The 144,179-nt window shown below is 39.0% G+C and overlaps 4 protein-coding genes and 1 pseudogene across 4 annotated transcripts; all 5 read left to right on the forward strand.

The window, feature by feature from the left end:
* The first annotated feature begins 14,382 nt into the window (after positions 1–14,382).
* Positions 14,383–59,814, forward strand: LOC133069142 (fatty acid desaturase 2-like protein FADS2B). Its single transcript, XM_061160362.1, has 12 exons — positions 14,383–14,703; positions 27,017–27,127; positions 37,095–37,292; positions 39,001–39,102; positions 42,373–42,498; positions 45,120–45,180; positions 46,777–46,853; positions 47,015–47,112; positions 54,790–54,886; positions 56,755–56,834; positions 58,236–58,361; positions 59,754–59,814. Exons 1-12 carry the CDS (start codon positions 14,383–14,385, stop codon positions 59,812–59,814), a joined length of 1,458 nt encoding a protein of 485 aa, XP_061016345.1.
* Positions 59,815–108,455: 48,641 nt separating this feature from the next.
* Positions 108,456–109,400, forward strand: LOC133069193 (olfactory receptor 5G3-like). Its single transcript, XM_061160488.1, has one exon. It carries the CDS (start codon positions 108,456–108,458, stop codon positions 109,398–109,400), a length of 945 nt encoding a protein of 314 aa, XP_061016471.1.
* Positions 109,401–116,990: 7,590 nt separating this feature from the next.
* On the forward strand, positions 116,991–117,935 carry LOC133069255 (olfactory receptor 5G3-like). Its single transcript, XM_061160614.1, has one exon. The coding sequence runs from the start codon at positions 116,991–116,993 to the stop codon at positions 117,933–117,935; it is 945 nt and encodes a 314-aa protein (XP_061016597.1).
* A 9,856-nt stretch (positions 117,936–127,791) lies between these two features.
* On the forward strand, positions 127,792–128,736 carry LOC133069311 (olfactory receptor 5G3-like). The gene has a single exon (XM_061160741.1). The coding sequence runs from the start codon at positions 127,792–127,794 to the stop codon at positions 128,734–128,736; it is 945 nt and encodes a 314-aa protein (XP_061016724.1).
* Positions 128,737–143,409: 14,673 nt separating this feature from the next.
* Positions 143,410–144,179, forward strand: part of LOC133069353 (olfactory receptor 5G25-like) — an 881-nt pseudogene continuing 111 nt past the window's right edge.

Consider the following 144,179-nt stretch of genomic DNA (forward strand, 5'->3'; position numbering starts at 1 on the left):
GTAATACATTAATGGACAGATCATCCAGAAAACAAATAAGGAAACACAGACCTTAAATAACATGTTAAGTCAGGCTTAATTGATACTTATAGAGCATTCCATTCAAGAGTAGCAGAATACACATTCTTCTCATGTGCACATGGGAACATTCTCCAAGATTTACCACATGCTGGGCCACAAAGCAAACCTCAGTAAATTTAAGAAAAATCAAAATCACATCAAGCATCTTCCCCAACCACAGCACTGTGAGATTAGAAATCAACCACAAGAGGAAAAAAAAAAAAAAAAAAAGAACTGTAAAATAGGTGGAGGCTAAATAATATGCTACTAAACAACCAGTGGATCACAGAAGAAATAAAACAGAAAATCAAAAATCATTTGGAGACAAATGAAAGTGAAAGCACAGTCATCCCAAACCTAAACGATGCAGCAAAAGCAGATCTAAGAAGAGAGTTTACAATGATGCAATCTTACCTCAGGAAGGAAGAAAAACCACAAACAGCCTAAGACAACCTGACATCATACTTAAAGTGAATAGAGAAGGAACAAGCATAACTCAGAGTTAGCAGAAGGAAAGAAATCAAAAAGATCAGAACAGAGGTAAATGAAATAGAAATGAAGAAAACAATAGAAAAAAATCAGTGAAACTAAAAGCGGTTCTTTTAGAAGATAAACAAAATTGATAAACCTCTACTTAGACTCATCAAGAAAAAAAGGAAGGGGGTTCAAGTTTATAAAGAGATAAATGAAAAAGAAGTTACAACAGACACCCTAGAAATAAAAAGCATCATAAAAGACTATTACAAGCAACTACAAACAGCATGCCAACAAAATGGACAACCTGGATTACTGGACAGATTCTTAGAAATGAAGAATCTCCCAAGACTGAAGCATGAAGAAACAGAAAATGTAAACAGACTAATCACCAGTATTGAAATTGAAACTGTGATTATAAAACTCCCCCTATTTGCTACATCTGTATCTCTCCGTCTGTGTATGGATGGGCACATAGTTGCTTCCACAGCTTGACAATTATAAATTCTGGTGCATATATCATTTTTGAATTAGTGTTTTTGTTTTCCTTGGATATATACCTAGGAGTGAAACTGATGGTTAATGTGGTAGCTCTACTTTTACTTTTCTTTTCCCCCATAGATGTCAGAAATTGAAGATTCCTTCTTGAAATATCCAATGGCTCTGCTCAAACTCAGGGGGAAAGTTGGAGGGTCATTAGGATGAAGCTTGACAATAAACTGGTATGTAATAAAATTAGTCTTAGTGGAATAACACTGTGTAAAACAGAAAGAGCTTCAGCTATGAAGCCAACTACCACTAAGTTCAAATCTTAATTGAGTCACTTTTCAGCTATGTGACTTTGAGGAGTTCATATCTATTCTGAAACTCATCTGCAAAACGGTGCTAAGGATCAACTGTTAAGACTGACTGAGAAATTGCAATTAACATTTTGAAACACAGCAGTTGTGCAATAAAAGATAAAAACAACTACAAGAATCAGAAGATCAACTGCAGTACTGAATGCAAAGGCATGAATCTGCCACTTGCAACAGCAAATGCTTCTTAGAAAACCACAGTTTGGGTCTTTAGTTTATCACCTGAAGAGTTTCTTAGGCCTTCAGAAATCACCTTTTGCCCTTCATAAGAATTTGCTTAGCAGACTTTTCAACTATCTTCAGGCTTAAAGAGTATGTAAATGATACAAGAATGTAAACAGCACATCCAAAGATAAATGAGTGCACCAAGAATTAAAGCCCTAAGGACACTCTGACCAGGTGAGAAAGAGCAGGCAGGGATCACACTGAAATCAGTCACAAGGCTTGGCACTGCTAAGGTGAGACAGGAGCTGGAGGGTTAAGTGGGGCTTGCACTCACCCCCTCACCTCCATCACAGAAAGCATATATGACAGAGTAGAGTGTGCACAACTCTGGGTCTTAGCTATCTATTGTACCAGTCATTCACTCTGTAAGCAAATACTGAACACGAGAGTTAGTCCCTGGTTTGAAAAATGCAGAAGTGGAAAAGGCATGCTCCCTGCCTCCAAACAATTGATGAGCTAGAGGAGGAAACAGACAACAATGGCGACAGAAACACAAACAAGACGTGACCAAAGCAATAATCTCACCGTGCGGAAGGAATCGTGAGAACACAAAGAAAGAGTTTCAGCTCTATCAAGCTTGAGCTTGAAACAATACAAGTGTTTGCTTAAACTGAATTCTGAAGAATGAGCAGGAGTACCCTAGAAAGGCAGGGTGGTGTGGACTGACATAGGCATGGTGACTTTGTGACGTCACACATAGACCTTAACAGGAGTGCAGAAGGTGTGAGCGGGTGGGGACGGGAAACCACTGTGAGCAGAGGTCACACACGCGGCTTTTCCTGTGTGTCACCTGAGAACGCCTAGTAAGATGTTTGGCACATATGTTCACAGGAGATAAATATTTATTATGAAATATCATATTATCTGAAGATTTAACCTGATATGTAACAGAGACAAGCATTTATTATGAAATATTGCATTATTTGAAGATTTAATCCCATAAGCAATAGAGCAGAATCAGAAGTATACTTTGTCTATGGTTAAGGGAAAACAGTGAAGACCTGACTTTACCAGAGAAAGGAAACGAGATGGGGTTTCTTTTTATCTAAGAGCTGGGAAAAAAAAATCTCAGATGTTATCCAATGCAATGTTCAATGATCAGCCAAAAAATAGCTTTTGATTTCTAATTCAGTATTATTTGGGATCACTGAGTCCCTGAGAACAACATTAATGCAATCATTGTGAGATGAGGACATGGAGACCTCAAACAGAAAAATGGTTGTGCAATGCATCCAGCTAATCAGAAATGTTCAACCTACCGTGCAATTGCACTCATTTCACAAGCTAGCAAGGTAATGTGCAAAATCCTTCAAGCAAGTCTTCAGCAGTATGTGAACCAAGAAGTTCCAAATATACAAGCTGCATTTAGAAAAGGCAGAGGAACTAGAGATCAAATTATCAAACTCCACTGGATCATATATAAAGCAAGGGAATTCCAGAAAAACGTCTACATCTGCTTCATTGACTACACTAAACCCTTTGACTGTGTGGATCACAAAAACTGGGAAATTCTTAAAGAGATGGGAATACTAGACCAATTTACCTGCCTCCTGAGAAATCTGTATGTCAGTCAGTTCAGTTCAGTTCAGTTCAGTTGTTCAGTCGTGTCCGATTCTTTGCGACCCCATGAACTGCATCATGCCAGACCTCCCTGTCCCTCACCAACTCATGGAGTTTACCCAAACTCATGTCCATTGAGTCGTGATGCCATCCAACCATCTCATCCTCTGTCGTCCCCTTCTCCTCCTGCCCTCAATCTTTCACACCATCAGGGTCTTTTCAAATGAGTCAGCCCTTCACATCAGATAGCCAAAGTATTGGAGTTTCAGCTTCAACATCAGTCCTTCCAATGAACACCCAGGACTGATCTCCTTCACGATGGATGGTTGGATCTCCTTACAGTCCAAGGGACTCTCAAGAGTCTTCACAACACCACAGGTCAAAAGCATCAATTCTTCACTGCTCAGCTTTCTTTATAGTCCAACTCTCACGTCCATACATTACTACTGAAAAAGCCATAGCCTTGACTAGAAGGACCTTTGTATGCAAAGTAATGTCTCTGCTTTTTAATATACTGTCTAGGATGGACATAACTTTCCTTCCAAGGAGTAAGCGTCTTTTATTTCTTGGCTGCAATCACCATCTGCAGTGATTTTGGAGCCCAGAAAAATAAAGTCAGCCACTGTTTACCACTGTTTCCCCATCTATTTGCCACAAGTGATGGGACCGGATGCCATGATCTTAGTTTTCTGAATGCTGAGCTTTAAGCCAACTTTTTCACTCTCCTCTTTCACTTTCATCAAGAGGCTCTTTAGTTCTTCTTCACTCTCTGCCGTAACAGTGGTGTCATCAGCATATCAACAGCTGCTGCTGTTAAGTCCCTTCAGTTGTGTCTGACTCTGTGCGACCCCATAGACCGCAGCCCACCAGGCTCCCCCTCCCTGGGATTCTCCAGACAAGAACACTGGAGTGGGTTGCCATTTCCTTCTCCAATGCATGAAAGTCCAAAGTGAAAACGAGTTCACTCAGTTGTGTCTGACTCTTAGCGACCCCATGGACTACAGCCTACCAGACTCCTCCATCCATAGGATATTCCAGGCAAGAGTACTGGATTGGGGTGCCGTTGCCTTCTCCATCTGCATATCTGAGGTTATTGATATTTCTCCCAGCAATCTTGATTCTACCTTGTGCTTCGTCCAGCCCAGCATTTCTCATGATGTACTCTGCAAATAAGTTAAATAAGCAGGGTGACAATATACAGCCTTGACATACTCCTTTTCCTATTTGGAACCAGTCTGCTTTTCCATGTCCAGTTCTAACTGTTGCTTCCTGACCTGCATACACATTTCTCAAGAGGCAGGTCAGGTGCTCTGGTATTCTCATCTCTTTCAGAATTTTCCACATTTTATTGTGATCCATACAGTCAAGGCTTTGGCATAGTCAATAAAGCAGAAATAGATGATTTTCTGGAACTCTCTTGCTTTTTTGATGATCCAGCAGATATTGGCAACTTGATCTCTGGTTCCTCTGCCTTTTCTAAAGCCAGCTTGAATATCTGGAAGTTCACGGTTCACGTATTGCTGAAGCCTGGCTTGGAGAATTTTCAGCATTACTTTACTAGTGTGTGAGATAAGTGCAATTGTGCCGTAGTTTAAGCATTCTTTGGCATTGCCTTTCTTTGGGATTGGAATGAAACTGACCTTTTCCTGTTCTGTGGCCACTGCTGAGTTTTCAAATTTGATGGCATATTGAGTGCAGCACTTTCAGAGTGTCAACACCGAATTTCACAGTTGATCGACACAGAAATCAGATTGATTATATTCTTTGCAGTCATAGATTGAGAAGCTCTATACAGTCAGCAAAATCAAGACTGGTAGCTGACTGTGGCTCAGATCTTGAACTCCTTATTGCCAAATTCAGACTGAAACTGAAGAAAGTGGAGAAAGCCACTAGACCATTCAGGTATGACCTAAATCACATCCCTTATACAGTGGAAGTGAGAAATAGATTTAAGAGACTAGATCTGATAGAAACAGTGCCTGATGAACTATGGATGGTGGTTCATGACATTGTACAGGAATCATATATCAAGACCATCCCCAAGCAACAGAAATACATTAAAGCAAAATGGTTGTCTGAGGAGGCCTTACAAATAGCTGTGAAAAGAATGTAAGTGAAAAGCAAAGGAGAAAAGAAAGATATACCCATTTGAATGTAGAGTTCCAAAGAATAGCAAGGAGAGATAAGAAAGCCTTCCTCAGCGACCAATGAAAAGAAGTAGAGGGAAAAAATAGAATGGGAAAGACTACAGATCTCTTCGAGAATATTAGAGATACCAAGGGAATATTTCATGCAAAGACGGGCACAACAAAGGACAGAAACATAGGGGCCTAACAGAAACAAAAGATATTAAGAAGAGGTGGCAAGTATACACAGAAGAGCTGTACAAAAAAGATCTTCATGACCCAGAAAATCGCAATGGTGTGATCACTCACCTAGAGTCAAACATCCTGGAATGTGAAGTCAAGTGGGCCTTAGGAAGCATCACTACGAACAAAGCTATTTGAGATGATGGAATACCAGTTGAGCTATTTCTATGCAGAGCACACCATGTGAAATGCCAGGCGGAATGAATCAAGACAGAATCAAGAGTGCCAGGAGAAATAACAACCTCATACATGTAGATGATATCACTTCTATGGAAGAAAGTGAAGAGTAACTAAAGGGCCTCTTGATTAAAGGGAAAGAAGAGTGAAATAGCTGGCTTAAGATTCACCATTCAAAAAACAAAGATCATAGCATCCAGTTCCATCACTTCATGGTAAATAGAGGAGGAAAAACTAGAAACAGTGTCAGATTTTATTTTCTTGGGCTCCAAAATCACTGCAGATGATGCCTGTAGCCGCAAAATTAAAAGACACTGTTCCTTGGAAGAAAAGCAATGACAAACCTGTTAGAGAGCATATTAAAGAGCAGAGACTTCACTTTGCCAGCAAGGTTCCATATATTCAAACTATGGTTTTTCCAGTAGTTGTATATGGATGTGAGATTTGGATGGTAAAGAAAGCTGAGCACTGAAGAATTGCTGCTTTTGAACGGTGGTGTTGGAGAAGATTCTTGGGAGCCCCTTGGACAGCTAGGAGATCAAACCAATCAATTCTAAAGGAAATTAACCATGAATATGTATTGGGAAGACTGATGCTGAAGTTGAAGCTCCAATACTTTGGCCACCTGATGTGAAGAACTGATTCATTGGAAATGACCTTGATTCTGGGAAAGACTGAGGAAGGTAGAAGGGGGCAACAGAAGATGAGGTGTTTGGAGAGCATCACTGGCCCAATGGACATGCTGCTGCTGCTGCTGCTAAGTGGCTTCAGTCATGTCCGACTCTGTGCAACCCCATAAATGGCAGCATACCAGGCTCCCCCATCCCTGGGATTCTCCAGGCAAGAACCCTGGAGTGGGCTGCCATTTCCTTCTCCAATGCATCAAAGTGAAAAGTGAAACTGAATTCTCTCAGTATTGTCTGATTCTTGGCGACCCCATGAACCACAGCACGCCAGGCCTCCCTGTCCATCACCAACTCCCATAGTCCACACAAACCCATGTACATTGAGTTGGTGATACCATCCAACCATCTCATGTTCTGTCGTCCCCTCCTCCTCCTGCCCTCAATCTCTTTCAGCATCAGGGTCTTTTCAAATGAGTCAGCTCTTCGCAACAGGTGGCCAAAGTATTGGAGTTTCAGCTTCAACATCAGTCCTTCCAATGAACGCCCAGGATGGATCTCCTTTACAATGGACTGCTTGAATCTCCTTGCAGCCTAAGGGAATCTGTTTATCACAGTTTAGGCACCACCTCTTGAATAGGCAGCAATCAGTATCACGACTTTCAGGATCTTTAAATACAGACCATTCATAATTCACAATGGTACAATTTATGTTTATGCTCAGAGTTTCAGCTTCCAGTTTATCTTGAACTAAAACTAAGTCTGTGGAAAGCAAATAGAAAGGGTCAGGATAAATGAGGCCAGCTTACAATGATAAACAGGGGGCTTTTAAAAATCCCACATTCTCTGGCCTTGTCATATTACTGATTCATGCCTTCACACATAAAAGAGGGGTTTGTCTTATAGTCTGATTAGATAGTATCTTGAAACTTCTGAGTCAAAAGTAAGAATTGTTGTTTTATTCACTGAAAGATGGTGGTAACTGATTTTTCACCAGGAAATTTTAAAAGCAGACCAATTAGTTTGTGCTGTTCTTTACATACATTTGATCCTTTCATCAGTAGTCCCTGAATGAATGGCAATTTGATGTTATCTAAAACACACTTAATGGAATAAAAAGCCTTGTACTAGAACTGGGAGATGAATGAACTGTAGGGTGTGGGAATTCAAGAAATTCTAAAAACTTATTTGTTCAGTAAAATCATCTGGGGGACGTTCAGAACATGAAGAATCTGGAAACTCCATCTTGAATTAATGGAATCAGAATTTCTACAGGCTGACACCTGGAATTCTACATTTACAAAAGCTTTCCAGATAACTCATAATTATCTAATCCACCCAAGTAAATTTTTGCAACAATTTTCAGAAATGAAGATTCTAAGTTCAAATGATGGCATCAACTATGGCAATCAATTATAATCCTACATGAGATATAAGAACTAGATCTGCTGTCCCTTTCCTTCCTCCAGATATTTCTTCTTTTTAGGACCCTGACTATTTATTCATTGAACAAATAATTCTTAAATGCCTATTCTGCTAGAATTGAAAATATGATAGTGGACACAATAAAAATGATTATTTTCTCATGGAGCCTATTGCTCTCAGTCACTGGAATACTACAAGAATTCTATTCAGGAAATTTTCCTGAATTTAGAATCTTGACTTTTTTTTACTGGTATTTCCTCAATTTTTCCACTTGCTACAGACAAGCCTGTGGGCTTCCTGGCCCAAGTGGTGGAGAGCAACTGTGGTCAATAGATCTTAAATTTACATATCCTCCATTCAAGATAATTGCTAATTCCAAAAGAAGTTCTCTGGCTCAGCTGGAGCTGAGTAGCTCTCCTAAATCAGCCTCTGTGGTTTAGAGGAGAAGGGTCACATTACAGAGACATAATTTCTCCAATTGAACTACATCATAAGAGGATGGGCAATTCTATTAGAAAAAGATGATGGATAGACAATTAAATGCATTCCAAAAGCACTTCTCTGAGGACAATTCATTTATGGTGCTTACTGTCTGAATTTTGGCTCTGCTCAAATAATTAAGTTCTTATAGTCATTCTTTCATTATTTACTCATAAAGCATTTATTATGCATTGACCTGATCCCAAGGATAAAAAGAAGCAAAAATTGTGTATAGATTAGCAGTGAAGGCGAAGTGAAGTGAAGTCGCTCAGTCGTGTCCGACTCTTTTGCGATTCCATGGACTGTAGCCTACAAGTCTCCTCCATCCATGGAATTTTCCAGGCGAGAGTACTGGAGTGGGTTGCCATTTCCTTCTCCAGGGGATCTTCCTAACCCAGGTCACCCGAATTGCAGGCAGATTCTTTACCGTCTGAGCCACCAAACAGGCACATAATGAATATTACTGCTCCTGCTGCTAAGTCACTTCAGTCGTGTCCGACTCTGTGTGACCCCATGGACTGCAGCCTACCAGGCTCCTCCGTCCATGAGATTTTCCAGGCAAGAGTACTAGAGTGGGGTGCCATTGCCGTCTCCATAATGAACATTAGTAGGTAGCAAAATATACTAAGTATGAAGAGAACACAAGAGAGTTAAAGAAATCTTCACATTACCTTAAGTGAGTCTTAATGAATATGTAGACATTTTCCTGGCCAGATAAAGTGAGAAGGTTCCCAAACAAAGCAGACTATAGAAACAAAGATTTGTGCGGCAGAAGGAAGTTTCACGATCGAGAAGTAACTATGGCTAGAAGACTAGTCATTGTGGAAGTGATATGCCAGTCCTGCCACTGTGGGCTGTGTGCATACGAGCAAGTTACTAAAGCTTTTAGTACTTGTCCCAGGACTGTTGTGAGGATTAACTTTTCTAATGCATGTGAAGGGTTTAGAATACTGCTGGTGCATCTTTGGTGCTTAATAAATGTTTGATTATTGATATCACTGTCAAATCATCATCACCATTATTTCAAACAAATGTGCTATTCCTGGGGGTGTTTCTTTTACTCCTGAGAGGAGAGCCCATTTTGTTTATCATCATACCACAAATATTGTGGTTTGGGTGTGGCCCAGGGTGCAAAGGAGTAAGTTCAAAGATCATGTACATTAGGTTGCTGATAAGGTCATGGTAGATGTCCAAGACTTAGCTGAGGAAATTCCATTCTTCAAAAAACCACATGCTGCTTTTATGCAATCATATACTCCCACCAAGAATTACCAATTCTACTTGGTTTCATAAAAGAATTCTACTGACAATACCTGTCATTCAGCCCAGTCCCCAGCATGGAGTCTATAAACCAGGATCCAACTTCATTCTTTCAGAATAATGTTCCAAAGCATGAACCAATCTCAAAAACACAACACCACACCACAGAGACAGCTAAATTTCAAGTTCACAATTATTTCCTGTGTATTCTTAGGACTTTGGCTCAAGGGCTGTGACCAATACTCCCTTAGGTTTTAGTAGGAGATAGAGAATTGTTTCTATTCCTGCCAATCCTTTATCTCTTTGTCAGTTACCAACCATGAGGGCAATATCATTTTGAACCAGAAAAATCTATCCCCAAGCCACTATCTTTGTTGATTCTCTTATTTCCAGCTTTGCTGAGGACCCCACCTTTGCTTCTTCCGTACAAATAGGGCTCTTTCTATTTGCCAGTAACTGTCTAGGTGGTTAGAATGCAGATATAAAGGCCATGGTCCTCAGTAAGTGTCCCTGGGTGAAAGTCAGATGATTAGAATGAACACAAAGGACATTGTAGGAACCAGCACAAAGCCAGCGCACACAGACGCTCAACATGCGCGTGTTCAGACGGGTTTTATTCCCTGCACTGACCCACAGGACACGAATTGTATTTGGCTTGACATTTAAAAAGCAGCGATTCTGTGTGGTTCCAAATGATGAGGGTTCTGATGGGATTAGTCATTGGGTATTGTCGGAGTACTGGGAAATATTTGCATGGACTAAAGACCTGGCTTTTAAAAATTTGACTTTTTTCCTTGTTAGAAAAGCAATATATCAGACAAGAATCTTAAAGAATAAGTTCATTTGCACAATCTCTCCACGTTTACTGCCACTCCTCATGTGTAATCCATCATCACCTCTCCCTTGGAGAGGTGTACTGCAAGAGCTTCTTAACTGGCTTCTCCGCTTTCATTCTTCTTGAACTTGCATATGAACTTGGGTGAACATCCATGTACACACATGTACAATGGACAGGAGTTTGAGCAAGCTCCAAGAAATGTTGAAGGACAGGGAAGCCTGGCATGCTGCAGTCCATGGTGTCACAAAGAGCTGGATAGGACTGAGCAACTGAACAAAATGAAATAAAAGAAATAAAAGAAAAAAATAAACACATAAGAAACTTCCCTGGTGGTCTAGCAGTTAAGGGTTCACTTGCCGATGCCAGGGACACAAATTCAATCCCTTGTCGAGGAGGATCCCACATGCCATGGAATAACTAAGCCGCAACTGCACACAACTACTGAGCCCACACTCTAGGGCCAACAAGACACCTGCTGAAGCCTGTGAGCCTGGGGTCCACACTGCACAGCAAGGAGGCCGTTTCAACAAAGACTGTCCCTTGCTCACTGCAACTGGAGAAAGCCCCTGCTCAGCAATGAAGACCAAGCACAGTGAAAAAGAAAATAAATACATAAATAAAAATAAACTCATGAGACCTACTTAAAGGCTTTCCACAGCAAAGGAAACCACCAATAAAACAAAAAAGACAACTTACTGAATGGAAGAAAATATTTGCAAATGATATGAGCAAAAAGGGATCCAAGCAACTCAACATAAATGACTCATACAACTCAACATCCAAAAACCAAACAACCCAGTTAAAATATGGGGAGAAGAAATGAATAGACATTTTTCCAAAGAAAATATGCAGATGGCCAACAGATATATGAAAAGATGCTCAACATTGTTAGCCATCAGGAAAATGCAAATCAAAACCACAATGAGGATTAAAGAAAAAGAAAAAAGAAAGAAAAGACAAAACCTCAAATTGTAAATAGAAACAAGAACAAAGTAACATATACACACAAAAAAGAAAACAGAACCAAAAACAAAACAAAACTCAAGAGGACAACCAGACAAACTAAAGAAACCAAAAAGGAAATCAAACAATTTTAAAAAGCTAAACAAACAAACCATGAAACAAAACCAAAGCAGAATGCCAACTGAAGAATAAATCAAAGAAAGCAAAACAGACAAAAATTATCAGAAATAATTAAAAGATAATTGAAATGATTAAAAGCTGAAATCTTAACACTTTTAGAAATAAGGATGGTCCTTGAGAATTTGGGCTTCCCTGGTGGCTCAGATGGCAAAGCATCTGCCAGCAATGAGGAACACCCGAGTTTGATCCCTGGGTTGGGAAGATCCCTTGGAGAAGGAAATGGCAACCCACTCTAGTATTCTTGTCTGGGCAATCCCATGGGCAGAGGACTCTGGTAGGCTGCAGTCCATGGGGTTGCAAAGAGTCAGACATGACTGAGCAACTTCACTTTCTTGAGAATATTATCCGAAGTGAAAAAAATCAAGCAGAGAAAGACAGATACCATATGATTTCATTCCTTTGTGGATACAAAAATAAAATAATTCAAAAACAAACATACAGAACAGTGCAGTGGTTACTCGAATGGAAAGAGTTGGGAGGATGGTAAAATGGGTAAAGAAGGTCAGCACCAATACAGTATATTAACACATATATAAGGAATTTAGAAAGATGGTAACAATGACCCTATATGTGAGAGAACAAAAAAGACACAGTATAGAAGTATAGAACAGTCTTTTGGACTCTGTGGGAGAAGGCGACCGTGGGATGATTTGAAAGAATAGCACTGAAACATGCATATTATCATATGTGAAACAGATGCGATGCATGAATCAGGGTGCTCAGGGCTGGTACACTGGGATGACCCTGAGGGATGGGATGGGAAGGGAGGTGGGAGGGTGTTCAGAATGCAGAACACGTGTACACCCATGACTAATTCATTTCAATGTATGGTAAAACCCACTACAAGATTGTAAAGTAATTAGCCTTCAATTAAAATAAATAAATTAAAAAGAAAAAGATGAGAAAAAAAAGGTCAACTGAATGGTGACTGATGGAAAATAAAACATTTGGTGGTGAGCATGCTGTAATGTTTCAGAAGTTGAAATACAATTTTCCACACCTGAAATTTGTATAATGTTATAAACCAAGGTAACCTCAATAGGGTGTTACAAACATTTTAAAGTCACAATGCTTTCATCAGAAATGTAAACCCTTGGGGAGAAAGCCCAGCGGTCAGAAGCGCACTCCCCTGTGTGACTAGGGCGCTCACACCTGGTTCCGTGGCAACCAGAAGGGGGAGGGGAGATGCGAGGTGTGTGGTCGTGCCCGCGGCTGATTCTTGCTGATGTATGACAGAGAGCCACAGAATTCTGTACGCAATTATCCTGCAGTTCAAAAATAAATTCAGTTCAGTTCAGTTGCTCAGTCATGTCCGACTCTTTGTGACCCCATGAACCACAGAACGCAAGGCCTCCCTGTCCATCACCAACTCCTGGAGTTCACGCAAACTCCTGTCCATCGAGTCGTTGATGTCATCCAGCCATCTCATCCTCTGTTGCCCCCTTCTCCCCCTGCCCCCAATCCTTCTCAGCATTAGTGTCTTTTCCAATGGTCAGCTCTTCGCATCAGGTGGCCAAACTATTGGAGTTTCAGCTTCAGCATCAGTCCCTCCAATGAATACCCAGGACTGGTCTCCTTTAAGATGGACTGGTTGGATCTCTTTGCAGTCCAAGGGACTCTCAAGAGTCTTCTCCAACACCACAGGTCAAAAGCATCAATTCTTCACCACTCAGCTTTCTTTGTAGTCCAACTCCATCCATACCTGAATACTGGGAAAAAACCGTAGCCTGACTAGATGAAACTCTGTTGGCAAAGTAATGTCTCTGCTTTTTAATATGCTGTCTAGGTTGGTCATAACTTTCATTACAAGGAGTAAGCGTTCTTTAATTTCATGGCATCACCATCTGCAGTGATTTTGGAGACTAAAAAAATAAAGTCAACCACTGTTTACACAGTTTCCCCATCTATTTGCTGTGAAGTGATGGGACCGGATGCCATGATCTTAGTTTTCTGAATGTTGAGCTTTAAGCCAACTTTTCCACTCTCCTCTTTCACTTTCATCTAGAGGCTTTTTAGTTCTTCTTCACTTTCTGCCATAAGGGTGCTGCCATCTGCATATCTAATATTATTGATATTTCTCCCTGCAATCTTGATTCCAGCTTGTGCTTCCTCCAGCCCAGAGTTTCTCATGATGTACCCTGCATATAAGTTAAATAAGCAGGGTGGCAACATACAGCCTTGAAGTACTCCTTTTCTTATTTGGAGCCAGTCTGTTGTCCCATGGCCAGTTCTTTTGCTTCCTGACCTGCATACAGGTTTCTCAATTTAAAAAAAAAAAAAAAAAAGTAATCTGAGAAAACCAGAATAAAAGGAAAATTTCCAATCTTAACAACAACAACAAAAGAATATTTCCCAATTCCAAGAGGTGTTCATATCCTCCTAGAGGTTTTGAAAGCTTCTGCTAATGTGTTGAATTAAAACAACTCTTCCTTTCAATGGGGGAGAGGTAATGCACCTGACCCGGCATGATGCCAATGTAGGCAGTCAGCAGAGGAGTCCAGCCCCTCCTTCCAGGGGTCAGGCCACACCATTCTCTGGGTTGTGATTGGCTCCAGCTCTTGACTAAGGGACATTTAATGACGAATAAGAACACTGCTAAACGATCAGCCAGCAGAGAGAGAAGAGAGAAAGGTAGACTAATCTTGGGTGCGGGGAAAAGGTAGTACAGTCTTCATCAGGAAAAAAAAAAAAAAGACTCAGGACAGAGAAGTGAGACGCTGGGAAGGAGCTCACTATCAGCTTTGCCAAGAGTCAAGAAGGTTAAAAAGTTTTCTGTGTAGGCGTCTTACTTCATGGAATAAAAGGAGAGGGAAAAGATCATTCTGTAGTTCAATCAGGTGAGAATTAGAAATTCCAGGTGTCAGGCCAGAAGTTCTAAAATTACCAGGACAATGATGTTTGAAGAAAAGCCTGAGGGCAATGGGAGCCTTGTAGACGAGAACCAGCTGCACCTAGGTGCGAGGCATCAGGCAAACAGTAAACCAGGAGCAAGTGGGAAAGCCAGGCTCTCTGCAAGGCAGGAGGCAAATGACAAGTGCGACTTGCCCAGAAAAAGTCTCAACATGTACACCTGGCAGGAGATCCAGAGACACAATCAGGAGACTGACCAGTGGCTGGTGATCAGTCGAAAGGTCTACGATGTTACTGGCTGGGCGGACAGGCACCCTGGTGGGCGCAAGGTCCTCAATGACTATGCTGGGGAAGACGCCACAGTAAGCAACTCGAATTCTGTCCTCTCTCTCTCTCTGTTCCAGCTGCTGGGTGGCTGGGAGCTTGGCCGTCTTTCCAAAAGCATTTCAAGTATGTGTTCAAGCTCCATGATCACTCATCTCCTCCCAAATCAATTTTTCAAGATTCCTATCCAGCAAAAACTTGAAAGCTAATTGAGCCTATTGGTCTAGCTATTATTTACATTAGTTTTGGGTTGAGCTCAGATGCTGACAGTAGATACTACGTGTATTTCTGGCTTTGGTTTTTGTTCTTGGCATTATGTTTTGTTTTCTTTTGTTTTGTTTTGAAATGGAGTCATTGTCTTATAAGAAGAAAGTTACAAATGAGTGAGTAAAATCTGGAAAAAAATGTCTTCACTCAAGTAGAAATTTCTCAGACTCCTACAACTGGAGTGCGTGAAACAGACAGCAATATATCAGGCGAGCATCAAAATGTTGAATGATGTTGAAAGTGTACAGTGACACAGGCTTTTAGACTTTGTAGAGTTCTTTTTTGTTGTGTAGTTCATTCAATGTGATACAGTTAATGTAACCTGCTTTTATGGAAGAAGTAACTGAAATCAGAAGTAACTGAAATCACTGGTTAAGTGACTGACCCAAGTTCACCCAGCCAGCAGATCTCAGATTCAAAACACTTATCTTTCTTAACTTTCAGTCTTAACCACTTTCCTTCACTGTTTTTCCTCATAACTCTCCTCCACCAAAATAGCTGAAAAAACACTTTCAATGGATGCCTAAAATACCACACGTCATGTGTGTTAAGTCGCTTCAGCTGCGTCCAACTTTTTGTGTCCCTATGGACCACATTCCGCCAGGCACCTCTGTCCTTGGGATTCTCCAGGCATGAATACTGGAGTGGGTTGCCTGCTCTTTTCCGGGGGATCTTCCTGACCCAGAGATCGAACCTGTATCTCTTACCTCACCAGCATTGGCAGGAGTGTTCTTACCATTAGCACCACTTGGGAAGCCCAAAGACACCATAGACACATTCAAATGCATGACCTCACTTAAACCTCATCATAAGGAAAGTAAATGGTATTCCCATATTAAAGATGGAAAAAACTAATACTAAAACATGAAAATAATGTATCTCAGACCACACAAATAACAGTGACAAATTTTTAAATCAGATACGTTTTTTTTTTTTTTTTTTTTTTTTTTACCATAAAGCCCTTTATAGCTGATTTTAAAAATAAAATTTTCATTTAATATTGAAGAGGGAGGTTTCTCAATCCTTAAAAGCATTTAGGAATCCACTCTAAAATATTCTATAAGAAAGTTGATTTTAGCCCAATTAGGAACTTTTTCTCCACATTATACACATGAAGAAATGGAGAATAAAAGGTATTAAATAAATTAATTCAAGATCAGAAAATTAGCATATTATAGAGTAGAAATCTAAAGTTTTTTTTTTTTTTTTATGTTACCCTTGTTGTTTTCATGTTAGTGTATAATTTTTCCAACTGGCTTCAAAGCATAGGATTAAAAATATTGATTCATGAAATTCTGCTCTGTGAGTGTTACCTGACTGATAAAAATAGAATACACAAGCATATGGCAAGTTTGCAAAAAAAATAAAGATTTTTATTTTTGACACTAGCAACATCTTCTTTCCCCAGTTCTCATCTCCCTCAAATTTCTCAACTTCTCTGTCTAATCAGGGTCTTCTACCATCTTCTCATCTTGACTCTGCAGTCAAAGGAATGTCTTTCTGAGCAGACCCTTCCACATCCCCACCACTCAAGTCTGATGTGATATTTTAAAAACAAAGCTCAATCTTTTCCTGGGAAAGTGCACATGAGCTTGTGGCCCATGATGGGAGTCTCACATGTGTCAGGAAGACCCTAGGAAGCCAGAGAGCTGAGGATAGAAGAAGCCAAGTGACAGGCATTTGTGCAAGAATCAGGGGAAAGATTAACAAAAATAAAGGGAAAAAATACTTGTTGATGTATGACAGAAAACCACAAAATTCTATAAAGCAATTATACTTCACTTAAAAAAATAATATGACAAAAAAGAGGAAAAAAATACCACAGATCTCATCTCCACAACACAAAGAAAATATGGGCAATGCTTTTCTAACACAAGTCACAGAATCAGTTCAGAGGATGTGTTAGAAAAATATGTGCCTTCAACCACCTTGAATATAACTGGTAGATGTAGCTTGCAGCAAGCAGCTCAGCTGTTGAATTTGTAATTTGCTGGTGAGTTTTTATCTCCCAGAACTCAGAGAAAGACCATGTTTCTGCATCCAATTCTAGTCAATAAGGAAGAATTGAACGTTATGGGAAAATACGCATGACAACTTGGGATGTGTGACTTGAGGATGAACACCCTGAGCATGGTCAGTCATGTACCCTAGACTTTTAGAAGGCAGATCCAGAATGTTCGGAGAAAAGTCTCCAGGGGATGATGGCTAGAGAAGAATAGAAGGGTGCCAGGAGAATTTTGACAACCACGGTATTCCATGGCCACTCAGAGTACATGGAGCCTGAAGTGCGGTGTACTGGTTGTATAACCCTGGGAAAGTCCCTGAAATGCTCTGGAACTCAGCTTCATCATCTACATAATGGGAACGACCTTACCCATCTAATTGGTAAATGAGACAAAAGCTTGTAAAGGGTTTAGCATAATACCAGATGCACCTTTCATTAAACCATAGCTATTGTTATTCATATCACAGCATCCATAGCCTCAGAGATGTGACTCACATTTCCTGTTTACCACCTGCTTAGAAGTCCTGATTGTTTGTTGCCAACTGGGAACAGAGGAATACGTGGTGGAGAAATGGCATGCTCTCTAGGGAAGGAGGGAAGACCATGAAGTCAGAGAACCTGAGGTCAAATGCTCTCTCTCTACAGCCTAAAAAGTGTTTCCAAGCTGTACCCTGAAAGGCAAATGTGCACCAAATATGATCTCTGTGCACAAGCCCTGGACCATAGCTGCACCTGCCCACAGGGGAACATCTTTCCTTATTTATATAGAAACCCTTCCCCAAGCCTCCAAACTTCTCATGAAAATTACATAATGATACCAAGGTAATTTGTTCCATAAGGTCACTCACCCATTCATTCATTCATGTGGTGAATCATTCTAAACTTTTTGAGGTGTCCAGTCTAATGATTAAGAGTACAAATTTGGGAATGAAAGAGGTGTGGTTTGTATCTGGGCTGCACCACTTACCAGGAGTGTCCTGAGAAGCTTGCTGAAGTTCTTGGAACCTCAGCTTCTTTATCTAGAAAGTGGGATAATGATACTTCTATCTTAGTATGGTTGTCAAAGTCAGTGGAGATAAAATAAAAGTTTTCTTCTTATACCTGGGACAGATAAACACTCAAAAATTGTGTTTATTATTACTTAGTTATTCTGAGATACGTTGTCATTTTTTTTCAAGGAATTTTACTAGAGTAAGTTAGTCGCTCCATCATGTCCAACTCTTTGTGACCCCATGGACTGCAGCACAACAGGCCTGCCTGTCCATCACCAATGCACAGAGTTTACTTAAACTCATGTCCATTGAGTCAGTGATGTCATTCAACCACCTCATCCTCTGTCATCCTCTTCTCCTCCCACCTACAATCTTTCCTAGCATCAGGGTCTTATCAAATGAGTCAGTTCTTTGCATCAGGTGACAAAAACATTGGAGTTTCAGCCTCAACATCAGTCCTTCCAATGAATATTCAGGACTGATTTCCTGTAGGATGGACTGGTTGGATGTTCTTGCAGTCCAAGGAACTCTAGTCTTCTGCCATATTGTGAAACCATATTGTGAAAACCATATTTCACAAACATCAATTCTTTGGTGCTCACATTTCTTTATAGTCCAACTCTCACATCCATACATGAATACTGGGGGAAAAAACATAGCCTTGAGTAGATGGACCTTCGTTGGCAAAGTAACATTTTTGCTTCTTAATATGCTCTCTAGCTTGGTCATAACTTTTCTCCCAAGGAGTAAGTGTCTTTTAATTTCATGGCTGCAGCCACCATCTGCAGTGATTTTGGAGCCCCCAAAAATAAAGTCTCTCAGAGTTTCCAATGTTTCCCCATCTATCTCCCATGAAGTGATGGGACCAGATGCCATGAGCTTAGTTTTCTGAATGTTGGGCTTTAAGCCAACATTTTCACTCTCCTCTTTCACTTTCATCAAGAGGCTCTTTAGTTCTTCTTCACTTTCTGCCATAAAGTTGGTGTCATCTGCATATCTAATGTTATTGATATTTCTCCCAGCAATCTTGAGTCCAGCTTGTGCTTCCTCTAGCCCAGAGTTTCTCATGATGTACTCTGCATAGAAGTTAAATAAGCAGGGTGACAATATACAGCCTTGACACACTCCTTTTCCTGTTTGGAACCGGTCTGTTGTTCCATGTCCAGTTCTAACTGTTGCTTCATGACCTGCATACAGGTTTCACAAGAGGCAGGTCAGGTGGTCTGGTATTCCCAACTCTTTCAGAATTTTCCACAGTTTATTGTGATCCACACAGTCAAAGGCTTTGGCATAGTCAATAAAGCAGAAATAGGTGTTTTACTGGAACTCCCTTGCTTTTTCAATAATCCAGCAGATGTTGGCAATTTAGTCTCTGGTTCCTGTACCTTTTCTGAATCCAGCTTGAACATCTGGAATTTCATGGTTCATGCAATATTGAAGCCTGGCTTGGAGAATCTTGAGCATTACTTTACTAGTGTGTGAGATGAGTGCAATTGTGCAGTAGTTTTAGAATTCTTTGACATGGCCTTTCTTTGGGATTGGAATGAAACTCACATTTTCCAGTCCTGTGTCCACTACCGAGTTTTCCAAATTTCCTGGCAAAATGAGTGCAGCACTTTCACAGCATCATCTTTTAGGTTTTGAAAGAGCTCAACTGGATTTCCATCCCCTCCACTAGCTTTGTTTGTAGTGATGCTTCCTAAGGCCCACATGACTTCACATTCCAGGATGTCTGGCTCTAGGTGAGTGACACCATCATGATTACCTGGGTCTTGAAGATTTTTTTTGTACAGTTCTTCTATGTATCCTTGCCACCTTTTCTTAATATTTTTTGTTTCTGTTTGTTCCATACCATTTCTGTCCTTTATTGAGCCCATCTTTGCATGAAATGTTCCCTTGGTATCTCTAACTTTCTCGAAGAGATCTCTAGTCTTTCCCATTCTATCGTTTTCCTCTATTTCTTTTCATTGATCACGAGGAAGGCTTTCTTATCTCTCCTTGCTCTTCTTTGTAACTCTGCATTCAGATGGGTATATCTCTCTTTTTCTCCTTTGCTTTTCATGTCTCTTTCTTTCAAAGCAATTTGTAAGACCTCCTCAGACAGCCATTTTGCTTTTTTGCATTTCTTTTTCTTGGAGATGGTCTTGATCCCTTTCTCCTGTACAACTTCATGAACCTACATCTATAGTTCATCAGGCATTCTATCTGTCAGATCTAGTCCCTTGAATCTATTTCTCAATTTCACTGTATAATTGTAAGGGATTTGATTTAGGTCATACCAGAAAGATCTAGTGTTTTTCCCCACTTATTCAATTTAAGTCTGAATTTGGCAATAAGGACTTCATGATCTGAGCCACAGTCAGCTCCCGGTCTTGCTTTTGCTGACTCCATAGAGCTTCTCAACCTTTGGCTGCAGAGAATATAATATATCTGATTTCCGTGTTGACGGTCAGGTGATGTCCATGTGTAGAGTCCTCTCTTGTGTTGTTGAAGAGGGTAAGTCTATTATACAAGGCACAGGCACATGAACTCCTGTTACTGCATATATTGTTTATCTGATTTTTTTCAAATTGTATGATTTGAAATTAATACACAGCACTAATAAATCAATCAAGGCTTAGATCTTCTCATCTGACAAAGCTCACCTATGAAAAGCCAGAAACAACCTATAAGTCCAACAAGAAGAATTAATTATATAGATTACAACATGTCCATATGAAGCATCATTGTATTCTAAGTTGTGCTAAGTTAGTCATGTCTGACTCTGAGCAACCCTATGGACTATAGCCCACTAGGCTCCTCTGTCCTTGGCGATTCTCCAGGCAAGAATACTGGAATGAGTTTTCCTACCCTCCTCCAGGGGATCTTCCCTACCCAGGGATCAAATGGGCATCTCTTATGTCTCCTGCATTGGGAGGAGGGTTCTTTACCACTAGTGCCACTTGGGAAGTCCCAAGTTTTATATAAGTAAGTCAGCAATATTTCTGGGCTCCACAAAAGAAGTAAACAAAATCTTGTGAGGTGTGCACAAGAGTAGCATGTTCAGAACAAAGAAGTCAGGGTTATCACCCAATGTGCATGGTCAGCCACCTCCTTGTTTCTGAACATCATGCTCTGAGATGTTCAGAGAAACTCAAACTCTTCATCAGAGTAAAAATCCAATATGACAGGAAAAATATGACAAAAGCCTACAGGAAAGAGCAAAATTTGTTTCAACTGCTTGGAAGACTGCAAGGTGGAAGAGGAACGAGCTGCATGCAAGTCCAAAAGAGTCAGTCATGTGAAATCAACAGAGGCAAGACTGGGGCAGGGCAGGAGAGGATGTGTACAGAGGTGGGATACGGATCAGGTTCACATTATGAGTAAGCGCCAGCAGAATAGGTGTCCCGGCTTGGCCATATCCTTTGCTTAGCACAATCCTGGTCAACATGATGGCTTGAGGATGAGAAGAGAAGGAGAAAGAGAGGATGAAGGTTGTGGGAGGTAAAGAAAGAGACAAGAGGAGGAGGAGAGGAAGAAAGGGTCTTGAGTTCTGAGCAAAGGACCCTGGATTTTACCATCACTGTAGGTCTTCCTCTCCTCCCGCTGCAGGTTTGCAGAAATGACACTTCTCTAGCCCAGCCTCCCTCCCTACACCCAGTCCTACAAGGAAACCAACCAGGATTCCAGCTGTTTATAAAAGAAAAGTTGTCATCAGTAATAACTGCATCTTTTGTGGGCTGTCAACATTATTTTTTACTTTAAAATTAAATTTTAATTTGATTCTCATTTGAATGATGGTTCAAGTTGAAAAATAGGTACAAGAGTAAAGAGACAAGTGCAGTTAAAGTGCTAATGGGTGACAATGGCCATGAAGAGGGACTCTTTTTCAAACGCCAGCCTGGAGGTTAAGTAAAGGTTGAAGATCAAGAAGAGTTAGTCAAGGCAGAATGGATACAGATATCCATATGGCTGAGTCCCTTTGCTGTCCGCCTGAAGCTATCACAACATTGTCAATAGGTTATGGTCCCAAATAAAAAGAAAAAAATTACAGAGTCAAAACAAAGGAAGGAGTCCATGGAACATGCTGAAGTCCTGAATAAGACACTGACAACAGAAATGAGGAAGAGGGGATGGATAACCAGGAGACATAATTTATAACAGGGGGTAAGTGGCTGGGTAAGTAAGCAGGAGTAAGGAGTCTAAACTGCCTGATGGATGTCTTATGTAGGTAAGTGGGTGGCAGTTGCCATTATGAGGTAATGAAGCCAGGAAGATGAACAGGTTTGGTGGGGACACTGGAGAGAGAGAGAATCTGGCCTGGAGCTCAGTAAATATATCACAGGAAAAAATCTCAAATACTGAAAGTTCTCAAATAATAGAGTGAGTTATGGCAAAAAAAAAAAAAAAAATAGCCCTCTGTTTATCCCTGTGGGTGGAGGGGAATCTTGGTGACTTCATGTAAACATTCTCCACTCCAAAGTGGCTCTTTTCCAGAACATAGGCGAAGAGTATATTCTATGCATAAATAAGTCTACTCAAAACTTGTGATCTTACAGAAATATGAGGGACCTTGATTTAGCATTTGCCTTGAAACAGGTGAGATCTGAGAAGAAACCAGAAGAGAAATTACCCAAAGATGTAGGAATGGGTGTCTGTGGTTGGGTATTAAATATTCTGGTGAGTTTCTGTTTTTTCAGCTGTGCTGCAAGGCATGGGGGACCTTAGTTGCCCAACAGGGATGGACCCCACACCCCTCCATGGAAGCATGGAGTCTTAATCACCAGACTGACAGGGAAGTCTCCTGGTGAGCTTTTTGAGATAACTAAATCAAAATCTATGTTCTAGTTATATTGATTTTGTGACTGTATACATATATTCACGATGGGTGTTTTTTTTTTTTTTTTTTCCTGAATTTGTGGAAATTTCAACCCACTTCAGATGAACCAAATAATAATTATATAAAAATATCATTTAATAGCACCTGATACCCAAACTTAAGCTCTTTGTTGCTAGGCTAAGTTTTCAGCAAGGTTTTGTAATGACTGAATAAATGAATGAAGGAATGAATGAGCCCATGTTGGAGAATAAGTAGCATCCACAGAAAACAGGTCGAATCTTGAGAGAGTAAGCATTTTCCCAATATAAACAACACCCTGCACTTCTCCGTATGCTGTATTTTGGTGTAAATTTTATAGGCACACACTTTGGTTGATTGCAGAACAAGATTTGGCAAATGGAGTGTCTCCTGGATTTCAACCCACATGTGCCCTCTAGCCCAAGTGCCTTGATGCAGGGCACAGCCTGTATACAGTAGTTAAATTGTAAGGACATGATTCTTCTCAGGCCTTCTCACTTTACATACTTGTCTCTCCCACTAGGGATCATACTGCTCTTCCAATAAAGGACAGCTTTCCATCCCCCATTAAATAACAGCAAAAAATCAGCAGGATATCCAAAGTCAATTGTGAAAGCAAAGATAATCACATATTTCCTCTGTGATGATATTGTTTGGGAAATAATCAGTCTTAAGAGGAGCTACAGTGTAAATTTATGAATAGGTTAGGAAATAGCGATGATGGTTGAGAAATGAATCAAAAGATAACAGACGAAAATGAGAGATGGTAAAGTAGTTAAGAGATCAGAAAATAGAGATGCTGAGAGTGGGGAAGAGACAGCAGTGCTTAAGACCCATATCCTTGAACTCAGTACTTCTCAACTTTCTCCTTGTTAGAGAAATCATATACTGCTCTATTCATTCACCCTTTCCCTTATTCATGAGACATCTCTTGATCCCATGTCATATTCCAGGCACAGCTACAAACATCAGGTATAATTTAATCAATAGTGCATGGTCTCAGTCTTCAAAAAAGCCAAAAGCCACTAAGAAGGCCTTTGTGAATACACAGGTTCACTGCAACATCATTTGAAAAGCTTTAGGAACACAGTATCATGGGAGCCCAGAAGAGATCATAAACAACTTTCCTGACTATGTTAGGAAGGCATGTTTCATCTGGATGTTCAAGAATGAGAAGGAACTTTTAAGTTGAAAAAATGGAGGAAAGCAGTCAAGGCAAAGGGAGCCGTATGTATCACAAAGCTTCAGAACTACACAGGGTCACGGAATGTTTATCAAACAGGGAGACTTACATCGGACAGGATGAGGCCTGAACCGTAAGGTGAGAGGCAAACCTGGAGAAGTAGGTTGGGGCCACAGACAAAGTGATGCACATGATTAAAACCTAAGGTGGGAAACACCTTTACTAACTGCCTAGCATGCATGTACTGATCTTAACATCCTCCAAAACAATCTCGTGTCCCCCTTCTTTCAGGAAAAGAACTGTTCATGTTAAGGCTGGAATGGACCTTATGGCTTACTGGTGTTAAAGCCACATAGACTTGAGTTCAAATCCTGGCTCTCCAAATTACTGTGGAAATGTCCTGAGATTTGGAGCCTTTATATGTATAACAAAAATGATGGAACCTCACAAAACTAAGTTGATTATGATGAGATGGCCCATAGAGCACCTTGCACACAGGAAACACTAAAAAAAAAAAGGTGTTATTCCCTCTCCCCTTCATTTAGCCCAGACTTTCTTCAGGAGAAGCATACTTGTCAAATAATGTTAATTAAAAAAAAAAAAAAAACAAAAGAAAAAAACTGATTTTTGATGATTTTTTGAGAAGGAAATCTCACAACTTACTCTGTATCGAGACTCTAATAGTCAATTCCTTCAAATTGAATATTTTAAGACTGCCTAAGCAATTCTGTACTGCCCATTAATACAACGAAAAGAGTTCCACACAGCAGGGCAGTTCTTACAATTCTGGAAAACTCTGTGGGTCTTCAGTCTCTGTTGTCACAGTATTGACCTGTGAATCTTGCTGAAGATCAGAAGAAACAGTGAACCCAGAGGAACATTAGCGTCAGCACACTGTTCCAGGGCTCCGGATGACTGCTCAGAGTAAGATGCAAATCCAGGGCCTCACCCTTCTCTACACTCTGATCTTGATCCCTCAGAGGGTTTCTCACCCTCATCTGTTCCTTAACAACAGACAGAACATGATTTTTCAGTATGGGCCATCCTGAAACATTTAGTCACATTTGTAATCACCGAATGACTCTCATCCTGGTTAGGTAAACTAACTTTAGAGTCATTGAATGTGACACGAAAACACATCTTTGAAAGCATTTCCCAAGGGGGTCAGAGAAAGTGTTCAAAGTCAGAATGAACAGTAGAGCCTGGACTGGTTCTAGCAGATACAAATCCCTTCTTACATCAGTCAATCTAGAAAAGTGAGTCTAAAGAGTTTATATTGCACCCTTCTGAAAAACCTCATTCATTATATATATATATATATATATATATATATATATATATATATATATATATATTTATATATACAGGTCTACACATATGAAAATGCTTTATGCTTTATGCTTGCATGTAGATCTAGATATATCTAAAGTTGCTTTAGATTTTGAAGATGGAGTGTTCATTGTATTCACTAAAACAATTCAGAGCTCACTCTGAGTGGAGTATGGAAAGAAAATCTCTGAACTGTTATATTTCATCGAAGAGAAGGAAGGCAGGTAGCTCTTATCCCTGTGTGTCTTAGTCGTTCAGTCATGTACAACTCTGCAATGCCATGGACTGTAGTCCACCAGGCTCCTCTGTCCATGGAATTCTGCAGGCCAGAATACTGGAATGGGTAGCCTTTCCCTTCTCCAGGGGATCTTCCCAACCCTGGGATCTAACTGGGCTCTCCCACATTGCAGGCAGATTCTTTACCATCTGAGCCACCAAGGAAGCCCAGAGGTATACACATAGGAAAGGGAACTAATATGTCTGAGAATTTACTATAAGCCACTCAGATTCTAATCAATTCACTTAATTTTTATAATAACTTTATATATTGAGTAGCTATTACTGTCACTCCTGTGTTAGGGAAGAGAAAACAGGAGCATGGACTTGTCAAGACACTTGTCCACAATTACACTGCAAGTATAGAACTTAGGTGTAGGAAGGCTGCCCGGGGATCCAGTTTCTTAACCAGCACTATGCAACACCACCACTTCAAAGTATTGTGTATGGATTGCACACATTCAAACTAAAACCTTGGTTATTTTTCTTCATACTAAACCATTCCTGTTCTCAAAGTCATAATAGCAAGAAGTCCAGTATCTTACTCTTGGAGAAGTCTCCTTTGCCCCAAAGCAGTTTAAATCCCTGGAGGGGAAAAAAAAAAAAAAAAAAAAAAAAACCAAAACTCTATCTCTTATTTCCAAATTTAAGCAGGACTTGAGAATCAGCATCCTTCTCATAGCCACTTGGAGTTACTACTTAAAATGGGAATGGATTTGGCAAAATATAGTGGGTCAGCTCTCTTTTGTGCCTGTCTCAAGCCCCTACAGATAATGCTATGGTGTTTTTTTATTTCTTTTTTTGTTGTGGTTTTGTTTTGTTTTAGAAAGAGTGTTAAGGCTTCTTCAGTGATAAACTTAGCCAAGAAAGTGCTACTTTAGACAACTAAGAATTTGAGGGCTTTGCTCCCATGCTCTCTTAGACATCTGTTATCATCATCAACTTTAACTTGTCTTTCCTTGGAAATAACTTAAAGCGAGAGCCTCTGTACCCTGGTCCTTGGTCAAGAACTAAAAGGGAAACTCTGATAGATGTGATTTGCATAGGCAGTCCTGGTTGCTGCATGCCCCAAATAATGTGGGCAAGTTCCACACCACGCCTGAGGTTTGACTCTAAAAATTCACCATGACCCATAATCTCAAAGCCAACTACTTCTTCTGGTGTTCAATGAAATAAACAACGATCTCTTCCAATGCTTGGGGATCAACTTTCTACCCAGGACTTGCCTAGTAAGCCATGCACTCAGTGCATGGATCACCATTGTGAGGCTTTCGTGGAGGAATTTCAAGGGCAGTTCTGAACAATGAACTTGAAGTGTCAACCTAGAGTTAGAAGTAAATGCTCTATAACATAGCCTGTGGTGATTCCTAAGGTCGGTACAGAATGAGATAAAAAAGGGGAGAGATATCTGTGTTGTAAGCATGTCTTTTTGAAGCCTCCAACAGTTCTCTCTGATTCACAGGATGTCTTCAGAGCCATGCATCCGGACCCTGACATTGTGCGGTTGTACCTTAAACCCCTGCTCATTGGAGAGCTTGCTCCAGAAGAGCCCAATCAGGAGAGAAACAAAAATGTGAGTGAGGTCTCAGGACTCAAGAGTATGCAGAGGGATGGGGATGAGGTATATTTCAGGGTCAACTTATCATTTTCTGTGGGAAATCAGCCATCATGTCTGGGAGGGCCTGCAATAGCATAAATAAGAGGATTCCAAATATTTCAAAATAATGTCATCCTCCTGAGATCCTTAGAATTCTTAAAGCTCTGAGAAACAAAGGAATGGAATGCTTGGCCCTGTTTCAAACAGTAATTCCATGTGTCTAACTACCTACTTCTTGCCATGCAACTTACACATAACTTTTCTTTTTCATGACTGCTTATAATTGTTTGATGTTCCCTGTTAGTTTCCATGAGACCAGAGACTACGTGTCCTCAGTACCTACTGGTGCAGGATTGGACCTGTATTAGGAATTCCATAAATAGCTGTTGAATCAATGATGTGACTATATCCTAACTATAGTTATTTTTACAGTTGGAGAAATTACAGTACCAGGAGAATAAACTACCTTCTGAAAAGCAAAGAACAGGAACTCCAGTTCACCTTCTTCTGGCTCCAAACCTTTGGGTATTCCCCACGAAAAGCACACTTTCTTTTTTTTTTTTTCATTTATTTTTATTAGTTGGAGGCTAATTACTTTACTATATTGTAGTGGTTTTTGCCATGCATTGACATGAATCAGCCATGGATTTACATGTGTTCCCCATCCTGAAACCCCCTCCCACCTCCCTCCCTTTTGCTAAGACTTTGGTTGACTGAAAAACTGTCTTCAGAGGGCATGCACCTCCATAAAACTAGAATTCATTAGAATGGTTGCACATAAAGCTTAAAGGGATTTTAGCTAATATTAAGCACTGCATTTTTTTTTCTTTTGCACTTCATGTTTTAAAACAGCTTACAATTGTACCATTCTTTTGAAATACTTTGTACAAAGTGGTGATCCAGATATCGCTGTGAGGCAGAAAGAATAAGAATTACATTTCCACTTTAAGAAATGAAGAAACAAACTCTCAAGGGGATAGGAGGAATCTGAGGAGACAGGACTGGTTACATGCAGGATGAAGAGGAATACTTAGGCTGACTCCTTAGAACCATGTGCATCCCTCAAGGCTGTGTGTCCGGAAGCAATGCACTGTATTGAGATGAGTGTGCCCTCAGGCAGACAGCCTGGACACAGAGCCCGGTTCCTGTGACAAGGTGTAGGAGCCGAGATGCTGTTGTTCGGTCAGTAAGTCATGTCTGACTCTGCGACCCCGTGAACTGCAGCACGCTAGGCCTCCATGTTCCCTCACTATCTCCCAGAGTTTGCTCGAACTCATGTCCATTGAGTGCATGATGCCATCCAACCATCACATCCTCTGTCGCCCTCTGCTCTTCCTGCCCTCAAGCTTTCCAGGCACCAGGGTCTTTTCCAATGAGTTGGTTCTTCCATCAGGTGGCCAATGTTTTGGAGCTTCGGCTTAACCATCAATCATTTCAATGAATACCCAGGGTTGATTTCCTGTAAGATTGACAGGTTTGATCTCCCTGCTGTCCAAGGGACTCTCAAGAGTTTTCTCCAACACCACAATTCAAAAGCAACAATTCTTTGATGCTCAGTCTTCTTTCATGTCCAACTCTCACATCCATACATGACTACTGGAAAACCCATAACTTTGACTATATGAACCTTTGTTGGCAAACTAACGTCTCTGCTTTATAATATGCTGTCTACCTTTGTCACTGCTTTTCTTCCAAGGAGCAAGCATCTTTTAATTTCATGGCTGTAATCACTGGCTACAGTGATAATTGAAGTCCAAGAAAATAAAGTCTGTCACTGTTTCTATTTTCTCCCCATCTATTTGAAGGAAGTGATTGGACTGAATGTCATGATCTTCATTCTTTGAATGTTGAGTTTGAAGCCAGCTTTTTTACCCTCCTCTTTCACTTTCATCAACAGACTCTTTAGTTCCTGTTAACATTCTGCCATTAGAGTGGTATGATCTTATCTGAAGTTGTTGATATTTCTCCCAGCAATCTTGATCCCAGCTTCTGCTTCATTCAGCACAGCATTTCACATGATGTACTCTGCATATAAATTAAATAAGCAGGGTGACAATATACAGCCATGATGTACTCCTTTCCCAATTTTGAACCAGTCCATTTTTACAAGTCTGGTTCAAACTGTTGCTTCTTGGCCTGCATACAGGTTTCTCAGGAGGCAGGCAAGATGGTCTAGTACTCCCATCTCATTAAGAATTTTCTATGGCTTGTTGTGATCCACAAAGGATCAGAAGAAAAAGTAAACCTAGAGGAATATTAGTGTAGTCAGTGAAGCAGATTTTTTTTTTATTTTTATTTTTTTGAACTCTCTTGCTTCTTCTATGATCCAACAGATATTGCTAATTTGATTTTTGGTTCCTCTGCCTTTTCTAAATCAAACTTGTATATCTGGAAGTTCTCAGTTCATGTACTGTTGAAGCCTAGCTTGAAGGATTTTGAGCATTACCTTGCTAGCATGTGAAGTGAGAGCAATTATTGGTACTTTGAATGTGATTTGGCATTGCCTTCCTTTGGAATTGGAATGAAAATTAACTTTTCAAGTCCTGTGGCCACTGCTGAGTTTTCAAAATTTGCTGGCATATGGAGTGTAGCACTATAGTAGCATTATCTTTTGGGATTTGAAGTAGTTCTGCTGGAATTCTACCACCTCCATTAGCATTAAATCACCTCCATTAGCATTGTTCATCCCAATGCTTTCTAAGGACCTCTTGACTTCACATTGCAAAATGTCTGGCTCTAGGTGAATGACCATACCATCGTGGTTATCTGGATCACTAGAGTTTTTTTGTATAATTCAGTTTATTCTTGCCACATCTCCTTAATATCTTCTTTTCTGTTAGGTCTTTACTATTTCTGTCCTTTTTTTTTTTTTTTTCCTGTCCTTTTTATGCCCATCTTTGCATGAAATGTTCCCTTGACATTTCCAATTTTGTTGAAGAGATCTCTAGTATTTTTCCATTATATCATTTTCCTCTACTTCTTTTTGTTTGCATAAGAATGCTTTCTTATCTCTACTTGCTATTCTCTGGAAATCTGCATTCAGATGGGTATATCTTTCCTTTTCTCCTTGCCTTTCACTTCTCTTCTTTTCTCAGCTATTTAAGGCCTCCTCAGACAGCATTTTGCCTTTTTGCATTTCTTTTCCTTGGGGATGATTTTGATCATCATGTCCAGTACAATGTTACAAAGCTCTGTCCACAGTTCTTCAAGCACTCTGTCTATCAGATCGTATGCCTTGAATTTATTTGTCACTTCCACTGCATAACTGCAAGTTCATACCTGAATGACCTAGTGGTTTTCCTTACTTTTTTCAATTTAAGTCTGAATTTGGCAATAAGGAGTTCATGATCTGAGCCATAATCAGCTCCTGGTCTTGTTTTTGCTGATGTATAGAGCTTCTCCATCTTTAGCTGCAAAGTATATAATCAATCTGATTTCAGTATTGATGATCTGGTGATAGCCATGTGTAGAGTCGTTTTCTGTGTTGTTGGAAGAGAGTGTTTGCTATGACCAGTGCATTCTCTTGGCAAAAATTTGTTAGCATTTGCCTGTCTTCCTTTTGTACTCCAAGGCCAAGCTTGCTTATTACTTCAGGTATCTCTTGACTTCCTACTTTTGCATTCCAATTCCCTATGATGAAAAGGACACCTTTTTTTGGTGTTAGTGTTAGAAGATCTGGTAGGTCTTCAGAGAGCCATTCAACTTCAGCTTCTTCAGCATTAGTGGTCAGGGCATAGATTTGGATTACTGTGATACTGAATGGTTTGCTTTGGAATCAAACAGAGATCATACTCTCATTTTTGAGACCACACCCAAGTACTGCATTTTAGACTCTTTTGTTGACTATGATGGCTACTCCATTTCTTATAAGAGATTCTTGCCCACAGTGGTAGATACATTGGTCACATGAATTAAATTCACTCATTCCCACACATTGTAGTTCACTGATTCCTAAAATGTTGATGCTAACCCTTGCCATCTCTTGCTTGACCCCGTCCAGTTTACTTTGGTTCATGGATCTAACTTTCAAGGTCCCTATGCTATATTGTTGTTTACATAATTGGACTTTACTTTTGTCATTAAACACATACATAACTGGGTGTAATGTCTGCCTTGGCCTAGTCTTGTATTCTTTCTAGAGCTATTTCTTCATTCTTCCCCAGTAGCATAGTGGATATCTACTTACTTGGGGAGCTCATCTTTCAGTGTCATAGCTTTAGCCTTTTCATACTTTTCATGGCATTCTTAAGGCAAGAATACTGAAGTGGTTTGCCATTCCCTTCTGACCACATTTGATCACAACTTTCCACCATGGCCCATCTGTCTTGGGACCCTAACTTTGAAAGGCTTGAGACTGTGGGATATGAGTCTAGGCCAGTTACCAAACCTGTCTGTGGTTCAGTTTCTCTCTCTGTAAAATAGCAAAAATAGAACCAACCACATAATTGTTATTGGGAGATTACTGAGAGAGTTAAAGGCATTTAAAGTGCTTGGAACAGTGTCTGGAATGTAGCAAATATTCAGTAAACTTTAGATATTGTAATTATCATAAACTCAACAGTCACACAAGTAATTTACAAGCCTCTAAATTTACAGAATCATTTAGGGCAGGATGCCCTAGGTTAAAAAGAGGAAATGGTGCAGAGCTTAGTTGTTTTTCCTAAATATTTTCTCTAAGGAAAAGATAATCCCATTCATGGCTGAGAGCTATAATTATTCATTATCTAAAACAGTGCTGATCCCTGAGGGTAAAGATCTGTTATGAATTTTCTTTATGCGTCTGTGATTACCCAGAGATATGTATGTAGACAATTGATGTTTGAGCACAGAACTGAATGTCAGGAAGTACAGGCTAAAGTCCAGCTTCTATCACTTGCGAAAGACTTCACATTAACCACCCTCTGGGGTTCAGTGACCCCAACAGTACAGTGAACATGATGGTAAAATCAGGGAAGCGCCCTGTTGCTGTTGTTCAGTCGCTAGGTTGTGTCTGACTCATTGTGACCTCATGGACTGCAGCACAGCAGGCTCCCCTGTCCTTCACCATTTCCCAGAGCTTGTTCAAACTCATATCCATTGAGTCAGCAATGCCCATCCAGCCATCTCATTCTCTGTCATCCCCTTCTCTTTGTACCTTAAACCTTTCCCAGCATCAGGGTCTTTTCCAATGAGTCAGCTCTTCCTATTAGGTGGCCAAAGGATTGGAACTTCAGCTTCAACATCAGCCCTTCCAAATGATATTCAGGACTCATTTCCTTTGGGATGGACTGGTTGGATTTCCTTGTAGTCCAAGGGACTCTCAGGAGTCTTCTCCAACACCATGGTTCAAAAGCATCAATTCTTCTGTGCTCAGACTTCTTTACAGTCCAGTTTTCACATCTATACATGACTACAGGAAAGACCATAACTTTGACTAGACAGACATTTGTTGGCAAAGTAATGTCTCTGCTTTTAAATACGTTGTCTGGGTTTGTCACTGCTTTTCTTCCAAGGATCAAGCAAAGTTTAGTTTCATGGCTACAGTCACAATCTGCAGTGATTTTGGAGCCCAAGAAAATAAAGTCTGTCACTGTTTTAATTGTTTACCCCATCTGTTTGTCATGAAATCATGGGACCTGTTGCGATTATCTTCATTTTTGAATGTTGCATTTTAAACCAGCTTTTTCACTCTCCTTTTCACCTTCATCAAGAGGCTCTTTAGGTCCTCTTTGCTTTCTTTCCTAAGGGTGTCATCTGCACATGTGAGGGTATTGATATTTCTCCCAGCAATCTTGATTCCAGCTTCTGCGTCATCCAGACCAACATTTCTCATTATATACTCTGCATAGAAGTTAAATAAGCAGGGTGACAACATACAGCCTTGATGTTCTCCTTTCCAAATTTGGAACTGTCACGCGAGTGCATGCTCCTCGGTTCTTTGTCTCGTCACAACAAAAATTTGGAGTGACGGACATTAAAGCCCCTTGGCGGGTCACAGCTCTCGGAGGACAGACCGTGTTATAACTTTCAGTTCTCAAACAGACCGTGTTATAGCTCTTAAATAAATCAGTGTTACAGCTCAGTGTTACAGCTCTCTTTATTTAGATAGTAGCAGGAAAATCCATCTTTGAGGCGTGAGGGCACGTCGATCCAAAGAAGCGAAAAGAAGATCGCCCCATCGCGCAGGAGAGGGAGGGAGCAAAAAGGAGAGAAGAGGGCTTTGACTCCTCATTTTATATGTTTTTCTGTCCCTGGGCCTGTCTTATGTAAATTGGGCTTAGGCAGGAGCGTTGTTTGTTTTACCTGAGGTTCTCACTCCGGTCCTCAGGCCTTCCTTTGTTCTATTTTCGCGGGCTTTTCCTTCCAGGTCTTTTAGCCACTGCCATTTTGGACTCTTTTTCCCTATTCTAACTACCTAACAGAACCACTCCATTGTTCCATGTCGAGTTCTAACTGTTGCTTCTTGGCCTGCATACAGGTTGCTCAAGAGGCAGGTAAGGCGGCCTGGTATTTCCAGCTATTGAAGAATTTTCCTCAGTTTGTTGTGATCCACATGGTCAAAGGCTTTAGCATAGTCAGTGAAGCAGAAATAGATGTCTTTTGGAATTCCTTTGCTTTCTCTATGATCCAACAGATGTTAGCAATTTGATTTCTGGTTCTTCTGCCTCTTCTAAACCCAACTTGAAATCTGGAAGTTCTCGGTTCACAGACTGTTGAAGCCTAGCTTGGAGAATTTTAAGCATCACTTTGTTAGTGTGTGGAATGATTGCAATTGTGCAGAAGTCTGAACATCCTTTCGTATTGCCTTTCTTTGGGATTGGAATGAAAACTGATTTTTCAAGTCCTGTGGCTGTGCTTCCCAAGTTTGCTGGCATACTGAGTGCAGCACTTTCACAGCATCATCATTTAGGGTTTGAAATAACTCAACTGGAATTCTTTCACCTCTGCTACCTTTGTTGGTAGTGATGCTTCCTAAGGCCCACTTGACTTCACACTCCAGCATGTCTGGCTCTAGGTGAGTAATCACAACACCATAGTGGTTATCTGGGTCATTAAGATCTTTTTTGTGTAGTTCTTCTGTGTATTCTTGCCACTTCTTCTTGATATCTTCTGCTTCTGTTAGGTCCATAGGGTTTCTGTCCTTTATTATGCCCATCTTTGTATGTAATTTTCCCTTGATATCTCTAATTTTCTCAAAGAGGTCTCCAGTCTTTCCCATTCTATTATTTTCCTCTATTTCTTTGCATTGATCACTGAGGAAGGCTTTCTTATCTCTCCTTGCTATTCTTTGGAACTCTGCATTCAGATGTGTATATCTTTCTTTTTCTCCTTTGCCTTTCGTATCTCTTCTTTTCTCAGCTATTTGTAAAGCCTCCTCAGGTATCACTTTTCCATTTTGCATTTCTTTTCCGTGGGGATGATTTTGATCACCACCTCCAGTACAATGTTATGAACCTCTGTCCATAGTTCTTCAGGCACTGTCTATCAGATGTTATACCTTGAATCTATTTCTCACTTCCACTGTATAACTGCAAGGGATTTACTTTAGATCATAACCGAATGGCCTAGTGGTTTCCCCTACTTTCTTCAATTTAAGTCTGAATTTTGCAATAAAGATTTCATGATCTGAGCCATAATCAGCTCCCAGTCTTGTTTTTGCTAATGTATAGAGCTTCTCTATCTTTGGCTGCAAAGAATATAATCAATCTGATTTTGGTATTGACCATCTGGTGATGTCCATGTGTAGAGTCATCTATTACGTTGTTAGAAGAGGGTGTTTGTTACGACCAGTGTGTTCTCTTCACAAAACTCTGTTAGCATCTGCCCAGCTTCATTTTGTACTCCAAGGCCATGCTTGCCTGTTACTCCAGGTACCTTTTGACTTCCTACTTTTGCATTCTAATCCCCTATGATGAAAGAAATCTAAGCACTGAAGAATTGATGCTTTTGAACTGTGATGCCGGAGAAGACTCTTGAGAGTCCCTTGGACTGCAAGGAGATCCAAGCAGTCCATCGTAAAGGAGATCAGTCCTGGGTGTTCGTTGGATGGACTGATGCTGAAGCTGAAACTGCAGTACTTTGCCCACCTCATGTGAAGAGTTGACTCACTGGAAAAGACCCTGATGCTGGGGTAGATTGAATGTGGGAGGAGAAGGGGATGACAGAGGATGAGATGGTTGGATGGCATCACCACCTAAATGGACGTGAGTTTGAGTAAGCTCCCGGAGTTGGTGATGGACAGGGAAACCTAGCGTGCAGCAGTCCATTTGGTTGCAAAGTGTAAGACATGATGGAGTGACTGAACTGAACTGATGATGAAGAGGACATCTTTTTTGGTGTTAGTTCTAGAAGCTCTTGTAAGTCTTCAAAGAACCATCCAACTTCAGCTTCTTCAACATTAGTGATCAGAGCACAGACTTGGATTACTCTGATATTGAATGGTTTCCCTTGGAAATGAACAGAGATCATCTTTCATTTTTTATTTTTGTACCCAAGTACTCTATTTCAGACTCCTTTGTGGACTATCACACTGTGTGATCTATTAAAGTTATCTATGGCCACCAGAATTCTGATGTTCATGGGGCCTCTAGAGATGAGCCCATCCAAACCTTTCCCAGGCACTGGATCATTTAAAAGTTGTATCAGTGAATTTGAAATGAATTTTCTTGCTTCTAGGATTATGTTCATAGTGCTTTTTTATTATTATTTCAAGTTTGTCTTCTCTTTTACATCTGAACAATCAAGTTTTCATTTTTATACCCTGGTCACTTTTTCAACAGTCTGAGTTTCAAACACATTATAGTTATTAAGCTAAGGAGATATTTCTTCCCAGGCCTTTCACTGACTCTCAAGTATGTGCAAGTTTGTAAATCAGTGCTAGTACTTGACATACATACATAAGCACAGTACTTGTACACAGAATCAGGACTCCTCCAACCAATGGACACGCACGCTAATACCACAGGAGACCCTGTCTCATTCCTGTAGAGCTTCTGAGTATCTCACAGGTAATTCATTCTTTGAGCTAATCAAAGTGAACTCTATCTTTCGTAAAGGAATCTTTTGCACATGCTAAATAGCTGATAACATAGAAAGTAACACAGATCTGTATAGATAACAAAGTTCCCCAAAGTATAATCAGAAATCAAACAACACTTTGATTTAAAAAGGTGACTATTATTAATAGATACACACTTCTACATATAAAACAGACAAACAACAAGGACCTACTATTTGGCAGGTATCTATACTCAATATCTCATAATGGTCTACGATGGAATAGACTCTGAAGAAACAATAAGTATGTATATAATTTGTTGTACACCTGAAACCAATACAATATTTTTAATCAACTATACTTCAATAAAACTTTTTGTTTTGAAAAGTAGAAAACTACTTTTGGGGGTTTTTTCTGGCAGCCCAGTTGCTAAGACTTCTTTCAATGCAGGTGGTGCAGGTTTGATTCCTTATTAGGAAACCAAGATCTCATATGCCTCACAACAAAAAAATAAATAAAACATAAAATAAAAGTAATATTACCAAAAATTCAATACAGACTTCAAAAGAAATGATCTGCATCAAAGAAAAAAAAAATTAATTAATCAGTTTAAAAAAGAGAATTGTTAGAGTTATGTATCTGTTCACTGAACCTCCCCCATCCCCCAAAAAAGAATTAAATTATAAGTCCCATAGCAATTTGAGGACAGTGTACAAATCACTACTCATTTGTCTCTTCTCCAGGAAAAAAATTTATCATAACTTGTTTTAAGCATTTTGCTTTTAGTTAATTATTTAAGGTTTCATTTTTTGTTTGAATTATGCCTAATTATATTTATTAAATAAATAAATGTCTATTCATAAAATTAAGGTATCATACATTGATGAAATAGATTAATAATTATGTTCATCTATGCTCCCACTCCACTGAAGGAACTAATTCCTTTCTTGCACGTTTATCTCACAGTCCCAGTTGGTGGAAGATTTCCAAGAACTGTGGAGGACATTAGAGACCATGAATTTGTTCAATGCCAACCTGGGGTTCTTCTTCCTTCACCTCGCCCAGATCTTGACTTTGGAAGCCTTGGCTTGGGTAATAGTGTGGCATTTTGGCAGTGGCTGGCTTGTCACAATGTTCATTTCTTGTCTTCTCATGGTTGCTCAGGTAAGTAGGTGTCCTAAGCCCAGGCAGTGGCTCTATGGGAAGCCTCAGAAATTTTTCTTCCCTCTTTACACTGGTGTCAGAGGCCACCTGGCACTTCCTGGCAATCTACTCCTCAGTGTCTGACACCAGCAAGTTACCAAAACCCACTGGGCCCCAGTTCTCTTATCTGTAACATGGGGTAATGAATTTTTATGGAAATATTCTAAAAAAACTAAACAAGTGACTCTGTAGAGTACCTAGCACAGAGACTGGCATGTGGTAAATATCCTTGACAGTTGCTACCCTTTGCCCAATATTATCCACACAATGTCAGTAACTGAAGTTCCGTTCTGGGCCATGTAACCTTCACCTATATCTTTCATTCTTTAATCAACCAACATTTTTAATGGTTGTTCAATGATTTTACTAAGACTAGGGCACATATGTGAACTTATTTTGTTTTCTTTTTAATCGCTCAGTTGTTTCCAATTATTTTAGACTCCATGGACTGTAACCCGCCAGGCTCCTCTGTCCATGGATTTCTTCAGTCAAGAATACTGGAATAGCTTGCCATTCCTTTACCAGGGAATCTTCCTGACCCAGGGATCAAATCCGAGTTTGCCATATTACAGGCAGATTCTTTACCATCTTGGCCACCATGAAGAAAGAAAGCCCCACATTAATTTATACCTATATGTGTGTGTGTATATATAAATATATATACATATATATATATCACTATTTATAGACGCTATTTCATAATAAAAAATTCTACTAAAAAGAAGTTATATATCTGTATTTTTAAAAAAATTCCCTGAGACCCTTGCCAAAAGCCTCATTTCACCAATATTTATCAATGCACTAGTCTATGAAGAGAGTCTATTTATTATTACATGATAATAGGATCATGGATTCTGCCAAAAATGGCAATCAGCAACTGGCCTGTAGCAGGGCAATTGATAAATCCTTTGAATGACGCACAGATCTCTGAAGAGGGCCTTCTATGTCCACAACACTGTACTGGGGACACAAAGGGAAATGAACCTGAACCTGCACTTGGGAAACAGTCATCCAGTGGAGGAGATGGTCATTTAAATATCTAGACAAGATAAAAGGCAGAAGGGAAAGAAAGAAGCATGTGCTGTTGGAGCAGAAAAAAGCATTTAATTCTAATTGAGGCAATTGGGGATGACTGGAGAATTAACATCAATGTTAATTACAAAATTTTATATGCTATTTTTTTTTCTTGAAAAGTCAACTTGCTTTATTCTTTGAAAAGCAACTTTTGGAATCAAGAAAGGAAAAAATTATTTGACCGCTTAGCATTATCAGGAATTTTACATCTATTTTGGCTGCAAGACAGCTGAATGAGCAAGGTATAATGTTATAATCCTTGCTTCTCAGACAAAGAACTGAGTTCAGAGCCACCGACTAGCTTGCCAAGAGTTGTATAACTTGTAAAGTGGTGAAGGCAGTTCAGAGCCCTAGTCAGCCTGACTCCAAAGGCATCCTCCTTCCATTACACACTGGACGATTCTGACAGTAGAGAGAAGATTCTAGGCTTAGAGAGCCACCTGTGCAAAGGTACAGGGATGGGAAAGCACTCAGCAAGTGTGACAGATACAGAGATCTCCACTGTTCTCATGGGGTCCTGAACCCACCAGCGGGCCCACTTACTGCTTTCTTCTTTCCTTGTCAGCTTCTCTGACTGCAACCTTGTCTCTTCCAGGTTCAGAGTGCATTTCTGCAACATGACATGGGACACCTATCCATATTTAAGAAGTCCAAGTGGAACCGCCTGATGCAAAAATTTGTGATGGGTCATCTCAAGGTACAGAATGTTCCAGGAGTATGATGGGATTCTGAAAGTCATCTCACCAAGTAGTGGTTTCTACACACACTTATCAGCCAAAAATGTTACTATACACCCCACAAGTAAATATAAATATACTGACAATGTAGTGACTATATACATAAATATATATATATATATATATATATATATATATATATATATATATACACATAACATTATAACATATATGCTAAAATTAGAATTTTAAATGTTTAGAAGAAAAGGTTTATTTTTATTTAAGAAGTTCTGCTTTTTTCTCAGCCAATAAACCATTTGGGCCACTCCCTGATACACTATTAAAGAACCACCTCTCAGGAGATATACCCTATAAAGTCATGAATAGGGATATTCTTAGAAGGGGTCTGGACATGTGTTTCTGGGAGGCTAGGGGAATCCAGCAAACCATTCTAGTCCTGGGAGGACTATGTATAAATAAAAGAAAAGAGGCAGAATAGATCAAAGTTTAACAAAAGAGAGAAACCAAGGAAAGTTAGATGACTCTGTTTAAGAGTTGAGGGTTGCAAAACCCAGACTGCTGGAAAAAGCAGGGCAGTTGGCCTTATCCCCCTCACATATGCTCCAGGAGGACAGGCACACTGCCCTATGCACCCCTGAAATGCAGCGCCTAGCAGAATGCCTAACACGCAGTAGGCCTTCCATAAGCATGTGTGGAATGCATGAAGGAATGGATGGAGGAATGGAATGATGGGTGGAAACCTGATAACAGTACAAGGATTGATGACAGCCGGATTCAGCCCTGGCTCTGATAATGCTCACTGTGCAACCCCGAACAAGTCAGATTCCATCTCTGGCTCTCAGAGTTCTCATCTCTAAAATGAGGACTTCAGCTGGATCTCAACTTTTCTCTGATGTTCTAGGATTTGGTGAGAAACCAAATGACAGAATGATCTCTGTTCATTTCCAAGGCAAACCATTCAGTATCACAGTAATCCAAGTCTAGCTAACTCTGCTAGCCTTTGCCCTGCTTCATTTTGTACTCCAGTATCCTTGCCTTGATAACTGCATGAACAGTATGAAAAGGCGAAAAAATATGACATTGAAAGATGAACTCCCAGGTCGATAGGTACCTGCTACAGGAGTGGAGAAATAACTCCAGCAAGACTGAAGAGATGGAACCAAAGTGAAAACAACGCTGAGCTGTGGATGTGACTGGTGGTGGAAGTAAAGTCCAATGCTGTAGAGAGTGATATTGCATAGGAACCTGGAATGTTAGATTGATGAATCATGGTGAATTGGAAGTGGTCAAACAGGAGATGGCAAGAGTGAACATCGACACTGTAGGAATCAGTGAACTAAAATGGACCAGAATGGGCGAATTTAATTCAGGTGACCATTATATCTACTACTGTGGGCAAAAATCCCTTAGAAGAAATGGACTAGCCCTCATAATCAACAAAATAGTCCAAAATGCAGTACTTGGATGCAATTTCAAAAAGGAAAGAATGATCTCTCTTCGTTTTGAAGGCAAACCCTTCAATATCACAGTAATTGAAGGCTATGCCCCAAAGATCAATGCTGAAGAAGCTGAAGTTGAATGGTTCTATGAAGACCTACAAGATGTTCTAGAACTAACACCAAAAAAAGATGTCATTTTCATCATAGGGGACTGGAATGCAAAAGTAGGAAATCAAGAGACACCTGGGGTAACAGGCAACTTTGGCCTTTGAGTATGGAATGAAGCAGGGCAAAGGCCAACAGAATTTTGCCAAGAGAACACACTCATCACAGCAAACACCCTTTTCCAACTTTATCACTCCTGTATATATTCCAAATATTTTAATTTTTATGTGGAAGAAATATACAAATTATTAATATATTTTACATTTCTTTTTTCATTCTGAGGCTTTGAGTCTAGTATGTATTACATACTTACACAGCCTGCCTCAATTTGAGTGGTCACATATTAAGTGCTCAGTGGCCACACATAGATAATGGCTACTATATTAAGCACTGCAGATCTAAAATACATATTAATTGATTTTTGAGAGATGTCAAATATGCAATAAAAACTATGACTATTGCTTATTCTTCTATAAATGATTAATGGAATAGGGGAAGGGAAGAGAAATTTAATATCTCATTATGGCAGCATTCTACATACAGCACCTCATGTCTCCCCAAACAACCCATGCAGGTAAATGTCATTATATTATACTATATTTACTGAAGATGAAATTGAACATCAAAGGGTAGATAATTTTCCCAAACCACACGGAAGCATTTATACATCCAATGGATGCAACTAAGTTGATGTGCTTCCAAATCCTTTTCTCTATTAAAACCTTCAGATTTTTCTCTTCAGAAAGAGGAGAAAAAAAAAAATTCCAAACAACTTAATCAGAGATTATATGAGCTCTGCATCAACTAAAATACATTTATTCTCTTTTATATTTAATGAGACCTTTGAATCTTGAACATGTGATGATCAGAGGCAAGCTCCCATAGGAGATTACTTCAGATCCATGACTCTTTAAAATATTCATTGAAGTAGGAACGCTGGGGCCATTTTTCACCCAGAAATAATTAGTTTTAGATCTGAAGTTTCTTTATTCATAAAATAAGAACTGTACTCTCTGCTCTACCTATTTCATATCTCTTTTTAAAAGGAGGACAATAAAAAGAAAGGTGGAAAACATTTCATTTAAATGGTTTTTAATCTTCTTCATTATCAGGAGTTGTTTTAGCCTGGAATTTGTGTTCCTGGATAAGATCATTGTTTGCTGGTAGGCTTTTAGAGCCTCTAGCCAATAAATCATTCTGTGACCCAGGCACGGGGGACGGCATGTTCCAGGAATCCATATCCTAATTAAACTTTGGAGATGTAGGCAGAAAACTCCGATTGTTACTATTCAGGCGTTAGTCATGTCCGGCTCACTGCGACCCCATGAACACAGCACACCATGCTTCCCTGTCCTTCACCAGTTCATAAAGTTTGCTCAGACTCATGTCCATTGAGTCAGTGATGCCATCCAACCATCTCATCCTCTGTCATCCCCTTTTCCTCCCGCCTTCAATCTTTCCCAAGATTGAAGGGAAACTTCAATCAGCGTCTTTTCCATTGTGTTCGCTCCTCACATCAGGTGGCCAGTATTGGAGCTTCAGTTTCAGCATCAGTCCTTCCAATGAATATTCAGGGTTGATTTTCTTTAGTTTTGGAAAACTCGGATAATGAAAGACATTTCAGGAAAGAAATCTTGCAGCTAATGAATGTTCTCTTCTCCTTAGGGCTTTTCTGCAAAATGGTGGAATAACCAGCACTCCAAACACCATGTCAAAACAAACATCTACCCTAAAGACCCAGATATTGATGTAGGCCCATTTTTTGTTATTGGAGATTTACAACCTGTCAAGGTATGTTTAGAAATCCTAAGCATTATAGAAATGTTTCAGGAAGTGGTTCTTGGAAAGGTCTACACCTTTGTCTTGAGGAGATCAGGCTGGAGATTCTGGCTTCAAGCATGTTTTCAGAGCATCTCTTCTTCTTTTTAAGTCCAGGATATAGATTTGAAATAAGTGAATCTGGTGTTTTAAGAAAAAAAGAAAATGTGGAATGAATGACTCCATGATCTTAAAAGTCACTCAGGCTAAATCACTCATAGAAGGTATGGCAGTACATTCAACAAGTGCTAAATCACGAAACACCTACATATCTATTTACACCAACTAATTCTAGCTGTTGGAAGAAACTAAGCTGTTATTTTTAGTTTAGGTTCATTTTGGTTCATTTACACATGAAACTCAGCTCAAATGCCTCACAATACACGTAGGACCTCGCCTCTAATTCAGACTTCTTAAGCAACAGAAAAAGGACAGCAAACTCCAGGATGTCTCAGCTGTTGACTTTCTTAAACCTCAGCTTAAAAACCAGCGTGTAAGGATTATTACCGAGATTTTTAGAGTGTGCTTTCAACATAGAAGGTATAAGGATAACCACAGAAAGGTATCTTTCCTTGAGAGGAAATAATGGGTCCTGAGAATTAAGTGCTTAGGAGGAGGCTCTGTCTCCTTCTGGAAGAATTTAGAAGCTTTCTAAAAACAAAGGAGAGTAGCTTGGTCAGTTGCTCCATGGACTTTGTGGTGACCAGAATTGTGCAACTTTCTGAAAATAGGTTTTCCCAGTTTTAGAAAACAACCCTTCTTCCAATTAACAACAACAAAAAAAAAGTCTCCTGCCGAGATATAAAGGAAAAAAGAAAGATACCTTAGTAGTAGTCTTCATTCAGTTGTTCTTCACAATGACTCCACAAATAAGTCAGAGCTCTCTGAAGTTTGCGAATTCCTGAAGTGAAGTCGCTCAGTCATGTCTGACTCTTTGAGACCCTATGGACTGTAGCCCACCAGGCTCCTCCACCCATGGGATTTTCCAGGCAAAACTACTGGAGTAGGTTGTCATTTCCTTCTCCAGGGACTGAACCTGGATCTCCCACATTGCAGGCAGACTCTTTACAGTCTGAGCCACCAGGGAATCCCTGTAAACTCCTCGGCTGATCATTAAACTTGTGACATTTTGACTTCTCTCCTCATTCCCTCACAACAATGGAGATTTGTCTCACTGGAGTTCATGAGGCAGCCTGACTCCCCCCAGAAGTGTCTCCTGTATAATTGCATCCAGTTCACATGCTGCCTCTTCACAGAGGATGGAGACATCATCACTTCTCTACCATTCTGGAGACATATCCCTCAAGCCTTAGGTTCTGTATACTTTAATTTCAAAGCAACTGCACAACACATAACTTAAAATCACTTAATCTCTAAAATTCAGTTGTTTTGCAACAAAACTAATTCTGATAAGCCTTAACTGTTTCTGTTCTTCCCATTTTACTGTGTCTTTCTACCACTTTCTTCAAACATTCATTCCTTTAACAAGTATTAATTAAATCCTCTAAGGCCAGGTCCTGTACTCATACTCTGGAAAAGTTAGACTTCTCTTTTGGAGCCATACTCAAAAATCAATCCTTCATCTACTTTTGCCAAATCTCCAAAATTTCCCACCGACTCCCTCTTTCAAGTTTCCTACGTCTTAAATATCCAGAAGCTTGGGAGTAACTGCAAATAACTATCATTACTTTATCACCATGACATTTATTTTTATTTATGATAGTAAGAGAAAGAAGGGTCAAGTCTAATATCCAAAGAACAGAAGAAATATGTAGAAGGGAATGTATCAAAAGAATGGGAAAAGCAAAAAGTTAAGCATGGCTCATGTGTTTTAACTGACTGACATATGGTAAAATTATAAAGGAGATTTGAATTATCATTCATTCATTAATTCCTTCAACTAAACATTTATTAAGTGTTGCTTAGGTAATAAACCATTACGTCTATGCCTCCTCTCAAGATACTTGCTGCCTTTGTGCATTTGGGCACAGACTAAATTAGCTAAGAAGACTCCTAGGAAATGACTCAAATTCCCAGTGGTAAGATTATATATTATCAAGCTTTAAAATGAGTAAATCATAGCATGAGATCCATGATGGAATTAAAGGAGGAAAGGTGTAGCTACTAGAGGTTATGACTATGTGTTTTATAACATAACCATTCAACAAACATCTGTTAAATGGATGAATATATACAAGCAGACTGTGGTTCAAGCAGAATTCTAAGCACATAGGTTGAAGAAGACTTTAAAAACTTATCAGAAATATTTCTCCTCCATCACCATTCCATTCCACACCACAAATATTTAAAATGGCTCCCATGGGAATAATAAGAAATGATCACAATCCCTGAATTCAAATAGGATAAACCATCCCTGCAAGAATTGCCCACATTTAAATAAAGAAAAAGGCACCACAATATTTCCTCCCCCTTCAGTTCTGGTTCTGCAGTGGCTTCAGTTTGACAGTAAATGAACTCTGACCAAGTGGCTCTTTCTATAGAGATTCTACACACACACACACACACACACAACTTTGAGTATAATAACAGAAGTCTATATTGCTCTTATTTTAGTTTATTCTCTCTTCATTCAGTATGGCAAGAAAAAAATCAAATTCATCAACTACGAGAAGCAGCACCTGTACTTCCATGTGGGTGAGTCACGAAGGAGCCACAATCCTTATCTTCCCATTTCCTTGAAGCAAACTTTGTCAAACAAGAAGGCATGACTGAAATCCTCCCACAGAGAGACGATACCATGTCTAGCTGTGCCTCAAAAAAGCAGCGTTTTTTTTTGTTGTTGTTGTTGGAGTCTAATTACTTTACAATATTGTAGTGGTTTTTGCCATACATTGACATGAATCAGCCATGGAGTTACATGTATTCCCCATCCCGATCCCCTCTCCCACCTCCCTCTCCACCCGATTCCTCTGGGTCTTCCCAGTGCACCAGGCCCAAGCACTTGTCTCATGCATCCAGCCTGGGCTGGTGATCTGTTTCACCCTAGATAATACACATGTTTCGATGCTGTTCTTTTATTTCAGACTTACCTGGGTGAAATCTGAAAAGGAAAATAGAAGAGCGATTAGGCATTCTTAATGGGCATCTCATCACTCTGGCTACTATACAGGGAAGGAGATGTTCCAAGAAGGATGGGAGGCAGGATACCAATCAAGGGGTCTGGTATCTCTGACTCTTGTCTGGATAAACTAAATACAATACTTATGAAGAAAAGGATAGTGGTATATGGATAGGGAGGAAAAACAGGAAAAGAATGCTCAAGCACTGACAGTAGGTGCCAGAAAAAGCAGAGTTTCATGAATAAAAGTCAGGACAGAGCCCGATCCTCCAAGATTTTACTTCAAAAGGATGACTCCCAAGTCCTTGAAAAAGACATTTCTGGATCAGGGACAATCCATCCCAGAGGGACAGATTAAGAATTTTATAATTGTAAGTTTTCTAACACATGATTGAAGAAAAAGGAGGTCAAAAGCCTACTGAACAAGCAGTAAGTTCTTTGGACAGTCTTGAACTTTCTCAGGCAGGGACTTTAAAGGTGTCCGGGTCATCCCAGGAGCATGGCCTTGAATTGTTCTTAGAACCTATTTCTAGCATTTGTGTGAGTCTCTTCATGTGTAGGGTGGACAAAATCATCTGTGCTGACAGTTTGCAGACTTGAAAGTTTACAGGTCAAGTGTGAAGCCTAGTAAGGAAGGGGACTCCAGAGCATCTGGCTCAAGGTTGATCAAGGAGAGAGTTGTCAAAGCCCTAAGGGTCTCCATATGACTCCTATGTGCTCCAGACAACTTCACTGGTCCTGAGGGAGGGGCAGGTAAATAACTCTCTGGCCAGACTCAGTATGCCTGCTCTATATCTGCCACCTCAACATATTGTGACACCACCCAATGTGAAGGATCATGAAGGATTGAAGGATTCCAGGGACCTTGAGAAAACTTGAAAGCTCAGAGTAGAAGCCCTTCCAGGATGCCTTCATCAGGATTGACTCAGATCTTCAAAGCTTCCCTAGTCTCCTTAAGGGAGCTTGAACCAAAGTCCTGGTTCAGCCTCAGAGACTCTAAAAGCCCAGCAGCATCCAGAATGTGGTTGTGGATCTCCACCTTGCATCCCTTCTCAGGGGCAATATTCCAGGGGTAGCATGTTAAGGAGATCAACTCCCACTAGCTTCCACAAGAATCATATCAGCTCATTTGTTCACCATATTCTTGTTTTTTTTGGTTTTATTTTCTTCAGTCTGGGCCTCTTTTCTCATGCCGGTATATTTAAACGGGAATTCTATTCTAATGATGTACCGCAGAAGGGACTGGGAGGTGAGTAACCCGATTCCTTCTCTAAAGCTAGATCAGGCTGGTAGAAAAGGGAAAATGTAAATGCTTGGTCCTTTGCAGATGTAGCTTCCTTGAGTACCAGGATATAAGATTTAGCCAGTTTTATTTCCACTATCTTAACTTTCAAGCACTTCTTTCCGCAGGACATTGCCTGGGTCAGCAGCTTTTACATTCGCTATTTCATCACATTTGGCCCTTTCTATGGAATCCTCAGAACCACGGTGCTCATATATTTAGTCAAGTAAGGAAACATTAATATTCGTCTACTCTTATTACCTGGATGGTCCTCTTACCTTTCTTAACTGAGCTATTTATGATTAGCAATGATTAGCAGATTATGACACCAGACTGCATTCTTGTAACTGAAATGTTTCCAAGAAAATGTGGGATAAAACAGCTGAAATAGTTGAATGAGTTTCTTGGAAACTGAATTGGCACAATCTTGCTTTTTTCCCACGTGATTAATTCCCAATTGCAGTATACTAGTACCTCAGCATCTGAGGAGAATTAGTCCCTGGACCCACCTCAGTTACCAAAATCCAGATATTCAAGCTCCATAGTTATTTATCCATATATGTGGTTCCACAACTGTGGATTCAAGCAACCACTAATCTTGTAGTACTGTGTGTTTACTTAAAAATATCCACATTTAAGTGGACCTGCATTTTTCTCAAAAGTCAACTGTATTCTACCTGATCACCAAGTCTTTAAAACTGTAATCCAGCTGGACATCATAATTCTTACCGAAGATAATAGGAGCCAAGTTTTAAAAAGTTATTTTATGACTAGAGATTTTCCCCAAATCAAAACCACTTTATTATTTTTTTTCATTTATTTTTATTAGTTGGAGGCTAATTACTTTAAAATATTGTAGTGGGTTTTGTCATACATTGACATGAATCAGCCATGGATTTACATCCCGCCTCCCTCTCTACCTGATCCCTCTGGGTCTTCCCAGTTCACCAGGTCTGACCACTTGTTTCATGCATCCAACCTGGGCTGGTGATCTGTATCACCCTAGATAATATACATGTTTCGATGCTGTTCTCTTGAAACATCCCACCCTCGCCTTCTCCCACAGAGTCCAAAAGTCTGTTCTGTACATCTATGTCTCTTTTTCTGTTTTACATATAGGGTTATCATTACCATCTTTCTAAATTCCATATATATGTGTTAGTATACTGTAATGGTCTTTATCTTTCTGGCTTACTTCACTCTGTATAATGGGCTCCAGTTTCATCCATCTCATTAGAACTGATTCAAATGAATTCTTGTAATGGCTGAGTAATATTCCGTGGCATATATGTACCACAGCTTCCTTATCCATTCCTCTGCTGATAGGCATCTAGGTTGCTTCCATGTCCTGGCTATTATAAACAGTGCTTCGATGAACATTGGGATGAACGTGTCTCTTTCAGATCTGGTTTCCTCGATGTGTATGCCCAGAAGTGGGATTGCTGGGTCATATGGCAGTTCTATTTCCAGTTTTTTAAGAAATCTCCACACTATTCTCCATAGTGGCTGTACTAGTTTGCATTCCCACCAACAGTGTAAGACGATTCCCTTTCCTCCACACCCTCTCCAGCATTTATTGCTTGTAGACTTTTGGATAGCAGCCATCCTGACTGGCGTGTAATGGTACCTCATTGTGGCTTTGATTTGCATTTCTCTAATAATGAGTGATGTTGAACATCTTTTCATGTGTTTGTTAGCCATCTGTATGTCTTCTTTGGAGAAATGTCTGTTTAGTTCTTTGGCCCATTTTTTGACTGAGTCATTTATTTTTCTGGAATTGAGCTGCAGGAGCTACTTGTATATTTTTGAGATTAATCCTTTGTCTGTTGCTTCGTTTGCTATTATTTTCTCCTAATCTGATGGCTGTCTTTTCACCTTGCTTATAGTTTCCTTTGTTGTGCAAAAGCTTTTAAGTTTCATTAGGTCCCATTTGTTTATTTTTGCTTTTGTTTCTAATATTCTGGAAGGTGGGTCATAGAGGATCCTGCTGTGATTTATGTCTGAGAGTGTTTTGCTTATGTTCTCCTCAAGGAGTTTTATAGTTTCTGGTCTAACATTTAGATCTTTAATCCATTTTAAGTTTATTTTTGTGTATGGTGTTAGAAAGTGTTCTAGTTTCATTCTTTTACAAGTGGTTGACCAGTTTTCCCAGCACCACTTGTTAAAGAGGTTGTCTTTTTTCCATTGTATAGCCTTGCCTCCTTTGTCAAAGATAAGGTGTCCATAGGTTCATGGATTTATCTCTGGGCTTTCTATTCTGTTCCATTGATCTATATTTCTGTCTTTGTGCCAGTACCGTACTGTCTTGATGACTGTGGCTTTGTAGTAGAGTCTGAAGTCAGGCAGGTTGATTCCTCCAGTTCCATTCTTCTTTCTCAAGATTACTTTGGCTATTCGAGGTTTTTTGTATTTCCATACAAATTGTGAAATTATTTGTTCTAGTTCTGTGAAAAATACCGTTGACAGCTTGATAGGGATTGCATTGAATCTATAAATTGCTTTGGGTAGTATAGACATTTTCACAATATTGATTCTTCCAATCCATGAACACGGTGTTTCTCCATCTGTTTGTGTCCTCTTTGATTTCTTTAGTCAGTGTTTTATAGTTTTCTATGTATAGGTCTTTTGTTTCTTTAAGTAGATATACTCCTGAGTATTTTATTCTTTTTGTTGCAATGGTGAATGGTATTGTTTCCTTAATTTCTCTTTCTGTTTTCTCATTGTTAGTGCATAGGAATGCAAGGGATTTCTGTGTGTTAATTTTATATCCTGCAACTTTACTATATTAATTGATTAGCTCTAGTAATTTTCTGGTAGAGTCTTTAGGGTTTTCTATGTAGAGGATCATGTCATCTGCAAACAAAGAGAGTTTCACTTCTTCTTTTCCTATCTGGATTCCTTTTACTTCTTTTTCTGCTCTGATTGCTGTGGCCAACACTTCCAAAACTATGTTGAATAGTAGTGGTGAGAGTGGGCACCCTTGTCTTGTTCCTGATTTTAGGGGAAATGCTTTCAATTTTTCACCATTGAGGGTAATGCTTGCTGTGGGTTTGTCATATATAACTTTAATTATGTTGAGGTATGTTCCTTCTATTCCTGCTTTCTGGAGAGTTTTAATCATAAATGGATGTTGAATTTTGTCAAAGGCTTTTTCTGCATCTATTGAGATAATCATATGGTTTTTATCTTTCAATTTGTTAATGTGATGTATTGCATTGATTGATTTGTGGATATTAAAGAATCCTTGCATTCCTGGGATAAAGCCCACTTGGTCATGGTGTATGATTTTTTCAGCACCACCAAACCAGCTCTTCAACAAATGCTAAAGAATCTTCTCTAGACAGGAAACACAGAGAGGTTGTATAAACGTGAACCCAAAACAACAAAGTAAATGGCAACGGGACCATACCTATCAATAATTACCTTAAATGTAAATGGGCTGAATGCCCCAACCCAAAGACAAAGACTGGCTGAATGGATACAAAAACAAGACCCCTATATATGCTGTCTAGAAGAGACCCACCTCAAAACAAGAGACACATACAGACTAAAAGTGAAGGGCTAGAAAAAAATATTTCACGCAAATGGAGACCAAAAGAAAGCAGGAGTCGCAATACTCATATCAGATGAAATAGACTTTCAAATAAAGGCTGTGAAAATAGACAAAGAAGGACACTACATAATGGTCAAAGGATCAATCCAAGAAGAAGATATAACAATTATAAATATATATGCACCCAACATAGGAGTACCGCAATATGTAAGGCAAATGCTAACAAGTATGAAAGGGGAAATTAATAGTAACACAATAATAGTGGGAGACTTTAATATCCCACTCACAACTATGGATAGATCAACTAAACAGAAAATTAACAAGGAAACACAAACTTTAAATGACACAATGGACCAGCTAGACCTCGTTGACATCTATAGGATGTTTCACCCCAAAACAATCAACTTCACCTTTTTCTCAAGTGCACACGGAACCTTCTCCAGAATAGATCACATCCTGGGCCATAAATCTGGTCTTGGTAAATTCAAAAAAATTGAAATCATTCCAGTCATCTTTTCTGACCACAGTACAGTAAGATTAGATCTCAATTACAGGAAAAAAAAATTATTAAAAATTCAAACATATGGAGGATAAACAACATGCTTCTGAATAACCAACAAATCATAGAAGAAATCAAAAAAGAAATCAAAATATGCATCAAAATGAATGAAAATGAAAACACAACAACCCATAACCTATGGGACACTGTAAAAGCAGTGCTAAGGGGAAGATTCATAGTATTACAGGCCTACCTCAAGAAACAAGAAACAAGTCAAATAAATAACCTAACTCTACACCTAAAGTAACTAGAGAAGGAAGAAGTGAAGAACCCCAGGGTTAGTAGAAGGAAAGAAATCTTAAAAATTAGGGCAGAAATAAATGCAAAAGAAACTAAAGAGACCATAGCAAAAATCAACAAAGCTAAAAGCTAGTTTTTTGAAAAAATAAACAAAATTAACAAATCATTAACAAGACTCATTAAGAAACAAAGGGAGAAGAACCAAATTAACAAAATTAGAAACAAAAATGGAGAGATCACAACAGACAACACTGAAATACAAAGGATCATAAGAGACTACTACCAGCAGCTCTATGCCAGTAAAATGGACAACTTGGAAGAAATGGACAAGTTCTTAGAAAAGTATAACTTTCCGAAACTGAACCAGGAAGAAAGAGAAGATCTTAATAGACCCATCACAAGCAAGGAAATCTAAACTATAATCAGAAATCTTCCAGCAAACAAAAGCCCAGGACCAGATGGCTTCACAGCTGAATTCTACCAAAAATTTAGAGAGGAGCTAACACCTATCTTAGTCAAACTCTTCCAGAAAATTGCAGAAGAAGGTAAACTTCCAAACACATTCTATGAGGCCACCATCACCCTAATTCCAAAACCAGACAAAGATGCCACAAAGAAAGAAAACTACAGGCCAATATCACTGATGAACGTAGATGCAAAAATCCTTACCAAAATTCTAGCAAACAGAATCCAACAACATATTAAAAAAATCAAAAGCACTTTAAACTGAATCACCTGTTCATCTCGCGATGCACCCCTCCCTCATCACTCGCGTCACTGCTCATAGCAGCGGCGGCGGCTCCTCTGCGTCAGGCGGTCTGCTGACGGCTCACAGTGGGCCTCCCTGCTGGCTCAGACAGCAACGCGCCCGCCTGCATTCTGGGAGACCCGGGTTCCATCCCTGAGTCGGGAGGATCCCCCAGAGAAGAAAACGGCAATACTTGTCCCCTGGAGAAGGAAATACTGTATTCTCGCTTGGAAAATTCCATGCATGGAGGAGCTGGTGGGCCACAGGCCATTGGTCACAAACAGACATGGCTGAGTGACTTCACTTAATTTACATGCAGTATCTTATTTGATGTAATAAACAATGCACTACTAGGCAATGTAGATAGTATCAATTTCATTTTTCTGGTAAGAGAACTAAAGTTCTGAGAAATGAAATCACTTCAGTTCAGTTCAGTTTAGTCGCTCAGTCGTGTCTGAATCTTTGTGACCCCGTGAATTGCAGCACGCCAGGCCTCCCTGTCCATCACCAACTCCCGGAGTTTACTCAAACTCATGTCCATCGTGTCAGTGATGCCATCCAGCCATCTGATCCTCTGTCGTCCCCTTCTCCTCCTACCCCCAATCCCTCCCAGCGTCAGGGTCTTTTCCAATGAGTTAACTCTTCGCACCAGGTGGCCAAAGTATTGGAGTTTCAGCTTCAGCGTCAGTCTTTCCAATGAACACCCAGGACTGATCTCCTTTAGGATGGACTAGTTGGATCTCCTTGCAGTCCAAGGGACTCTCAAGGGTCTTCTCCAACACCATAGTTCAAAAGCATCAATTTTTCGGCACTCAGCTTTCTTCACAGTCCAACTCTCACATCCATACAGGACCAATGGAAAAACTATAGCCTTGACCAGATGGACCTTTGTTGGCAAAGTAACGTCTCTGTTTTTTAATATGCTATCTAGGTTGGTCATAACTTTCCTTCCAAGAAGTAAACGTCTTTTAATTTCATGGCTGTAGTTACCATCTGCAGTGATTTTGGAGCCTAGAAAAATAAAGTCTGACACTGTTTCCCCTGTCTCCCCATCTATTTCCCATGAGGTGATGGGACCAGATGCCATGGTCTTAGTTTTCTGAATGTTAAGCTTTAAGCCAACTTTTTCACTCTCCTCTTTCACTTTCATCAACAGGCTTTTTAGTTCCTCTTCACTCTCTGCCATAAGGGTGGTGTCGTCTGCATATCTGAGGTATTGATATTTCTCCCAGCAGTCTTGACTCCAGCTTATGCTTCTTCCAGCCCAGCGTTTCTCATAATGTATTCTGCATATAAGTTAAATAAGTAGGGTGACAATATACAGACTTGATGTAAGCCTTTTCCTATTTGGAACCAGTCTGTTGTTCCATGTCCAGTTCTAACTGTTGCTTCCTGACCTGCATACAGGTTTCTCAAGAGACAGGTCAGGTGGCCTGGTATTCCCATCTCTTTCAGAATATTCCACAGTTTATTGTGATCCACACAGTCGAAGGCTTTGGCATAGTCAATAAAGCAGAAATAGATGTTTTTCTGGAACTCTCTTGCTTTTTTGATGATCCGGCAGATGTTGGCAATTTGATCTCTGGTTCCTCTGCCTTTTCTAAAACCAGCTTGAACATCTGGAAGTTCACGGTTCACGTATAGCTGAAACCTGGCTTGGAGAACTTTGAGGATTACTTTACTAGCGTGTAAGATGAGTACAATTGTGTGGTAGTTTGAGCATTCTTTGGGATTGCCTTTCTTAGGGATTGGAATGAAAACTGACCTTTTCCAGTCCTGTGGCCACTGCTGAGTTTTCCAAATTTGCTGGCATATTGGGTGCAGCATTTTCTCAGCATCATCTTTCAGAATTTGAAACAGCTCAACTGGAAGTCCATCACACCCACTAGCTTTGTTCATAGTGATGCTTTCTAAGGCCCACTTGACTTCACATTCCAGGATATCTGGCTCTAGGTGAGTGATCACAGCATCCTGATTATCTGGGTTGTGAAGATCTTTTTTGTACAGTTCTTCTGTGTATTCTTGCCATCTCTTCTTAATATCTTCTGCTTCTGTTAGGTGCATACTTTTTCTGTCCTTTATTGAACCCATCTTTGCATGAAATATTCCCTTGGTATGTGATTTTCTTGGAGAGATCTCTAGTCTTTCCCATTCTGCTGTTTTCCTCCATTTCTTGAAATCACTTACTCAAGAGCAAATAAGGGCCAGTGGCAGAGCCAAATCACAGCTCATAGCCAGTTCTATCTGATGACTACAGCCAAGCTCTTAATCACATCGCATATATCCTTAAGTGGTTGTTGCTTTAGTTGCTAAGTCATGTCTGACTCTTTTGTGACCCCATGGACTGTAGACTGCCAGGCTCCTCTGCTCTGGGGGTTTTACAGGCAAGAATACTGGAGTCGGTTGCCACTTCTTTGTTCAGGGGATCTTCCTGACCCAGGAATCAAACCCAGATCTCCTGCACTGGCAGATGGAATCTTGACCATTGAGCCACCAGGGAAGCCTGACCTTCAGTTATCTAGGGTCTTCTGAGCCTTGCACCAATGCCTACAGAAAATACTGAGGACACTGCTCTAGTACAGTAGGCTGCAAGACAGGGAGTGTGACTGATACCTAGCATGTCATCTTTAGATATATAAGGTCTGCAAAGATGAAAAACAAATAACCACCACTTTATCGGAACCTTTGAGTCACTGCCATTTCCTCTAATGCTCAGCCAGATCTGCCAGTGATTTTGCAAGCCCAGGGACTGGAACTGAACCTTGCCAAAGAGTGATCATATCTTCCTTTTATTCTCTTAAAGGTTTCTTGAGAGTCCCTGGATTACATATGTTACCCAGATGAGCCACATACCAATGAAAATGAGCCAAGAGGAGAACCAGGACTGGTTCAGCACTCAGGTAATAATGCTGTTCTTGGGAAAGCATCCACCAAATCATCCTGATTACCATCTTCTTACCTCATATAATATTTACTGGAGGCTTTCCAGGCACATCAACTGTTTTGCATGTAGTTGCATTAGATGTAGCTACATGATCAGAGTATTCCCATTTTACAAATGAGAAATTTGAGGTATGAAGAAGTTGCATAACTTGTATAAGTTCATACAGCTGATAAGTGGTAGAAGCAGGTTTTATTTATTTATTTGGCCACACTCTGTGGCATGCAGGGCCTTAGTTCTCCTACCAGGGATCAAACTTGTGTTAAGCATACAGTCTTAACCAGTGGACCAGTGGGAGTTCCCTAGAAGCAGGTTTTAAACTTCGGCAGTTTGATTTCAGAAACTTTGCTCTTAACCAAGTCTTAATAACCTACAACAGAGGGCCAATCTAGCCCAGTCTGTGTTTTTGTAGTTTTATTGGAACACAGTCACACTCATACATTACACATTCTCTATGATAGCTTTCATTCTAAAACAGCACAACTGTGTAGCTGTGATGCAGAATTAAAACATTTACTGTGTGGCACTTTACAGGCAAGGTTTACTAAACCTGCCTCAACATGATACAGCCTTTCAACAAATCTCACACTCCTAGAATAACAGAAGGAAGGACCCTGGAATCCTCCTCATTTCATTGTATAGATAGTGGGGCCCAGAGAACAGACTCTGCATTCTCTGCAAGCATGCTGTTAACAAATGACTTGTGACCCATGCAGAATACCATGGGTCTAAGGTTCAGGTCTAAGCCTGACACTGGCTGTGCCATGATTACCTGAAGAATCCAGGCATCATACTGCTTCCTTCTCCATGCTCATTTCCAAGTTCAGTGGACACTCCACATAGCAGTGGTTCTCAGTCATCTTGGTCAAGAAACCACTCTTAAAAGTTACTGAGAACATCAAAGAGCTTTCATTTGTGGAGGATATATCCACTGATACTTACTGTATTTGAAATTGAAACAGAGTTTTAAAATATCTATTAATTAATTTAAAGCCAATAAAGGTTAACATCAGAGTGATGACATCATCCCATGTTTAATAGCCTCTGGTAAAACCCATGCTATAAGCATGCATGAATGAGAATGAAAAAGGCAAATACTGTCTCAAAAGTATTATGGGGATCATTTTGACCTTGAAGTTCCCCTGAAAGTGTCCTAGGGAGGCCCAAGGTGCTCTAACGTACACTTTGAGGAACCCTGACATAGAGCAACTACAAAAATAACATTCAAAATGGCAACAATCCTAACAAGAATTAAATCTTAGAAAATCACATTCATAAGCATTCTAAGTAGTCTGGAGAATCCTATGAACTTCTTCTCAGTCTGTCTTTGTACAAAATAAAATACATGAGATTAAAAAGGAAGCTACTTGTATACATTAATAAATGTATTTCTAGGCACAAAACCCTTGATTAAAGCCCTTGTGTGCTTTATTCCCCATTTAGAAGTCCTTTAAGTCTATTCTGTGGTAATAACATTCAAACTCCTATAATTTCTACCAGAGTCCTACAATCCCACTTCCATCTGCCAAACTCCTTACTCATGACACCTTAGTCTGCTGATTTTGAGGGCTGATAGTGACTTAGTCCTCTCAGATCCTATTCACTTCTTCATATCTATTGCCTTATCAATACTTCTTAGAAAAATGCCTTATTTCCTTTATAATTGTCAGGTTCCTGAGACCTGGGGCTTATATCTATCCCTCATGGTTTGTTACACAAAATGTGTACTCCATCAGCACTTGCTGAATGATGGATGAATAACAGAGTAACTAAATCTCTTGTTTGTCATGGGTTCATTTACATCTAATGTAAGCTTTTTCTTTGCAGGTCTTGGCCACCTGTAATGTTGAACAGTCCTTTTTCAATGACTGGTTCACTGGGCACTTGAACTTCCAAATTGAGCACCAGTGAGTAAGAGAAATAGTTCACGATAAAGGGCAAGGGCTGTCACTAATAACTGTCCTCCATATAGTCCAGAGAAGAGCAGTAGACTCACTATCAAAAGGGAAAAAAATGAACCAGGGCTCTCTAAAGGATTAACAACAATGATAAAGAAAAGAAGAAAGAGATGAAGGAAGTGTCACAATTGCGAGTACATGGAGTGAAATCTTGGAAAAGTATCAGTGACTCAGTTTCCAGAATCCTATGGGCTTAGGAATCTCTTTGCTGGCAAAATGTAAGAAACATCAGGACACTTGGGTAACCAGCTTGTGTTCAAACTTAACTTTGCTATAATTCAAATATTTACTTATCTGTGTCTTTAGAGCCAAGGTTACAAAATAAATGGAGTCCCTGCTGCAATTTCTAATTGGTCGGTTATAGATAGAAATGGGTAGTTCACGCCTTGATGCAAGTTAAAACATTGAGAGTCAATTTCTCCAGCGTATCAGTGGAGAGGCTTTCCACATTCTCTTTGTCTAAGCCATGTGAGTCTATGATAGTCAAAGAAGGAACAAGATCTTTATTTGTTCAACGAATTTTTTTCATTCTATTTCTTATATTAGGGCTTGAAAATTTCAGCCAAAAAAAAATATACATATTACCCCTCATAGTTTTATTAAAAGAGAGGTTTAAATCCAAGACTGTCATCTGACTGACTAATGAAAACTTGGGATTAAAAATCCATCTCTCCTCACTTTTTATTCCTTTCTTGGGACTTTTAGCTATTTACTATGACTTAATATACATTCATCTGTTCTTGCTAAGGAAGTTAGAAAGACAGAGCCTAAGAAGAGATTAGTAGGGGCCAAGTGGGCAGTTCAGTATCTCCAGTTCTCTGGGTAGTTCTAAATGGTAGAAAGTTCTAAATAGTACACTTTCATTTGATCAGGCCAAAAATAAACAGTTGATGGAGCTAAAACATATTCCCTTAGTTCTTCCTAAACATCTGTCACCCACAAGGCTTGTAGAGGGTTAAGAGCTGACTCATTTGAAAAGACCCTGATGTTGGGAAAGATTGAAGGCAAGAGGAGAAGGGGACAACAGAGGATGAGATGGTTAGATGGCGTCACCAACTCAATAACATGAGTTTGAGTAAACAACGGGAGTTGGTGATGGACAGGGAGGCCTGGCGTGCTGCTGTTCATGGGGTGGGAAAGACTCAGACATGACTGAGCGACGGAACTGAACTGAACTGAAGCGATAGGATGAGTCTGCCAGCAGGTTTTTTAACTTCTCAGAACAAAAGTATTGTGCAAGGTCAAGGTTGGGTCTGCGTGGCTGATGCCATTTTATTTTGTAAAAGGGGAAAAGGAACTTTGGGTTTCTCTTTAGGTCTGAAAAGTTTTATATCTCCTCTGTTTCCCTAGTCTGTTTCCCACAATGCCACGCCACAATTACCACAAGGTCGCACCTCTGGTGAAGTCACTGTGTGCCAAACATGGACTACCATATGTGAATAAGCCCATTTTGAAGGCATTTGGAGATATTTTCAGGTAATAACAGTCCCCCAACCCACAGCTCTCATTTCCCTTCACTGCTGGTCCCCAGACTCTTCACTACTTTATCAATCATCATTCAGTCAATAGCTATTTATTAAGGAACAGCCATGTGCCCAGCATGGACATGAGGCTCTATAAGGAACAATACTAACAGAGAAATGACAAAAGTCATTCCTACCATTTACCTGCTGCATCCTAAGTACTTCATAGTGAAAATACCTTGATGCCCTACTAAATTTCAAGCTTCTTATAAACAAGGTTTCTGTATTATTTGCCTTTGTATCACCCACAAAGCCTTGACATGCTTTAGAACTTAACCAGTGGCAGGGACTCTCAAATCAGCTGGTCCAGGGTTGAAAACTAAGATGCTTGCAGGGTCTGCTGGGACAGGCAGGGGTGACTCTTCCTACAGGAACTGAGAATCCATACTCATCCTAAAGCATGCAAAGCTCCCTAGAGAATCCTGTGCTGATCAAATTAACAGCCAAAACCTTGGTTGAATATTTTTTTTTTTTTAATTTCAGATTAGGAAAAAGAAAAACAGTATCTTATTAATATGAATAAATAAGCCATCAAGGCTAGAACTGGTCAGATCTGATTCCTGAGCAGTGATCCATCTTCACTTTCTACCACTGCCCTCCTCCTCTCCTGCCCTCCAGATATCTGACCTCCCTTCAGTTGCTACATAACTCCCTGCCCCTTGTCATGACACATCCTTGGTCACCTTTTCTTCTACCTAGAATAATCTTCCAACCTGCCTCCCCCCCTCCTGTCACCTTCTCAAGTTCCATTCACTCTCCAAAGCTCACCTGAAAGGTCTTTTTTCATCTCAGTCCTCCCTTGCCCCCAAGACTAAACCTGTCACATGCTTGCTTCTCTTCATGTCTGACCTTTATCACAATCATGATTAAATAGCATATTGGGTAATATGTGTCTCCCAGTGCAGACCAGGAACTCCAGGTGGACAAGACTCTCATCACTCTTATTCACTGCTGTATCACAAGAGCCTAGAAAAATATTTCACTTTATAAAGTAGGAGAGGCAGGTGGATACAGGACAAGTTGGTTTATAGTCATATGGTTTATCTTACAGAGATTCAGCAGAGCTTTTTCTTTTAATACTGGAGAAAAGGAAAGTGATGCTTTCGAGTACAGAAAAGCATAAAACAAAATCTCAGTCTCCTCCATACAGAAAATGTGAGCTTGCCTTCTAAAACATAAGTCAGTGTATTTGACTCCCTCCACCAGGCAAGATAGAAAGAGGTCTTTCAGATATAACTGAAAATGACAATGTTGTAAAGTATTAAGTAAAAGAACAAATGTTCCATGAGGTAGCTCCTTTGACCTGAGTCTCACCTACTCATGCTTTTGTCTGCTCCTCTTGCAGGGCCCTGAAGAAGTCCGGAGCCCTCTGGAAGGAGGCTTACTGCATGCATCCAGAAACATAATGCAGATGTGCAGGTGCTAAAGAGGAAACCACAGGCCCCAAAAGTGTCCCTTGTGCTAAAGCCCATGATACCAAACCTCTACAATATCTGACATAATTGCAGTTACAGCCTTCCCCAGAAATGTAATCTTAATCAACTAGTCTGGAATTTTTGGGTGGCAATGTGGTGGTAATTTGTTGTGTTTTACTCCTGCTCCATTCCTGCCCCTGGCCCAGAGAAAGGACATATATATATCTGCATGATAAAACCCTTGTAATCCGCCCCCCCCAAAAAAAGGTGTCTGCCCTAAATATACTTTGCTGATGGCTTCCTTGCCCCTCCTTTCTTCCTATAAAAACCTTCCATTTGCACAACCCCTCAGAATTCCCTTCTGCTTACTCACTGGGATACTGCTTGATTCAGAAGTCATTGAACAAAGCTAATGAAATCTTCAAATTTACTCAATTGAATTTTTGTTTGACAGCTTGTTCAATAAGATTCCCAGAGGAGGACACCAAGGCCTATTATTTTAACAACTTCCCAGATCACTGTGTATGGCGTTAGTATTCAGATGATCATTTCCAACCTCTGCTCACTGGCCACATGAATAAAGATGGTTTAATTGGGCAGACATCCATGTAAACTAAATGACTCATGAGAGTTATGTTACAGTCCTACCTGAAATTCTTCAATGGATTCCCATTGCTCTTGGAATAAAGTTGCAATCTGCAACCTGGTGATTGCCAACAGACTACCAGCATTGGCCCTCCTCCAGGAACCTTGCCCCACCTTGTACCACTCCCTCCCTCAGCTTAAGTCCCAAGCAGCCAAAGTAGGCACAAGGGAAGAATTTTTGACTTCAAATAACACCCAAAAACTAAGTCTCCACACCACCTTCAGGGAACTAAAAGATCAGGACATGACTGGAACTTGAATGCCAGAATCCTTTTAGAAGCGAAGAGTTCTCCGTCCTAGAAGATCCCATGTTGAAGCTTCAACCATATCTTATCCTAAAAGGACAGGTTCCAAAGCCCACTAATTGAAACCTGCTCCACCAACATTTCTGCCAACTAATACATCCTCCACAAACTCATAATGTGTGATGGAACCCCAGATCAAAGACACAGATTTGAGCCCTTCCAGCGTCTCCTTGCCAGTTGGCCTCAAAACACTCTTCTCAAAAGCTGCTGCCATAGTATTGGTTTCTATATGCTTCAAGCAATGAGCCCTTTGCTTGGTAAAGATTTCAAGGAAGCCTCCCCATTAATTCAAGGCCTCCTTTTGATATGCTGCTACTGCTACCGCTAAGTCACTTCAGTCGTGTCCGACTCTGTGTGACCCCATACACAGCAGCCCACCAGGCTCCGCCATCCATGGGATTCTCCAGGCAAGAACACTGGAGTGGGTTGCCAATTCCTTCTCCAATGCATGAAAGTGAAAAGTGAAAGTGAAGTCGCTCATTCGTGTCCGACTCTTAGCGACCCCATGGACTGTAGCCTACCAGACTCCTCCGTCCGTGGGATTTTCCAGGCAAGAGTATTGGAGTGGGGCGTCCTTGTGATATACTCTGTAGTAATTACTAGAGGTATATTTTTACATCTATCTGTGTGATTCCTAAGTCTTCCACTGTAACCTGCAATATCCATAAGAGTAGAGACTTCCTGACATTATAGAGACACTCAATGAAGACATGAAGAAGGAAGGGAGGGAGGGAGGGAGCTGGAGCAGAGAAAGGAAAGAAGGAATTTGTCAACTACAAATTGGCACTTGACAGCTACTCTGCAAGGAATAAATCAAGTGCTGCTGACATTCAATACCCTCTGAAAGGAATTAAGAGTGGAGAACAGGAATGAGGTACTCTGTGCTCTTGGAAAAACTTGCAAGAAAAGTCTTCAGATAGTTACATATTTTCAGGAGAAGATTTTATGAGCCCAGTTATTACATCTGTTCATATCCAGAAAAGCACTAAACTCATTAATGGCGAATTTGCTCCTCATGACTAGCAGCAAATATCTGCCACAATGTGTGCATGGCTGCAGGTCCCCTCTTCACTAAAATCATATATGACACTTACCTCATCCCCTAACAAGACATTGAAATGTTTTCAGAGATAAAAGAACAAAACTGAAAGTCAGGCAGCAGTTGCTCTTTGGAGCAGTTTCTCAGAGCTATCAGAAATGCTGTCTCCCAGGCTGTAGTCCTCATTTTGCCCCAACAAAACTTAACTCACAGCTCTCATGTTGCACCTTTCTTTCAGTCTACAGGAGGAAGGGAGGGAGGGAGGGAGGGAGGAGGCAGGAAGAAAAAGCTGTGTGTAAGTGTTGCTGTTGTTCAGCAGAATCGAGAAGTGGATTTGAGATTTGGGGATAACATAGCATGAATTCAACCTGGGAAAAGTTCACTTTCCCTAGGACTTTTCTCTGCTACTCTATTTCCTAGAAAGCCTCCCTCCTTTCGATAAAATCAGGTAGTAAAAAAATTGCTTACATATTCAGTCCGGCATTAGATAAGGGTGAATGATTGGATTAGAAGTCAGGAACCTCAGTCCAAATTTCAGCTCCTCAGTACCCTACCATGAAATTAGCCATGGCTGTCACACATTGCCTCGATCCTTAAAATAGGTGAGTGTATAATATTATCTGGCCTATTTGCATCAATGCATTGTTGGGACAGACAAATAAAGTAAGGTAAATAAAATACTTTCATAAGCCAGGAACACTCATTCAAATGCTGGTTGTTATTATTAATGTAATGAGGGTTCCTCCCATCCTGGACCATCAAAATCAAGAGCAATTTCAAGGTCAAACAGATTCACAGGATAGAAAGACACTGAACCATCTTAATGGTGAAGAGGGCACACTTCCTTCGATGAGAGGATTATGAATCACAAGTGAGACCATGATTTCTCCTATCACAACAGGTAACACCTGGGAGCCACCTTCCATTTCTGACTTTACTCAGTCCCCTGGAACCAGCAACCAGATCTCAAGCCAGAGGAATAGTGAGCCATGGGCTCTAGTTTTCCCAACTTCCAATTAACCATGTGAGTGCACAACTCTTTAGTGGAAACCATGCCAAATCTATCACTTGTTGCTTACACAATATATTGTAAAGGATTTTCTTGACTATTGTGAGGCTGACACGGCTAACGCCATGACAGGCAGCCTAGATTAGGAGTAGGCCTGGTTTCCCGGGGTAACATAATTATCAGGCCACCTGGAGCCAGCCAATCGGCATGTGCCTAGCAAGAAAAAGGGAACCTATCAAGGGAAAGCTGAAAGCCCACAAGGATTGGGCCAACAAAAATTGCCTTGCAACTGTGTAACCAATCTGCTTGCGCCAACTACCCAACTGTACCCAATAAATACCCGAGAGAACTGGGGCTCGGGGCCTTTTCATCCTCACACCCTTGGTGAGGACGGGAAACCCTGGCTCGAGTCAGTAATAAATTCCCCTATTGCAAGTTGCATTGTCTCGAGGAGTCTTCTTTCCCGATCAGGGATCCGGACTATGGGCAGAACAACTATCTCCTTGCTAATCATCCACCTGAAGGACACAGAAAGTATAGATTAAACAAAACTCTACTCAGAGAAGGAATATACTCGGTACTTTTTCTTTCCCACATTTATTTATGAAAATTTGCATAAAGACAGTCATGTTGAAAGAAATTTACAGTGAACATCTATCTGTTTAGCCATAATCAAAATTTTGAAATTACATTTTAGTAAACTTATTTTATTTTATATCTATCCATCTACCTACCTATTAATCTTTTTTATGTGCTTCAAAGTAAATTTCCAGGGGCTTATTTTTTAAACTAAGCCTCAGATTATGCAAACAATAAAGTTCATTTCTCATCTTCAATAAAGAATTGTGTAGCAGCTTCATCTTTAAGGGAGTTTTATCGGAATTTTCCGATGTGAAGGGAATATAACATGGCTAACATTGTGCAAAATAAATTAACTCAGTATAAACGTTCTTGTGCAAATATTTATCCTTCATTATTTATTGAGCACTTCAATATTTATTGAGCGCTTACCATGTGCCAGACTTGGACCAGTTGATGTGACCCAGAGATCCAGGAGCCCAGGTTCTTGAAGCTTACAACCTAGTATTAAAAATAAATAAATACATAAATGGAAGAAAAACCTAGATCATCACATCTGAAGAAAGCAAAAGGTTTTTTTGAGAGTGATAAGCAGGGGCTAATCAAAATAAGGATGGTCATTGAAAAGTGACTATAAGAAAAATATGAAGGAGCCTGCGATCAGATTCGAAGGAACAGTGGCATCAGCCGAGTGCAAAGGCCCTAAGGCAGGAATGAGCATCTGTTCAAAGAACACAGCAGGAAGCCTGAATGACAGTGGAATAGTGTCCCAGTATTTTCATTAATCTTACTTCAACTTCATTTCTTCAGTGTATTCTCCTTTGACTTTTCAGAGGCATTCAAAAACAATTTTCTAGATAAGCAACAAGAATAAATTGTAGAGCACAGGGAATTATAGCCATTATTTTGTAACAATATTAGTGGGGTATAAACAGTAAAAATGTTGGAGCATCATGATGTTGCTGTTAGTGAGTAACTGACGCCCAGCGACCGTTAGTGGCGCCCTCAGCCATTGGTTACTGCCACAGTAAGCCCCGCCCCCTTCCATAAATAAAGGCGCCCACATTCTGACGCATGGAAGATGGGTCTCTCACAGTTGAGGCTGCCGTTTCCCTGTCAGCTAGCTTTCTGAGGAGGGTCTTTATCCCTTGTTCCAACAACTCGTCTCCGGATTCGTTGGCCTGGAGCAGCAAGCAGAACGAGCTTGGGCTCCTTAGCCCCAGCCCTGTCCAAGGGAGTAGAACCTGGAGGACTTCCCAGTCCCGCTTCAGAGAAGCCAACATCCAACCATGGAGAACCTTGTGTCGGCCAAGGTGGGCTGCAGGCACGTGGACCGTGGACACGCTAGTGTTCCGCCCTCGAAGAGCGGACAGCTTTACTACCAAGACTAAAATAGATTTAATAGAAAGATAAAACTAACACGCCAGGGCGACGTCGGACACACCGAGGGGAGGGGCGGGAGGCAGCGCCTGCGCAGAACTTGCCAACATCGGCGGGTCCGGGGTTCCTTGAGGCGGGGCGAGGAGAAGCCGCCAGAGGCCGCGGTGCAGCCAGGACCGGAGGCCAACCTGGCTCCCTCTCACTGGTCCTGGAGAAGCTGCCGGAGAAGCCCCGGCCTGAGGCACACCTCGAAAAAGAGAAGGAAAAGCTGGCGGAAGAACAGGCCGAGACAGCCAAGGGCGAGTCTGGAAGCAGACCTTGCCGGTGACTGCGAGGCGTTCCACCCGCTGTCCGTGGCCCCGGACGGGTTCCTGCTGGAGAAGGGCCTCCCCCAGGCCCCAGCCACCTGGCTGAGAACCTACCCCTGCCTGTGGCGAGCTGGAAGGGAAGGAGTCTCTTCCAGGGCATCCCCGCTGCTCCCCCATCACGTTCTTCAGCCCTCAGACACCTGTCCAGCCGAGGTTGGTGCTGGTTCTTTGGGCAGGACCACCTCCCATACGAGGAAGCCCACTGCCTATGGTGGGCTGCTGGTGAGCACACACCCAGTGAGGCCCGGCTACTGGGACTTTGGGCGAGGGGGGGAGGTCCTGGTGAGCCCCCAGTGGGGAGAAACCGTCTGCTCCCCACCCTGTAACACAGCCCTTTCCTCCAACCTGGGGACTCCAGCGTATGTCACGGCCATGGCAGCAGCAGGCAGAGCCTTTGTGTCGGTTACTGTGCTGCAGGTGGTCAAGACAGGGCCGAGCTGCATTTTCACGGCTGCTCTTTACTCCCACGTGCACTTTGACTCCGGTTATTGGTAAGCTCAGGCAATAATATTAATGCCAGCTGACATTTATTTAGCACTTACTTTATGCCAGGCATAAACACATAAGCCTCACCAAATTGATACTCGTATCCCCATTTTATAGGTGAGGAAAGAGAGGCACAGAGAAGTTAAGTAACTTGCTCAAGATCACACAGATAGTAGGCAACAGAGGTAGTACTACAAGCAGAATGTCTGCTGGAGAAGGGCCTCCCACTTCCCGCAAGTACTGATTAGCCAAGGACTGCTCAGGCGCTGGCACTAAAATGATAGTCTGGCAGCAAAGTGATGACCAACATCATCTTTGGGATTCCTCCTTCATCCTCTGGTCCTTTTCCAGTTTTACCTCCAGGGGTTGGTTTGTTTGATTTTTTTTCCATGCCTCTTGGACATGAATCCAGAAGAGCAGACATGGCCTCCTTTTCAAGGGACTCTGTAGAGCTTTCTGTAGACTCATTGAAAGACATACAGGGTCATGTCTCCTGGGAAGAATCCCAGGAACTGGTATGGAACCCACAGAACTTTTACCAAAGGATTTTCATAGTTTTTTGTGTTTTGGTTTTTTTTTTTTTTTTTTTAACTTTTCATTGTGGAAAACTTTCCACAGGCAAAAGCAAAAGGCTTCCATAATGAACTTCCATGTAACTGTCACTCAGCTTCCATAATGCTTAACTCGTAACCAGTCTTGTTTTCTCTAGCCGTTTCCATTCCCGGTCCTTGATTATTTTGACTCAATTCCTAGATATTATATCATTTCATCCATAAATATTCCAAAATTAAAAAAATATAAGAATTCTATCCAAAAAACAGCAAAAATACCAATTTTCCATATGAAATAACATTCAAATGTTAAGAAAAAAGAAAAATAGAGATAGCAATAATTAAGATGCTAAGGAGTCAGTGTAGTCTTCTAGAAAAATAAAGCACTGGCAATAATGTCTACTGGGCTTTGGCCTCCGTGCCTTGAACCTCATATATAGTAAATTAAATGAAGGAGTTAAGATGATATTTAAGTTTTCACCTAGCTCTGATATTCTAATAGTTTTCATGACTAGGTGGATTATCCTGTACCTGTGGATCTGGGCGCTCTTTAACAAAGGCTTAAAGTTTTTATTAATAATTTCAGTAGTATTTGATCTGTCTCCCCTACCAGAATGTCCACTTGATATGGGCCAAGAACTTATCTTCTTACTTACTGCTAGAGCCTTAGGGTCTAGTGGGCAAACTGTGAAGAGTCTTGTGTGCTGAGCCAAGGAGTTTGAACTTTATCCTGAAAGAATGAGTCATGGAAGAAATTAAGTGTCAGAAAATGCATCACCAGAAGTGTCTTTAAGAAAGATAGGATTTGTGGAAGATGAAGAGTAGCTAATGGGAAGTCAATTAGAAAGTTATTCTTGTGATCCTGAACTAAAGGAGCAAAGAAAGGCATGAACTAAAGCAATAGATATGAAGATGGAAAGTCTGGAGCTTATGAAAGAGAAATAGAATTAACTTGGCTTTAAAAGAGACATTCAAAAAAGACCACTTCGAGAAGCCCAAATATGGCCAATGAAAGGGAACTGTAGAATTCATTCCTATTCAGATTGAGAGCAATAATTCCCTCTTGGCAAGTTCTGACTCTTGGTGCAACATCAGCCAGTGATCAAGATATGCTTGGACAGCTGCTGAGGGTGAAACAGGGTAAGTAATGCTTATCACCGCAGGTTCGGTGTAGATTATTCATTAAGTACAACGAGGATTTGGTCAATCAAATCGCGACTACTACAGTGTCTGCCTATTGGTAGTTATTCAGGTAACAGATTCAAAGATCTTGAGTGCTTCAGTAAACATGGATTATATAATTTAATGTATGATAGAATCCTTAGACCCACAAACCCCAAAGTCCAAAGTCTCTAAGAAGTTCAGTAACTTGCCCACATTCACTAGGTTAATGGGTAACAGAGCCAGGCTTTGGGCACAGGCCGAATGTCTCTGAGAGTTCATGCTTTAAAAATTAATGTGACAGACAGCCTACCACCTTGCCCATCCAGCTAGGTAAAAGATGAATACAGCCATTTAATATTGGGATTACCAAATATAAGAAGAGGAGGCAATAAAATCTGAATTTATAACAACTTTTTTTGTTCAGCCAGAGTCCCTGCCAGGGCATCTAATGCCTGGAGGAGAAAGGATTTGAATTCTGTAGAATTCCTCAGTAGTTGAGCTCAAGAACATAAAAAGAGCTCTTTAAAATGAGTTTGAATTTTATCCCAAAAGAAAAAGGAGTCATGGAAGAAATTCAGTGAGAGAGGGTGAAGTTGTTGCCTGAATATCTACCAAATAGGCAAACATTGTAGTAGTTGGAATTTGACTGCCCAAATCCTCGTTGTACTTAACAATCTATACTGAACCTGTGAATGGTGACCACCATTATCTACCATACTTCACCCTCTTCAGTGAATCTAAAACCATAGGGTAATGCTCGTGAGCTTTCTTCTAAAGACCACCTCAGGATTAATGTTGCAACAAAAATAAAAATGAATAAACAGCCTTAAGCACAAACCAGCCAAACTGGTATGTTAGAGTTAAACAATCTGTTTTATTCTTTGGCTGTGGCTACTAACAAACACTTGAAGGTAGATATGGCTTTCACAAAGCTAATTACTCTCTGACTCCATATGAATTATAGTCTGCACCTGGCATTCTTCTCCTCCTAACCTCCCTTGTAGCAGTCTTGTGTTTCAAAGCAAAAAGGTCACAGGCAGATAACCTCAGAGGCACTAAACTGTTACTGAGCCACCTGATGCTGACTTTGACCATATAGTTTGCAGAAGAAAGGAAGAATGCAAGACTTTCACCACTCTGATCCTTTACACCTTCCCCAGACCATGAACCCTGACTATAAAACCTCTCCCTATTTCCCTGGAGGAAGGCTCAGTTCTTGAGGTGCTAGCCTTCTATGTTCCTGCTTTGTCTGGCAAAGAAATAAAGTTACTCTGTCTTTTCTCCAAAACACTGTCTCCATATTTCTATTCAGCAGCAGTGTCAAGATTTTGGCAACATTTAAAGTGAGGCAGGGAATTAATCATGTTAATAAACTGAGGCGTGTGAATATCTCTCATGATGGGAACAGAGTTCAAGTTGAGGATCCTGGCTGTGTAAAGCCCCAAGAGTCTTTCAGGTAGATGAGAATGAGAACAGGTGCATCAGGGAAAGAAGAAAGAGTGGCACCCAGATTTGGAGATGTCTTCCAACAGGAATAATTCTGATAATCCTTTCATGGCAATACCCTCCACAGTTCAAAACACATATAGATGTATGTGCATTCCACACTCGCTCTTTCAGCAACACCGAGGCAGCGATGTCTGGTGTCATTAGGTCTGACGCGTAAGGGGAGAAACTAAGACTTAGAGTAAATGGAAAATCAAGGATGCAAAGCCAAGTTTTCAAAATCCAAGATCAGCTACATGTCGGAACAGGTGGTCCCCAAACTCTTGGGGTAAAGTAGTGCAAAGTGCCTAAAGGACAGACCTGAACAAAAAAATTGAAATGGTCTCAACTGGGAAGCTCAATACCTGTACATTCAACTTAATCCCCAGTGTTTAAGATTCTCATGAGAATGGTCCTTAATCCAACAGCCCTTAAAAATAAATCCCCCATTTGTAGCAAAAGCAAAATACCACTCTGCCACACACACAGAAAATGATATGTTAACATAAATGGGACTTTCTAAAAAAATAACTCTTGTTGAATTTTTCTATTGTGTCTTGGAAAGAAAATCCAAGCCTATACATCAGAAAAATACACCAGGAATTTTATCTCTTGATTCTTTCCAAACTCCAGAAGAATGCTCTTCCAGAAAATCAGGAGTGGGAATGAGTAGCAGGATCTGCTGACAAGGAGAGATGGGAACACTTTGAACATCAGTATTTAAAACAATGCCTTGGATATTGTCAATGCTCTGTGAAAGATCTGCAATTGAAATAATTCATTGTAGATACAAGTTAACACTTTGGGGAAAGGGAAAGTCAGGTCTAGAACCATAATTTACCTTACTTAAGAATATCTTTGAGTAGAACGGTGGTTGCCAAGGACCAGAGGGTAGAGGAAATGTTGGTCACAGGGCACAAACTTCCAGTTGTAAGAGGAATGAGTTCTGAGGATCTAATGTACACCATAGTGACTACAGTTACCACTTCTTGTCGTATACTTGAAAGGTGCTGTACACGTTGATTTTGCATGTTCTCACCATAACAAAGATAACGTGGCAGTTAGGTGAGGTGAAAGATGTGTCAACTAATCTTACTATAAATATTTGACAATGTATTTGGGTATCAAATCATCACACTATGCACCTTATACTTACATGTTATATGTCAGTTATATATCAGTAAACCTGGGGGGGAAAAATATCACTGAAAGAGATACAAGAAAAATCTGCTATATATTAATATAGAAATTGCTGCCAATTAGAGCAACACTCCATCATTGTGTATGTGTGCCTGTGCCTCTTGCCCTTAGTTTGGGACAACAGTCCTGTGCGTCCTGTTTGGAGTTAGCATCACTGGTTGTTCACATCTCTAGTCTCTATAATTCCGAATATATTTTAGTACCAATTTGTCTTTTAATCTTGAAAATGGTCTTGCCTTCTAACGTCTAGCAAAGGAGATGTGGCTTTGATTTAGTAAAACTGGCAGCATTTTGACTTGCTGAGAGAGGTGGTGTGTCTGTAACTTGTGCTTTAAAGGCAACTTGGGGGTGTAAATAATGTTTAATATTACAAAAGGCATGTAGAATATACAACCAACACATATAACCACCAAATGTAAAGTGTTACCAGTAACCGTAAAGCCTCAGTATTTTACTGTGCTATAATTAATCTATAAGCTCTTTGCCTCAATATTATGTGTTTTTTTATTTGGGTTAAGAAGTTTAGCTCATGTCAGTTAATTTTCATTTCTGCATGACATTCTTCTCTATGCCATTATTTATTTAATTATTACTTGTTTCATTTCTTTTGCATCTTTGTCTATTATATCAAATGGCTTGATTTACATTTATAAAATCCACAGTCACAATCTTTGAATTTTAATGATGAGTTCAGTCCATTTTTATTTTCCTTACTAATTCATTTAGACTTATTTATGCCTTCTCAGGGGATTTTTATTTGTCTTGATTTTTCCTTTTATTCTATTTACCTTTTTTATTTTAATTCAGATTGATAGATTTTAAAAGTCCATTTATTCCCCTAAACTCTAAAAAAACTTGTTATCTTTCATAATTTTTGAAAATACATGCTAAGCTAAGTCACTTCAGTCATGTCCGACTCTGCAAGACCCCATCCCTGGGATTCTCCAGGCAAGAACACTGGAGTGGGTTGCCATTTCCTTCTCCAATGCATAAAAGTGAAAGTGAAGTCACTCAGTCGTGTCTGACTCTTCGAGACCCCATGGACTGCAGCCTACCAGGCTCCTCCGTCCATGGGATCTTCCAGGCAAGAGTACTGGAGTGGGGTGCCATTGCCTTCTCCTTTGAAAATACATACATCTAAGTAATAAAGTATAAGAATTTTAGAGTACTCTAAATGTAGTGAATACTCCAATATAAGGTGTTAGTGTTAGCTGATATTTTTAATTTCTCACTTCCCCATAGACAAAGGGCTTCCCAGGTCGTGCTAGTGGTAAAGAACCTGCCTGCCATGCAGGAGACATAAGAGACGTGGGTTCGATCCCTGGGTCAGGAATATCCCCTGGAAGAGGACATGACAAGTCACTCCAGTAATCTTGCCTGGAGAATCCCAGGGACAGAGGAGCTTGGTGGGCTACAGTCCAGGGGGTCACAAAGAGTCAAACACCACTGAGCGACTAACACACACAACATAGACAATATTATCAATATTTAAAACTACCTCTGTTTATGCCAATATGTTATTTCCCACATTTGCCAGTTTCTAAGCTCACTGTTTCTTCTTTCTTCTAAGACTTTGCTTAGAAATCATATTCCTCTCTTCTGAACAAGTCTTTAGAAGCATCTTTAGTGTACACCTATTGATGGTTAAACTCTCTGCATTTGTTCTTGCATGAAAGTGTTTCATTTTACCCAATTTTATTAATTTCTTATTTTTAAAAATAAAACCTTCATAACAGTTAAAATGATAGTACAAGAAACACTGGTATGAACTTCACCTAGATTAACCTATTCTTTTTCTTTCCATTTAGCTTTATCTGTACACTGACAAATAGATAAGGGCTATTCAGCATTTATCTGCTACAAAGAAAATCTCTATCATAACCAAGCTTTCTTGCCAAAGGAATTTAGTATTGCTTCCCAGGTGTCTCAGTGGTAAAGAATCTGCCTGCCGATGCAAGAGACACAGAAAGTGTGGGTTCAATTCTTGAATGTCCCCTGGAGAAGGAAATGGCAATCCACTCCAGTATTCTAGCCTAGAGAATCCCACAGACAGTAGGCTACACTCCATGGGGTTGCAAAGAGTGGACATGACTGAGAGACTGAACACACAAAATGACATGATCTATTGTGTACTCCGGAGAAGGCAATGGCACCCCACTCCAGTACTCTTGCCTGGAAAATCCCATGGACGGAGGAGCCTGGTAGGCTGCAGTCCATGGTGTCGCGGACACGACTGAGCTATTTCACTTTCACTTTTCACTTTCATGCACTGGAGAAGGAAATGGCAACCCACTCCAGTGTTCTTGCCTGGAGAATCCCAGGGATGGCGGAGCCTGGTGGGCTGCCGTCTATGGGGTCGCACAGAGTCGGACACGACTGACACGACTTAGCAGCAGCAGTAACAGCTGTGTACTCATTACTTAAATTTCTTTAAATTTCCCTATTTGTCCCAATAATATCATTTGTAGATATTTTATTCTTAGATTAAGGATCCAATTAAGGATTGTTTATGATAGTTATAATATCTTTCTAGTCTTTTAAAAATCTAAAGCAGTTCTTAGTTTTGTTTCTTGTCTGTATTTTTTGAAACTGACTTTTTTAGGTTTCAAAAAAAAAAAAAAACTTTTGAGACGTTCCCCTCATCTGGATTTTTTTTTCAGGTTGCTTAATCATGATTAAATTCAGGATAAAGATTTCTGGCATTAAAACAGTGTAGATGATGCTTTTGCCCTACTTGGTATAATTGATCCATGGATGTACACTTCTAGACCGTGATTATTTTCTCTCAACACTTTGAGGATTTTGTTCTCCTCACCTGGTGTTTTATTTTTACTGTCCTGAAGTCTGCTTTTTCAGAATCTGTCATTCTCTTCTCTCTGACTGCTTTTATGATATTCTGTTTTCTTTTGTTCAGGTTTTTTTTTTCACAATGGTATTTCTAACTGTGGACAATTTTTATTTATTCTGCTTGAGAGTCTTCATACTTTCCAAACGTTTTTTATCTTTTGGCCGTTCTCAAAACTTCTCAGTCATCATTTCCTAAAACATTCTCTTTCTTTCTGACATGCTAATTTTATGTATTCTATGCCAACTTCCACATTTAACTTCCTTCTCATAGTTTCCATTCCTTGTCATACTGGCCCATATCTAAGGAATTCTTCATACATGTCTTCCAGCTCACTAATTCTCTCTGCAAATATTTCTAATCTATTGTTTAGCTCACCTACTGAGACTGTCATTACAATGATTACTTTTTGGGAAATCTGTAATACTCTCCTATCTTCCTGACCCAGGGATCGAACCTGCCTGCCGGGAGACTTTAGAGATGCAGTAAGATGCAAGTAAGAAAATACCTAGCACTGAAGATTAAAAATGAACCTGCAATGAGAGTGGGGTCATGAGATGGTGCTGAGGTTGCCATAAGGACTTCTGCCATTACAGTAAACATAGACCTTTGGTTTATAGACTTCAGTGGGGGATGGGAAACTCTGTCTTGGATACACAGTGTAGATGGACACAAAACTGGAATTTTAGTAAATAATGGTTTCAAAAAAAAATTACTTTGATGGGAAAAGACCTTTTGTTTGGTTAAAAAAAAAAAAAAGAGTCCCCATGAGCATTTCTAACAACCACCCTGAATTCACATGGATGTGGAGTCGAAATTTGCATTATTAGGTAATAAATTAACAGAACCTTGTGCTGGTTGTGAACACCTTAGTTATCTGGCAGAAACAAAGTAAAACTATGAGGAAGAATATAACAATATGCCAGATTACCTTAAGATTCCTGCAGGTAAAATCAGTAAAAAAAAAAATAGTATAATTCATACATACATATATAAAGAAAATCATTATCCTGAACAAAACTAAGCAGAAACAGCAGATAACAGAATTGAATAACATGGGGTTTGAAATATTGGAATTACCAATTACAGAAGATAAAGTAATAGATGTTTTTATTTAAAGAAATTTAAAAATTAAAATAAGACTATCTTACATTACCAAAATCACTTCAGTTCAGTTGCTCAGTCGTGTCCGACCCTTTGAGACCCCATGAACCGCAGCAAGCCAGGCTTCCCTGTTCATCACCGACTCCCGTAGACTGCATGAGTCTACCCAAACCCATGTCCATTGAGTCGGTGATGCCATCCAACCATCTCATCATCTGTCATCCTGTTTTTCTCCCACCTTCAATCTTTCCCAGCATCAGATTCTTTTCAGATGAGTCCGCTCACTGAATCAGGTGGCCAGAGTAGTGGAGTTTCAGTTTCAGCATCAGTCCTTCCAATGAATATTCAGGACTAATCTCCTTTGGGATGGACTGATTGGATTTCCTTGCAGTCCAAGGGACTCTCAAGAGTCTTATCCAACACCACAGTTCCAAAGCACCAATTCTTCGGTGCTCAGCTTTCTTTATAGTCCAACTTGCATATCCATACATTAGAAATGAAAATCAAAGCTACAGTAAGGTGCCAGTCTACACCAATCACAATGGCCATCATCAAAAAACCTACAAACAATAAATGCTGGAGAGGGGGTGGAGAAAAGGGAGTTCTCTTGCATTGTTGATGGGAATGGAAATTGTTACAGCCACTTGGAGAACAGTATGGAGATTCCTTAAAAAAAAAAAAAAAAAAGAACTAAAAATAGAAACCACCACTAAGCATATATCTGAGAAAACCACAATTCAAAAAGACACATGTGCAAAACACTATTAGGACAATAGTCATTCCAACAAGTATGAGTCCATACCTCATTATGGTTTTAATTTGCACTTTCTTGATGACTAGTGATGTGGAGTATATTTTTATATACCTATTGGTCATTTGTATGTCTTCCTTGGGGAAAAAAAATGTCTATTCAAGTCTTTTGCCCATTTTTTAAATCGACTTCTTTGACATTTTTTACTACTAGGATATTTGAGATCCTTACATGTTTTGGACATGAACTCCTTATCAGATCTATGATTTGCAAATATTTTTCCAAACACAAGTTGTCTTTTCATTATGATGATAGTTTTCTTTGCTGTACAGAAGCATTTTGATACAGCCCACTTATATATTTTTGCTTTTGATTTCTGGGCTTTTGGTGTCACATTCAAAAAACTGTCAATGTCAAGGATATTTCCCTCTATGTTTTCTTCTAGTTTTTACAGTATAAAGTATTACATTTAAGTCTTTAATCCATTTTCGGTTGACTATTGCATGTGCTGTAACAGCAAGAGTTCCACCAATGTTTCTCTTTTGCATAATTAGTCATGGCTTTTCATTGCAACCCTCTCACTTTTATCTGAAAACTTAGCATTGGTATGCCTTGTAATACCCATTTAAACTTATTTCATCAATTCACGACCTCCCCTTAAGCTAGGATAATGCTTGCTCTGTCATATATTTGCTCAGAGTGTGTTTATGGGTGTGTTTACAGGAAATGGCAACCCACTCCAGTGTTCTTGCCTGGAGAATCCCAGGGATGGGGTAGCCTGTTGGGCTGCCATCTGTGGGGTCACACAGAGTTGGACACGACTGAAGTGACTTAGCAGCAGCAGCATACAGCATATACACATACAAGTTTACATGCATTGAAAATATATAAAGCATATTTGCATATATCTGCTATATCCATTCAGCAGATTATACCAATCAACTATCTCTCAGAGAAAAGATTCAATTTATTTTAAAGAAAAGCTGGCCAGAAAAGAAAGCAAAGTTGATTTAATTGAGAGCAAGGGTCATTATTTCCCTGAGTGCTCAAGACTATTTCCTTCCCCTTACTGCCTGTATCAAAAAGTACCAGGAAGCTCTGACTTTCTTTTTAAAACATTCTCCTTTACTTCTCTACCACGTATTTCTAAAATTGCACAAGAATATGATTGTCTTTTGTAAGAAAATGTCCTTTGGGAATAGTCATGAGTTAATCATAAAATGTTTAATGTTCTCTTTCAGTGTGATTAGTTATTGGAGCTTTCTTCCCTTCACTCCTTGCTTCTTTCCGCTGTTTTTTATAAGTATCATGGGACCCTGCAAGGAGTAACCGCCCTAATCATCAGCAGGACCAGGTTCTTAATATTGCATTTCTACCTCCACGACCATAAGCTGATCACTTTTATTTATTAGTTCCCTCATCTCACAAACAGAAGGATCAGCCCAGATTATTGCTAAGGTAGTTTTCACTTCTAACCTTTCTGGAATTCAAAAAAGCTTTGAGTGAGTTTCAAACGTGAGCAATCAGTAATTAAATATTCAGAGAAGCTATTACAGCAAAACACTAACTTGAGTTTTTCATGCCAGTGTGAGACATAGGCTCCAAAACCCAACAGTTTTATTGATCTTCTTTCTAACAAGATGTTTTGGGCATTATTAAGACTGATTGAGTGTTCAGAGATGGGTGATTACTGACCTTGAAAGAAATTATTTGCCTCACTCCTAAACAAGTTTCAGTGGAACTCATTAATGAATGCCCTTTTAAATAAAACATCATGGGTGATAATTGCTGTTCAACTCTGAAATGTAGCTCTTGAGACCTGATACAGTGAGGCAGCAAAGAACTGACCCTGGGGGAGTCATAATGCCTTTGTAAATTAACGTTAAGGTGTGAGGTAGTTCTTTCTAGCATTGTAAGTTTGTTGATTGTTATCCTAGTTTCTTGAAGCTAGATTGTTTGCCCTACAAAACAAACAACAGAAAAATTGATTCCCATCTAGCAAAAACTTGCAAAGCTAGAAGCTTAAATTACTTTATAAAAATCAGAAGCTATAGAAAAGGCTGTAATTCAAATTCTTTGCTAGATGAAGAACATGGGTCCTAGTCTTCAAAGGCTACATATTTTATTATTCCCATTACATGACATTTTAGAAAAGGCAGAAGCATACAGACAGAAAAAGATCAGTGATTGTCAGAGGTTTGGATGTGGGTAGATAACGTAAAGTCGGTGAAGCACAGGAGATGTTACATTAGAAAAATTAAGTAAAGAGTGCACGGGATTTCTCTGTATTATTTCTTACTGCTGCATGTGTGTCTATAATTATCTCAGAATAAGAACTTACTTAAAAGCAAAAAAAAAGAGTGTGTGTACTGCAGGAGGACACTTTTAAGTTAGAACACCAGCTCTTGATGTTGAGCAAGTTATTTAAAACCCCTGAGTGTATGTTTCTTCAAGCGTAGCTGCAAGTTAGTGATACCCACAGCCAGGAATTAAATAAGACAGTGTGTATAATGTGCCTAGAAGATACTAAGTGCTCGATAAATATTACTTCTCATTCTTGCTTAATTATCACTATTATTCTCACCCAGACTATTGCACTAGTTCCTACCAGGTCGCATCACCTCTAGACACTCTGACCATCCTACACAAAGCCTCCTTTCCAACAGGGTAGCGCTAATGTGAAAAAAATTAGCCTCTTTCTAGAAAATAATGTTCCAGCTCACTAAACCAATCAGACCATAATATGACTCCATCTAGTTTTCTGTTCCTATCCCATATCACTCGGCTGTACAGTTCCCCTAATCTCAGCTAAATGTGACCCCCTGTTTGTCACATCGCCAGGCCCTCCTTGTGTCATTCCCGTCACCTGCTATTCCTCTCATCACAGCTGGACACCCAAATCCTACCTTCAGTGCCTATCTCAAAGGTCACCTCCTTCAAAATGATTATTTATGGCCTAATCTAATACACAATGAATATTCCTTCTTTCCTTTGAGTCTTCATCAAACCCTGTGTTTCCTTCTTATGACTATTAACAATTCTGTCATAAATTTTAGTCATTATACATTAGTCATGCATTACTCGATTGGGACTTTCCTAAGGATAGAGACTATATTTTTTTCTGGTTATTTTTATTAATAGCAACAATAAAGGCAAACAAATGATAGTATTTTAACTTTAGTAAATAACCCCTATTTTGTTGCTCAGAAAGAGTTGTAATTCTATTTTATAAATGTGAAGCCCTCCTGGGAGCAAGGTAGCTTCTGGAGTTTAAAGAAAAAATTAATGACAGACTTCAGTCTGACACTCTGCCCTTTGACGTCCTATCCAGTAAGCTTCCCAGACCAATATCTTCTTAATCTTACCTGGACAAGATCACCAGTTCTGTGTTGACAATGTTGTCAACAGTCTGTATGCTCTCAGGCTTCCCACATAAACACTTACACATTTGCCAGAGTATTAGTTTCATCTCTATTTTACAAGCAAAATTATGCAAAGATTATAGTCATTTAACTTCCACAGACCCATATTCTATTCCCATTGTTTTTTACCCACCAAAGTGTCCACAAGCCCAGAATCTCCTAAAAGCCCTTAGAAGTACCTCATCAAGGGCAAAATCCATGCCACAGGCGCCTCAAGTTTAAAACCAGTTAAATCAAAGTATGAAATGAGAATGCTGAATGTGTCTTTTATACCAAGAAATAGTAAATTAAAAATGGGAAGTCTATAAATTGGAAAGGGAATGCTTGAAGCACTGTTATTGACTGATACTGAATAATATGTTAAACAGGCTTATTTTCAAATCCCAATCTCAATTAAAAATAAATAAAAGGAGAGTTACTACCCTTGAAAAGGGCAATAAAGAATTAAGTGGACATTCTTAAGGGTATCTTAGGGTTCTTTTTAAGTAGATTTTATAGAAACATATTCATTGTGAAATGCTTAATCAACACAGAAACATAGAAAATTTATTTTCAATGATCTCATCACACAATAACAACTGCTATTAAGTTAAGTGGTTTATTTTTGATCTTCCTTGTTTTAAAGCTTTCTCCCCTATTTTGTGTTTTGAAAACATCTGTATAACATTTTATTTTTACTACACATTTAGCCAGAGAATGATATATTCATGGTTTATAAACACTTGTTTAAGACTGGCAATAGCTGGAAAATATTTTTATATATAGGACATATGGCTACAGTTCTTTGGGCTTAGATATTCAATAGAGAAAAATGATTATTTTAGTAGTTGATCATTCCATCTGTAGCTAGGTGCATCTGAGCCCAATCTTGTACTTTTAAGGATGAAATTCATAAAAGCCATTTTAAAATCATTTTGAGGTTCTAATTTTTTAGTTTTTGGCTTTTTTAGAGAAAAGGTAAAGACCTGGAAACTTCTTTAAGGCAGAACATACAACCTTATTCTGTACAAATACTGTCTATCAACTTTTAAAAAATTCATAGTAAAATAACATAAACATATATAAAATTGTCATTTTAACCATTCAATGTATAATTAACATTAGACATAATTGACAATGTATAAGTGACTTTAAATAAATAATACCATCATACAACCATTACCACCATTCAACTCCAGAATTATTGTTTCATCATTCGAAACCAAAACCTGTACCTATCAAATAGCTCCATACTGTCCCCTCCCCTTCTTGCTGGTGACCACTGTTCTATTTTCCATCTCTGTGAATTTGACTACTGTTCACTTCCCAGGTGGGCCTAGTGGTAAAGGACTCGCCTGCCAGTGCAGATGTAAGAGATGGGGGTTTGATTCTGGGTTGGGAAGATCCCTTGGAGAAGGAAATGGCAACCCGCTCCAGTATTCTTGCCTGCAAGGTCCCACGGACAGGGAACCTGATGGGTGACTATCCATCGGGTCACACAGAGTTAGACACAACTGAAGCAACTTAGTACAAGTACCTCACGTAAGTGGAATCATATGATATTTGTCCTTTTGTGTCTGGCTTATTTCACTTAGCTGAATATTTTAAATTTCATTTATGTTGTAGCATGTATCAGAATCCTATTCCTTTATAATCCATAATTCTACAATCCAAAAATATGGATATCCGCCTGCAACCCAGGAGACCTGGGTTTGACTCCTGGGTGGGAAAAATCTGTTGGAAAAGGCATAGGCTACCCACTCAAGTATTCTTGGGCTTCCCTTGTTTCTCAGCTGGTAAAGAAACTGCCTGCAATGTGGGAGACCTGGGTTCAATCCCTGAGTTGGGAAGATCCCCTGGAGAAGGGAAAGGCTACCCACTCTAGTATTCTGGCCTGGAGAATTCCATGGACTGTATAGTCCATGGGGTCGCAAAGAGTCGGATACGACTGAGCAAATTTCACTTTCACTTTCACTATAAGGATATAACACTTTGATTATCCATTTATTTGTCAATGGATATTTGGGGGTTTTTTCCACATTTTTGACTATGATGAATAGTCCAGCTACTGTCAGGAAACTTTCTAGCCATGTAAGAACAAAACAAAGATTTTCTACTGGAATTAGAATGAATATGACAATATAAAATATTAGCTAGTTTATGAACACTCATTTAACAAATATTACTAAGCATCTACTCTGTAGCAGACATTCTGATAGGGGGACAGTGCTGAATGAAAAGAGCTTTTCAATTAATGTTCAAAGTACAAGGGTGCCTAGAAATAAGGGAACAAAGATAGGGAGCTGGCCACGCAAACCTGGCAGCCTCCTCAGGTACAATACGGAAGGCACTTTACAGAGGTGCTCTGATGGCCTGGCCCCGGGACCCCAGGGAGACTAACCCCGACATCCTCTGCTCTGTTCTCCGCCTTGCCATCATATGCTAATCTGGTTAATCCAGGCACCCGAACAACTGTCTCCACGGCCCCACTGTGGATAAGGGCCATGGTACAGCAGGATAGGTGTGTGGAGAGGCAGTTGGGGCAGGAAGGGGTGAATATTGTGTCTGGTGAAGTTTCCTGGCAAATGCAGCTCCACCTGGGTTCCCAAATCTGTCTTCACTTTCATCAGAAACATATGCACCTTTAGCTGACTTGTCATTTTAGTGACATCTAGGCTGCAACATGACTATCTAACACTGTGTGAACATTCCACAGTTTAGAGATGCATCAGCTTTTGGAATATGCTATATGTGAACATGAGATTGGATTTGAAATTCATTTGCATTGTAACAGGAAATCTCAATACTGTGTTTCACAAAGGGAGAAAAGGAAGGACAGTTTTAACACCATTTCTTTAACTTTAATGTCAGACCCTTTAAGTATTTGAAAGAGGCAAAAATTAAAATTCAAATTATTATTATGGATAAAATTGATAGGGCTTCTCTGGTGGTTCAGGTGGTAAAGAATTTGCCTGCAATGCAAGAGACCTGAGTTCGATGCTTGGGTCGGGAAGATACCCTGGAGAAGGAAATGGCAAACCACTCCAGTATTCTCGCCTGGGAAATCCCATGAACAGAGGAGTCTGGCAGGCTACAGTCCATGGGATCACAAAGAGTCTGACATGACAGCAACTAAACAACACCAACAAATAAAATAGATAACTAATGAGAACTGACTACATAGCCCAGGAAACTCTATTCCATGCCCTGTGGGAAATAAATGGGAAGAAAATCAAAACAAGAGGAGATAATGTGCATATAGAGAGCTAATTCACTCTGCTGTGTAGCAGAAACCAGCACAACAGTGAAAAACAACTATACTCCAATTAAAAAATTAAGTTAAAAAAATCTTCTTAAATTTAAAACTCTATTCTTCAGAAATTTTTCATAGTCATTTCAAATGAAAAAGCTGAGGTAAACTGTTGGAAGCCAACTCAAGTTTTCCATTCAAAAATTTGGGGAAAAAAATTATTTATAATTTTTTTACAAATTCGAATCACCTTTCTTATCACTTTGAATTGTATTTGCTTCAGTAAAATATGACATTTGAAAATAATATAATATCCTTCCCAGTGTCTTCAGTATACTGAACAGTTACCATGTTTCTTTATTTTACCATGACATGAAATCTATTTAGCTTGATGATGACTAATTTTATGTGTCAGTTTGTCTGGGTCACAATGCCAGTCTGTGGTCAAACATTATTCTAGATGATTCTGTGCAGTTGTTCTGGGATAATAGTCACACTCACATCAGTGAATTTTGAATCAGACTGCCCTCCAGCACGTGGGTGGGCCTCATCTAATCAGCTGAGGCCTGATTAGAATAGAACACTGATCTTTCCTGAACAAGAGAGAATCCTGTGGCAGACTCCTTTCAGACTTGAAATTCCATGACTGGTTTTTCCTGTGTCTTCAGCCTGATGGTTGGACTTGAACTATAGCATCAACTCTTTCCTGAAACTCCACCCTGCAGAAATTGTACTTGCCAGCCTCCATAATATCATGAGTTGATTACTTAAATAAAATAAATGCCATTCTACTTATACACACACATCTTATTGGTTCAGTTTCTCCAGAGGACCCTGACTAATACAAACACAAATAATAGCAAATAACTAGTGCTCCTTATGTAACAAGACACTATTCCAGTCTCTTCACAAAAATTAACTATGTAACTACTATTATTATCATTTTCACTCTATATACATGGTTACAGAAGCTCAGAGATATTAGGGAACTTGCCACACAGCTAATGAGTATAAAGGTAAGAATATAAACCCAAGTTCTGTTTTACTGTATATGATCTTAATTAATATGTACTAATATACTCCTTCTCAAGATCTGAATAAGAATAGCATTTTTCAAGCTTCAATTTAGTTCTATTAATTGGAGTAAAATCACTGTGGATGGAGACTGCAGTCATCAAACTAAAAGAGGCTTGCTCCTTGGGAGAAAAGCTATGACAAACCTAGACACCATATTAAAAAGCAGAAACAAATGCTTCTCCTGCAAATGTCCATATAGTCAAAGCTATGGTTTCTCCAGTAGTCATGTACAGGTGTGACAGTTGGACCATAAAGTAGGCTGAGCACTGAAGACTTGATGCTTTTAAACTGTGATGCTGGAGAAGAGTCTTGAGAGTCCCTTGGACTGCAAGGAGATTAAACCAGTCAATCCTAAAGGAAATCAACCCCAAATATTCATTGGAAGGATTGATTCTGAAGCTGAAACTCCAATACTTTGGCCACCTGATATGAAGAACTGACTTGTTAGAAAAGTCCCTGATGCTGGGAAAGATTGAGGATAGGGAGACAAAGAGGTGACAGAGGATGAGATGGTTGGATGGCATCACTGACTCAATGGACATGAGTTTGAGCAAACCCCAGGAGATAGTGAAGGACAGGGAAGCCTAGTGTGCTGCAGTCCATGGGGTCACAAAGAGTCGGACACGACCTGGTGACTGAAAAACAACAATGGGAATATTAATAAAATCGGTTTGGTAGGACAGAATAGAATAGAATTGTTTAAAGGAATAGAATAAAATAAAGCAGGAATAAAGTTTCACATATATGGTCAAATCTATCAGGTTTTTCTCTAGTTATTTTAAGCTTAAAAAATGCACCACTACCCCCATGTATCTTTACTGGTATTATGTTATGCTTATATTTACCCATCATGATTTTTAAACCAAACCCCCACAAAATATCTGGTAAATATATGTACCACATCTTCTTTATTCATTCATCTATTTATGGACAATTAGTTTGCTTCCATATCTAGGCTATGTAAATAACACTTATATGAACATTAGGGCACAAATGTCTTTTCAAATAAGTGTTTTTGTTTTCTTAGGATAGATACCCATGAGTGGAATTGCCAGATTGTATGTAGTCACATTTTTAATCTTTTGAGGAACCTCCATATTATTTTTCATAGTGGTTGCTTTAATTTACATCCCCACTCACGTGCACAAAGGGTTCCCTTTCCTTCACATTTCACCAACACTTCTTATTTCTTGTCTTTTTTATTTGCCATTTGAACAGGTGTGAGGTGATACGTCACTGAGGTTTTACTCAACCATAAAAAAATGAAAATTTGCCATTTGTAACAACATGAATGGTGGACCTGGAGGGTATGATGCTTAGTGAGATAAATTAGATAGAGAAAAGACAAATACTGTACATTTTCTCACACACATGCATATATACATACACAAGTGCATATATACATACACACACACACACACACACACACACACACACATATATATATATATATATATATATATATATGTATGTATGATTTTACTCCATTCCATCAGAAGGTCTTTCAAGCTTGAAAGGCATTAGAAATAAGCCCAAGGGCCTGTGTTACTATAAACAGGCTCTGTGGACCACTCCTTTTGTCAGAGTTGAACACAAATAGATCTTTAGTTCCTGAGATACACATAGCTCTTTGTATCAAGGCCATTCTGCAAACTGGTGTGTACAGCCAGGAATTTCATTCCATTTATGCAGTTGAACATGAAACCCCACATCATTTCTTGTACCAGCTCCTATTGATGGGAGCTAAATATGCAAACAACAGCATTTTAAAACTCCAATTCCAGGGAGGAGCCAAGATGGTGGAGGAATAGGACAGGGAGACCACTTACTCCCCTACAAATTCATCAAAAGAACAACTGAACGCTGAGCAAACTTCACAAAACAACTTCTGATCGCTAGCAGAGGACATCAGGCACCCAGAAAAGCAGCCCATTGTCTTCGAAAGGAGGCAGGACAAAATATAAAAGATAAAAAGAGAGACCAAAGAGATAGGGATGGAGACCCGTCCCGGGAAGGGAGTTTTAATAGAGGAAGCTTCCAAACACCAGGAAACCCTTGCACTGGCGGTTCTGGGGGAAGATTTTGAATCTCAGAAGGCAACCTAACTGGGAGGAAAAATAAATAAAACCCACAGATTATGTGCCTAATAGCAACTTCCAGCCAAAAAGTACCCCAGACGCCGCATCTGCCACCAGCAAGTGGGGGCAGAACGGAGAGGAGCAGGCGGCATTACTTAGGGTAAGGACTTGGCCTGAGTGCCCTGAGGGCAATCGGAGGGAGCTTTTCTGAGACAGCAACTTAAACTGTGGGATAACAAAAGAGAGAGAGAAAATTAACCAGCCGGAACACACTGCCAGCCATTCGCAGGACAAAGGGACCGAGCAAGTCCAGAGGAGCTAGCCGGCTGCGGACTGGCCCATCCCCGCCGGAGGCACGAGGCAGGGGGGAGGGGAAAGGGGCAAACTCGGCCCCAGAGACGGCATCCCCTACCACACTGCAAACAGGCCTCCAGTTTCTAACCAAAGACTTCCTGAGATTCTGGATGGTCGACTTCAGCCGGGCGGGTCGCGGCTAAACACAAGGCGCACGAACCCAACTGGCGCAGGCAGAAACTGAGGCTGGTGACCGTGGAGTGGAGAAGGAACCCTGCTCCTGGGGAGAGTGCACCCGTCAAGCTCCTGGCTGCCTGAGCTGCTCGGGCCTGGGAAGGCACAAAACGCAGGCGCAACCGAGTCCGCGCTTTTGTGGAATACCTGAAAACTGGAACCCCACGCAACGCAGGGCCAGCTCCATATAGAGCAGCCGGGAGCCTGAGCAGTGTAGACTCAGTGTAGGGGAAAGCACACACACCCATGAGCGGGGCAAACCCAGTGTGGCCGGACACTGCGAGTGCTCCCCACACAAAGCGGTATCTGTCTGCAGGGCCCCGCCCTCCCTGCAGCGCGACTGAACCAACAAACCTGAACAAGAGACCACCTCCACCCGCCTGTGTCAGGGCGGAAATTAGACACTGAAGAGACCGGCAAACAGAAGCCAATAAACAAAAGGAACTACTTCAGAAGGGACCTGTGCGACAGATTAAAATCCCTGTAGGTAACACCGACTAAAATGGAAGGGGCCTATAGATATTGAGAAGTGTAAGCTGGAACGAGGAGCTATCTGAAACTGAACCGAACCCACATTGTCCGCAACAGCTCCAGAGAAATTCCTAGATATATTTTTACCTTTTTTTATTATTAATTTTTTTTCTTTTCTTTTCTTTTCTATTTTATTTTCTTTTAAAATTCCCTATTACTCCCCCATTACTCCTTAACTTTCATTTTCATATATTTTTACAATTTTTTAATTAAGAAAAAATTATGTTTCTTTTTTTTTCTTTTATTTTCTATTAAATTCTTCTATTTCTCCTCTAGTATGCCTTAATTTTCATTTTCTTTTCACTATAACCTTGCAAAAAAAAAAATGAATCCCTATTTTTAAACCGAACTTTATATATATTTCTAAAATTTTCTGTGTTTTTGTTTTTGTTTTTAATATTGTATTTTAAAGAGTCTAACCTCTACTCTAGATTTTTAATCTTTGTTTTTCAGTGTGTGATACACAACTTGTCATTTGAGAATCTAATATTCAGTTCCCAGTTTTATTCAGGAGTGTGTTGATTACTCTCTCCCACTTTTGACTCTCCATTTTCTACCTCAGAACACCTCTATTTCCTCCTTTCCCCTTCTCTTCCCAATCCAATTCTGTGAATCTTTGTGGGTGTCTGGCTACGGAGAACAGTTAGGGAACAGACAACTGCATAGATCTGTCTCTCTCCTTTTGAGTCCCCTTTTTCTCCTCCTGCTCATCTCTCTCTCCCTCCTCCCTCTCCTCTTCTTCATGTAACTCTGTGAACCTCTCTAGGTGTCCCTCACAGTGGAGAATCTTTTCAAAATTAACCTGGAAGTTTTATTATCAGTGTTGTATAGTTGGAGTAGTCTTGAGACTATTGGAAGAATAAAACTGAAATCAAGAGGCAGGAGACTTAAGACCAAAACCTGAGAACACCAGAAAACTCCTGACTACACAGAATATTAAGTAATAAGAGACCATCCAAAAGCCTCCATACCTACAATGAAACCAACCACCACCCAAGAGCCAGTAAGTTTCAGAGCAAGACATACCATGCAAATTCTCCAGCAACGTGGGAACATAGCCCTGAGCGTCAACATACAGGCTGCCCAAAGCCACACCCAACACATAGACCCATCTCAAAACTCATTACTGGACACTCCATTGCACTCCAGAGAGAAGAAATCCAGTTCCACGCACCAGAACACCAACGCAAGCTTCCCTAACCAGGAAACCTTGACAAGCCAATCATCCAACCCAACACATTGGGTGAAACCTCCACGATAAAAATGAACCACAGACTTCCAGAATACAGAATGCCCACTCCAGACAGAGCAATGTAAACAAGATGAAAAGGCAGAGAAATACCCAACAGGTAAAGGAACATGAAAAATGCCCACCAAGTCAAACAAAAGAGGAGGACATAGGGAATCTACCTGAAAAAGAATTTAGAATAATGATAAGAAAAATGATCCAAAATCTTGAAAACAAAATGGAGTTACAGATAAATAGCCTGGAGACAAAGATTGAGACAATACAATAATTGTTTAATAAGGACCTAGAAGAAATTAAAAAGAGTCAATTAAAAATGAATAATGCAATAAATGAGGTCAAAAACACTCTGGAGGGAACCAAGAGTAGAATAATGGAGGCAGAAGATAGGATAAGTGAGGTAGAAGATAAAATGGTGGAAATAAATGAAGCAGAGAGGAAAAAAGAAAAAAGGATCAAGATAAATGAGGACAACCTCAGGGACCTCTGGGACAATGTGAAATGCCCCAACATTCGAATCATAGGAGTCCTAGAAGAAGAAGAAAAAAGAAAGGCCATGAGAAAATATTCGAGGAGATTATAGCTGAAAACTTCCCTAAAATGGGGAAGGAAATAGCCACCCAAATCCAAGAAACCCAGTGAGTCTCAAACAGGATAAACCCAGGGCACCCCAAGACACATATTAATCAAATTAACAAAGGTCAAACACAAAGGGATTCCCATAAGGATAACAGCTGATCTATCAATAGAAACCCTTCAGGCCAGAAGGGAATGGCAGGACATACTTAAAGTTATGAAAGAGAATAATCTACAACCTAGATTACTGTACCCAGCAAGGATCTCATTCAGATATGAAGGAGAAGTCAAAAGCTTTACAGACAAGCAAAAGCTGAGAGAATTCGGCACCACCAAACCAGCTCTTCAACAAATGCTAAAGGATCTTATCTAGACAAGAAACACAGAAAGCTTGTATAAACGTGAACCCAAAACAACAAAGTAAATGGCAACGGCACCATACCTATCAATAATTACCTTAAATGTAAATGGGCTGAATGCCCCAACCAAAAGACAAAGCCTGGCTGAATGGATACAAAAACAAAACCCCTATATATGCTGTCTATAAGAGACCCACCTCAAAACAAGGGACACATACTGACTAAAAGTGAAGGGCTGGAAAAAAAAAATATTTCACGCAAATGGAGACCAAAAGAAAGCAGGAGTCGCAATACTCATATCAGATAAAATAGACTTGAAAATAAGGGCTGTGAAAAGAGACAAAGAAGGACACTACATAATGATCAAAGGATCAATCCAAGAAGAAGATATAACAATTATAAATAGATATGCACTCAGCATAGGAGCACTGCAATATGTAAGGCAAATGCTAACGAGTATGAAAGGGGAAATTAACAATAACACAATAATAGTGGGAGACTTTAATACCCCCCTCACACCTATGGATAGATCAACAAAATAGAAAATTAACAAGGAAACACAAACCTTAAAGGACACAATGGACCAGCTAGACCTAATTGATATCTATAGGACATTTCACCCCAAAACAATCAACTTCACCTTTTTCTCAAGTGCACACGGAACCTTCTCCAGAATAGATCACATCCTGGGCCATAAATCTGGTCTTGGAAAATTCAAAAAAATTGAAATCATTCCAGTCATCTTTTCTGACCACAGTGCAGTAAGATTAGATCTCAATTACAGGAAAAAAATTGTTAAAAATTCCAACATATGGAGGCTAAATAACACACTTCTGAATAACCAACAAATCATAGAAGAAATCAAAAAAGAAATCAAAATATGTATAGAAATGAATGAAAATGAAAACACAACAACCCAAAACCTATGGGACACTGTAAAAGCAGTGCTAAGGGGAAGATTCATAGCATTATAGGCCTACCACAAAAAACAAGCAAAAAGTCAAATAAATAACCTAACTTTACACCTAAAGCAAATAGAGAAGGAAGAAATGAAGAACCCCAGGGTTAGTAGAAGGAAAGAAATCTTAAAAATTAGGGTAGAAATAAATGCAAAAGAAACTAAAGAGACCATAGCAAAAATCAACAGAGCTAAAAGCTAGTTTTTTGAAAAAATAAACAAAACTGACAAACCATTAGCCAGACTCATTAAGAAACAAAGGGAGAAGAACGAAATTAGCAAAATTAGAAACGAAAATGGAGAGATCACAACAGACAACACTGAAATACAAAGGATCATAAAACACTACTACCAGCAGCTCTATGCCAATAAAACGGACAACTTGGAAGAAATGGACAAGTTCTTAGAAAAGTATAACTTTCCAAATCTGAACCAGGAAAAAATAGACGATCTTAACAGACCCATCACAAGCAAGGAAATCAAAACTATAATCAGAAATTTTCCAGCAAACAAAAGCCCAGGACCAGATGGCTTCACAGCTGAATTCTACCAAAAATTAAGAGAAGAGGTAACACCTAACTTACTCAAACTCTTCCAGAAAATTGCAGAAGAAGGTAACCTTCCAAACTCATTCTATGAGGCCACCATCACCCTAATTCCAAAACCAGACAAAGATGCCACAAAAAAAGAAAACTACAGGCCAATATCACTGATGAACATAGATGCAAAAATCCTTAATAAAATTCTAGCAAACAGAATCCAAAAACATATTTAAAAAATCATACACCATGACCAAGTGGGCTTTATCCCTGGAATGCAAGGATTCTTTAATATCCACAAATCAATCAATGCAATACACCACAGTAACAAATTGAAAGATAAAAACCATATGATTATCTCAATAGATGCAGAGAAAGCCTTTGACAAAATTCAACATCCATTTATGATTAAAACTCTCCAGAAAGCAGGAATAGTAGGAACATACCTGAACATAATAAAAGCTATATATGACAAACCCACAGCAAGCATTACCCTCAATGGTGAAAAATTGAGAGCATTTCCCCTGAAATCAGGAACAAGACAAGGGTGCCCACTCTCACCATTACTATTCAACAAAGTGTTGGAAGTGTTGGCCACAGCAATCAGAGCAGAAAAAGAAGTAAAAGGAATCCAGATAGGAAAAGAAGAAGTGAAACTCTCGCTGTTTGCAGATGACATGATCCTCAACATTGAAAACCGTAAAGACTCTACCAGAAAATTACTAGAGCTAATCAATGACTATAGTAAAGTTGCAGGATATAAAATTAACACACAGAAATCCCTTGCATTCCTATACACTAACAATGAGAAAACAGAAAGAGAAATTAAGGAAACAATACCATTCACCATTGCAACAAAAAGAATAAAATACTCAGGAGTATATCTACTTAAAGAAACAAAAGACCTATACATAGAAAACTATAAAACACTGACGAAAGAAATCAAAGAGGACACAAACAGATGGAGAAACATACCGTGTTCATGGATTGGAAGAATCAATATTGTGAAAATGGCTATACTACCCAAAGCAATCTATAGATTCAATGCAATCCCTATCAAGCTACCAACGGTATTTTTCACAGAACTAGAACAAATAATTTCACAATTTGTATGGAAATTCAAAAAACCTCGAATAGCCAAAGTAATCTTGAGAAAGAAGAATGGAACTGGAGGAATCAACCTGCCTGACTTCAGACTCTACTACAAAGCCACAGTCATCAAGACAGTATGGTACTGGCACAAAGACAGAAATATAGATCAATGGAACAGAATAGAAAGCCCAGAGATAAATCCATGAACCTATGGACACCTTATCTTTGACAAAGGAGGCAAGGCTATACAATGGAAAAAAGACAACCTCTTTAACAAGTGGTGCTGGGAAAACTGGTCAACCACTTGTAAAAGAATGAAACTAGAACACTTTCTAACACCATACACAAAAATAAACTCAAAATGGATTAAAGATCTAAATGTAAGACCAGAAACTACAAAACTCCTTGAGGAGAACATAGGCAAAACACTCTCAGACATAAATCACAGCAGGATCCTCTATGACCCACCTTCCAGAATATTAGAAACAAAAGCAAAAATAAACAAATGGGACCTAATGAAACTTAAAAGCTTTTGCACAACAAAGGAGACTATAAGCAAGGTGAAAAGACAGCCGTCAGATTGGGAGAAAATAATAGCAAACGAAGCAACAGACAAAGGATTAATCTCAAAAATATACAAGTAGCTCCTGCAGCTCAATTCCAGAAAAATAAATGACTCAATCAAAAAATGGGCCAAAGAACGAAACAGACCTCTCTCCAAAGAAGACATACAGATGGCTAAAAAACACATGAAAAGATGTTCAACATCGCTCATTATCAGAGAAATGCAAATCAAAACCACAATGATGTACCATGACACGCCAGTCAGGATGGCTGCTATCCAAAAGTCTACAAGCAATAAATGCTGGAGAGGGTGTGGAGGAAAGGGAATCGTCTTACACTGTTGGTGGGAATGCAAGCTAGTACAGCCACTATGGAGAACAGTGTGGAGGTTCCTTAAAAAACTGGAAATAGAACTGCCATATGACCCAACAATCCCACTTTTGGGCATACACACCGAGGAAACCAGATCTGAAAGAGACACGTTCGCCCCAATGTTCATCGCAGCACTGTTTATAATAGCCAGGACATGGAAGCAACCTAGATGCCTATCAGCAGAGGAATGGATAAGGAAGCTGTGGTACATATACACCATGGAATATTACTCAGCCATTATAAAGAATTCATTTGAATCAGTTCTAATGAGATGGATGAAACTGGAGCCCATTATACAGAGTGAAGTAAGCCAGAAAGATAAAGACCATTAGAGTATACTAACACATATATATATGGAATTTAGAAAGATGGTAATGATAACCCTATATGCAAAACAGAAAAAGAGACACATGTACAGAACAGACTTTTGGACTCTGTGGGAGAAGGCGAGGGTGGGATGTTTTGAGAGAACAGCATCAAAACATGTATATTATCTAGGGTGAAACAGATCACCAGCCCAGGTTGGATGCATGAGACAAGTGCTCAGGGCTGGTGCACTGGGAAGACCCAGAGGGATCGGGTAGAGAGGAAGGTGGGAGGGCGGATCGGGATGGGGAATCCATGTAAATCCATGGCTAATTCATGTCAATGTATGGCAAAAACCACTACAACATTGTAAAGTAATTAGCCTCCAACTAATAAAAATAAATGAAAAAAAAAAAAAAAAAGATTGCCGGGAGAAATATCAATAACCTCAGATACACAGATGCCACCACCTCTATGGCATAAAGCAAAGAAGAACTAAAGAGCCTCTTGATGAAGTGAAAGAGGAGTGTGAAAAAGTTGGCTTAAGTCTCAACATTCAAAAGACTAAGATTATGGCATCTGGTCCATCAGTTCACAGCATATAGTTGGGGAAACAATGGAAACAGTGAGAGATTTTATTTTTTGGTGCTCCAAAATCACTGCAGATGCTGCCTGTTGCCAAGAAATTAAAAGATGCTTGCTCCTTGGAAGAAAATCTATGACCAGACAGCATGTTAAAAAGCAGAGATGTTACTTTGCCAACAAAGGTCCATTTAGTCAAAGCTATGGTTTTTCCAGTAGTTATGTATGGATGTGAGAGTTGGACCATAAAGAAAGCTGAGCACTGAAGAATTGATGCTTTTGAACTGTGGTGTTGGAGAAGACTCTTGAGAGTCCCTTGGATTGTAAAGAGATCAAACTATTCAATCCTAAAGGAAACCAGTCCTGAATATTCATTGGAAGGATTGATGCTGAAACTCCAATACTTTGGCCACCTGATGCGAAGAACTGACTCATTTGAAAAGACCCTGATGCTGGGAAAGATTGAAGGAGGGAGGAGAAGAGGTGGCAGATGATGAGATGGTTGGATGGCATCACCGACTCGATGGACACAAGTTTGAGTAAGATCCGGGTGTTGGTGATGGACAGGCAGGCCTGGTGTGCTGCAGTCCACCGTGTCGTGAAGAGTCAGATGCGACTGAGCGACTGGACTGAACTGAATTGAAGCTTAATCGGGCAAAGGAAAAACTGTGGTGTGGTCAGGATATCAATGGCTGAGTTTGGATGTTCTGTTGTGATTTTGAGATGGGAGAGGAAAAACATTTGAAGAAAGGAAATACAGCTGACCTCTTTGTATGTGGATATACTGCCATCTCTTGGTATTTTCTTGTCATTGATCAGGTTTTGAAGGCTCCTGTTTCAGTGGCTCTTCTTTTGTTGTTGAAATATAATTGACCCAGAGTATTATATTATTTCAGGTATACAACATAGTGATTTATTACTGAATGACCATCACACTTAGTCTAATCATGATCTATTGCCATACAAAGTTATTACAATATTATATTGACTATAGTCACCATATAGCACCATGATTTATTTATTTTATAACTAGAAGTTTACCCTGGTGGCTCAGTTGGTAAAGAATCTGCCTCCAATGCAGGAGATCCAGGTTCGACCCCTGGGTCAGGAAGATGTCCTGGGGAAGCAATTGACAACCCACTCCTATATTCTTGCTAGAGAATTCCATGGGCAAAGGAGCCTGCTGGTCTACTGTCCATGGGATCACAGAGTCAGATGTGACTGAGTGACTAACACTTGCACCTCTTAATACCCTTCATCTGTTTTGCCCAACTGACCACACTCCTCTTGTCTATAAGTTTGTTCTCTCTATATATGAGACTGCTTTGGTTTTTATTATGTTTGTTTTTCTTTTTAGATTCCACATATAAGTGAAATCTTATGGTATTTGTCTTTCTCTGGCTTATTTCATTTAGGAAAAGTCCTATTAGATTCCATCCATGATGTTGCAAATGGCAAGATTTCCCTGTTTTTTGTGGCTAAGTAATATTCTATTGTGTATCTATATATACCATGTCTTCTTTACCTATTTGTCTACTGATGCACATTTATGTTGCTTCTATATCTTGGCTGTAGTAAATAATGCTGCGATGAGCATTGAGGTGCAGATTTAGATTCACTCCAGTTATCACTTTTTGTCCAGAGATCTTAATATTCTCTTTGATGTCTTTTTTGCACTGGGTGAGAATCAGGGGACATGGATTCTATTTCCAACAATGGTACTAATTTGCTCCGTGATCCTGGACAAAGCTCAGTGGTTTTGTATGGTGATTTTCCCATTTGAAAATTAGCCAAAAGATTGATCATGGGAATCAAATTTTCATTGTGTTTACAAAATGACATTTATTAAATATTTCACTTTTATTGAAATATAGTTGATATACAATATTATGCTAACTTCAGATATACTAATGATTTAACATTTGCGTGCTTATTAAAAGATCACCATGATAGTCTAATATCTGTCCCTATACACAGATATTACAGTATTATTGACTATATTCCTTATGCTGTATATTTCATCTTGTGATGCCAAAGAATGTTCAAACTGCTGCACTATTGCACTCATCTCACACGCTAGCAAATTAATCTCAAAATTCCCCAAGCCAGGCTTCAATAGTGTGTGAACCAAGAACTTCCAGATGTTCTAGCTGGATTAAAAAAAGGCAGAGGAACCAGAGATCAAATTGACAACATCCTCTGGATCATCAAAAAAGCAAGAGAGTTCCAGAAAAACGTCAACTTCTGCTTTTTTACTATGCCAAAGCCTTTGACTGTGTGGATCACAGAAAACTGTATATAATTTATAATTCTTCAAGAGATGGGAATACCAGACCACCTTACCTGCCTCCTGAGAAATCTGTATGCAGGTCAAGAAGCAACAGTTAGAACCGAACCTGAAACAACAGACTGGTTCCAATTGGAAAAGGAGTACAACAAGGCTGTATATTGTTACTCTGCTTATTTAACTTATATGCAGACTACATCATGCAAAATGCCAGACTGGATGAAGCACAATCTGGAGTCAAGATTCTGAGAGAAACATCAATAACCTCAGATATGCAGATGACACCACCTTTATGGCAGAAAGCAAAGAGGAACTGAAGAGCCTCTTTATGAAAGTGAAAGAGGAAAGTGAAAAAGCTGGCTTAAAACTCAACATTCAAAAGACTAAGATCACAGCATCTTGTCTCAACTCTTTATGGCAAATAGTTAGGGGAACAATGGAAACAGTGAGAGACTGTTTTTTTGGGCTCCAAAATCACTGCAGGTGGTGACTACAGCCATGAAATTAAAAGACATTTGCTCCTTGGAAGAAAAGCTATGACCAACCTAGACAGCATATTAAAAAGCAGAGACATTACTTTGCCAACAACTGTCCATCTAGTCAAAGCTATCGTCTTTTCAGTAGTCATGTATAGATGTGAGAGTTGGAATATAAAGAAGATTGAGTGTCGAAGAAGAGACGCTCTTGAACAGTGGTGTTGGAGAAGACTCCTGAGAGTCCCGTGGACTGCAAGGAGGTCAAACCAGTCCATCCTAAAGGAAATGAATCCTGAATATTCATTGGAAGGACTGATGCTGAAGCTGAAGCTCCAATACTTTGGCCACCTGATGGGAAGAACTGACTCAGTGTAAAAGTCCCTGATGCTGGGAAAGATTGAAGGCAGTAGAAGGGGATGACGAGAGGATGAGATGGTTGGATGGCATCACCGACACGATGGACATGAGTTTGAACAAGCTCTGGGAGTTGGTGATGAATAAGGAATCCTGGAGTGCTGCAGTCAATGGAATCGCAAAGTCTGACATGACTGAGCAACTGAACTTAACTGAACTGTGGTTTATATCTTATATAAGTGGAATCTTGTACCTCTTAATTTTCCTCACCCATTTCACCCAGATCAACTTTACCCACCTCAATTCTGGAAATCATTTTGTTCTCTATGAGATTATTTTAATTTTGGTTTGTTTTGGTTAAATTTCATATATAAGTGAAATCATGCTGTATTTGTTTTTGCCTGTCTTATTTCATTTAGCATAATATCCTCTAGATCCATTTGGGTTGTCACAAATGTCAAGATTTCATGCCTTTCTGTGGCTGAATAATATTCCATTGTGTGTGTGTGTAGTGGTATACATACACATATTTCTCTCTATATATATATGTCTGTATATATACCAAGCCAAAAACACTTAAGTTGTTTCCCTATCTTGGCTAATGTAAATAATGCTTCAATGATAATGGGTGCATATGTGTTTTTTATATTTAAATTAATTTTTATTTGGATAATAATTGATTTACATTATTGGGTTGGTTTCTGCCATATATCAGCAGGAATCAGCCATAGGCATACATATATCTCCTCCCCCTTGAACCTCCATCCCACCTCCCTGTATATGTATTATGAATTAGTTTTTGTTTTCCTTTGGGTAAATATCCAGAAGATTCAGATCAAATGGCAGCTTTATTTTTAAATTTTTTGAGCAACCTCTATATTCTTTTCCATAATGGCTACATCGATAGAAAATCCCACCAACAGTGCACAAGTGTTCATTTTCTCTGTATCTTCACCAATACTTGTTATTTTTTATCTTTTTCTTGATAGCGATTCTGAAAAGTGTGAAGTGGTATCTCATTTGGTTTTCCTTGTTGATTAGTAATGTCAAGCATCTTTTCATGTGTTTGTTGGCCATCTGTATGTCTTCTTTGGAAAATATCTATTTTTAATCTTCCCTTTTTAAATCAGATTTTTTGTTGCTGTTGAGTTGTATGAGTTCTTTAAATATCAAGCTCTAATTTGCATTTCCTCTCCCACTCAGTGTGCTGCCTTTTTATTTTTATTTTGGAGAGTTCCCCTCGTTGTGAAAAGCATTTTAATTTGATACAGTCCTATCCATTTATGTTTGCCTCTTTTTTTCTGGTCTGACACATATCCAAAAGAATATTGTGAAGACCAATGTCAAAGATGGCACTGTCTATGCTTTCTACTAGCGAACTTTTGGTTTCTGGTCTTAAATTTAAGTCTTTTCTCCACTTTATGTTTATTTTTGAATGTGGTATAAGAAAGTAGCCCATGATTCTTTTGCATATAGCTGTCCAGTTTTCCCAACACAATTCATTGAAGGGAATGTGTTTTCCTCACTGTATATTCTTGCCTCCTTTGTTGTAGATTAATTGCCTATATAAGTGTGCCTATTTCTGAACTTTCTCTTTTGTTCCATTGATTTATATGTCTGTTTTTGTGCCAGCACCATGTTGTATTGATTACAGTAGCTCTGTAGAACAAATTGAAATCAAGAAGTGTGGTATTTTTATCTTTGTTCTTCTCTCTCAAGATTGATTTGACTATTTGGGGTCTTTTGTATTTCCATACAAATTTTAGAATCATTTGTTCTAGTTCTGTGAAGAATGTCATTGGTATTTTGATAGGGATAGCCCTAAATCTGTAGAATGGTTTGGGTAATATGATCATTTTAACAATATTAATTATTCTAAGCCAGTTGCTTTCCATTTGTTTGTGTCATCTTCAATTTCTTTCATCAGTGCCTTAGAGTGTTCCAAGTATAAGTCTTTAATCTCCTTGGTAATATTTATTCCTAGTTATTTTCTTCTTTTGGTGAAATTGTAAGTGGGATTTCTTCCTTAATTTCTGTTTTTGATAGTTCTGATAAAAACACAATGGATTTCTGTGTATCAATTTTGTAGTCTGCAACTTTACTGAATCCATTTGTTAGGTTTAGTAGTTTTTTTGTGGCATCTTTCGGATTTTCTATATATAGCTTCATTTTATCTGAAAAGAAGACAGTTTTACTTTTTCCTTTCCAATTTGGATGCCTTTTATTTCTTTTTCCTAATTTCTGTGGTTACAACTTCCAAGACTTTATTCAATAAAAGATATGGGATGGGCATTCTTGACTTGTTAGTGGTCTTAGAGGAAATGCATTTAGCTTTTCATCATTCGTTATGTTAACAGTGGGGTTTTCATAAAGGGTCTTTGTTATGTTGAGATATGTTCCTTCTGTATCCACTTTGTTGAGAGTTTTCATTATAAATGCATGCTGAATTTTATTAAAGAAACATTTTCCTTATTTCATTATCATATGAGTTTTATTCTGCAATTTGTTCATGTGGTATATCACATTGATTGACTTGTGGATGTTGAACCAACCTTGCATCCCTGGAATAAATCCCACTTGATCATTGTTTATGATCTGTTTAATGTACTGTTTCATTACAAATGCAGCTTTTCACCATTGAATATAATGTTAACTGTGAGTTTATCATATTATGTTGAGATATATTCCCTGTATGTCTGCTTTCTGGAAAGTTTTTATCGTAAATGGATGTTGAATTTTATCAAGAGCTTTCTCTTCATCAATGGAAATGATCATAAAAGTTTTATTCTTCAATTTGTTAATATGGTGCATTGTATTGATTGATCTATGGATACTGAACCATTCTCACATCCCTGGGGTAAATCCCACTTGATCATTATGTATGATTTCTTTAATGTATTGTTGGATTCCATTTGCCAGTATTTTATTGAGAAGTTTTGCATCTATGTTCATCAGTGATATTGGCCAGTAATTTTCTTTTTTTGTGTGACATATCTGTCCGGTTTTGGTGTCAAGGTGATGGTGGCCTTATAGAATAAGTTGGAAGTCTACCTTCTTTTGCAGTTTTTTGGAATAGTTTCAGAAGAATAAGTGTTAACTCATCTCTAAATGTTTTGTATAGTATACAATGTTTTAATGACCGATTTGTGTCTTCATATTTGAAGTAGATTTTTCTTAGGAGTTTTTGTATTGATTATCTTGCTTTATTCACAGTAATAAAAATTTTGCCTTTTAGTTGGGGCTATTTAAAGTGAAAAGACCCTGATGCTGGGAAAGATTGAAGGCAGGAGGAGAACAGGACCAAAGAGGATGAGATGGTTGGATGGCATCACCGACTCAATGGACATGAGTTTGAGTAAACTCTGGGAGTTGGTGATGGACAGGCAGGCCTGGAATGTTGAAGTCCATGGGGCTGCAAAGAGTTGGACATGACAGTGACTGAACTGGACTGAACTGATTTCAAGTGATTATTGATATGCTTGGACTTACATCAGCATTCTTCTTGTGTGCTTTTTGTCTCATCTGCACTTGGTTCATTTTTGCCTCATTTTCTCATTTCTTTTAATCAGTATTTGGCTGAAATTTACTCCTGAGGGTTTTATTCTTTTGACACATCTGGCTTGTTGGGTGGTAGCGAAGTATGTGTGTGTGTGTTTGTTCAGATGTGTTCAACTCTTTGAGACCCCATGGACTGTAGCCTGCCAGGCTCCTCTGTCCATGGAATTCTCCAAACAAGACTACTGAAGCAGGTTGCTATTTCCTCCTCCAGGGGATCTTTCTGACCCAGGGATCAAACCTGTCTCTTTCAGGTCTCCTGCACTGGCAGGCAGATTCTTTACCACTGAGCCACCTGGGAAGCCTGGAGGAAAAGTAGTGGGAAAAGAAATTCTGAAGTAAAGAAATGCAGGTGGTGTGTATTGAAATGATGAGTGAGACAGAAAGGCTGCCGTGCTAACCAATGTAACAGTGGGAAGCAGTGTATGCGCTACACTTTCTTTAGTGCCTGAAGTTAACGAAGATGTGATTTTAAAATCTCACTGGCTAACAATTGAAAAGGAAATCTCATGATATTGTAGAGAGCCCAGTGAGTAAGTGACTGAGGCTTCTTTTAAATTATTGTTTCAGTTTGGAAGAAACAACAAATATGACTCCAAGAAACTGCTGAGAATATTAGGATGTGGCATTATAGTTTAATTTATCATGTCAGCCTCACAAGCTTTATAACTACTACTTGGCTGCATACCAGATTAGATAATGCATATGAAAGGAATTATAGAGCAAAGAATTAAATATGGTGATGTAATGTGGGAAATTGACAATCAGAAGCACTCGAAACTAGGACCACCTCTATTAACACCTATATTACTCCTGTTGAAATGCATATACATTTTCTAGAAAAGTAAATTTCTTGCTTTACAGCTGGTAGCTTACATGTTACATTTATTTTTGATAAAGCTGTAGGAAGAAAGTAAATTATAAGGTTTAGAGGTGAAGGCATGGGTAAATAGTAAATTTGAATTAAATTCCTTTGATCATGCATATTATACATGCTGTTTCTTATTCTGTTTTCCAATAAATATATGAATATATTTTCATCTGATTAAATATTACTTCCAACAAGACTTTTAGTGTCCGTTCCTTTTCAGTTATAAAGTATGATTGCACTTAGTACAAAATTAAATTGCATGATAGCAAGGGTAAATAAATGCTGTTTCCCATCCACTTTACATAGATTCCTATGAAGATATTTCTTATCAAGAGATTTTCCTCTGCATATGAAAGCATACACAGATGTAAATTTGTGTGCTTTTATAATAACATAAATGAAAGCTTACCTTGTACATACTTCTATGCCTTCCTTTTTTGAGTCAAATAATTTAGGATATTATGTTGAATCAATAAACATAGCTCTAACTCATTTTGAGAACTATTTAGTAAATCCCTTATTGATACAAAACTACTCCCAATCTTTTGTTATTATAACTGATTATGCTGCAATAATAGATAAGTTTTGTTTTAAATGTGCTATTTCATTTAAAAGCTTTTAAAAAATATTTTAGTTTATGGTATAAATTTTTCATGTTTTTGGCATGTATAAAATATGTAAATTTATTCTGGTAATATGAAAATTTTACAATTCATTTTTACCCTTTCTGATATTAATCTTTAGGAGCAATGTTATACATTTTTGTTTCTAGAGTTATTACCTTAAGATCATATTGGTATGAAAGATATTAATATTAGTACACTTACTTTCCTTATGTTCTTTCCATAGTCTGATTTTGATAGTTTATATTATTTTCCCTAATGCCCTTAGGGACTTCCCTGGCAGTTCAGTGGTAAGGATTCCTTGCTCTTAGTGCTGGGGCTCCAGGTTTGGGCTTCACTGGTGGCTCAGATGGTAAAGAATCCGCCTGCAATGCGGGAGACCTAGGTTTGATCCCTGAGTTGCAAAGATCCCCTGGAGAAGGGAACGGCTACCCACTCCAGTATCAGGACAGAGGAGCCTGACAGTCTACAGTCCATGGGGTGGCAAAGAGTAGGACATGACTGAGATACTCTCAGTTTCACTTTTCAATGCCTTAGTAACAAATTTTGCATCTTAGAATATACTTACATATAAAATAATCCAAGCTCAAGAGCGGTGGCCATGAGGAGATACCCCACGTTCAAGGTCAGGAGCAGCAGCTGTGCTTTGCTGGAGCAGCCAAAAAGAGATACCCCACATCCAAGGTAAGAGAAACCCCACTAAGGTGGTAGGTGCTGAGAGAGGGCATCAGAGGGCAGACAGACTGAAACCACAATCACAGAAAACTAGCCAATCTAATCACATGGACCACAGCTTGTCTAACTCAATGAAACTAAGTCATGTCATATGGGGCCAGCCAAGACAGTCAGGTCATGGTGGAGAGGTCTGACAAAATGTGGTCTACTGGAGAAGGGAATGGCAAACCACTTCAGTATTCTTGCCTTGAGAACCCCATGAACAGTGTGAGAAGGCAAAAAGATAGGACACGGAAAGATGGACTCCCCAGGTCAGTAGGTGCCAAATATGCTACTGGAGATCAGTGGAGAAATAACTCCAGAAAGAATGAAGGGATGGAGCCAAAGCAAAAGCAACACCCAGTTGTGGATGTGACTGGTGATAGAAGCAAGGTCTGATGGTGTAAAGAGCAATATTGCATAGGAACCTGGAATGTTAGGTCCATGGATCAAGGTGAATTGGAAGTGGTCAAACAGGAGATGGTAAGAGTGAATGTTGACATTCTAGGAATCAGTGAACTAAAATGGACTGGAATGGGTGAATTTAACTCAGATGACCATTATATCTACTACTGTGGGCAGGAAGCCTTTAGAAGAGATGGAGTAGCCATCATAGTCAAGAAAAGAGTCTGAAATGCAGTACTTGGATGCAATCTCAAAAATGACAGAATGATCTCAGTTCATTTCCAAGGCAAACCATTCAATATCACGGTAATCTAAGTCCATGCCTTGACCAGTACATTAAAGAAGTTGAAGTTGAACGGTTCTGTGAAGACTTACAAGACCTTTTATAATTAACACCCCCAAAACATGTCTTTTCATTATAGGGGACTGGAATGCAAAAGTAGGAAGTCAAGAAACACCTGGAATAACAGGCAAATTTGGCCTTGGAGTATAGAATGAAGCAGGGCAAAAGCTAACAGAGTTTTGCCAAGAGATCGCACTGGTCATAGCAAACACTCTCTTGCAACAACACAAGAGACAACTGTACACATGGACATCACCAGATGGCCAACACCGAAATCAGACCAATTATATTCTTTGCAGCCAAAGATGGAGAAGCTCTATACAGTCAGCAAAAACAAGAACAGGAGCTGACTGTGGCTCAGATCATGAACTCCTTATTGCCAAATTCAGACTTAAATTGAAGAAAGTGGGGAAAACCACTAGACCATTTAGGGATGACCTAAACCAAATCCCTTATGATTATACAGTGGAAGTGAGAAATAGATTTAAGGCACTAGATCTGATAGAGAGAGCGCCTGATGAACTATGGGCAGAGGTTCATGACATTGTACAGGAGACAGGGATCAAGACCACCCCCAAGAAAAAGAAATGCAAAAAAGCAAAATGGCTGCCTGAGGAGGCCTTACAAATAGCTGTGAAAAAAGAGAAGCAAAAAACAAAGGAGAAAAGGAAAGATATCCCCATTTGAATGCAGAGTTCCAAAGAATAGCAAGGAGAGATAAGAAAGCCTTCCTCGGTGATCAATGCAAAGAAATAGAGGGAAGCAATAGAATGGGAAAGACTAGAGATCTCTTCAAGAACATTAGAGACACCAAGGGAACATTTCATGCAAAGATGGGCTCAATCAAGGACAGAAATGGGATGGACCTTAACTGAAGCAGAAGCTATTAAGGAGAGGTAGTAAGAATACACAGAAGAATTATACAGAAAAGATCTTCATGACCCAGATAATCATGATGGTGTGATCACTCTAGAACCAGACATCCTGGAATGTGAAGTCAGTGGGCCTTAGGAAGTTTTACTACAAAGTTGGTGGAGGTGATGGAATTCCAGTTGAGCTATTTCAAATCCTCATAGATGATGCTGTGAAAGTGCTACACTCAATATGCCAGCAAATTTGGAAAACTCAGCAGTTCCCAGAGGACTGGAAAAGATCAGTTTTCATTCCAATACCTAAGAAAGACAATGTCAAAGAATGCTCGAACTACCACATAATTGCACTCATCTCCCATGCTAGTAAAGTAATGCTCAAAATTCTCCATGCCAGGCTTCAAGAGTATGCAAACCATGAACTTCCAGATGTTCAAGCTGGTTTTAGAAAAGGCAGAGGAACCAGAGATCAAATTGCCAACATCCGCTGGATCTTTGAAAAAGCAAGCGAGTTCCAGAAAAACATCTAGTTCTGCTTTATTGACTATGCCAAAACCTTTGGCTGTGTGGATCGCAGCAAACTGTGGAAAACTCTGAAAGAGATGGGAATGAATACCAGATCACTTGACCTTCCTCTTGAGAAATCTGTATGCAGGTCAGGAAGCAACAGTTAGAACTGGGCACGGAACAACAGACTGGTTCCAAATTGGTAAAGGAGTACATCACGACCGTATATTGTCACCCTGCTTATTTAACTTATATGCAGAATGCATCATGAGAAACACTGGGCTGGATGAAGTACAACTAGAATTAAGATTGCCGGGAGAAATATCAATAACCTCAGATATGCAGATGAGACCACTCTTATGGCATTAGGTGAAGAAGAACTAAACCTCTTGATGAAAGTGAAAGAGGAGAGTGAAAAAGTTGGCTTAAAGCTCAACATTCAGAAAACTAAGATCATGGCATTCGGTCCCATCACTTCATGGCAAATAGATGGGAAATCAGTGGAAACAGTGGCTGACTTTATTTTTTGGAAGCTCTAAAATCACTGCAGATTGTGATGGAAGCGATGAAATTAAAAGATGCTTACACCTTGGAAGGAAAGTTATGACCAACCTAGACAGCATATTAAAAAGAAGAGACATTACTTTGCCTGCAAAGGTCCATCTAGTCAAGGCTATGGTTTTTCCAGTAGTCATGTATGGATGTGAGAGTTGGACTATAAAGAAAGCTGAGCACTGAAGAATTGATGCTTTTGAACTGTGGTGTTGGAGAAGACTCTTGAGAGTCCCTTGATGGCAAGGAGATCCAACCAGTCCATCCTAAAGGAGATCAGGCCTTGGTGTTCATTGGAAGGACTGATGTTGAAGCCGAAATTCCAATACTTTGGCCACCTGCTGCGAAGAGCTGACTCATTGGAAAAGACTCTGATGCTGGGAAAGATTGAGGGCAGGAGGAGAAGGGGACAACAGAGGATAAGATGGCTGGATGATATCATCAACTCAATGGACATGGGTTCGGATGGACTTCGGGAGTTGGTGATGGACAGGGAGGCCTGGCGTGCTGTGATCCGCGGGGTCGCAAAAAGTCAGACATGACTGAGTGACTGAAGTGAAGTGAAGTGAAAATGATATATGTCACACTTAAGCAATATTTAATAATTTCCTACACCAAGAGGTGGAGAAGTAAATGGCAACCCACTCCAGTATTCATGTTTGGAAAATCCCATGGACAGAGGAACCCAGCCGGCTACAGTTCATGGGATCACAGAGTCAGGCACACCAAGAGGAGGAGATTGATGGGCTGTTCAGAATGCCTGTAAAATTCCTTCTTTTTTATTTCAAGATTTTTGTTTGATTATATTACTTAGTATTAGTCCTTATTGGTTATATTATTATTGTCATACCACCATTTCCTATAAACAGAGTTTTCCAGTCTTGGTTCCATCAGGAAGAGTATTCATTGTGATGAGTGTAGTGTGGAATGATGTTGTGGAGAATTCTGAGAACAATTTGAGTTTTACCCTACATTTAAGAAAAAAATGAAGCCCACACACTTTACTAGAATAAACCATGAGCTATTTAATTTATGTTTTTTTCCTTCAAGACACTTTGTACACTCTTTCTCCATAGAGATCTTATGTGTCTTCCATGATTGCTTTCAGAAGCATCTATGCTCCTTGTTTGGTTTTGTTTCATGTAACTAAAAATTGGCATATAATTTTCTTTCTTGGGCTCAGCCGGCTCACCTTGCATTGCCTGATATCATTTTGCTATTTCTTTTTTTAAACTTGCTATTCCACAGAAGAGATATTACTTTTATTTTAATGTGACAAGCAAGGATTTTCCAATAATTTTTTAATTAATTGAATACTTTCTGTTATTGTTCATATTCCTTTTTTGGTTGATTTAATGTACTGTCATTCTCTATTTTTAAAAATCTGTTTTCATTGCTTCCTCATTGATTTTAAATCATTTTAAGAAAAATAACAAGTATTTTTCCATCGGTATCTTTAATTATAGCATAAGTATGTGTACTTATAGCTGATTCACGTTGTTGCAAAGCATAAACCAACACAGCATTATAAAGCAATTATCCTCCAATTTGAAAAGTATATAGCATAATTTTAATTGCAAAACATGAACCTTTATGAATATACAGATTTTATAGGTTTATTCCCACAAATTCAACAAATATGTACAGAACACAATTATTGACAGCCTTCTGAGTTAGATATTTAAGAGGAAGCATAAATGAGCTAACAATGAAGTGTTATGGGAGTGATATCTGGCCTTGTTGAGGGGGATACGCAACTAGGATTCTCAGAGAAGTGGTGATTTAGAGAATTCACCCAGTGCCATCAGACTCTGCATGTTCTTCTCTCTCTTCTGCAACAATCCTGTGCAAAACAAACTTCTTGCCTTTGTTCTTGCCTCCCTGCTTCTGATCAGCTCATCAGCATTGACTGGAATGTCTTTGCTCTTAACTTCAGTATATCTAAACTGTGCTTTCAGACCAACTTCTTTTTTGAAAATTTCCTTCTTTACTGCTACAGTGACGTGTCCTCCTTTCAAATTCAGAGACTGTTTTTTCATCTTTTGTCTAGAGAGAAGAACATGCTACTTTGAACTGGTGTCTTACTTTTATATCTAGATATTGTCTCCTAAATAATCTTATAGTTCCCTTATGATAGTAAATGACAAGTGAACACTGATTCTATGCTGGACCTTGTTTTTAATTCTTTTAACGTTTTGCTTCATTAAGTGCTTCCAACATCTTTGTGAGCTAGAAACCATCTTTGTTTACTTTATACATTAAGAGAATGAGGCACAGAGAGATTTAAAGCTTGCTCAGAGTGACAGTAAATGATGAAATGAAGATTCACACCCAGGCAGGGTGGCTCTAGAACCAGATAGCAAACCTGGCAGCACTGGTGCTGGGTGCTCAATGGATCCCTCCTCCCTGCTAGAAAAGAGAGCTCTTGTTTGGGAGGATCCAAAAGGGGGAAAAACATACACTGTTTTCTTAGGCATCTTCTTTCCAGGGAAGACAGGAAAAAACATTTGGTCCAGATGCCTCTGTGATCATGTTAATTTTGTGACTGCAGGTGTAAACTCTTGTGGCTTTAGTTCTTTGGGGACCTGGCTCTAAATTACTGTAAACTCCCAAGGGAGAGTATCTTATTCTATGCAGTATGTGAATCAATGTGCAGGTCAAAGAGAATCTCTTTTCTCCTAGAATGTTCAAGATGATGGATTTATCTTCTTCACCAAGTACTGGAAAGTCATGCCTCTTAGAAACAGTTGTCACCATGAAGGAAATTGAATATTCTATCCTTATATATAGAAAATGGTTATTTCCTTGCAGCAATCAAAGGACCTACATAAAGAATATCCTGAAGGAAGTGAGTACTTTGCTTTCTGGATAATATGATGTTTTTGAAGTATGATGGAAAAGCTTCAGGCTGCCTTTGAACTTTGGGAATATAACCCTTCCAGACCAAGTTCTCTTTTAAAGAGAGCAGACTGGCATTTTATTCACTTCCTTAAACAGGCAAAGTAACTGTTTTCTGTGACTTTTTCAGATCGTATTTTCTTGTTTATTTCTGTGTAATATACAGATACTACAAAGTCCATAAAGAATTCTAAAGTCACAGAATGTTAGCTGTGAAAGTGGCATAAAGACCATCTTCCTTGCTTTATAAAAGACCTAAATTTACTCACATTCAAATAACTAAAAAGTTCTTGGACTAAAATTTTAACAAAACAAAAGCATTTAATGCAATGGATAATGCTCTTAACCTATGCTGAGAAATATCTCTGTGACTGCTGAAAATATACTCCACCTTAGGTTTAGCAGAAAATCATAATCATAGATAATCACAAATCAAGTCACTTATTTTTCATTTATCAAGCTCTACATATAACTATTATATAATTCAAGAATACTTTATTGCATTTATTTATCACTGTAGTGATAATAAATGTTATTTAAAACAAGGTATTTTTCATACAAATTACCCTACATAGTGATCTTCTTGTAGGAATTTTAAACAGTTTGATTCCTAATTCCTTAATGAATCAGAAAGTAACATATTCTTGAACAGATTTCATGCTAAAGTCTCATGCATTTGGTACTTTACATATATCAGTACCATAATTGATATTGCCTGGTAGATTTCAGGGTAAATGCCCTAAAAGAAGTTTATGTGAAATATGAGATATCATATAAAATAATTCTCCATTATTTTGGTGCAGAGAGGCTAAATTATTTGTATAGTTTCCATGACAACTTCAGTTCAAATGATGCCAGATCATTTGATATTACAGGCAAGGCATCCTCATTCCTTCCATGGGTCATATTCTTTTAGATGAGTAACCTCTGTTATTTGTGTATATTACCCTTTCCACACCTTTGTATAAGAGGGAGTAGGGAATAGACTGATAAACACATATGTGAATTGTGTGTTAAAAATATTAGGATGGTTGTGATCATTAAGATAAAAAAAATTCCCTGTCTTGCATTTCTCAGATGTCATATGTTAGGATCTGAATATCTCATTGATCTTATGGTATTCCTAGCAAGGTTTTTCTAGCTGGGGTTTTATATCCAGTCATGCAATAAGATGAAACATGAAAGGTAGTTCATATACAAATTTGTAACTTGAAAGATTTTTAGATTACAGGGTTCGACACTTTGTGGTGGCAAACAGTAGAGATTTATGGTGAATCGCCCGAGTTTACACAGGATCTTTGCACAAACTACCATGATCTAGTATCTGTGTGTGTGCTCAGTCGTTCAGTCATGTCTGACTTTTGCGACCCCATACTGTAGCCCATCAGGCTCCTCTGCCCTTGGGATTTCCCAGGCAAGTATCCTGGGACAGGTTGCCATTTCCTACTCCAGGGGGTCTTCATGACCCAGGGATTGAACCCACATCTCTAGTGTCTCCTGCATTGGCAGATGGACTCTTTACAACTGCACCAAGTGGGAAGTCCAAACTAGAATCTGGGACTATTATTTTCTAGTTCTACGGTGTTTCGGTAATTGTCTACTGTAGACCTATCTAACAGAACCTTTCATTGACTTAATATGTTATTTGTAACTCAATGATTATTTTTCATCAAAAAATATTTCTTTTTTTGTTTTTTATTTTTTTCATTTATTTATATTAGTTGGAGGCTAATTACTTTACAATATTGTAGTGGTTTTTGCCATACATTGATATGAAAATCTTTCTTATAACAGATTGCAGATGACCAATGGAAGATCAGAATCAGACAGCAGTGACTGAATTTCTTTTCTTGGGCCTCACAGATCATCTCTATCTGCAGATTGTCCTCTTTTTCATTCTTCTTTTTGTCTATCTTGCCACTCTGGGTGGTAACTTGGGGATGATCACTCTCATATGGATTGATCCCAGACTCCACACGCCTATGTACTTTTTTCTTAGTCACTTGTCCTTTGTAGACTTGTGTTCCTCTTCTTCCATTGCCCCCAAGATGCTGTGTGATATCTTTGCAAATCAAAGAAGCATCTCCTTCATGGGTTGTGCTGCACAGATGTTTTTCTTTGGTCTTTTTGTGGCCACTGAATGTTTCCTGCTGGCTTCCATGGCCTATGATCGGTATATGGCCATCTGTAAGCCCTTGTTGTACACACTCATTATGTCCCAGAGGGTCTGTGTGCAGCTGGTTATAGGCCCTTATGCTGTGGCTCTTGTAAGCACCATGACCCATACGATTCTCACTTTTTGCTTACCCTTCTGTGGTCCAAATGTGGTCAATCACTTTTTCTGTGATATTTCACCACTGCTTTCCCTTGCATGTGCAGACACCCGGATCAATAAGTTGGTGCTTTTCACCTTGGCTGGAGCAATAGGAGTGCTCAGTGGCCTGATCATCATGATCTCCTATGTTTGCATCCTGGTGGCCATCCTGAGGATCCAGACTGCTGATGGGAGGAGGAAAGCTTTCTCTACTTGTTCTTCTCACCTGGCAGTTGTCTCTATCCTAGGTGGAACTCTTTTCTTCAATTATGTTCTACCCAGCTCAAGTTCCTCCCTAGGTATCAATAAAGTGATTTCTCTCTTTTACACCGTGATGATCCCCATGTTGAACCCCCTCATCTACAGCTTGAGGAACAAAGAGGTGAAAACTGCATTCAGTATGAAACTTGAAAGGAAAAGTTGCTTAGTAGCTAGGTAAAGTCGAACTCTACTTGTATTGTACCATAGATATTGGGAAGGAATGCTTATTAAAAAGAACACTAGCCTGGAAATCTGAAGCTTCATGTGAGTCCTAGCTCTGTCTCTTCAAGATAATCTGAAAAATGGAGCAGTTCTTTAATAATTTTCTGCTTCAATCTTCTTCTCTGTGACATGAGAGTGGCTTTAAAATAATATAGAGATGGAGTGAGAATATAAAAGTGTGAATATACCAGAAGAGAACTCAGGGGAATACTGCACAGTCATGCATCTGTGAATCATGTTTAATCTGGACATGAAAAATAGAAGTTATAATGGAAAGCTTAAAGTATGACAGACAATATTAAAAATCAAATAAAAAAGAGAAAATTTTTGTGCTCCTGTAACAAAGAGTGGGATAATATCCCTAATATTCAAAGAACAGTCTAAAATAAACAATGAGAAATACAATAGGTATTTGTCAACTAAATGAATAGGCATTTTATGAAGATGGAAATGCAAATTGCCAAAGGTGCATGGAGACAATGTTCAGCATCATGATTGGTCAAGTAAATGAAATAAAATTAAAATGCCAACGCAGTGCCTTTCAATGCAGGTGAAATGTTAGTAGTTTCATTCTATTCCACTGACGGAAGAGGAATTTTTATTTGGTATGTACTGATACATTCATTATTTTCTACTGGCAGTAAGAATCTACTCCACTATTTCCACAAAGCCATTTGGTAGTTTTCATTTAAAAGGATACATTTATATGGCTTTTGACTGAGAGATCCCTTTATTAGAAATCTAAACTACAGAAATATAAATGCCAAAACATAAGATTGCACGTATTTAAGCGCTACATGTTTTGGCGAATAAAATAAATCACTTGAATACTAATTGTTGAAGAAAAGTACATATTTTTCAGGGTAATTTTATGCAGCAAATAAAGACTGAATTAGGTATCGATGGATTGAATTGGAGAGACCTATTGCATGCACGCTACTGCTAGTTTAGAAAAAAATCGGGTTGAATATCAATGCTAGCGCTGGTCATTAAGGAAAAGGGCAAAACCTATATAATGAATAAAATGTATATGTATGTGTTAGGTGTAAGTGAGCATAGGGAAAATTATAAACAATACATAATGAGCTACTGACAATGGTTATTTCAAAGGGAATGGCGTTGGAGGTAGGAAAGGAGAGCTCTTCCTCATACACAGTTGTCGGTGGTGTTCAGTCACTAAATTGCATCCAACTGTTTGCGATCCCAAGAACTGCATCATGCTAGGCTCCACTGTCCTTCACTACCTCCCTGAGTTTGCTCAAACTCAAGTCCATCGATGCCATCCAACCATCTCATCCTCTGTCACCCTCTTCTCCTCCCGCCTTCAATCTTTCCCAGCATCAGGGTCTTTTCCAATGAGTCAGATTTTTGCATCAGGTGGCCAAATTATTGGAGTTTCAGCTTCAGCATCAGTCCTTCCAATGAATATCCAGGATTGATTTCCTTTAGGATTGACTGGTTTGATCTCCTTGCTGTCCAAGGGATTCTCAAGAGTCTTCTCCAACACCACAGTTCAAAAACATCAGTTCTTCAGTGCTCAGCCTTCTTTATGGTCCAACTCTCACAACATCCATACATGACTACTGGGAAAACCATAGCTTTGACTATACAGACCTTTGTTCACAAATTGATGTCTCTGTTTTTTAATACATTGCCAAGGTTTGTCATAGCTATTCTTACAAGGAGCAAGCTTCTTTTAGTTTCATGGCTGCAGTCAACATCCGCATTGATTTTGGAGCCCAAGAAAATGAAATCTGACACTGCTTCCATGTTTTCCCCATCTATTCGCCATGAAGTGATAGGACCAGATGCCATGATCTTCGTTTTTGGAATGTTGATTTTTAAGCCAGCTTTTCCACTCTTCTTTCACCTTTATCCAAAAGGCTCTTTAGTTCCTCTTCATTTTCTGCCATTAATGTAATATCACCTGCATATCTGAGGTTGCTGATATTTCTCCCAGCAATCTTGATTCATCTTGTGATTCATCCAGTCTGACATTTCCCATGAAGTGCTTTTCATATAAGTTAAATAAATAGGGTGTCAACATACAGCCTTGACTCTTTTCCCAATTTTGAACCAGTTCGTTGTTTCACGTCCACTTCTAGCTGTTGCTTCTTGACTACATACGGATTTCTCAGGAGGCAGGTAATGAGGTCTGGTATTACCATTTCATTAAGAATATTCCACACTTTGTTGTGCTCCACACAGTCAAAGGCTTTAGCATAGTCAATGAAGCACATGTTTTTCTGGAATTCCCTTACTTTTTCTATGATCCAATAGATGTTGGCAATTTGATCTCTGGTTCCTCTGCCTTTTCTAAATCCATCTTGAACATATGGAAGTTCTTGGTTCACATACTGCTGAAGCTTAACTTGAAGGATTTAGAACATAATCTTGCTGGCATGTGAAATGAGTACAATTGTACGGTAATTTGAACATTCTTTGGCATTGCCTTTCTTTGGGACTGGAATGAAAACTGAACTTATCCAGTCCAGTGGCCACTGTTGAGTTTTCTAAATTTGCTGGTATAATGAGTGCAACACTTTAAAATCATCATCTTTTAAGATTTTTAAATAGCTCAGCTGGAATTCCATCACCTCCAACAGCTTTATTCATAGCAATGCTTCCTAAGGCCAACTTGACTTCACACTCCAGGATGTCTGGCTCTCAATAAGCACCCACATCATTGTGGTTAACTGGGTTTTTTGGTATAGTTCCTCTTTGTATTCTTGCCAGCTTTCTTAATCTCTTCTGTTCCTGTTAGGTTCTTGCTATTTTGTCTTTTATTGTGCCTATCTTTGTATGAAATGTTCCCTTGGTATCTCCAGTTTTCTTAAAGAGGTCTCCTGTCTTTCCCATTCTGTTGTTTTCCTCTGTTTCTTTACATTGGTCACTTAGGAAGGCTTTTTTATCTCTCCTTGGAATTCTCTGGAACTGTGCATCCAGTTGGGTATATCTTTTCCTTTCTCCTTTGCCTTTCACTTCTCTTCTTTTCTCAGCTATTTGTAAGGCCTCCTACTAGATTCAAAGGACTAGGTCTGGTAGACAGAGTGCCTCAAGTTATGGACTAAGGTTCAAAACATTGTACAGGAGATAATAACCAAAACCATCTCCAAGAAAGAGAAATGCAACAAGGCAAAGTAGTTGTCTGAGGAGGACTGACAAATGTACCGTTGAATTGTGTCTTATTCATGCTCTCTGGTCTTGCTTGGATGTGATCTTGATGTACCACTTTCATCTCATGATAAATTGCTGCTGTGCCTATCTGATAATGGGAGGACCTGACAGGTCCCAGGTTATTACGGCAGACTGTTTGCTTATTCCCATGATGTCATTTATTCAAGTGTTCTCTCTTTAGAGGGCCTAGACACAGAGCAGAAGTTCTTTTTCAAAAGCTATAACATTCTGTGCTGTAAATGGCATAGAATTGCTCCTGAAGCCTCAGGACCTGAGTTATTGCCTTACTGAAGCTTGCAGTAAGCTCCATACTGCCTCTTTCTTCCCAGTGTACCTTTGATCACAGAGTCTGTTATAACATGCAGCCCAAGTGGCCACACTGCCTGCACTGTGACTGGGACCTGCATCCGAGCCCTTCCCTGAGCTGATTCACTTAATCCCGGCAGCCTTCTCTGCCATCCACCATGCGGGCTGGAGACCCGGTCCTGACTGCGGAGTACACTGCCTCTGAAATGCAGAGAAGGCTCCCGGGACCCTCTGGTTCTTTCTTCATGGATTTTAGAATCTTAGATCTTCCTTTCTATATATTAATCCTTTTCTCTCTAAACGTGTAGTTTATACTCAACTTTTGTGTTTTAATTTCTCAAATATTCCATCATTATTTTAAGTGATATATATATATATATATTCATTTTTTTGTTTGTTTTGTTTTCTTTTTTTACATGTGACTGACAATTCTGATAGTCTTTCCTTTTCTGGGCTTAGCCAGTTAACTTCCTATCACATGATATAAGTTTACTATTTCTTTTTTTCAATATTGCAGTTTCACAAAATGCTTTTTTTTGATTTTTAAAAATGAAGTAAAGGATTATACTTTCCTATCTTTTTTTTTGCTAATGGGACACTTATTCCTGTTCTTTTTCTATGTTCCATTTTTTTGGTGGGTGCAATTAAGTGTCATTTTCTTTTTTTTTTTTTTTAACCTGTTTTTGCTATTTTCTCATTGCTTTTAAATGGTTTTAAGAAAAATAAGAGGTAGGAATACTTTTTCCCTGACATTTTTAATCAAAATGTTATGTGATAGAACTGCTAAATATGAACCATCAAGAATTATATAGATTTTATGGGTTTGTTTTCCACTAATTCAACAGATATGTATGCAACACAAATTACTGACAATCTTCTGAAATAGATAATGAATAAGAGTTATAAGTGAACCATCAGTGAAATGTTTTGGGGGTTGATAAATTGAATTATCTACTCTTTTCTTGAAGGTATAAAGAACTAGGTTCTCGGAGAAGATGGTGATTGAGACAGTTCACTCCATGTCATCAGACTACACATTCTTCTCTCTCTTGTGACCCTTCTATCCCATATAACCTTCTTGCCTTTGTTCCTGCTTCCTGGCCTCAGATCATCTCATATAGCACTGCCTGGAATGCCTTGCCTCTTAACTTCAATTTATCTAAATTATGGTTATCTTTTCAGACCAATTCCTTCTTTGAAAATTTTCTGGTCTATTCCAGCTTGCAGTGATCTGTCCTTCCTTTGGAGTCCAGAGACTGGTGTTTATTGTTGTTGTTGCTTATTTATTTATTAAAATTTGTTTTTAGTTGGAGGATAATTGTTTTACAATATTGTGTTGAATTCTACCTTACAACAACGTGAATCAGCTATAAGTATATATATATATATATATATATTGGGACTACACCCCAACCCCATATCCACCTCCCTAAGTCAGAGACTGTTTTTTACTTTTGCCTAGATATAGACAAATGTTACTTTGAACATACGTTTTGTTTTTGTATCTAGCTATTATCTCCTAACTGTGCTGTAGACCCCTTTTGATACTAAACTTTGATTCTATGCTGGATACTCCTTTTAATACTTTAAAATTATCACCTCATTAAATCATTCCAACATCTTTGTGAACTAGAAACCATTTTTATATATTTAAGAGATTAAGAGAGCGAACTATAGAGAGATTTAAAAGCTTGTTCCAACTGACACAGCCAGTAAGTGATGAAATTAAGACTATGCCAAGGCAGCAAATCCCAACTGGTTCTGGGGGCTCAATGCATCACTCCTCACTGACAGAAAAGACAGCTTTTTGGCAAAGGACGCTCCCAAAGGAGATCCTCCACATTGTTTTCCTAGGACTCTTCCATATGAGAAAAGATACAGTTAGGAAATAATGTTGGTCCAAATGCCAATGAGATCATGTTAATTTTTTGTGCCTCCAGGTATAAGCTCTTGAGGCTTTAGTTCTTTAGGGACATGGCTCTAAATTATTGTAAACTCCCAAGAAACTGTCCCTTATTCTATGCAGTGTGTGAATCAATGTGCAGGTCAACGAGTATCTGTTTACTCCCAGGATGTTCAAGATGCGGGATTTGTCTTCTTCACCAAGTACCTAGAAAGTCATGCCTCTTTAGAAAAAGTTGCCACCATGAGCAAAATTGAAAGTTCCATCCTTATTTCTAGAAAATGATTAATTCCTTGAAGCAATTAAAGGACCTACATAAAGGATATTCTTAAAGAAGTGAGTACATTGTGCTTTGGATAACATGAAGTTTTTGAAAGGTGATGGAGAAACTTCAGGCTGTGTTTGAACTTTGGGAATGTAACCATTCTGTATCAGGTTCTCTAAAGAAAGCAGACTGGCATTTTGTTCACATCTTTATGAGACTAAGCAACTTTTTTTGTGTGACTTTTTCTGAACCTGATTTTTTTGTTTATTTTTCTATAATACAGAGATACAGCAAAAGGAATTCTAAGGTCACAGAATGTTAGCTGCAAAGTGGCATAAAGACCATCCTCCTTGTTTTATAGAAGCCTGCACATGACATGCATTAAAATACATAAATAGTATTTTGATCAAATATAGAATTAGTATGGTCAACCCCTTACCTCCATACACCTATATCGGCATATTTGAATGGATATAAACAAAACATTCATGCGATGGCTAATGCTCCTAATCCAAGCCTAGAATTGTATTTGTGACCACTGAAATTGTACCCCACATAGCATTAAGCAAGTAACCATGATATTGATGAATAATCAAACAGATATAGCCATGAATTTTTTAATCAAACTTCACATATGATTACTATATAAATAATAATAGTACACTGCTTTTGTTTTACTTAAAGAGGAAATAATTGCAGTGATAATAAACGGTATTTAAAACAAGCTTTTTAAAATATGAATTACCTATGTAGTAATCTCTTCAGAATTTTAAACAACTTGATATTTTCTTCCTTGCCTAGTGAGTCAGAACATATGTATTATTAAATGTGTTCTCTGCATTAAAAATTATATATTTGATATTTTGCATATATTATTTCTGTAATCGATATTGCCTAACAGGTTTCAAGATAAGTGCCCTAAAAAGTAGTTTATATGAAAAAGTAAGTCACATAATACAATTTTATGTTATTTTGGTGCAAAGGGTGCTTAATTTTCTATACAATTTCCATGACAAGTTGCTTTCTAACATTGCCAGATCAATTTGATTTTACAGACAAGGCATCCCCATTCTTTCCATGGATCATATCATTTTGTATATGATATAAAATATATGAATAAACTCTTTGTCATTTGTGTATATTACCCTTTCCACACCTTTGTATAAGAGGGAGTAGGGAATAGACTGATAAACACATATGTGAATTGAGTGTTAAAAATATTAGGATGGGTGAGATCAATCAGTAAGATCAAGAAATTCCCTGTTTTGCGTTTCTCAGATGCCGTAGGTTAGGATCTGAATATTTCATTGATCTTATGGTATTCCTAGCAAGGTTTTTCTAGCTGGGGTTTTATATCCAGTTATGCAATAAGATGAAACATGAAAGGTAGTTCATATACAAATTTGTAACTTGAAAGATTTTTAGATTACAGGGTTCGACACTTTGTGGTGGCAAACAGTAGAGATTTATGGTGAATCGCCCGAGTTTACACAGGATCTTTGCACAAACTACCATGATCTAGTATCTGTGTGTGTGCTCAGTCGTTCAGTCATGTCTGACTTTTGCGACCCCATACTGTAGCCCATCAGGCTCCTCTGCCCTTGGGATTTCCCAGGCAAGTATCCTGGGACAGGTTGCCATTTCCTACTCCGGAGGGTCTTCATGGCCCTGGGATCGAACTCACGTCTCTAGTGTCTCCTGCATTGGCAGGTGATTCCTTACCACTGCACCAAGTGGGAAGCCCAAACTAGAATCTGGGAATATTATTTTCTAGTTTCACGGTGTTTCAGTAATTGTCTACTGTAGACCTGTTTAACAGAATCTTTTATTGGCTTAATAAGTTAATTATTAATTTTCATCAAAAAATCTTTCTTAAAACAGATTGCAGATGACCAATGGAAGATCAGAATCAGACAGCAGTGACTGAATTTCTTTTCTTGGGCCTCACAGATCATCTCTATCTGCAGATTGTCCTCTTTTTCATTCTTCTTTTTGTCTATCTTGCCACTCTGGGTGATAACTTGGGGATGATCACTCTCATATGGATTGATCCCAGACTCCACACGCCTATGTACTTTTTTCTTAGTCACTTGTCCTTTGTAGACTTGTGTTCCTCTTCTTCCATTGCCCCCAAGATGCTGTGTGATATCTTTGCAAATCAAAGAAGCATCTCCTTCATGGGTTGTGCTGCACAGATGTTTTTCTTTGGTCTTTTTGTGGCCACTGAATGTTTCCTGCTGGCTTCCATGGCCTATGATCGGTATATGGCCATCTGTAAGCCCTTGTTGTACACACTCATTATGTCCCAGAGGGTCTGTGTGCAGCTGGTTATAGGCCCTTATGCTGTGGCTCTTGTAAGCACCATGACCCATACGATTCTCACTTTTTGCTTACCCTTCTGTGGTCCAAATGTGGTCAATCACTTTTTCTGTGATATTTCACCACTGCTTTCCCTTGCATGTGCAGACACCCGGATCAATAAGTTGGTGCTTTTCACCTTGGCTGGAGCAATAGGAGTGCTCAGTGGCCTGATCATCATGATCTCCTATGTTTGCATCCTGGTGGCCATCCTGAGGATCCAGACTGCTGATGGGAGGAGGAAAGCTTTCTCTACTTGTTCTTCTCACCTGGCAGTTGTCTCCATCCTATATGGGACTCTTTTCTTCAATTATGTTCTACCCAGCTCAAGTTCCTCCCTAGGTATCAATAAAGTGATTTCTCTCTTTTACACCGTGATGATCCCCATGTTGAACCCCCTCATCTACAGCTTGAGGAACAAAGAGGTGAAGAATTCATTCAGTAGAAAGTTTGAAAGGGAAAACTGTCCAACTGGTAGGTGAAATAGAAGTCTATTAATATTTTAGTGTAGACACTGGTGCAGAATGTTTAGTGGTAAGAACACTAGCCTGGAAATCTGAAGCTTCATGTGAGTCCTGGCTCTGCCTGTTCGAGATGATTTGAGAAATGGTGTAGTTCTCAAGGTTTTTTTTTTTTTTTTTCCTGTTCCAATCTTGTTCTTTGTCATGTGAGAATGGTTTAAAACAATATAGAAATGAATTGAGAATATAAATATAAAAATATACTAGAAGAAACTGAGTATTTTTACAATTGTGGATATGTGAATTCTATTTAAAATGGGCAAACTCAATGTTACAAGGAAATTTTAATGTACCACAGTCAGTGTTAAAGAGAAAATAATGAAACAAAGAAAATATTTATGCATGTGAGCCAAGTGACAGACCATACCTCTCTTACATATGGGTTATAAAAATAGTCCCAGGTGTGGAATATGCTGTCTCCAAACTGAAAGAAGCCTCCCTAGACACTCAAGTTCTTTCTTCATGAATTTTTCTTTGTAGGGGGTGTTCTAACATGAGCACTAGACCTAACCACTAGATCTGTAGATATTTACCTAATGTGTCAAATTTCTGCATCTTAATGAATTTTCTCTCATTCTTTGGAGAATATATGTTGCAGGGAAGAGCCAATGACTCTACATTAGATCTGTTTCTTTTACCTTAACCTTGTTTCCCGTTCCTTTTGTTCATTTAAAGGATACTCTTTATACATAATGTCCTGGGAACCTGTCCCCTCTGCCAGAATATTAAACCAAAATGCCTTTTTTTGGGACCCTGTCCACCTGTGAATGGCTATAGGGAGGAAGAAATTAACACATCCCCTCCCTGAGTCTTGCCATTCTAGGAGCTATTCACAAGACTAATGGTCTTTTTACCTTGTTTCCTCACCTCCCCCTCCCTCATCTCTTTTCTGTAAAAGAAACTGGCATCCAGGCCACGATAAGATGGTTATTTTGAGATGTTAGTCTGCCATGTTCTCGGTCAGCTGAGTTTCTGAATAAAGTAATAATCTTTGCTTCAACACCTGGTCTCTTGGATTTATTGGCCTGTCATGTGAGCAGAGTGAGCTTGAACTCAGTACCACATGCATTTTACCAAGACCTCAAATATTGGAGCACCTGTTTGTGTAACTTGCTGTATTCATGTAATGTTATCAGTGAAAAGGCCATTAAATATTGTATCCACTAAGTGTAGTGGAGGGGGAGGGGGTGAGATACCTGCAGACTATAGTAAGGAATGAAATAGGGTTGACATAGCCTTAAAGCAATATGATAAATGAATATTTTTGTTCATCTTACATGAAAGTAAACTGTTTCTGATTTTTTTTTTTTTTCCTAATCAGAATGGAAAAGACTACATTCCTCAAATCATGACTGCATGCCATGTGCTGAAGCTCCGTTAAAGTGTCCTGTATTGGTGGAGCATGGTCAGAGGGACTGCTGCTTACTGGGATTGGAAGCAGTCTACAGGCATCTTTTTTTTTTTTTTTTTGGTATTCATTTTTTTTTAATTGAAGTATAGTTGATTTACAATGTTATGTTAGTTTCATAGCTAACATAACTAACCCCTTACTTTCTTATGTGGTAACCACAATGTCTCTAGTGTGTGAATCTATTTCTGGTTTTTTAAATACATTCATTTTTACCATTTTTATACCTTTTTTTTAGATTCCACATATCAGTGAATAGCATATGATATCTGTCTTTCTTTGTCTGATTTACTTCACTTCGTATAATAATTTGTAGGCCCGTCCATGTTGCTGCCAATGGCAATATTTCATTCTTTTTATGGCCAAGTATTATGCCACTGTATATATAAATACCACATCTTCTTTATCCATCTATTGATGGACAATTAGCATGCTTCCATGTCTTGCCTAGTGTAAATAGTGCTACAGTGAATATTGAGGTATGTGTATTTTTTGAATAATTTTTTTCTGGATATATGCCCAAGAGTGTTATTGCAAAATGTTATGTTAACTTTAACTTTAGTGTTTAAGGAACCATCATACTGTTTTATATAGTGGCTGAATCAATTTATATTACCACCAACAGCAGAGTCCCTTTTTCTCCACATCCCTTCCAGCATTTATTATTTGTAGGCTTTTTAATGACTGCTACTCTGACTAACATGAGGTGATACCTCATTGTAGTTTGATTTGCATTTCTTTTATAGTTGCAATGCTGAGTGTTTTTTCACATGCCTGTTGGCTCTATTACGTCCTCTTTGGAGAAATGTCTAATCAAGTTTTCTGCCTCCCCCCCCCCCCCCCGCCTTTTTTTTTTTTGAGGGGAGGGCTTCCCTAGTGGCCCAGGAGGTAAAGTATCTGATTGCAATAAAGGAGACCTGGGTTCAATCCCTGGGTCAGGAAGATCCCCTGGAGAAGGGAATGGCAACCCACTATAGTTTTCTTGCCTGGGGAATGCCACATAGACAGAGGGGCCTGGCGGGCTATAATTTACGGGGTCTCAAAGAGTCAGACATGACTGAAGCAACTTAGCATGCATGCACACCAATTTTTTGACTGAGTTATTTGATTTTTTTTACATTAAACTGTATGAGATATTTGTATAATTTGGGAATTCGTCAATCCCCTGTCAGCCACATCATTTGCAAATATTTTCCTCCATTCCATAAGCTTTTTATTTTGTTTATCATTTCCTTTGCAAAAAAATTTTAAGTTTAATTAGGTCCCATTTGTTTATTTTTGCTTTTATTTCTGTTACTCTAGGAGACAGATTGAAAAAATATTGCTGCAATTTATGTATTTATGTCATAGAGTGTTCTGCTTATGTTTTTCTCTTCAGAGTTTCAGAATATCTGGTCTTACACTTAAGTCTTTAATTCATTTTGGGTTTATTTTTGTATTTGGTGCTTAGAATCTTCTAATTTCATTCTTTTACATGTAGTTGTTCAGTTACAGGCATTCTTTTAGAGTCATCCAGTTTCCAGGTGGTCTAGACTGCTGAATTAAATAGAGAAATAATGTGACTACTTCTTATGCACCCTTTGTATCTTTGGTAAAGGCATTAATTTCTCGATTTAAGTATCCTGGAATCATATCATTTCCACTGACTTTAAGAAGTCTAGATCCATGTAAATCCATGGCTGATTCATGTCAATGCATGGCAAAAACCACTACAATATTGTAAAGTAATTAACCTCCAACTAACAAAAATAATTGGGGGAAAAAAAGAAGTCTAGATCCATAACAGAACCTTCTACCACTGAATTTCTCATGAAACTGGATTCCCTTCCATTAGTGTCTTTTTAAAATTCCTTTAGTGGAAGGCATGCCTTCTAAGGAAACACAGTCACCCAATATCTTCTTTGCTCTTATATCCTTGAGTTGGAAATTACCTGGCCTAAACGTTATTTTCTCATCACTTATCATATTAGTGGATTTTCACAGTTGCCAGATTCATTGTGCAATAGTTACCACTGCTCTCGATAGTTCTCACATGTTAGAAAAAATTGCAAAAGCCAATGCACAGTTTTCAACTGTGCTCTACCCCAACTCGCTACTGGTGAGTTTTAGTAGTTGCTGGGCTAGGGCATGCTAATGGTTATGACTGCCTCATTCCACCAGCAGTGGACTCTCATCTCCATTTGTCTGGTGAGTGGTCTGATTCCAGGAACCCATTCCAAGAATCTGCTGAATGCACTAGTCAAACAAGTTACTAAGATAAGTTGTTACAATTACAAAACCTAAACAAAACTTTGTACATATATTATAAAACAAACAAAAACACTGATGTTTAATGTGGTGAAAGCTTGGATTTTTATAACAGTTAATCTGCTACTGCTTTTTCTGAATAATTTCAATAATCTGAATTAACTCAATCTATTTACACCTATGGTTCAGTGAATTTCTAATACAATGAGATGGGAAACACTTTCCAATAAAATTTGGAAATTGAATTTCAAAAAACTATCCTATTGGAATGGCTTGCCCTAAGAAATTTTAGTCCTCATTTACCCCTTGAATTCAAGAAAGAACTCCAAGAAGAACAGATCACTTAAGACTTGAGGTCATATATGGTCCTGTAAAGACTGGCTACAAATCTAAAGATCAATTCAGTTAAGAAATCTGGACATCACTATTCATCAGGGAAATGAAAATCAAAACCACAATGAGAGATCACCTCACATTTATCCAAATGGCTAATGAGAAAAAGATGACAAGTAACAAGTGCTAGCAAGGATGTGGATAAAAGGGAACCCTTGTGCACTGTTGGTGGCATTGTAGATAGGAAAACTAGTACAGATTGTACTTTGGGAAACACTATGGAATTCTTTCAAATAATTAAAAATAGAACTGTCATACGATCCAGGATTTTCACTTCTGGGTATTTACCTGAAGAAAACAAAAACTCTAATTTGAAAAGGTATTTATTGTAGCATTATTTACAGTAGTCAGCATATGAAAGTAACTTACATACCTTTCAACAGATGAATGAAGAAGATGTGATATGTAAATATGTATGTATATATACACACATGATGAAATACTACCAGTCATAAAAGATGAAGTGCCCATTTGTGACAATATGAATGGATTTAGAGGGTATCATATCAGGTGAAATACTGCATGATCCCACTTATACATGGAATCTAAAAAATAAAATGAACAAACAAACCAAAGCAATTTCAAAACAAACTCAGAGATACAGAGAACAAATGGGTAAATGCCAGAAGGAAAGAAGCTGAAAGGAGTGGGCAAAATAGGTGAAGGGGATTGAGGTACTCATCTCCAGTTATATAAAAGTCATGGTGATATAATATAAAGCATAAGGAATATAGTCAATAATAGTGTAATAACTTTGTATAGGACCAGATGGTTACTAGACATATCTTAATGGTGATCATTTTTCATAATATAGGCAGATATCAAGGTTCTATGCCATACATCTGAAAGTGGAAGTGAAAGTCGCTCAGTCCTGTCTGACTCTTTGCGACCCCATCGATTATACAGTCTATGGCATTCTCCAGGCCCAAATACTGGAGTGGGCAGCCTATCCCATCTCTGGGGGATCTTCCCGACTCAGGGATCGAGCCCAGGTCTCTCACATTGCAGGCGGATTCTTTACCAGCTGAGCCACCAGGGAAGCACGATACGTCTGAAACTAGTGTAATATTGTAGGTCAGTCTACATTTCAATTAAAAAATCTTTAATTTCCTAATTAAAAAAAAGAATAAATTTCAGAGGAGAGTTATTTTATTGCAAAGGCAAGCAGTTGATGACCACCGATTTCTTATGTTCCAAGCCTGGTCTTCTCCTGGGAAGGTGACAGAACCCTGAAGAAGCACTGGTTGGTGTGTGCCCTCAAAACAAAGTTATGGTTATGCCTTCAGTAGTTTGAAGTTTCACATTGTAAGTTTCTCTAAGCATTTTATTATCACTATTTTCAATTCTTATTTTATATTGGAGTACAGTTGATTAACAGGCTCCCTAGCTGGCTCAGTGGTAAAGAATCTACCTGCCAAAGCAGGAAACACAGGAGACGTGGATTTGATCCCTGGGTCAGGAAGATCTCCTGGAGGAGGAAATGGCAGCCCACTCCGGTATTCTTGCCTGTAAAACCCACGGACAGAGGAGCCTGGCGGGCTCCAGGCCATGGTGTCACAGAGTCTGACACAACTGAGTGACTGCACATGCCCAATAGTTGATCAACAGTGTTGTCTTAATTTCACACGTACAACAAAGTGATTCATTTATACATGCACTTTCAAACTCTTAATTAGATTACTACAGAATACTGAGCAGAGTTTTCTGTGCTATACAGTAAGCCCTGATTGATTATCTATTTTAAATATAGCAGTGTATACATGTCAATCCAAAACTCCCAGTCTATCTGTCTCTCCAACCTTTCACCCTGGTATCCATAAATTCATTTTCTAAGCCTGTGGGTCTGTTTCTGTTTTGTATATCAGTTCATTTGCATCACGTTCTTTAGATTCCATGTATAAGCAATATCATGTAAGTCTTTGTTTGACTTACTTCACTTATTATGAGATTCTCCAAATCCATGTTGTTGCAATTGGCATTATTTCATCCTTTTTAATAGCTGAGTAATATTCCATCATATATATGTACCACATTTTCTTTATTCATTCATTTGCTGATGGACATGTAGATTGCTTCTATGTCTTGGCTATCTTGGCTATTGTAAACAGCATTGCAATGAAAAAAAAAAAAATGAATCCCCTCTCTGATTTTAAGTTTTCTATCAAAAATGTGAAAGCTCTTTACTTAACACTGCAAACCTTGGTGTCAAGGGACAAGATTACAAAATTTTAGACTTTCGTTATTACAGTGAGAAAAATTGTTCTGTTATTATTTCTATCTTAATGCCATAAGCTTATATGGTAGGAAAAGACCTGGTTTATTTCTAATGATTTGACATGGAAGTTTGTAACAAAAAAAATGTATGAAATTCACTTTGAAAGTGTTAGTTGCTCAGTTGTGTCCGACTCTTTGTGAACCCGTTTACTGTAGCTCACTGGGCTCCATGAAATGCTCCAGGCAAGAATACTGGAGTGGGTAGCCATTCCCTTCCCTTCTCTTTCCAGCCCAGGGCTGAAACCCAGGTTTCCTGCATGGCAGGCAGGTGCATTACTGTCTGCACCAACAGGGAAGCTTACTTCCATGTAGTAAAACTAGAAGGCTGCGTTTCTCTCATAGTCTTTTTTATTTTTTTGTAAGTCTAGCCAAGATGGAATTCTTAAGTAATCAAAGACCTAATCAAAACAACATGACGTGCAGGAAATTATTTTTATAAAACATAGAATCTTTGCTTCTAGGCATTAATGAGTGCTTATGTGCCATGTAACCTTGTAAGTGCTTTGCCTGTAATAACACATCTAATTCTTCCAGCGTGAGCAAGCAATCCATCATCCCTATTTTATAGATAAGGATACTGAGGCACAGATAGTTAAAAACAAATAGAAAATAGACAAGGAAGAAAAAAAAGCAAAAACCCCACTAGCTCAAAGGGACAAGCCATGGAGCTGGGATTTGAACCTAGGCTTCAGGATCCAGGCAGAGCACTACTCATTCCCTCTGTTGCTCAGTTTTTTTAGCTCATCACTCTCTATGGATGCAAATGAGGGCCTGTTTTTACAAAGAGTATCTAAAGGGGGAAAAACATGCCCCCCCCCCACCCCCAGGAATCTTCTATTTGAGAAAAGACATTGTTTTGGAAATAACCTTGGCACAAAATCCAATGATAGTGCTTTAATTTTGTCCCTCGGGTGTACACTCTTGAGGGTTAATTCTTCAGAGACCTGGCTTTAGAGCAGTTAAAACTACCAGGAACATGCATGCCTTACTTGCACTGCATATGAGCCAGTGTTCAGGATAAGGTGTCTCTCTTGATCCGCAGACTCATCAGCATCGAGACTTATCTTCCTTACCAGGTGTTGAGGGTGTCATGCTTGTTGCAGACGCTGACTACCAAAATGGGAATTAAATCTTCCACACTGACTTTATGATGGAAACCAGAAATCCCTGGGTTTTGCTATTCATCTTGAAGCAGTGAACAGGAAAACAAATAATTCTTTCAGTGAAGTGAGTATTCCATAGTTTGGGTATAAAAAGAAAATTTGAAACATGGTGGAAAGACTTCAGCTGAACTTGGCTTTAGGGAATATAAAACTCACCATCTCAAGTACTCCAAAGAGAGTGGTCGTTGGTGTTTAGTCCAGCTTTTCAGAGAACTAAGCAACTAATCTTTTGACTTTTTAAACTGAACTTGTCCCTTTTTCTTTTTTTTAACATTATAGAGATAACATAATGTCCAAGAAGAATTCTAAGGTCAGAGATGCCAGAAATGGAAAGTGCATAGAGATCATTCTCCTTGTTAACAGAAGCAGATATGTGTCCTGTTCAGGTTCACATGCTGAATAGTGGCAGGTATGGCATCCTACCCTCACAACAATGTCCATAAATATCCACAACCATTGCCTGAAAGCTCTGCTTTCAGAATTGTTTCAGATGAGAAATTTCACCAACCACTTCAGCTCACTTCAGTGACCCTTCCTTCTTCTGAAATCCTAGGGCATGTTTTATCTTGGACCTCTCTGAAATGTAAATTTTCCTTTTCTTTCTAAGTCCTGTCTCCCCAACCAAGTTTAAATTCCTAAAAATAATAACTGACATTATTAGTTGACATTTAATAAGCAATTGCCTTGTGAAAGTGAATTCTATAGATATTTTCTTAAATTATAAAAATAAAATAGAGATGTAGACTTTTTTTAGCTATTGTTCTATACCATAGCATTTCATGTTCCACATCCTAATTATTATATCTTCAAAATGTGGTATGTTTTGTTTTACTTATAGAGGGAAGTGAGTTGATTATACACATGATTTGACACTAGAATCTTTGCTACCGATACTGACACACCTTGGACTTCTTACTATAATTATAACAGCTTGATATCCTCTTCCTCAATTGATGAGTCAGAAAAATAATATTTACCTTAAAATGGTGTCAGGGTTTCCCAGGTGGTGCTAGTGGTAAAGAATCCCCTGCCAAAGCAGAATAATAGGAGATGCGGGTTCGATCCGTGGTTCGGGAAGATCCCTTGGAGGAGGAAGTGGCAATCCACTCCAGTATTCTTGCCTGGAGAATCTGATGGACAGAGGAGTTTGGTGAGCTACAGTCGATGGAGTTGTAAAGAGTTGGATGTGAGTGAAATGACTTAGCATGCACACATGCAAAAATTGTGGCTAAATAAAAATTTTAAACATTTGACATTATACACATTTTCTTAATAACAGAGACATTACCTGTTAAAATCTACATCTTAAATAAGTTTTTAAATATAAAATTTGGGAAATAATCTTATTATTCTGGTTAACAGAATGTGCTCATACATTTATAAAAATTATAAGTAGAAATCATCTAGAGATTAAGTCAGATGAGCTTAATGCAGGTGTTTTTTTATATAGTTTCCATAAAAAGTTGCTATGTGTTGTTTGACAGATTAATTAATCTCAAAAGAAGGGCATCTAAGTCTCTCCCAAGGCATTATGTTCCGTTATTCAAACTATATGGTTGGTGAAATTTTCTTCACGCTAACCTCGATTTTAAATCCTTTTTCTTTTTGTGCCACTCCTATCTTCAGACTTGTCAAAGAGTAAACGAATCCAGTCTCTATTTTCAAGAAAACCCTACATAAGCATAAATATAATTGTCATGTGTTACAACATAATATTCTTCATGCTAAATAACCCTCTGGCATTTGTATACATTTACCTTTCTAATACTTTCTTTTCATAAGGGGATAGATTAATATACACAGATGTGAATGTTGTCGTCATAATATCCGAATGATACTATTCATTCCATCAGTAGAAGAACTGAAAGTGTTTTTTATTTCTGTTCTACTTAGCTCATCCCAATGTCTGTTATCAAGATCTAAATTTTCTTTTGTGTCTTACAATATCACTGGTAACTGTATTCTTAGGGGGTGTTCTTATCCTATCAAGCAATAAAGATGAAATACAAAGACTGAATCTCACATCAAATACAATTTTAGAACCCACAGGAGTTTTTGATATTGCAGTTAGACTGTTAAAGGCAGAGAGTGCTGACTCCAAAAAGATCAAGTATAAACTTGCCCAAGTTTATGGGATGTGTGCCCAAGTGACAAGGTCTAGTCCCTAGACACATTGTCAACCAGTCTAACATTATTTCTGTAACTGCCACATATATAGATTAAAAGAAAAAAAAAAACCAACTATAATTAGTTTAAAAGACTTTTATATGTGCTTATTGATTTTAAAAAATGCCATGTATTTTTTATTTCTTGTATAGGTTACAAATGACCAATGGAAAATAAGAATCAGACAGCAGTGACTGAATTTCTTCTCTTGGGCCTCACAGATCATCTCTATCAGCAGATTGCCCTATTTGTCATTCTTCTTTTTGTCTATCTTGTCACACTAGGGAGTAACTTGGGGATGATCACTCTCATAGGGATTGATCCCAGACTCCACACTCCTATGTACTTTTTTCTTAGCCACTTGTCCTTTGTAGACTTGTGTTCCTCTTCTTCTGTTGCCCCCAAGATGCTGTGTGATATCTTTGTGGAGAGAAAGGGCATCTCTTTCATGGGTTGTGCTGCACAGATGTGGTTCCTTGGTTTTTTTGTGGCAAGTGAATGTTTCCTGCTGGCTTCCATGGCCTATGATCGGTATGCGGCCATCTGCAAGCCCTTGTTGTACACACTCATTATGTCCCAGAGGGTCTGTGTGCAGCTGGGTATAGGCCCTTATGCTGTGGCTCTTGTAAGTTCTATGACCCACACCACACTGACATTTCGCTTACCCTTCTATGGTCCAAATGTTATCAATCACTTTTTCTGTGACATTTCACCACTGCTTTCCCTAGCATGCACAAACACCTCAGTGATTAAATGTATACTTTTCACCTTGGCTGGAGCGATAGGCGTACTCAGTGGCCTGATCATCATGATCTCCTATGTTTGCATCCTGGTGGCCATCCTGAGGATCCAGACTGCCAATGGGAGGAGGAAAGCTTTCTCTACTTGTTCTTCTCACCTGGTAGTTGTCTCCATCCTGTATGGAACGCTTTTCTTCATTTATGTTCGACCTAGCTCAAGTTCCTCCCTAGATATCTGTAAAGTGATTTCCCTCTTTTACATGGTGTTAACTCCCATGTTGAACCCTCTTATCTACAGCTTGAGGAACAAAGAAGTGAAGAATTCATTCAGCAGGCGGTTTGAAAGGAAAACTATTTTTAAAGGTGGATAAAATAGAATTCTAATTGTGCTGCACCAAAGATGTTGATTTGATTACGTGTGGTTAAAAGAATACTGGACTAAGAAATAGACTTTTTAATCCCTAGGTCTGACAGATGTATATACTGAAACTACTGCTTATATTGCTTTTTCTCCAGTCTTCTCCTTTGTAAAATAATAGGAAATACAAAATATTATATATATATATATATATATGGTATAAATGTAACATAATCCAGAAGGACATTTATGCATTCTTATATGTGGGAAAACAATCTAATCTTCCCCAGAAAATCAAATAGTATAAGGAAAAGTTCACCAGAGTTCATTAATAAAGGTTTCATGGACCTTGGTAAAAGCTGAGCAATGGAAAGTGAGTGAACAGTTGTAGAACACATGACAATGCAAATATGAAATTTGAATGGCATACAAAATATTATCTTAAATTTATCCAGATATAAAACTATCATCACTAATTGTCAGTCTTGTAAAAATTTTCAACATCATTTTACTAACCCTGGAAATTATCATAGTAAGTGTAGTCAGTCAAAGAGAGAAAGACAAATACCATAGGATATCACTTATATGCACAATGTAAAAAAAATTATACAAATAAACTTAATTACAAAACAAAAACATACAGTCTTAGAAAACAAACTTATGGTTACCAAAGAGGAAAGGTAGGTAGGGCAAGGAATAACTTGGGGGTTTGGAGTTGACCAATACACACTACTACATTTAACATATAGTTTAAAAGGGTTACCAGCAAAGACCTCTGTATAGCAGAGGGAACTCTGCTCAATATTCTGTAATAGCCTAAATGGGAAAAGAATTTGAAAAGGAATAGATATACATATGTGTATAACTGAATCACTTTGTAGTACACCTGAAATTAACAGAACATTGTTAATCAAACATACTCCAATATAAAACAAATATTAAAAAAAAAAGAATTGTTAAAACTTGGACTTAGGTGTGACAAGGGGAAACATACATTCTTCCTGGTTTTATCTAGAAAGATCAACAGCTTCTTTTCCATCAAATTTTGCCTTAAATCCATCTGTTCTGTGTCTTTGTTATATAGCATATCACAAATCACATCACCTTTTGAGATTTCCATTTCCTAATATGACACCTGAAGTATTTCCTGTCTGTTTAATTTTTTCTTAAATATTTATGATGCAACATCTTTTGAAAGGGGATTGAAAGAAGAACAAGAGGAAACAAATGATAATTATAAATTTTCTCAATGCCTCTGTGCTCCTTCCCCAAGTATATGCAAATATATTCAAAACCAACTGTATTCTCTAGCTCTAGCTGTTGCTGTCCTGAAATCCTAATGTATTTTCTGTCTAGAATACTTTTTGTACCATATTTACATGGATAACTACTTTTTAAAAATACTGGCTAAGGTGACTTTCATTCCGAGAATAACCCTAACTCTCCAATCTCATTTGAGCCATTCTGTATTTTTCCCTTACAGCATCATATTCTTTTCCTTCAGACTTTATAAGTGTAACGTGTTGCTTGTTAAGATCATTTTTATTTTGCTTGCTTTTATTAGTGAGAAATGTTTGTAGCTGATTCTTCACATTAGGAAGTGACAGAAATTCAGTTGGAGCTGCATTTTTGTTCACGCTATAAGTCTGTAAGCAGTTCTCCTTATTTATTTATTTTTTTTTTTAAAGAGTGAGTCTCAACATCAGTAGCAGGGAAATTATATGTCAGTTATGGCATCCACACACTGAAATCACTTGATTGGCAATGCTGATACCTGGGAGGAGGTGCTTAATTTTCATAAGGTATAGTTTCTCAGAAGAACTCTGATGTAATCCCTACTTTTGTTTCTCTGTAGGGATATTTTTTGTCCCTGGCTTCTTTCCAGAATTTTTCTTTACTATTGATTTTCATAGTTTGAAAATTTTAAGTATAGTTATTATTCATTTTTGGCATTTATCCCACTTTGTGTTCTCTGAGTTCCCTGGATCTGTGGTTTGGTGTCTAATATTAGTGGGGAAATTCCTAGTCATTTTGTTTGAAATACTTCTCTAGATATTACCATTGTGCATATGTTACACCTTTTGTGTTATTCCACAGTCCTTAGACATTCTTCTTTTTTTTTTCAGTCCTCATTCACTCTTGTTTTCAGTTTCTGAAGTTTCTATTGCATTCTCAAGTACACTGATGCTTTCCTCAGCCACATCCAGTCTACTAATCATCTCATCAAAGATTTTTTTTTTTTTTTTTGTCACAGTGTATTTATCTCTAGCATTTTAATCGGAGCCGATTTAAATTCCTGGTCTTATCACTCCTATATCCCTGCCAGTTCTGGTTCTGACCTTTGCTCTGTCTTGTCCAGTTGTATTTTTTGCCTTTCTCTATGCCTTGTAATTTTTTCTTGATAGCCAGACATGGTGTGCTGAGTAAAAGGAGTTGCTGTAAATGGGTCTCTAGTAACTGTGATGTGAGGTGTGAGGGGAAGAGACGTGTTCTATGTCCTATGATTAGGTCTCAGTCTTTTAGTGAACTGAGGTATCTGAATTGTAAACTTCACAATTGTTTCACAGGGTCTCCTCACCCCCCATAAGTTGGCCTAAGAAGGTTAGAGTGGGCTGGAGTTGGGCATTTCCCTTCCCCCATGTGGAAGTTCAGAGGAAGATAAAGTTGGCCTCTCTCTTCCCACAGGTCACTTAAACTCTAATAATACCCTGTCAGGTTAGGCTTTGATTAACTAGTTTCTCCTAGAAGTACCAAGCGCTGTGATATATTTGAAAATAAGTTTTGACCCCTAACAGCTTCCCAGGTGGTGCTAGTAATAAAGAACCTGCCTGTCAACACAGGAGACACAAGAGATGCATATTTGATCCTAGATCGGGAACATCCCCTGGGAGAGGGCATGGCTTCTCATTCCATTATTCCTGCCTGGAGATTCCCATGGACAGAGGAACCTGGTGGACTACAACTCCATAGTGTTGCAAAGAGTCAGACACGGCTGAAGCAACTTAGCATGACTATATTATATACTTAAAAGCATATTGGCAAGTGGCCTCTGGGAGCCCATTCCTCAACTGGGGATTTTCCCTGTTGTTCAGTCGCTCAGTCGTGTCTGACTCTTTGCGACCCCATGGACTGAAGCACGCCAGGCCTCCCTGTCCATCACCAACTCCCGGAGTTTACTCAAACTCATGTCCATCGAGTCGGTGATGCCATCCAGCCAGCTCGTCCTCTGTCATCCCCTTCTCCTCCCTCCTTCAACCTTTCCCAGCATCAGGGTCTTTTCCCACGAGTCAGCTCTTCACATCAGGTGGCCAAAGTATTGGAACTTCAGCATCAGTCATTCCAATGAACACACAGGACTGATCTCCTTTAGGATGGACTAGTTGGATCTCCTTGCAGTCTAAGGGACTCTCAAGAGTCTTCTCTGACACCACATTTCAAAAGCATCAATTCTTTGGTGCTCAGCCATTATGGTCCAACTCTCACATCTACACATGACTACTACATCCATACCTGACTACTCCCTAGTCAGTCTAAATAAACCTAAAGTGAGATATTCCCAAGTGTTGCGTATAGTTAGTGTTATATATTTGATTTTCCCTCATTTATGTCCCATCTCCCAAAACAATCTGTATCTACTTTCAGAAATAGTTTTTTAACTGTGAGTTTTTATCTCAGCATGCAGTGCTTCTTTTTCAGTATAAATCTGCTTAACTTCTCAAAGACGGCCCCAAGATGAGAGTTTTTTTTTTTTTTTTTTTTTTCTTTAGAGATCTTCCTTTGAGAAAAAAGTCCCATTGTGAGGTAATATTGGGTCAAACTCTATATCTGTTTCACTTTAATTTCTCTTCTATGGATGTAGACCCTTGAGTTTCAGGGTTCTTCGGGCATCAAGTGCAATTGACTCAAAACTTTCAAGGAAAATATGTGCATCATACTGCGCCATATGGGAGCCAGAAAAGGGCAAGGACTTATTTCATACGTGTGAGTTAGGAGACCCCAGGTGAGTCAGGACAGAGGTCACCCATCGTGAAGGGAATACAGTCAGAATTCATGAAGCTTAAAGAACAGTGTGTTAGAGACAATTATTCTTGTCTGAGGCTGGAAGTCCACACGTTTTGGTATCATTCTGAAGTAATTAAAATAGATGAATAAAGGACTTTACCAAAGAGGTGAGTTAGCTTAGAAGCCAAATTCATAAAATGATATGATGAGTACTTGGCCAAAATTAGTTTTTAAAATCCTCCAAATAGAACAGCTTAACTTAGATATTCTCTTGTATGCTTCACACTAAACAAGTGATTCTTAAACATGGATAGCATGTTAATTTGGCCTATTTGAGTTGTTAAAATATTCATAAATCTCTCCATTTTAATGTGGATCTAGAGATGTAACTTGACTGGTATTCCATTGCTGGTGGTTTTTTGACATATGCTTTGTCAAAACTGATTATTTAAAAACTGTATTTCATTATTTTTCCTATATTATATGAACTAATTTGCCAGCAAATACAAATACAATCTGAAATGACTCATGTTTCTGTTGGAAGCTTAGACTTCTGTAAGAACTATCACTAAGTGACAGTCACCATTTGACTACAGCAAATACAATCATATGGATCTCCCACAGATAATTTATGGCAGAGATGAAATATGCAACTGCAGATACTTTGACCTGCCACAATTATGCTATAAAGGGAATTCGATTTTGTATTTAACATTGTTCAATGTCATAAGACAATGACATTTCATAGTGCCCTTGTTTACACAGGTGATTCACTGGGAAGTTCACATGTAGGGAAATGCAAGTGATTATACTTGTGCTTAAATATTTAATGTGTGTATGTATCATCTGGGGATCTTGTTAAAATGTAGGTTCAGTTAAACTGGAGCGGGGCTTCAAATTCTGCATTTCTGACACACTTCCAAGTGATGCGGGTGCAGCTGACTCATAGGCTGAGTACTGAGACTTCCGGGTCTTGGATGATTTCACAGCGTCCTCTGCCTTGACTTCCTGTTGGTCATTTTAAATAATTCATCCCTCTTTTCCTTTTCCTCTTGGATGAGTCGAAAACACTGATTAGGGATTTATCCATCTTAATAGGCTCTGTATCCATTATGTCTTGAATTGTGTTCAGATAGAGTTGAGAAAATAAAATAATTCTGTTACTCTGAATTAGAATAACATACTTAATAAGATGACAGAAACTCAAGTCCTGCTGATAAATTTCTCAAATCCTTTTCCTCATTTGTTCTGAAATATTGTTGTTAAATTGCCATCCAATCACTGCCTGACTGGGTCCCTTAAAACATCGTGGATCTTTGTACCTCCAAAAGCAACTCTCTCTCTTGTGGAATTTTCTAAAGGTGGAAAATATCCTTACCTTCTTAGCTTAAGTCAATGATCTTATGGCTGAAATCCTCAGCGACACCATCTGTCTTTTGAGGCTGCTCAAAGAAAAAAGTGAAACCACTGTTGTTCATAACAGCCCTTTGTCATAATAGCTCTTTCAGTATTTGAAGACAAGATGGCATGTTCTTGAATCTTATCTCCAGCCCAAAGCTCATATTTCCAGTAAGATCACAGCATCACCTAAGATTGTGTTACTGACTTTATTGTTGTTTGTACTTTTGTTGGTATGCTTGCTCTCTCCATATTTCTTTGGTGAGAATCAGACATATATTTGTCTTTATAATTGCACAATGATACCATCCAGGGATGATGTGTAATTGGTGAAAGTATGGTTGAAATTATAATGTTAATTTTCTTTTTTACTAATTTATTTATTCAAGTATCTAGCACATCTCCCTTTCCCACCAAGTACTCTGATAAGCACTGGGGAAGCTCACATTGTTTTATGTTGGGAAATAATATTGTGATTTGAAATTCTTGAATAAAGGTATGTTATGATGCCATGGAATCACAGCGAACGAGAAATGAATGGTGACCTCAGATTTGCGAAAAACCTACTAGAGGAAAGAAAAAAAGCAGCAGTGAGTTTTAGTGAGCACTTAATATATTAATCCACTCTTTCAAAAACAGCTCTCTGAGTTAAGTATTCTTTATTACTTTTTAACATACGTTAGTAATACAAAGCTATATCTGTAGATAAAAAGAAGCAGTAAGTGAAAAGTGAAAGTGAAGTTGCTCCATTGTGTCCGAGTGTAGTCCACCAGACTCCTTTTTCCATGGGATTTTACAGGCAAGGGTCCTGGAGTGAGTTGCCATCTCCTTCTCCAGGGTATCTTCCCATCCCAGGGACTGAACCCAGATCTTGCTCACTGCAGTCAGACGGTTTACTATCTGAGCCACCAGGGAAAACAGAGAAAGTAGAGCAGAGTCAGCATTTAATTCTAAATCCCTTTGGTTCCAGCCTTGTGCTGATCCCCTCCACTATACTGTCTGCCACAGACAGTGACATTTGAACTGAGATTCCTTCTTTTTTTCATAACACTTCTTGCTCCCTGAGGTGGTATATGTTTAAATGTTGCAGTGACTGAATGCATATGTGTATGCTAAGTCACTCAGTCATGTCTGAGTCTTTGAGACCCATGGACTGTAGCCAGTCAAGCTTCTCTGTCCATGGGATTCTCCAGGCAAGAATACTGGAGTGGATTGCTAATCCCTTCTCCAGAGGATCTTCCCAACCCATGGATCGAACCCTGGTCCCCTGTGTTGCAGGCAGATTCTTTACAATTTGAGCTACAGGGAATGACTGAAGTGTTTATTAAAAAGAAAAACCAAATTTGGCCTAAGAAGGTCACCAAATATTAAGAAGACTAAAAGCAGATAAATCCTATATCATTTCTGGTTCTTGATGTCTTAATTTGTAAAAAGGGGAATAGACTCAATGCCATCTAAATGACTGCCTTCTCTAAAGTTCTATGATTCTATATAATATATCAAAGTTTCTATGAATGCTATCTTTTTAAAATTTAGTATTATTGGAATATATTTGATTTATAATGTTGCATTAATTTCTGTTGTACAGCAAAGTGAATCAGCTATACATATACATATATATGTATGCATATATACTCTTTTTTAGTTTTTTCCCCATATAGGCCATAGCAGAGTATTGAATTCCCTATGCTATACAGTAGGTCCTTATTAATTAACTATTTTATATGTGGTAGTGTATATTTGTCAACACCATCTCAAAATTTATCCCTTCCCCCTTTACCCATTGGTAACCTGAATGCTATCTTTTCACATACTGACCAAAAGAAAGAGCTTCCTAGCAATGATATCCTTCAAGTTTCTAGTTTTTCCTTCCAGGGATATGATCTCCCTGTATAATCCTTCAGGATATTACCTGGAAGGTTTTTCAACTCAGTGATTTATCATGGCAATACAAATCTGTTAAAAAAAGATTAAAAGAAAGTGGGATGGCATTTTAGCCCTTTACAAGCAGTTCACTGAAGACCTTGGTAGAAAATTGTGAGGAGAAAGCATCACGTGTGGTTTGCACAGAAATGAAGAGTACCTGGCACATGGCAAATCCTCAGGGGAAAGTGCTAAATGGGTGAGTGAATAAAACACATAGTTACTTTACGTCATAATTATAATCTCTTCTTAGCAAACTGGAAAGAGAGACTGCTTAGGGAAATACTTCTATTCTAGTTCTCCCTGGATCAGTTTCTTTCATCATTCTGCTCATTCATGTCTTCTTACCCTAAGCTGATTTAAGAGTCACATCACTCATCATTGGAATGTTCACTTGATTGTTCAATGGATTATTGACCTTTATTGTCTCTATTTGCTTTTAGCTTCCAGTCTAGCTTCCCTGGTGCCTCAGACAGTAAAGAGTCTGCCTGCAATGTGGGAGACCCGGGTTCGATCCCTGGGTCAGGAAGATCCCTTGCAGAAGGAAACAGCAACCTGTATTCTTGCCTGGAAAATCCCACAGGTGGAGGAGCCTGTCAGGCTACAGTCCACGGGGTCACAAAGAGTCAGACAGGACTGAGCAACTTCACGTTCACTGCATATACTCCTGACAATTCTTTATTCTACTCCAGTAGCTATGAAAGTGAAGGTCTCTCAGTCGTGTCCGACTCTTCGTGACCCCACGGACTACACAGTCCACGGAATTCTCCAGGCCCGAACACTGAAGTGGGTAGCCTTTTCCTCCTCCAGGGGATCTTCCCAAGCCAGGGATCGAACCCAGGTCTCCCAGATTGCAGGTGGATTCTTTACCAGCTGAACCACCAGGGACTAAGGTTGTTATAAATTACTTACTCTGTTGTTACAGGAGATTTTTGAAACTAAGAATGTTTTCTTTTTCTTTTACTCTTCAAAATATCAGCATGGCCATAGCCTCCCCAAGTAACATTTTATGCTTTTCTCCATTTCCTTTACTCCCTTTCCTTTGCTCCTTTCTGCTCCTCTCCCTTCCTTTTCCATACTTTTCTTTCTCATGAGATCATGTATCACAGTATTGGAGACTGCCCTTGATTTTAGAGGAAATGTATTACATCTATTGAATCCTCAAATAGATGAAAACATTAACTCTATTTCCTTTTTTAATGTTTAATCTAGCATTTTCTTATGGAGGATTTTTTTTTTTTTTTTTGGTTATTTTATTTCCACTGAGTTGGGTCCATGATGAGGGGATATTATAGCAGACACCTGAATAAAGTGAAGGAGAAAATTGTGCAGATATCAGTTAGAGATACACTGTAAATGGAAGGAAGAGAGTAAGTTTATGAGGGAGAATCTTGCTTTACTTGTTGCAAGAGTAGAAAGTATGTGAGGGTAGTGGTGACAGTTGGGAGAATCTAGGATTTTGCAGTAATCTACTTCACTGGGCTCCTATGAGATTACAGATGAGTAAATTACCTTAAAATCTCTTTGAAGGATGCCCAGTCAAGTTCAGTCACTCAGTCGTGTCCAACACTTTGCGATCCCATGGACTGCAGCACACCAGGCCTCCCTGTCCATCACCAAGTCCTGGGGTTACACAAACTCATGTCCATTGAGTCGGTGATGCCATACAACCATCTCATCCTCTGTCATCCCCTTCTCCTCCTGCCTTCAATCTTTCCAAGCATCACAGTCTTTTCAAATGAGTCAATTTTTTCACATCAGGTGGCCAAATGATTAGAGTTTCAGCTTCAGCAACAGTCCTTCCAATGAACACTCAGGACTGATCTCCTTTAGGATGGACTGGTTGGATCTCCTTGTAGTCCAAGGGACTCTCAAGAGTCTTCTCCAACACCACAGTTCAAAAACATCAGTTCTTCAGTGCTCAACTTTCTTTATAGTCCAGCTCTCACATCCACACATGACTACTGGAAAAACCATAGCTTTGACTAGATGGACCTTTGTTGGCAAAGTAATGTCTCTGCTTTTTAATATGCTGTCTAGGTTGGTCAATACTTTTCACCCAAGGAGCAACCGTCTTTTAATTTCATGGCTGCAGTCACCATCTGCAGTGATTTTGGAGACCTCAAAAAGAAAGTCTATCATTGTTTATATTGTTTCTCCATCTATTTGCCATGAAGTGATGGGACCAGATGCTGTGATCTTAGTTTTCTGAATGTTGTGTTTCAAGCCAACTTTTTCACTTTACTCTTTCACTTTCATCAAGAGGCTCTTTAGTTCTTCACTTTTTTCCATAAGGGTGGAGTCATTTGCAATTTTGAGGTTATTGACATTTCTCCCAGCAATCTTGATTCCAGCTTGTGCTACATCCAGTCCAGCATTTCTCACGATTTACTCTGCATATAAATTAAATAAGTGGGATGACAATTTATAGCCTTGACAGACTCTTTCCTGATTTGGAACCAGTATGTTGTTCCATGTCCAGTTCTAACTGTTGCTTCCTGACATGCATACTGGTTTCTCAGGAGGCAGGTCAGGTGGTCTGGTATTCCCATCTCTTTAAGAATTTTCCACAGTTTGTTGTGATCCACAAAGTGAAAGCCTTTGGCATAGTCAATAAAGCAGAAATAGATGTTTTTCTGGAACTCTGTTGCTTTTCTGATGATCCAAGAGATGTTAGCAATTTGAGCTCTGGTTCCGCTGCCTTTCTAAAACCAACTTGAACATCTGGAAGTTCACAGTTCTCATATTGTTGAAGGCTGGCTTGGAGAATTTTGAGCATTACTTTACTAGCATGTGAGATGAGTGCAATTGTGCAGTAACTTGAGCATTCTTTGGCATTGCCTTTCTTTGGGGTTGGAATGAAACTGACCTTTTCCAGTCCTGTAGCCCCTGCTGAGTTTTCCAAATTTGCTGGCATATTGAGTGCAACACTTTCACAGCATCATCTTTTAGGATTTGAAATAGCTCAACCGGAATTCCATCACATCCACTATCTTTGTTTGTAGTGATGCTTCCTAAGGTCCACTTAACTTCACATTTCAGGATGTCTGGCTCTAGGTGAGTGATCACACCATCGTGATTATCTGGGTCATAAAGATCTTTTTTGTACAGTTCTTCTGTGTATTCTTGCCACCTCTTCTTAATATCTTATGCTTCTGTTAGGCCCATACAATTTCTGTCCTTTATTGAGCCCATCTTTGCATGAAATATTCCCTTGGTATCTCTAATATTCTTGAAGAGATTTCTAGTCTTCCCCATTGTAGTTTTTTCCTCTATTTCTTTGCGTTGATCACTGAAGAAAGCTTTCTTATCTCTGCTTGCTATTCTTTGGAGCTCTGCATTCAAATGGGAATATCTTTCTTTTTCTCCTTTGCCTTTCGCTTCTCTTCTTTTCACAGCTATTTGTAAGGCCTCCTCAGACAGCCATTTTGCTTTTTTGCATTTCTTTTTCTTGGGGGTGGTCTTGCTCCCTGTCTCCTGTGTAGCGTCATGAATTTCTATCTATAGTTCTTCAGGCACTCTGTCTATCAGATGTGCTCTTTTAAATCTATTTCTCACTTCCCCTGTATAATCATAAGGGATTTGATTTAAGTCATACCTGAATGGTCTAGTGGTTTTCTCTACTTTCTTCAATTTAAGTCTGTATTTGGCAGTAATGAGTTCTTGATCTGAGCCACAGTCCCAGTCTTGTTTTTGCTGACTGTATAGAGCTTCTCCATCTTGGCTGCAAAGAATAAATCAGTCTAATTTTGGTATGGACCATCTGGTGATGTCCATATGTAGAGTCTCTTCTTGTATTGTTGGAAGAAGGTGTTTGCTACGACCAGTGTGTTCTCTTGAAGGATGCCTAGTATGCATCTCTTGTGACAAGATGAATGTCCTGGGGCAATGTTTATGTGAATAGACATTATCTGTTTTCTGTAACACCTTGAAAGATTCTTCATTGCTTAGAGTAAGAATTTTTCACCTAATGTTAAAATGTTTTGAAGTTTGAGTCCAATCCTATTTTTCTTATTTTTGAAATTTTCATATATATAGTGTGTACTAATTTTGTCTTTCAAAGATGTCCAAATTTTAGTACTCCACTGCTATATAGATACCATCAGTCCACCTTATTTTTACTTACCTATACCTTAACCACCTTCTGAGATTGTTTATGTCCAAGAGACTATTTCCAAAACTTCAGTTACAATGATCCCACTCTTCTAGTTTACCTCACAAAACAGTTTTGGGTCCCTAGTGCTGCTGTGGACCCAGACTCCCCTTCTGATTGTAATCTCTCTGAAGCAGGACTTTATCTTGCATTCTCAAACTGCACAATGTCAAAGGCCGGTGATAATTATGTGATAGTTGAAGGTTCAGAATTGGAATTTCAAAGGGGACAGGTGGTTCCAAATGGAGATGTAGTTTTAATTTGTGCAAGTACATTTGATTCAAAGTCCCAAAATTATTTTCTTATAAAATAACTTTAATTTCTTCTCTATAGGCCTCATCTCCTGAGCTTCCAATTCCTTGTGGGAGCTATTGCTAATTTATACAACAGCTCTTTAGAAAATGCTCTGCTGAAGGTTGTACAGAATTGAGTCAATTAATTCATTAAAGTACTGTTAAGAAGGTCCAAGTTTCAAGATGGTATCAGTATATTATCTATCCTCCTAGTCAACATGAAGAAGCTGGGAGAAAAATGGCATGTCTACATTTGTAGAGTAATTCATTTTCATATGAGGGAATGTTAATTTCATAATTCATTTTGACATAACTAAATAGTTTTCATCATGTCTGTTTTAATTTATTTCTTTTTAATTGGAGGATACTTGCTTTACAATGTTCTGTTGTTTTCTGTCATATATCAACCTGAATCAGCCATAGGTATACATATGTCCCCTCCCTTTTGAGCCTTCCTCCCACCCCATTCCACCCCTCTAGGTTGTCACAGTAGGGCTTTTTATCTTATCTTTTCTTTTTTATTTAAATGAAATTTGCCAAATTGCTATCAGGAAGCCAGGCATGGAAGATGAGTTTAGAAGCGTAGGAAAGCATTATCTTTAAGCTCATTATGAGGGATAATTTGGTAGAAATAGAGTGTTTCATCTTTGTCTTTTGGTTTAAATGACCTCACTTGAATGTACACTTTGTTTGAATTTTGTATTTGGCATAGAGATGTTGAATGTGCTTTAAGACATATGGTCTCAAGAATGTTAGAATGATGAGACCTTGGTTGGTTTCTCTGGGTCTTAATGTCTTCACATTACATATACTGGAATATTATATGTCGAAAACAAACCTCTGAATGAGCTAACTTGAACTTATGCTACTCATGTCCAAAGATCATGAATTTTCTGAACTGGAATATTTTATTTGGGCAAGACTGGGAAAAATAAAGTGCTATGCATTTTGACAGTCAGAAACTGTTGTTTTCACATAATAATTTGAGTTGGTTGAGATCATAGATGAGCATATTCTAGTTGCATCTTCACAGAATTTTTTTGTGACCTTAATTTATTTTGACACTTAAAATGCTTTGTTTCCCTCTTTGAGTGAAAGCAAACATGAGTATAAATGACCTGAAATGAGCTCTGTGTTTACAAAATACTGAATTCTTGAAACATTTCACTACTTAGGTATGATTTTTTTGACTAATCTGAAATCCTTCCCCTCCAGGTCTTTTTTTACTGAGCTCCGTTGCCTCTGAGACCACAGGAGGTCTGTTGCTTTTATTTCATTAATTTCCTGTTAAGCACAATCTTTTTCAAGATGTCTCATCAGGGAGCAATGGCATTCATTTTCTGTCAACACATCTCCTGCACACACTCCACTTAATATTTCTGTGTGATTGTGTTGCTGGAATCACCATGATTATTTCCATGTCCAAGATGTGTACCTCCCTTCTTCAGTTTTTCTTTTTCTTTTTGGGGCTATACTCACTTCCCCTTCCTCTAACTTTCTATTCATTTTTTTCTAAAGCCTTTTTATTTTGAAATAAATATTCACAAGAAGCTTCAAAGATAGCACAGAGAATTCTCCTGTACGTTTCCCTCAGTTTGACCCCAGTTCACTGCTCTAGACAACATAAAACAGCAGGAAATGGACATTGGTTTGTTATGTGTGTAGTTCTGTATTGTTTTAGCACTCATGTAGATTTGTTTAACCACCAGCACAATCAGGATACAAAACTATTCCATCTCCACAAAGATCTCCTGTGTGTTATCCTTTTATAATAACGCCACCACCCTCCTCCCCAACATTCCTAATCCCAGGCAACCTCTTCTCCATCTCTAAAATTCTGCCATCTGAGTATGTTTTATAAGTGGAATCATAGAGTATGTGACCTTTTGAGATTTTTTTTTTCTTTTTTTAACAACTCCACTCTTGACACTCAGCCAGATTGTTGCATGTATCATATTTTGTTCCTCTTTATTACTGAATAGTATTCTGTGGTATGGCTATACCACAGTTTGCTCAATTGTTTTTGTTATTTCGAGTGTTTGGCCATTATGAATAATGTTTCTATGAATACAGTTGTCCAGGTTTTTCTGTCAACATCAGTTTTTATGGGAATAAATGCCTAGGTGTGTTCTTTTCCTGCTTAAAATTTTATTTTTCTCTCCCAGATTCTGATAAGTCACAATTGATTACAGCACCTACTGAATGTTTAAGAACTAGTCCCTCTTATAGGCTGAAAAGAGAATGGAGTTTGATAAAGTAATCAACATGCGCATTAATAATATGAGGAATATTGGTGTTTTGGAGAAGGCATCACAGAGTAGACACTGCTGAGGACTTTGAAAACTGTTCGAAAGCCAACTTCATTTGTCTGAGCTTGCATTCCTTCTTACACTTCAGAAGTTATCTTTTAGACGACACACTGGCTTTATTTTTTCCAGAATCTGAAGCAATTAGCAAGGAAGTTATATTTCTTACAGCCTTTATCTAGGGTGAGAGTGAGAACTATCAGCCTGAATTCATCAAATGCACATGATACCTTATCTGCGAAATGTGTCTTAAAATAATATCCTTGGTTCAAAGGCAAGGATTTTTAGAAATGTAATCTGGCACAGTTAAAGGAATTGCTTTAGATAATCTCCCAAACTACTTCTATATCTAAAAACCTATGATTCTCTTAAAAAATTTCTGTTTTAATCAAGAAGAAACTGAGGTTTAATGACTTAATATCATGCAAACAATAAGTGGATGGGTGACCACTCAGAGATAGAAGTCAGGAGTGTTGTCTGTCAATATACCCTGTAAATGTAAAAAAGGTAAAAGATTCATTCATTTTTAAAATGAGGAAACCCAATTATGAATTGACTCCAAAGAAAGATCTCTCTCTTTCTCATTACAGATTAGATCAGAGAAATGGATTATGGAAAATGAAACTCTGGTGATTGAGTTTGTTTCTGTGGGCTTGGCAAATCGCTTCCAGCTCCAGGTTGTTCTTTGTGTGATATTTCTCTTGGTTTCTGTTGCCACTTTTCTGGGAAACTTGGGGTGATCACTCTCATTTGGATGGATTCTCGACTCCACAGCCACATGAACGTTTTTCTCAGCCACTTGTCCCTTGTGGACGTCTGTTCTTCTTCTGTCATTGGTCCTAAGATGTTAACTGACATCTTTGTAGAGACAAAAGTCATCTCTTTCTTTGGTTGTGCGGCCCAGATCTGGTCTTTTGGTCAGTGTGTAGTGACTGAGTGTTTCCTCCTGGCTTCCATGGCATACGATTGGCATATGGCCATCTGTAAGCCCCTATTGTACACACTCATTATGGCTCAGTGAGTCTGTGGGCAGCTGGTGGTAACTCCTTATACCGTGGGCCTTATAAGCACTGTGATCCATACAACTTTCACCTTTCACCTGCCTTACTGTGGTCCAAAAATCACTTCTTCTCTGACTTCCTTCCTGTTCTCTCCCTGGCATGTGCAGACATACGGGTCAATGAAGTTTTACTTTCATCTTGGCTGGAGCTCCAGGAGTACCCAATAGCCGGATTATCTTGGTCTCCTACATTTAATTGTCATCACTATCCTGAGCATCCGCTCTGCTGACGGGAGGGGGAAAGCCTTCTCCACCTGCTCTTCACACCTAACTGCTGTCTCCAACATTTATGGGACATTCTTCTTCATCTATGTACGTCCA

This window comes from Dama dama, chromosome 1 (genome assembly GCF_033118175.1).
Source record: "Dama dama isolate Ldn47 chromosome 1, ASM3311817v1, whole genome shotgun sequence".
Lineage (NCBI taxonomy): Eukaryota > Metazoa > Chordata > Mammalia > Artiodactyla > Cervidae > Dama > Dama dama.

Bases quoted from the DNA above. Each gene is read 5' to 3' on its own strand.
- LOC133069142 (XM_061160362.1), top strand. From the start codon at position 14,383: ATGATGTTTGAAGAAAAGCCTGAGGGCAATGGGAGCCTTGTAGACGAG. The intron at 46,854-47,014 runs GTGAGTAACCCG...TTCTTTCCGCAG, and splicing joins ACCGCAGAAGGGACTGGGAG to GACATTGCCTGGGTCAGCAG. The intron at 58,362-59,753 runs GTAATAACAGTC...CTCCTCTTGCAG, and splicing joins GCATTTGGAGATATTTTCAG to GGCCCTGAAGAAGTCCGGAG.
- LOC133069193 (XM_061160488.1), top strand. From the start codon at position 108,456: ATGGAAGATCAGAATCAGACAGCAGTGACTGAATTTCTTTTCTTGGGC.
- LOC133069255 (XM_061160614.1), top strand. From the start codon at position 116,991: ATGGAAGATCAGAATCAGACAGCAGTGACTGAATTTCTTTTCTTGGGC.
- LOC133069311 (XM_061160741.1), top strand. From the start codon at position 127,792: ATGGAAAATAAGAATCAGACAGCAGTGACTGAATTTCTTCTCTTGGGC.